General features: G+C 46.3%; 1 protein-coding gene across 1 annotated transcript; it reads left to right on the top strand.

The window, feature by feature from the left end:
• Nucleotides 1–28,531: 28,531 nt before the first annotated feature.
• Nucleotides 28,532–74,999, top strand: LOC141041160 (uncharacterized). Its single transcript, XM_073507276.1, has 3 exons — nucleotides 28,532–28,645; nucleotides 74,492–74,629; nucleotides 74,805–74,999. The coding sequence occupies exons 1-3, from the start codon at nucleotides 28,532–28,534 to the stop codon at nucleotides 74,997–74,999; spliced, it is 447 nt and encodes a 148-aa protein (XP_073363377.1).
• The last annotated feature ends 69,180 nt before the right edge of the window (nucleotides 75,000–144,179 follow it).

Raw genomic sequence — 144,179 nt, forward strand, 5'->3', positions numbered from 1 at the left:
GGGGGGGTGGTGTTTGAGGATACACCGCGGCTACTGAATTTTTTAGTAATGGTGGGTGGAGATGGTGGTGGACGAGGGAGGGCGATGGTTCAAATGCCTCGGCTACTGCAATTTTACTATAAGGTCAGTGCTGGAGGAGTGTGGGCGACGGTTGAAGTACGGCGGCTACTAAAATTTGGGTAAAGGAATTGATGCGGGGCGGGAGTGCCCAAGATCGCGCACGGTCCAATAACAGTATGCGTGTATGATAATAAGGAAAAGTGGCGCGGATCCGCCGATTTTTGCAACACTCAAGGCGGGTAGTTTGTTTTATATATTTCTAGCTAGCTGGTCTACCGCACATAGTTCGTCCTAATTTCCAAATAAACTTACCCGCCTTTAGCTTCCACAGGTGGTGGTTTTACAATGCACTTGCATCGCACACGGTTAAGCCAGTACCTCCACCCTTTGCTCGCGCTTGCGCGGTCGTGGTGATTTTAGCGCACTTGCATCGGACACGGTTGAGCCAGTACCTCCACCCTTTGCTCGCGCTTGCGCGGTCGTGGTGATTTTAGCACACTTGCATCGCACACGGTTGAGCCAGTACCTCCACCTTAATTTTCTCGCGCTTGCGCGGTCGTGGTGATTCACATCGCACTTGTATCGCACACGGTTAAGATATTATACCTCGTGTCCGTTGAGGGTCATCAGAGTCTTTGCAGCAAAAAATAATGTTAGGGAGGGTCAAAAGACAGCCAAACCAGCATGTGGCCCAAATATATATGAGTGAAAAGGGTGGTATGTGATGTTCAAAATTCCAATGCACAACTTTGACCCGGTGGGCCCACGGTTGGGCGCGTCATTGAAGATCGATGAGAGGGGCCAGAAGTCAAGAACCACCTGGAAGTGGCCAAATATATGTACGAATATTGGGGATGTTTAGAACTTTAAATACACAATGCATAACTTTGGTGGCACCTACCTCGCAAACCCGAAAGCACCCTAACAACCACCTAGCTAGGATATATATAATGACATAATGTCATACCTAGCTAGGATGTTTGGCCCATCACCTCCCACTTCGTGTCAGCGGGGCGGATGCACGTAATGATCGATACTTTGGTCATACATGCATGTCCCCATGACCTACCATAAGACGGACCAATGAATCTTTCGTTTGGTCAAATGACAATTGTTGTTGTCGATAAACCGTTTGGGCCAATAGATTGAACCATCATAAACATCGCACGAGAGGGACCACAAAACCAACACGTCTTGCATGCGGCCCAAAATGATGTACGTTGGGAAGGGGTGATGTGTGTTTCAATATAGAATAATGTACAATTTAGATCTGGTGCCTACCTCTTGATACAGACAACAACCATGAAGGCAAGGTAGTTAAGGACGAGACACGTACGTAGGGTTTTGATGTAGGTCGAACCCAGCAATCCGAGCATCTAGGAGGGAATCCTGACAACGCATGAGCTCGAGCTTTGGTTGACCGACATTTGACGGTGACCGGCCCTAACATGAACTAGGAGGAATCCATTCATGTCCAACACATACCCCTCATTATCGGTCGAAGGGATGATATATATACACTCAGGGAGCCCACAGATATCCGTGTCGTCACAAAAAACCGCAAAAGGGAGGTGGTCGATCAGAAGACCCCATATACACTGTATGCGGCCCAAAAATATGTATGGGTACGATGGTGTATGATGTGTTTAAATCCCAAATGCACAACTTCGATGGGCCACGCCAAGTACATTACAAACCGAACACCATACCCGACTCCAAGCCTGGTTCAATACCTTTGATGTCAGTTTCCCAACTTCGAGGCAGCAGCGGGGGGGGGGGGGGGTCGTCCCACGCATGCGCTCAAACTTTATTTTGTCTAGCATGGGACACATCTATATATATATATATCTATACATCTATACACATATATAATGTGCGAATAACTATGAAAGTTGCTCGTTGGATGAAGCCAATCCGATGGTACAGAGATGGCAAATCCGAGCACTACTGGCCGCTGGATATCATCTACATTCCACCAGATTATGCCACATGTACAATCTAGAAGACTCCATGGTTGAACTTAAGCATAATGCACAAACCTCAAAACACAAGCACTTCCCCTTTGTTCTCTAGAATCTTCCATATCTTAATTGCCCAAACCTTTGTTTTCTAAATGAATTGCCACTTTTTGTTTTTACCTTTACAATGCACAATTCCATGAATCTTAAAATAGTTTTTTTATAAAACTAATTGATTTTGGATGAGATGAACTATGAGAATTAAACGAACATCTACATCATGCATATCTGGGAGAAGAGGCGGGAAACCGATGAGAGGAGTGGCGAGAAACGGTAGCCTGTTTTGAATGAAAACCTAGTAGAGAAGGAAGCATGAGCTACACGACGCATGCGGACAGTGCTTACCCATGTACTGCATGTGCTGTCGAAAGGGCTCAGGGTTGCCGTTCGATCTGGGAGCATCCAACGGTGCACACGTACGATCCATGTGGTCTGGGTTCTGGCCAGTCAGAACGCCGGACTCGGATCGTGCGCGCAGTGGGGGGGATATCATACGGAAACCAACATTCAGTGGAAACTGGTGAAAACCACGAGAAAAAGATGTTTTGAAGTTTCAATTTTTTTCAAAAAATGCGGGATGTTAAGAGGGTGATGTTTGATTGGTACACAAAATTTCAAGTTGAAACACATTAACAGATGTGAGCTATGAAAAAGACAAAATCAGTGTTGAATAGTGCCAAATAGTAATGTCACTATTCAGGGCAGAATTTGTCTTTTTCATAGTAATGTTTTTCAACTTGAAATTTTGTGTCGCAATAAAACATCACCTTCTTAACATCCCACATTTTTATGAAACTTTAAAATATGGTTTCCACAAAGTTTTCATTGAATATCGGCTTTCGTGAGTGAACCGTGTGCTATTTGAAAACATTTCGTGAGAAGAATCTTGGTTTTTAAATCCCCGTAAATCCAAAACTAATCTGAAAATCGTGAAACCTGCCATGGTGTCACGTCATCGCACTTATATGTCGAGGAATTTTTTTCGTCCATTGTGGCGCAAGTTTTATTACAAGCCTCTTACAAACCAGAGCTTCTCTCAAAGAAGCCTCGTGGTTCCGATAGGGAAATGTGTCCCCCTTGTGGGCGAAACGTAATCACTGCCTCTTTTCACCTTGTATTTCTTCTACGGGCAACATGGAACGACCGGATATCCGTGCTGAAATTTAAACTTATTCAGGGTTCGTTTGGCCTTTTTATACACTATTTGAGTTTCCTAGGCATTTAATGTCCATAATTCAAATCTAAACTACAAATACATGCTCCAGTTCACCAAAATGTCTAGAAAAATTATACATGTGTCCTTGGGTGCATGTTTAGGTCCCATGCCAGGAATGGGAACGAATTACAACCGTACTAGTGTCATGGCTCATACTCAAACATTCCGAATCTCGGTTTTTAAGTCCCCATAAATCTTAAACTCACCAGAAAGTCATCAAAGGTGGCATGGTGTCACGTCATGGCACATATATATCGTGGTAAAAACATTGTCCAATTTGGGCCAAGCTTTATTACAAACCTCTTACAAAAACTGGAGCTTCTCTTAAAGAAGCCTCGTGGTTCTGATAGGGAAACATGTTCCCCTTGTGGGCGAAACGTAATCACTGCCTCTTTTCGCCTTGTATTTTCTTCCACGCGCAACATGGAACGACAGGATATCCATGCTGAAATTTAAACTTATTCAGGGTTCGTTTGGCCTTTTTATACACTAATTGAGTTTCCTAGGCATTTAATGTCCATAATTCAAACCTGAACTACAAATACATGCTCCAGTTCACCAAAATGGCTAGAAAAATTATACATGTGTCCTTGGGTGCATGTTTAGGTCTCATGTCGGGAATGGGAACGAATTACAACCGTATCGGTGTCCTGGCTCGTCCTCAAACATTTCGAATCTCGGTTTTTAAGTCCCCATAAATCCTAAACTCACCAGAAAGTCATCAAAGGTGGCATGGTGTCATGTCATGGCACATATATGTCGTGGTAAAAACATTGCCAATTTGGGTCAAGCTTTATTACAAACCTCTTACAAACCGAAGCCTGTCGCAAGAACCCTCATGGTTTCGATAGGGAAACGTGTCCCCTTGTGGGCCAAACGATAATCACTCCCTCTTCTAGCCTCGTATTTTCTTCTACACGCGACACAGAACAACTGGAGATTCCCGCTGAACTTTGAAATTATTAAGGGTTCGTTTGACCTTGTTTATTCATTAATTGAGTTTTCTAGGCATTTATTGTCCATCATTCAAATCCGAACTACAAATACATGCTCCAGTGCACCAAAATGGCTAGAAAAAACGTACATGTTTCCTTGGGGTGCATGTTTAGGTCCCATGGAACGAATGACAGCGAATTCAACCATCTCGCCGTCCTGGCCTAGCCACAAACATTGCGAATCTCGGTTTTTAAATGTCTGTAAATCCAAAACTCACCAGGAAATCATGAAACTTGGCATGGTGTCACTACGTGGTATATATAATTGTCCTTTTTTGGCGAAGCTATATTACAACACTTTTACAAACCAGAGCCTGTCGCAACCCTCGTGGTTCCGGTAGGGAAGCATGCCCCTCTTGTGGGCGAAACAATAATCGATGCCTCTTCTCGCCTTGAACTTTGTTTTCTACAGGCAACATAGAATAACAGGAGTGTCAGGCTGAAATTTGAAACTGTCCAGGGTTCGTTCAGCCATTGTATATATATTACTAATTACTAAGTTTTCTATGCATTTAATGTAGTCCATAATTCAAATTTGAACTACAACCACATGCTCCAGTGAAGCAAAATGGGTGGGAAATTGTACATGTGTCATTGGGTGCATGTTTAGGTCTCGTTTAAGGAATGAGAATGAATTACAAACCTGTCGTCATCCTGAAACAATGAGAATCGGTTTTTAAATCCCAGTAAATAAAAAAGTCACCCAAAAAACATGAAACTCGGCATGGTTTTATGACATGGCACATATATGCCATGGTAAAAAACCGTCCAGTTTGAGAAGAGGCGCACACATTAGTAGCCAACGAAGTCCTTTTGAAACAAAAAGCTGACAAGTTAATATCGCAAACGGTTGTATTATATTTACAATGTCGAAATTTAACCATACTCGATGGCCTGCGTGCAGCTGTTTGATTAGACGGGACGAGCGCGAGAAGTCCGCCGTGCAGGTTTGATGGGACGCGTGCGAGCAGTCCGCCGCGCAGGCTCAACGGGACGCGTGCATCCTGTCCACCTCGCAGGCTCCACGGGACACGTGGGAGCAGCAAGGCCGCCCAGGCTCACCGGGAAGCGAGCTCTTTGACCTCCATGCACCAGCCGCCGCCCGCCTCGCTCACAACTTCTCCATTAATGGGTTAATTAAAGCACCTGGACGAGGGTGTTTGCTTGTGATCCCATGGCAGCATTTGCTTTGTTCTTGTTTTCAACTCGTATTCCGCCCTAATTGAAATTGCCACATAGGGCAACGGATAATACGACCACAAATAAAATGGCAATGGATAATAAGACAACAAATTTACAATGGCGCAGATAATAATTGTCTTACATATTTCGGATAGTTTAAAATGCCACATGCGGCAAAGCCCGAAAGACACGGGGGCAAGCGAAGAAGGAAATTGCAGACAACGATCTGGGTCGCTACTGTCTCTACTCGTCGATGGATCGCCGGACGGCGAAATCCTCCAGCTCCTTCTTCAATTCCTCACGACTTTGCTTGAAAGCAGCCACGGATTCCTCCACCTCCTGCTCGCGCTCGATCCGGAGCTTCCTCAAGCCACCCATCAGTTCCTCGACGACCGCTTTCAGCGTCATCTCCGAGGCACTGCTCTGCTCATGCAGCATCTTCCAGCCGGCGGCCTCCCCCTCCTTCTCGGCGACCAACTTGAGGAGCTTCACATTGTCATCCATGAGTTGCTCGACGAGGCCGGTCACCTTGTCACCCAAGGCATCGCTGATCTTGAGCAGCTTCATCAAGCCGTCGACCAGCTCCTGCTGTGTAGTGACGCCAGCGAGAATGTCGTCGTCGCCGGTGAAGGACTTCAGGAACACCAGCTCGTCGCGATAGCCGACGCCGCGAATGCGCTTGTGAGAGCCCTCGCGTGCTCGTGAGAGATCGTTCGAGGGCTCCGCGGCGCGCCAGGACATGTCTACTGCGGCTGTGGCTTCGCGGCGGGACCTCTCTAGTGCTTCCGTGACCTTGGTCTTTGCTGCTTGGTTATATGTCCACCCTAAACTCCTCCTACCGGTCATGGCGGAATGACTTGACAGAAAAAACCAGTTTTGTGGGTGATGAGGAGAGGAACTGTGAAGTAATTTTCGAGTGGGTAGTTTTTATAGCCCGGTGCTAAGTGTGAACACATATTAGTTTGATAGGTGTGAATAGATTTACAATTACTTATTGTGTTGTAATCAGCAATGTGACGAGAAACAAGGTCAAAATTTATTGATGGCAGAAGGTTGACCACGTGGTTGCTCGCCGTTGAGGCGGCCGCGGCGCGCTCCGCTCTGGCGTCCCTGCGCGCGCTCTGCTCGCCGTTGAGGCAAAGTTACAATGGCAACTGTTAATAATTCTTAATAATTGTCATACATATTCAGGATAATTTAAAATGCCAAATGTGGCAAGGCCTAGAACACTCACGACCTACATATGCACACAATTATAATAAAATATAAGCTAAAAGGCTGAGCTGGCGGCCTTCCGACGATGGTCTTCTCGGACTCCGTGATCAGCATAGCACCCTTGCGGCCGTTCACTTCGAGTGTCCCGACCCGCCTCCGCCTACGGAGCTGCTGCCGCTGTGAGGCTCTTGGGGCTGCTGGGGCTCTTCCAGAAGTGCTTGACAGCGTGCAATCGCGCACATGACAACTCCGCGGAACTGCTCCATTAACATGTCTCTGGCCTGGTAGCAAATTCCGTTGATCACCTGCATCCTCAAGATATCACGTTGGCGATGTTATACTTCGCCAGGGACGTCAACTCCGCCAAGGATGCGCTCGAGCCTGGCCACCACATCATCGGGATCGAGGTTGACACGGCCGCGTGGGCAATGATGAAGCCGCAGGCTGCCTTTGTCTTGACTGAATCGCAGAGGTCCTTCGCCCATTCCTTGCGGGGCATCAGGCTCTCGATGCGCACTGGTGACGGCGGTTCTTCGGGTGGGTCGTCGATCATGCCGCCGAGCAGCTCTGGATCTTTTGCACGGTGGATGGAAAACTGCTCATCACACCTCCTCTGCAATATGTTGATTGTGTTCCCAAGGATTGTGACGCCGATATCACTGCCGATGGGCCATGGTGCCTGCACCGGCCGATGAAGCTCTTGCTCCGCAACCTGCTCCGGCTCGTTCTCCTCGCCGAAGATGTAATGCAGGTAGGCGTCAACGTCGAAGCTTTGGTCGTTGCCTGTCATGCTTGGAATAACTAATGGTAGATGGATGAGGACTAGATCTTCGCAGAGTGTCGCGGCGGTGCTTTGCCGCCTGGGTTATATGCAGCAAGCCGTTACCTAGTGGCGGGAAACTGGTGAGGGAATAGGCGTGGATTTTACAATTCACCCATGTGGAGCGCGGGAAGCATTCGCTCGAGCGCGGGAAGACTAAGTGGAGCACACACCCAACACGAATACCGTATCCGGTGCCACGTGTTATTTATCACACAAGTGTTAACATAAGGAAATGCATGTGTAACTTACTAATCATCGCACACGAGTACTCGCAGATGCATCGTGTGCGATACTCCTACCAACCGCAAGCAACTAGTTTGCATTTTTAAAGTTTTTTGTACACACAGAATCACACACGAACTAACTGTATTAACCATCTGTGTTGTAAATTCTCATCGCAAACAGTTCATCCGAGTCGGCTGTTTGCCACGTATCACACACATCTTGTTAAGTTGAACCATTTCTGTTGCATTCGCTAATCGAAAACAGTTCGTCCGAATGAACCGTATGCCCTATATCACACACACCTTGATCTGGCTACCCGTTTATGTTGCACTCCCTAATAGAAAACGGTTCATCGGAGCGAACTGTATGCCGTATATCGCACACATATTGATATGGCTGCCCGTTTTTGTTGTTCTGCCTCATCGCAAACAGTTCGAACAGGTTAACCATGTGCCCTACATCACACACGCAACTAAAATCTGAACCATGTTTGATGCGTCCTCCATCGCAAACGTTTTGCACCTTTTTTGACGCCTTTTTTACATCCCCATCTGTGATTAATGCATCTCACACAGTTTCATGAAAGGGTCTTTGATCGTAGTGTCGCGTTAGCAGCATCCTGCAATAGTGTACCTTGCTAGTCAAATTAACCTCACCATCGACTGCATGTGGCCAAAACATTTATGTATGAAAGGGTTGTGTAATGTTTTAAATAACGATTTCACGACTCTGTTGTGGCACCGGCCTGCCTAACAAAATGGCCAACCCACACGGTGGCTCACAACTCGTAGTGTACTGCGAGCCACCCGCCACCCCCAGACCACACACCCACACACACACCGCGAATCCACCGCAACTACGATGCATGTTAAATTAATTATCCCGTGATGGACATACATGTTACCAAAGGAGGGACATTTTAATTTCAAAAAAAATCACAGAGATCATTAAGATGTTTTAGTACATTGATTGATTGATTTTCTACGGGTATAATGTGCAAAAATCAAATTTGAGCTACATGCACACGTGACAGTGCACCTAAATGGATTGCAAAAACACATGTGTCTCACTGGGTGCATGTTTACTCCCCGTGCAACAAATTTCAAACATTGAGAAACTTGATTTTTAAATTCTAGTACATCCAAAACTTATTTGAAGTTCATGAAACTTATCGTGTTGTCGTATGGACACCAATACAAAGTGGCATTGTACCATTTTTTGTCAAATTTGAGACCAGTTTTGATGTAATCTTTATCTAATTACAGATGGGAGATTATTAATAATTGGAAATCAATATCCCAAATGGATTATTTATTCGAACCATGAGCGTTAGACCAACAATGGATACGTGCCATGCTTTGGTTAAGCAATAAAGCGGTAGCATTAATCATCCAAATAGAAAAACAATATACGTGCCGCCGCGCGACCCATGTGCCATGCGAGAAGGCGTGAGTTGACGGGACGCATGCGAGCAGTCCGCCGCGCAGGCAGACGGGGAGGCATGTGTGCAGGTGTGTGAATTGACGGAGGCGTGCTCGCTGTGCAGTGTCATCGGGAGGCGTGCGAGTAGCTGTGTGAAACTTTGGTAGGCTTGCCAGCAGTCCGGTGCGCAGGCTCACCGGGAGGCGAGCCATCAGTTTGACCGCAGCCCGCCTCTCTCCCACAACTCCCACTACTCCATATTAATGGTGCGCCTGAGCGGCCGCACCCCCCATCCTCGCCACACACACACACACACAATCCTGTCTCTCCACTTGCATCCTTGATGCCGCTCTCAGTCCTCAAAGCCGTCAGTGTATGAGGATGCCTCCGAAGAGCCCCATCGTAGGGAGTGGCGATGCCGGGGCTACTAAATCACCGGAGCACGTCGTGGAGATGGAGACAGAGGTTGCCGTCACCGCTGGCGAGTTATCGCTGCACCCTGACATCGTCGATGGTGTCGAGATTCCACAGCCGGAGGCGGAGTTCCACACCGACTCCGACGACCACTCTGGCGACGACTCCGACGACCACTCGGCGACGACTCCGACGACGACGGATAGCTGGCTAGTCATCTATACCCATTTATGTGTCAAAGAGATCATAGGGTTTCTCTGGTTAGTCCTACCTCCCCCTTTTTGGAATAGAAAATCCTATGGTTATGTTCTCCCAATCCATGAAATCCCAGTAAGTTTCGTTAGATCCGTGTAGTGTATTGATTGTTTCAATGGTACTAGTGATAAACGATTAGTTGTTTCATCTATGCAAATGATTTCTGCTAGTAATCCGACTAGGGTTAGTGTTCGTGCTAATAATTCCTAGCCAGGTCTTGACAATTGATTTTGAATGACCTACATATGTTTGTGCCATTATTTTCTTCAAGATTGGTCTGTACATAGACGAGCGTGCTTAAAAATCGAACCATAATCTCTGGTTATGTATAAATAAATAGCCATAAATTCCTAATACTACTTCACGACATGTAATCATTGATTCTATGCCAAATTTGTTTTACTATTTGTATAGGTGCTGTCTGACGATGTGGACAACGAGGATGAAGATGGCCAGAGGAGGTACAAGAGGCAAATCCTGAGGGAGCTTTATGCGGGAATGCATAACAGGCGTATTAGGACCTGGAACGGCGGCTATGGATACCCATTTTGCAACCAGAAGTTTCATGACGCGTATCTAAGAGTTCTGGCGCATGCAAGATGACGGGCCGTTGGCTCCTTCAAGCAGAAGTATTCTCACACGGTGGCGCACGGCGCGTAAGCCGAGTACCTGGAGAAGCTTCAGGATCGTGCTGGCCACATGTGAGATGAGATGTGGGATGGATCGAACTATGTACGCTTGAGTATGCTTAATGATGGTTGAACTATGTACTTATGGTTGAACTATGCTTATGTACAAATACGCTTATTATCTATGTCTGAGTATGTTAAATATTTCATCAAAATTTGGTAAAAATTACAAAGGGGGGCCAATAAACCAGGACGGAGGTAGTACGTCAATCACACATGGTTTCGAAAATTGGAACCGTGTGCAATGGCTTTCATTTTGCCTGCTGCGTCAATCACACACGGTTCGCTCTAGCAAACGGTCGCCCCCAAAATTCTTTGAGGGACAGAAAACCCTCACCACCAAATTCAAAAAAGAAAAAAGAAAACCCTCACCATCACCATGTCACAAAAACCCTCACCCCGCCCGCCATCCCCTCGGCCCCTACGGTACGTTCCCCATTCACACCTGCACAAGCTCCTCCACGTCTATGCCATGTCACCGCCTATCACGGCGGTAAACACATAGCTCGACGCCTGCCGCTGCTACCTCTTGAACACTGCGTTGGTTTTCCCTTGAAGAGGAAAGGGTGATGCAGTAAAGTAGCATAAGTATTTCCCTCAGTTTTTGAGAACCAAGGTATCAATCTAGTAGGAGACCACGCTCAAGTCCCACGCACCTACACAAACAAATAAGAACCTTGCAACCAACGCTATAAAGGGGTTGTCAATCCCTTGACGGCCACTATTACTCTACACATCGACCGCTATCCAGCATGCATCTAGAGTATTAAGTTCATAAGAACGGAGTAATGCTTTAAGCAGGATGATATGATGTAGAGGGATAAACTCATGCAGTATGATATAAACCCCATCTTTTTATCCTCGATGCCAACAATACAATACGTGTCATTTCCCCTACTGTCACTGGGATCGAGCACCACAAGATTGAACCCAAAGCTAAGCACTTCTCCCATTGCAAGAACGATCAATCTAGTAGGCCAAACCAAACTGATAATTCGAAGAGAGTTGCAAAGATAACCAATCATACATAAATGAATTCAGAGGAGATTCAAATATTGTTCATAGATAATCTCGATCATAAACCCACAATTCATCGGATCTCGACAAACACACCGCAAAAGAAGATTACATCGAATAGATCTCCAAGAGAATCGAGGAGAACTTTGTATTGAGATCCAAAGAGAGAGAAGAAGCCATCTAGCTAATAACTATGGACCCGAAGGTCTGAGGTAAACTACTCACACATCATCGGAGAGGCTATGGTGTTGATGTAGAAGCCTTCCGTGATCGATGTCCCCTCCGGCGAAGCGCCGGAAAAGGCCCCAAGATGGGATCTCACGGGTACAGAAGGTTGCGGCGGTGGAAATAGGGTTTTGGCTCCTGTTCTGATGTTTGCGGGGTACGTAGGTATATATAGGAGGAAGAAGTAGGTCGGTGGAGCTACGAGGGGCCCACGAGGGTGGAGGGCGCGCCCAGGGGGGTAGGCGCGCCCCCTGCCTCGTGGCCTCCTCTTTGATTGCTTGACATCCACTCCAAGTCCTCTGGATCACGTTTGTTCCGAAAATCGCGTTCCCGAAGGTTTCATTCCGTTTGGACTCCATTTGATATCCTTTTCCTTCGACACACTGAAATAGGCAAAAAAACAGCAATTTGGGCTGGGCCTCCGGTCAATAGGTTAGGCCCAAAAATAATATAAAAGTGTATAATAAATCCCATTAAACGTCCAAAACAGAATATATAATAGCATGGAACAATCAAAAATTATAGATACGTTGGAGATGTATCAAGCATCCCCAAGCTTAATTCCTGCTCGTCCTCGAGTAGGTAAATGATAAAAACAGAATTTTTGATGTGGAATGCTACTTAGCATAATTTTCAATGTAATTCTCTCAATTTTGGCATGAATATTCAGATCCGAAAGATTCAAGATAAAAGTTTAATATTGACATAAAAGTAATAATACTTCAAGCATACTAACTAAGCAATTATGTCTTCTCAAAATAACATGGCCAAAGAAAGTTCATCGCTACAAAATCATATAGTTTGGTCATGCTCCATTTTCGTCACACAAGAATGCTCTCATCATGCACAACCCCGATGACAAGCCAAGCAATTGTTTCATACTTTAGTAATCTCAAACTTTTTCAACTTTCACGCAATATATGAGCGTGAGCCATGGATATAGCACTATGGGTGGAATAGAATATGACGATGGGGCTTATGTGGAGAAGACAAAAAAGGAGAAAGTCTCACATTGACGCAGCTAATCAACGGGCTAGGGAGATTCCCATCAATTGATGTCAATGCAAGGAGTAGGGATTGCCATGCAACGGATGCACTAGAGCTATAAATGTATGAAAGCTCAACAAAAGAAACTAAGTGGGTGTGCATCCAACTTGCTTGCTCACGAAGACCTAGGGCATTTGAGGAAGCCCATTGTTGGAATATACAAGCCAAGTTCTATAATGAAAAATTCCCACTAGTATATGAAAGTGACAAAACAAAAGACTCTCTATCATAAAGATCATGGTGCTACTTTGAAGCACAAGTGTGGAAAAAGGATAGTAGCATTGCCCCTTTTTATCTTCTTTTCTTTTTCTTCTTTTCCTGGGCCTTTCCTTTTTTATTCGGCCTTTCTCTTTTTTTGGGACAATGGTCTATGAATGATGATCATCACACTTCTATTTACAACTCAATGATTACAACTCGATACTAGAACAAAGTATGACTCTATATGAATGCCTCCGGCGGTGTACCGGGATGGGCAATGAATCAAGAGTGACATGTATGAAACAATATGCATGGTGGCTTTGCCACAAATACGATGTCAACTACATGATCATGCAAGGCAATATGACAATGATGAAGCGTGTCATGATAAACGGAACGGTGGAAAGTTGCATGGCAATATATATCGGAATGGCTATGGAAATGCCATAATAGGTAGGTATGGTGGCTGTTTTGAGGAAGATATAAGGAGGTTTATGTGTGATAGAGCGTATCATATCACGGGGTTTGGATGCACCGGCGAAGTTTGCACCAACTCTCAAGGTGAGAAAGGGCAATGCATGGTACCGAGAGGCTAGCAATGATGGAAGGGTGAGAGTGCATATAATCCACGGACTCAACATTAGTCATAAAGAACTCGCATACTTATTGCAAAAATCTACAAGTCATCAAAAACCAAGCACTACGGGCATGCTCCTAGAGGGATAGATTGGTAGGAAAAGACCATCGCTCGTCCCGGACTGCCACTCATAAGGAGGACAATCAAAGAACACCTCGTGTTTCAAATTTGTTACACAACGTTTACCATACGTGCATGCTACGGGACTTGCAAACTTCAACACAAGTATTTCTCAAATTCACAACTACTCAACTAGCACAACTTTGATATCACTACCTCCATATCTCAAAACAATAATCAAGCATCAGACTTCTCTTAGTATTCAACGCACTTATAAGAAAGTTTTTACTAATCTTGGATGCCTATCATATTAGGACTAATTTCACAATTTAAGCAAATTACCATGCTTTTTTGTAGGACTCTCAAAATAATATAAGTGAAGCATGAGAGATCAATAATTTCTATAAAATAAAACCACCACCGTGCTCTAAAAGATATAAGTGAAGCACTAGAGCAAAAACTATATAGCTCAAAAGATATAAGTGAAGCACATAGAGTATTCTAATAAATTCCGAATCATGTGTGTCTCTCTCAAAAGGTGTTTACAGCAAGGATGATTGTGGTAAACTAAAAAGCAAAGACTCAAATCATACAAGACGCTCCAAGCAAAACACATATCATGTGGTGAATAAAAATATAGCCCCAAGTAAAGTTACCGATAGACGAAGACGAAAGAGGGGATGCCTTCTGGGGCATCCCCAAGCTTAGGCTTTTGGTTGTCCTTGAATTTTACCTTGGGGTGCCTTGGGCATCCCCAAGCTTAGGCTCTTGCCAATCCTTGTTCCATAATCCATCAAATCTTTACCCAAAACTTGAAAACTTCACACACAAAACTTAATAGAAAATCTCGTGAGCTCCGTTAGCGAAAGAAAACAAAACACCTCTTCAAGGTGCTGTAATGAACTCATTATTTATTTATATTGGTGTTAAAACCACTTTATTACAACTTCTCTATGGTTTATAAACTCTTTTACTAGCCATAGATTCATCAAAATAAGCAAACAACACACGAAAAACAGAATTTGTCAAAAACAGAACAGTCTGTAGTAATCTGTATCTAACGCAAACTTCTGGAACTCAGAAAAATCTACCAAAATAGGAAGGCATAGATAATTTGTTTATTGATCTACTGAAATTAGAATCAGTATTTTATCAGGTTCTGGTGATTTTAAACAATTGTTTTCGTGAACAGAAAGTTTCTGGAATTTTCAGCAAGATCAAATAACTATCATCCAAGAAGATCCTATAGGTTTCACTTGGCACAAACACTAATGAAAACATAAAAACAAATCTAACCAGAGGCTAGATCAAAGATTTATTCCTAAACATAAATAAAAAGCAAGAAAATAAAACAAAATTGGGTTGCCTCCCAACAAGCGCTATCGTTTAACGCCCCTAGCTAGGCATAAAAGCAAGGATAGATCTAGGTATTGCCATCTTTGGCGGGCAATCCATAAGTGGCTCTCATAATAGATTCATAAGGTAATTTAATATTCTTTCTAGGGAAGTGTTCCATGCCTTTCCTTAACGGAAATTGGAATCTACTATTCCCTTCCTTCATATCAATAATTGCGCCAATCGTTCTAAGGAAAGGTCTACCAAGAATAATAGGACATGAAGGATTGCAATCTATATCAAGAACAATAAAATCTACGAGCACATAGTTCCTATTTGCAACTATAAGAACATCATTAATTCTTCCCATAGGTTTCTTGATCGTGGAATCCGCAAGATGCAAGTTTAAAGAACAATCATCAAAATCACGGAAGCCTAGCAAATCACACAAAGTCTTTGGAATCGTAGAAACACTAGCACCCAAATCACAGAAAGCATAGCATTCATGATCTTTAATTTTAATTTTAATTGTAGGTTCCCACTAATCATAAAGTTTTCTAGGGATAGAAACTTCCAACTCAAGTTTTTCTTCGTAAGATTGCATCAAAGCATCAACGATATGTTTAGTAAAGGCTTTATTTTGGCTATAAGCATGAGGAGAATTTAGCACGATTGCAACAAGGAAATACAATCTATCAAAGAGCAATTATCATAATTAAATTCCTTGAAATCCAAAATAGTGGGTTCATTGCTATCTAAAATTTTAACCTTCAATCCCACTTTTACCAATTTTTGCATCAAGATCTAAAAACTCCGAATCGTTGGGACGCCTTTTAACTAAAGTTGACTCATCTCCAGTACCATCATTATCAAGATTCATATTGCAAAACAAAGATTTAATAGGGGACACATCAATCACTTTTAGATCTTCATCCTTATTATCATGAAAACTAGAAGAACACGCTTTCATAAAGCAATATTTCTTAGCACGCATCCCAGCGGTTCTTTCTTTGCACTCATCAATGGAAATTCTCATAGCCTTGAGAGACTCATTGATATAATGCTTAGGTTGAATAGATCTAAGCTTCAAAGATTCAACATCAAGAGAAATTATATCAACGTTCCTAGTCAACTCATCAATCTTAGGCAATTTTTCTTCAAGCAAAGCATTGAAATTCTTTTGAGAAATCATAAATTCTTTAACACTATTCTCAAAATCAGAGGGCATCTTATTAAAATTTCCATAAGAGTTGTTGTAGGAATTACCATAATTATTAGAGGAATTACTAGGGAATGGCCTAGGATTAAAGTTTCCTCTATACGCCTTGTTACCAAAATTATTCCTACCAACAAAATTCACATCCATAGATTCATTATTATTCTCAATCAAAGTAGACAAAGGCATATCATTAGGATCAGAAGAAACACTCTTATTAGCAAACAATTTCATGAGTTCATCCATCTTTCCACTCAAAACATTAATTTCCTCTATCGCATGCACTTTTTTACTAGTAGATCTTTCAGTGTGCCATTGAGAATAATTAACCATAATATTATCTAGGAGTTTAGTAGATTCTCCTAAAGTGATTTCCATAAAAGTGCCTCCTGCGGCCGAATCTAAAAGGTTTCTTGTATAATCATCCACAATTCAAACCATGAGTAGGGCAATTACATATCATTAATTTCATCCTCTCCCAAGCTTGTGCAACATGTTCATGATCAAGTTGCTTAAAATTCATAATATCGTTTCTAAGAGTGATGATCTTAGCGGGAGGAAAATACTTAGAGATAAAAGCATCTTTACACTTATTCAAAGAATCAATACTATTTTTTGGCAAAGATGAAAAATCAAGTTTTAGCACGATCTCTAAGCGAAAATGGGAATAGCTTTAATTTAACAATATCATTATCCACATCTTTCTTCTTTTGCATATCACACAAATCAACAAAGCTATTTAGATGGGTAGCGGCATCTTCACTAGGAAGGCTGGCGAATTGATCTTTCATGACAAGATTAAGCAAAGCAGCATTAATTTCACAAGATTCAGCTTCGGTAAGAGGAGCAATCGGAGTGCTAAGAAAATCATTGTTGTTGGTATTGGCAAAGTCACACAATTTAGTATTGTCTTGAGCCATTGTGATAAGCAAGCAATCCAACACACGATCAAACAAGAACCAAGCGAAAAAGAGGCGGACGGAAAGAGAGGGCGAATAAAACGGCAACGGTGAAGTGGGGGAGAGGAAAACGAGAGGCAAATGGCAAATAATGTAATGCGAGGGATAAGAGTTTGTGATGGGTACTTGGTATGTCTTGACTTGTGCGTAGACTCCCCGGCAACGGCCCCAGAAATCCTTCTTGCTACCTCTTGAGCACTGCGTTGGTTTTCCCTTGAAGAGGAAAAGGTGATGCAGTAAAGTAGCGTAAGTATTTCCCTCAGTTTTTGAGAACCAAGGTATCAATCCAGTAGGAGACCACGCTCAAGTCCCACGCACCTACACAAACAAATAAGAACCTTGCAACCAACACGATAAAGGGGTTGTCAATCCCTTCACGGCCACTTGCAAAAGTGAGATCTGATAGAGATGATAAGATAATATTTTTGGTATTTTATGATAAAGACTAAAAGTAAAGAAAGCAAAATAAACGGTAATAGAAATAGCTTGTTGACGGGAGATCAATATGATGGAAAGTAGACCCGGGGGCCATAGGTTTCACTAGTGGCTTCTCTCAAGATAGCATAAGTATTACGGTGGGTAAAGAAATTACTGCTGAGCAATTGATAGAACTGAGCATAGTTATGAGAATATCTAGGTATGATCATGTATATAGGCATCACGTCCGTGACAAGTAGACCGACTCCTGCCTGCATCTACTACTATTACTCCACACATCGACCGCTATCCAGCATGCATCTAGAGTATTAAGTTCATAAGAACGGAGTAACGCTTTCAGCAAGATGACATGATGTAGAGGGATGAACTCATGCAATATGATATAAACCCCATCTTTTTATCCTCGATGGCAACAATACAATACGTGTCGTTTCCCCTACTGTCACTGGGATCGAGCACCGCAAGATTGAACCCAATGCTAAGCACGTCTCCCATTGCAAGAAAGATCAATCTAGTAGGCCAAACCAAACTGATAATTCGAAGAGACTTGCAAAGATAACCAATCATACATAAAAGAATTCGGAGGAGATTCAAATATTGTTCATAGATAACCTTGATCATAAACCCACAATTCATCGGATCTCGACAAACACACCGCAAAAGAAGATTACATCGAATAGATCTCCAAGAGAATCGAGGAGAACTTTGTATTGAGATCCAAAGAGAGAGAAGAAGCCATCTAGCTAATAACTATGGACCCGAAGGTCTGAGGTAAACTACTCACACATCATCGGAGAGGCTATGGTGTTGATGTAGAAGCCCTCCGTGATCGATGCCCCCTCCGGCGGAGTGCCGGAAAAGGCCCCAAGATGGGATCTCACGGGTACAGAAGGTTGTGGCGGTGGAAATAGGGTTTTGGCTCCTGTTCTGATGTTTGCGGGGTACGTAGGTATATATAGGATGAAGAAGTAGGTCGATGGAGCTACGAAGGGCCCACGAGGGTGGAGGGCGCGCCTAGGGGGGTAGGCGTGCCCCCTGCCTCGTGGCCTCCGTGTTGATTGCTTGACGTCCACTCCAAGTCCTCTGGATCACGTTTGTTTTGAAAATCACGTTCCCGAAGGTTTCATTCCGTTTGGACTCCGTTTGATATCCTTTTCCTTCTAAACACTGAAATAGGCAAAAAACAACAATTTGGGCTGGGCCTCCGGTTAATAGGTTAGTCCCAAAAATAATATAAAAGTGTATAATAAAGCCCATTAAACGTCCAAAACAGAATATATAATAGCATGGAACAATAAAAAAATTATGGATACGTTGGAGACGTATCAGCCGCTGCCGCCAGGCTGCCGGCAAAGCCCACCGCATTTCGCTACTTCCGCTTGCCGCCGCCTATCGCCATCGACTTTCTCGACGCTGCTCGCGATCGACCCAGCTCCGCTCGGTTGGGGAATCTGCGGTACTAAGGGTTCTTTCTCATGGACGACAAGGTAACTAATTTAACGAGATATTGTCTCATCTCTTATCCCAGTTCATCTGCCTCCTTTAATCACCGAGCAGAAATTGCCGTGAATTCATTTTTATTCGAGCTGATTCGAGGGTTTTTTTCATTCATAGAATGTACAGTATGCCGACACTTCAGGACTTTGTGACCTCCGCCAGAGATTCCATCTCACCATACCAGATAACTTGAGGACGCACGCGATATGTTCAATCTCACCCTAAATCGGTTTGCATGGCCTACTTTCCTGAACATATTCTAAATATTGCTACATTTGGATAAAAGGTTCCACATGCACCATATATGTCAAAGGGGATTTTCCCCTCTCTTTCTATATTAGGCAAATTAATGATGTATTGTTCTTTCATTACTCTCATATTTCCATGACATGATGTTTACCCTATCTATTTAATTATAGATTTTTGTCCTTCGATTTCAACTGCTATACAGTTCTTTCAATTTGGGCCCATATTTGCATGTTACCATATTTTCTTTAACAATCTTACCATTTTATGCAGAACATCCCGTGCTATGCAACAGATTATGTAGTGCACAATTATTCCCTTTACATAGATCAAGGCTCCACGGATGTCATACTACACACAAACCATGGATTTACAATCGTTGCTACTGTAAGACTTGATGAACGTGGTGACTCCTATTTAGGCACTGGCTTTTGGAAAGAAATTGCAAAGTTTTATGTACTAAAAGCTGGCACTAAAATTGCACTGCACATAAAAGGGCCTGGTCATGAGATATATGCTAACTTCCACGACAAAATCATCCATCCAGACTTTGTTCGAAGTAAGTTTTCTTTTCAACTATCTGCATGTTGACTTACCCAGCAATGTCAAATGAATTGTGTAGTATTTAAGCAACCAATTGTTATTCCCTTTTCTTAATATATTCCTACCTAATAACTTCTAGTTACCAATACACTTTTCTATTGCCCTGTTTTAACTAAATATTCCCTGTACTCCCATTTCTATCAGAAAGCACCGCTGACAAGGAGACTCCGGAGGTGGAGAACGGGGCTGCCAACAAGCGGAGGCAGGGTGAGTTAGAACCGTAAGCGACTCCAGCAGGCCTAGACTTCATCAGCAGCCTCCCCGATGGTATGTTGAGAGTCATCATCTCCCTCCCCCCAATCAAATATGGGGCGCGAACAACCTTCCTTTCCCGGTGGTGGCGCCCCCTATGGAACTCCAGCCCTCTCGACCTCATCGACACCCACGAGCTCTGCCATGGCTATCGCAAAAGCTTGAATGCGTTCTCCAAGATCCTCGGCAGTCACCTTGGCCCAACCAAAGGCCTTAGAATGGGCAAGTTCCGTTCCAACGGCAAGGACCGAGCCAAGCTTGATGACTGGTTCCTATCCCCCGCCCTAGATCAGCTTGAGGAGATCACTTTTGATGATGGGCATATGCGGTCGCTGCCAACGTCCGCACTCCGCCTCGCGCCCATGCTGCACGTCGTCAAGTTCAGGTAGTGCCATCCCCCCCTTAATGACGCGCCCGCTCTTATTCTACCACGACTGAAGCACCTCTAGCTCGTCGCTGTCTGCCTCTCAAACGGTGACATGGAGCGGCTGCTCCGTGGCTGTACTGCACTCGAGTACCTTTGTCTTTAGGCGATCAATGGGTTGAGTAGCTTCCACATCACCTCCATGACTCTCCGGACTATTTATGTGTGTTGCTGGTGTGGCAGGAAGACATCACAAGATGTGTACCACGGTATGGTTATTGAGGACACACCTGCACTTGAGAGATTACTTGTAGTTGATCAAGAAGGTCCAACAAGAATCAATGTCATTTCTGCAACGAAATTGACAGTGGTGGGCTACTCGTCTCACAAATACTCCGAACTTCTTATTGGATCCACACCCGTTCAGGTACAATAGCCGCCTTCTACCTCTCCTTCTACAAATTAACATTATTTCTAATTTTGAATATGTTTGTTTGTCTATCATTCAGAAAATGAATCTGACAAGCTTGACCCCGAAACTGCGCACAGTGAAGGTCTTGGCACTAGAATCTATCGGCCCCAACCTAGAGCAAGTTGGTAGTTTCATGAGATTCTTTCCGTGCCTGGAGAAGCTATATATCGAGGTGATGTTCCTTTCCTGTTTAATGTTAACCATAAGGGAGTTCAATTTGTGACACCTTTTTCCAAGTTTACAATGGCAATGTACTACAATTTCTGAATGTTCTTTTGGAGGATTTCAGTACATACATGTCCCCCCCATATTGGTTGCTTGATCCATATGGTTACAATCAATAAGCATTTCTCCTTTTGATTCATCTGTACTAGTTTTCTTAGGGAACTTTTCATCCACCCCAACCTCATGTGAAGAAGGCTACATTTTTCTAGAATGTAATCAAATGCCCATGTTAATCATGTCAGATCGAAGATGGCATGTTAGTACATTTTACAAATCCTGCAAACCAAATAGGCCTGTAGTAATGTTAAAAACTGCATGTAGGCACTAACATGTTTTAAGATTAGGCCCAGTGGTGGATAATGTGATACAATATAACAATCACGTCGAATGTCTAGATCTGTATCTCTCAGAAATTACTTTGAACTCCTACCGAGGGGCCTTACCGGAGATTATATTCGCCAGGTTCTTTGTTCTCAGAGCAAGGGTGCTGAATGAAATGAGGTTTGCCCTACATTTATTTCGCAAAAATGAATGGTTTGTTGATCAGCGCCGGCGCCTGCGGCAGAATGGAGTAGGCTCGAAAATTGCTGAATTTCATTTTGGAAATTCAGATGACAGAGTAATCGGAAGTCATCGTGTCAACCCCATACATGACTTCTCAGTGGCTGACCCCTTTGCAAAAATTGTGAGGTTTCGAAACCAGACGTAGAAGCGGTGATATTAGTTTGAACCTCTCTGATATCCATGTTCAGCGGATCAGAGCGAGCGTTTGCAGCTGATGAGCTGAATTTCATTTCTAATATCAGTTTGAACCTTGTAATCATCGAATTTGAGCCATATAACTCTGGAATTTGAACCTTGTAACATTTCGAGCTTTTGTGGTACAATCATTGAAATGGCATCATATGAGACTCGTATATTGCTAGCACTATTTTGACCTTAATATGCAATGGTCTTAGATTTTATTAACCATTCCCGAATCAGTTTACCTTGTCGATCTCAGAGCACACGATCTGTATAGCTAACTCGACTTCGATCTTCGACATTATTGCACATAGTTGGTTTCTTCCACCGTGCGCACTGTAGAGCGCAGAATTAATTATCGCACTCGAGTGTCCATCATCACCCTTCTGTGTAACTTTGACCTAATCACCCACGGGTAAACTTATGATCGAAGTCATTCCACACACTTTGTTTTTACAAAGCTTTTTGCCAATAAACGCCCACGATTTGTCCCTCTTCTAGCCGACGCGTGGCCAAACTAGCTGGGCGGGAAGCTTGCGCGGTAAACAGCGCGGTAGCGCGAGAACAGGCTCACCGATGATACATTTGGCCCCTCTTCGAGCCCACGCGTGCGGTGTGCTGTTGTCAAGCGTGCACTGGAATCCTCCGCTATGAACGCCATGACAAGACGTGACGATTACAGGCCGGCCGACCCCCATTTATTACAGCAGCCATTTAACCCTTGTGTCTCTTCAACCTTTCGATCGCGCTCTACCATTGCAAGAAGCACAACCACCACGAGAAATTCTTAGAAGGTATCTGCGCGGCTCCAATGGCGCTCCGAGCGGCTGCCGACGACGAGCAGAAGTTCACCATGCGTGCCGTGGTGGGCACCGACAGAAGGTTCATGGACCTCTCGGTGGTGTACACCAATGACCCGGTCTGGGTGGAGCACTCCATCCACATCATGGAGCTGTTGCTTGCCGCGGAGAAGTACAACGTGGTCCGGTTTGACCTCGAGTACACCTGCGCTCGTGCCGGGTCTCGCCCCAAGGTCGCCATCGCCCAGATGTGCGTGCGCCACCACGTCCTCATCTACACCTACTGCCTGGCCACAAGGCCTTGCAAGCATTTCGCCAGGTTTCTCAACAACCCCCACTACATGTTCGCTACGGTGGACATCACCAACGATGTAAAGGCGCTCGAGAATTCGGGCATCGCCTGCCTGAATCTTGTCGACATCCAGGGGCAATACAAGATCTCTGGCAGCAAGGAGCATGAGAAGGACTCACTGGTTCACCTCACCGAGGCCATCATCGACCCCTACTACAGAGACATGAAGGATCCGTGCAACAAGGACAAGCGCGCCTGGCACTCGACCTGGAGGGAGAAACTCGACAAAGCTCACGTCGTGTACGCGACCAAGGAGGCGTACACGAGCTACGTCATGTACAAGTGGATCGTTGACATGAGGAAGTGCCTCCTTCCTCAAGACGGCCAGGGATCCAGCCGGAAGCAGAGCAATGGCAAGCGTCGTCGCAACAATAAATAGATGAGTAGATCCTCGTTTCTCCTACTTTAGTATGCATGTAATTGCTTACTTTGGTGTGTGGAAATGTTATGTGTGTAGTCACTTGTGTAATTGTATGCTTAATTTGGTTATGCATTGCTGTCTTTTTAAGTATATATGTTGATGCTCTGTAGACAGAGCGTAGATGTTGTGCAGACAAAGAAAATCACATCGCACACAGACTAAACAATGGAACCCATCGGTGATGTTTTCATCAATCACTCACAATTGTATACCAGCAATCGTTTTGCTCACAAGACACCAGCTTGTTAGCAGTAATCGTTTGTGTTGTTATCGGTCTTCGCACACGTTTCCGATCACAGACCCGTTTTCCTTGTATCACACACATCTTGTTCATTTGAACCATTTTTGTTCTCATGTCTCGACGCAAACAGTTCATTCGAGTGAACCGCATGCCGTATATCGCACACACCTTTGATCTGGCTGACCGTTTCTTTTGTGTTGCCTAATCACAAACAGTTCATCCGAGTGAACCGTATGTTGTACATCGCACACACCTTCATCTGGCTGCCCGTTTCTTTTGTTCCTCCTCACCGCACACAATTAATTGAGCTGAACCGTATGCCCTGCATCGCACACGCAACTAAAATCTGAACCGTGTTTGATGCATCCTCCATCGCAAACATTTTGCACCTTTCTGACATTTTTTTACACCACTGTTTGCGATTATGGCATCACACACAGTTTCGTCGAAGGGTCTCTGATCGTAGTGTCGCGTTAGCAGCAAGCTGCAGTAGTGAGTTAACTACTTTGTCAAAAAGAAATATCTGAACATAATATGACTTATTATACCTCGCGAGGGGGGTTCGCGGCGTCGAGGCTGATATCTTCCGCCTTGGTCGGCCACTCCTTCTGCGGCTTGAAGAGCACCTTCCACAGCTTGTCATGGGAGGTGCGGAAGAAGCTGAGCACGGTGGCGGGGTCCTCGGGATTGTAGGCCCACATGGGGGAGGCCCGGTCTTGAAAGGGCAGGAGGCGGCGGCGGAGCATGATCTGGATCACATTGGCCAGTTCCGTCCCCTACTCTATAATACGGGATATCCCGCGCTGCAGCGACTCCACCTCCGTGGTCGACCCCCAGTCAAGGCCTTTCTTGTTCCCCGAGACCATCCTCCACTACAAAAAAGACACATCCATGACATTTTGGCCCGAACAAAAAGTTTTTCTGTCATGCTTATGACACTTCTATGACGATAATTGTCACGAAAACACATATCATCATATATGTGGTGCGCTCCTACTTCTATGACAAAAAATCATGACAGAAAATGGGTTTTTTGTCCTCGGTGGGCTGCAGGCACACGTTCATGACATTCTTTGGGCCGTCCATGATGGAAAAATCATGGTAGAAGCGAGGTCGAGGAAAATATTGGGGAGTTCCCAGTTACGGGGGGTGGTCGGGGCCGAGCGATGCACTGTGGTTTGCCCGTTTCATTCATACGCGCGTGGGTGCATGCAAGGCATTGGCTAACTGAACCCAAGCGATCGCACTAGCTATGTTACTGAACCCGAGCGATCGATCCCTTGGCTGCTGACTGAACCCGAGCGATTGATTGCTGTTGCTGCTTACTGAAGCCGATCGAGCAAGACGTGGCCAGCCGGTGTTGGGTTGCCTCTCGATGAACAATGACCGTTGCTATTATCGCGCGCGCAATACATAGAACAAGTCGAGACGTGGTGAGTCGAGGCTGTGGATGAACAGTTCTCGGTGGGGGTTGGATGAACAGGACCCCGTTTTAGTAGGCGGTTACCGCTAGATGAATAGGACCCTGAGGAGGCCGCCGCACCCCAACCGGTTGGGGGTGGATGAAAAGGACCCCGTGGAGGTTGGATGAACAGTAGACGGTGGAGGCTGGATAAACAGTAGCCCGTGGATAAACAGTAGCAGGTGGAGGCTGGAGGAAGTCAACGATGGATGAACAGTAGCCTGTGGAGGCTGGAGCGAGGCAGTAGACGGGGATGAACCGGACCCGGTTTCAACTGTAGGCACTCCAACAGAAGTCCGTTTCCTCCGTTTTGCGTTACGCCACACCTGACCCGATCAACAGGACCCCGTTTCGACCGTAGGCACTCGAACAGAAGTCTGTTTTCTCCATTTTGCGGTACGCCACACCCTTCCCGATGAACAGGACCCTGTTTTGACCGTACGCGGTCGAACAGAAGGCCATTTCCCTTCGTTTTGCGGTACGCCAGACCCCATTTCGGTTGTTCTGTCCAAGCCGGTTGGCTCCCGATGAACAGGATGCGTTTTTACCCAGTCACTTGGCTCCCGGTGAACACGACGCTGTTTCCTCCGTTCCGACCCAGCCAGCTGGCTGCCGATGAACAAGACGCCGTTGCTGCCGTCCACTGACTCTCCATGTACACGATCCCTGGACGTACATATGTGCGAGTAGGCGGTCGATACCCCACCCGTATGTACGTATGTGACTGTAATTTTTGGCATGTGGCTATATGTACATGTACACAGTTTAGAAGGGATTGCCTGAACTACTATGTCGGGGCTCTACTACTACACGTGCTGCTGCTTGCTCGGCCACGGTTCATCATTGCACAGAGACCAATCGACCAGTATGTACGAACACGTTCGCGACCAGACAGACAACGCTACGTACGCTTCGACAGGATGGGTCCCAGCTGTCAGGGAGGATAAGGACGCACTTCCTTCCGTGCAAAGATATAGCTGGTGGGTCCCAGCTATCACGGGGAGGAATGATTTTTTGCGTAATATGAAGGCACTTCCTTGTGTTCGAAGATGTAGCTGGTGGGTCCAGCTGTCAGCCTCACCGACTAAAGTCCTCTTCCTGTCGTTCTTTGACCACGCCGCGTCGAGAACATCAGGGCGGTGGACAACGACGAGGCCTAGGAAGGGAACGACGCGGAGCCAGGGAAGACGAGGCAGGTGGATGCCCATGCGGAGGAGAGTACTAGGGTTCACTTGTTCGGTTGCGGTGTGAGGCTGTCGTTGCCGAATAATAACACGAGGTTTTGGTAACTAGAGGAATGGCCTGGATGGCGTTGGGAGTAGGGTGGGTCGGTGAGGCCTGCGCGGCAGCATAGCCGGCCATGAGAGGCGGTAGCAGGCGGTACCGCCGGCGGTGGTTTGGGCGGCTGAAGCAAGAATATCCGAGATTCAAGACACACGACAGCCGTTTGATCGACATCCAACGACCACTGCTGCTAGAAATCGTGTGTTGACATTGACAAACCCTTGCGTACGCGCCAACTTCGTTGGCCCACAAGTGAGCATCACATCTATCGTAGAGAAAATATAGCCCATTTGCGATTTGTAATAATGTACAACCCATTTTTGAATTCTAATGGAATTTACTACAGCCCATTTATAGTATGTTAAAATTACAGCCCATTTTCTAGCCAGGACAACGATTAATAATTTCAACAAACCGCTCAAAACAGAATTCAAATTTTTTCCCACATTTTGATGAGATCCGAAATATTTTTATCACCAAATTCCGAGTCAGATTAAATATAATTTCAGAATAAATTTTTATTAGGTAAAAATCCGAAACAAGTAATGAAATTGAATTTTCAAAATCCAAAAATAATATTTTTGAAACTAATTACCTGTTTGGTGCGTTTTTTATATTTACAACCCAGTTTTTATAATAACATCCCATTTATTATTTTTTAAAGCCCATTTTCTTGTTAAGCCTAATGCATCCCTCCTAAAAAAGATTTGCAGCCCGACGGGCTGGAGAATAACAAGTTGACTTGGGTTTGGTATTCCTAAAAAAAAGTATAGTTGGGCTAGCCATTTTCACCTTAAAAATTCATATCTGGGCTGGATATTTGGTCGACATAAAATAATATCCTGGGCTAGACGGGCCAGCCCGTCCAGTTGATACCCTGCTCCTCTGAACAACAACAAAAACATCGCTTAAGAAAAACTCTGCTCACACCTCAAAAAACAAATACTGCTCGAGCTGCTGCGTACCAGCTGTCGGCCGCTCCTTGTGTAATTCTATCGTTTATTGGCTATATAGGTTGACAATGGTGTGGGACCGTGATGTCAGGAAACCAGGAAGAAGCAATTTTTTTATATTTGTAATAAGGAGGCACCTGCGTACGTACGACTATGGCCCTGGTGGGTCCGTACTATCATCCTCTCCACGTAAAGTCATCTCCTGATTCCTCATGTTCGTTCACCAAGTTAACAATGTGAGACGGCGGTGCCACGGCAAGCAGAACAACTCGAAGGTCGACGGAGAGGGCCTCGCGGGCCCTATGGATGGTCTAATACAGTGCCCGCTGCTCATTCAGGAAGCCAGGATCATAGGGCCACATGTCCGCGATGGCATTGTCATTCACTTGTTCGCCGGTGCTCGTTTAGGAGACACAGGTTGTAGCATAGGTCCTCCTGTGCTTGCCAGAATGCCGATTCCGGCGGCGCTGGTAGCTCTTTCGCCATTAGGCCGTCGAAGTGCGGCCGCACCTGCTCTATGGTGAACACGACATAAACCAGCTTGGGCGGTGGCGCCAGCTCCTGGTCGGAAGCAACTTCCATCGTATGGTTGTCGTGGCTGAGCTCGAAGAGCTCGCTGGTGAGCCAGCATGTCCGGCTGCTGGACCGGACCGCTGCCAAGCACGAGTCTTGCCGCCCTGGCCCACCCAGACCCCCTCCCTCACCCGCGCGCGCTTTTCGCCCGAAACGGTCAGCGTCGCCCGCGCCGCTTCCCGGTGCAGGCGACTGCTCCGCGTTCAAATGACACAAGTGTTGTCCGTTCGTTCGTCTGCCGCCCACATTAAGGATACGCGGTTGCAGAGGCGGATACTCCGGCGCCACCCATCCGTCCCTCTATCGCCCACTATTGCTATATAAACTGTTGTGCCGGCCATAGCCGTAGTCATCCACCCCCGTTCCCTTTCTCCTCTCCACACCACTCCCACCATGGCTTCCTGGCGCTCCAACGCTCTTCAGGACGGGCAGACGATGGACCAGAAGAAGGAGATGGCAGCCATTGCTGGCGACTGGCTGGCCGACAGGCAGCCGGAGGACGACGATGTCCCAATGGAGAACATGGTCGTCGATGATCCGGCGCCAACCCCCTCCTCCGCGCTATCCTCGCCGGTGCATTGTACCATGACCATCGGCAAGGCCCATGCCAATTACATGGACATGGTGAGGTAGAAGCATTTCGGGAGGCGCATGCCCATGCAGCCTATAACCACCATGTCCTCCAGGAGCACCTGCAGGCGGAGGAGCAGATCACCGCATAGCGGGTGGAGTAGGAGGCGCTACTCGATTCGTATAGCTCCGCACACGAGAGCCTCCTCAAGCGCTGGTGGTACCGCATGCGGGTGGCGGAGGTTGCGGCCGCCTACAAAGAGGGTGATGAAGCGAGCGAGGCGCTGTTTGGCGAGACCGACGACGAGGTGCAAGACAATGCCGGCTCCGCCCCACCGTCACCGAGGCAAAGGACTTCGCCGGCTACGGTGAGGCCCTGCTCCGCCGAGGCCCCGCTCCACCAACTATAGGCAGAGGACATCACTGGCTCCGCAGAGGCCCCGTCCCGCCGGCTACGGCGAACCCCTGCTCCGCCGAGGCCCTGCCCTGCCAACAACGAGGCCGAGGACATCGCCGGGTCCGCCGAGGCCCCGCCCCGCCGGCACCGAGGTGGAGGACTTCACCGTCTACGGTGAGGCCCTGCTCGGCCGAGGCTCCGCCCCGCCAACAACGAGGCAGAGGACATCACCGGCTCTACCGAGGCCCTGCCCTGACTTCAACGAGGGGGGGATTTCCCGAGCTCCGCCGAGGTGCCGCCCCGCCGCCAACGAGGCCGCGCCGCGAAGAATGTGAGGAAGAGTAGAAGACGGTAGGTCACCGCCGCTTGGGTCCAAGTAACGCCACCACTCCTACCCTCCGGTTGAAGACAAGCTTGGCGGGTTGAACTTCGACGGCTGATTAGCTGCTTGGCGGCGACGTGGAGTCGGACATCTTTACTTCATGTGGCTTCGGAGGCGGAGCTGGAGAAGAAGCTTCTGTTCTTGGGGCTCAGCCGGACACGGGGAATGGGCGCCAGAGATCATAGATTAAGTTAATTAATTTTACCTCCAGCGCACCCCTTTTTAGTTGAAGAATGTCTGAAATGTAATGAAATCCGACATGTTTATATGAAATCCAGTCGTGTATGAACGAATTTAGTCCGATTAGTTCAAATTCTTGTATCAGTGACAGATGAACATGCAAAACAATATGTACTAGCATTATTCTCAGGACGCACGATGATCACCTCCTTTGTAGCAGTATCACACGTACAAAAAGTTTGAGCAGCTTTTTAGCGTGCCTGTACATTGCAATCAAACTCACATGCCTGGCAATTCATAGACAACATTCAAAACAATCGATGATAATGATTCACACGTCAGAGCCAATATTTACTTCACAACTAAAGACACAAATAAAGAAAAAATGATTGATGCTGCCGACGGCAAAGGGCGTCCTATTCCAAAATATCAAGCGCATGTCTTCTTTGCTAACATCAATGAGCAAAATTTGAAAAGGTTGACCCATTCCAAAATATGAAATGCGTGTCTTTTTGCGTACATCAATGAGCAAACTTTGACAAGGTTTTCTCATTCCAAATTATCAAATGCCTATGATTGTGGAATGGGCGGGGTTTGCCATTTGCACATTGACATGTCACCTCGTGCTAAATAAACCAGCTATTCTTTTTGTGCAATTCCACTAAAATCAACTGACTTCACGCGTAGCTTGCAGGATTTCGCCTTTATATGTTGCAACGCCTTGAACATATCGGCACCTCCTTTCTTGTACCTAATTTTGGGGCTGAAGATGGAGATGAATGATTCAAGAACATTCGATATATTGTGCATGATGAAGTATAATGAGGGCACGAACAATCAGAACATTTTGTGCAATTCCCATTGAAATCAAGCTGCGCATCCCTGTTTGCAAAAATACAAAAAAGTGATTTGTATAAAGCAAAATGTATTATGAATTTACAGTTATGTATTTACAATTTAAACAGGCACCTACATGATCCATGCAGAACACACATTTAGAAAAATGGAACTCACCAGAAAGAATCCTAAAACAACATTGTCTTGGCCATCACAGAAACAAAGATGGAGATCTGTGAGTCCTTCTGAGCTGAAGTTAGTTAGTTTTTGTGGGCAATAATGTAACCATCCTTCAACTACTCCCTTCTGATAAGAAGAGAGACTTGGTGTTAGGACCGAGAGTATATCGACCAGAGGGGGGTGGTGAATGGGAGATTAAAAAATTATTTTGAATGTTTTGAACTGATCCCAAACCCGGCAGAGGAAATAAGGTTCGGTAAATGAAAACTTAACCAAGCACGCTAGAGAGGAACATATCTATCGAGGAAGGCAACAATGATAGTTCTAGCAAAGGATATTACAGGTTTGACAATGATGATAGTAATGCAGTATACGAACAAGTATAGTAACATGAATGATATCAGGGTTGGTACTACGAAAGAAAACACACAATAGATGCAGCGAGTGATACGTAACTAGAACAACAGAACAAAGTATGAGATAACATAATGATGAGCACCGAACAAAATGGATGGAAGTAACAAACAGGATAAATGCGAATGAGATGCAACAAACAATGACTGATCATGTTATCTATCGACACACAGCACGAGTGTAAACTGCTGAAGGTAATGCAGTAAAGTAGAGTTAACCAGTGGTGCTCGATGGCGACATAGAGATTTGGTAGACCAGTTCGCCCTTCTGCCAAAGGACTACGTCTCGTTAGAGGGGTTGTGATTTAACACAGAAGATAAACTCTCTTCGCCCTATTCTCATTCGACTCAGGGCTGATCAGACTCGAGTCGATTTCACTCATGGTTGATACTTGTCGGCGATCTCCAAACCTTCAGACAACCTTCGCAAACCATAACGGCTCTAGGTTGCTGAAGATCTAGCTCGGTGAATGATGTCGCTTGAAGCTACGTCGGTATTTCCTCAAAGAGGAAGGGATGATGCAACACAGCAGCGGTAGGTATTTCCCTCAGATATGAAACCAGGGTCATCGAACCAGTAGGAGAACCAAGCAACACAACGTAAACAGCCCTTGCACACAAATAACAACCACTCGCAACCCGACGTGTTAAAGTGGTTGTCAATCCCTTTCGGGTAACGGTGCCAGAAACGGTGCGCGGATGGGAGAAAGTTGTAATAGATTGAATAAATAGATTGCAAATAAAATAAAGTGCAACAAAGTATTTTTTGTATTTATGGTTTAATAGATCTGAAAATAAATGCAAGGAAAAAGTAGGTCGCAAAGGCAAATATATGAGAAAGAGACCCGGGGGCCGTAGGTTTCACTAGTGGCTTCTCTCGAGAAAAATAGCAAACGGTGGGTGAAAAAATTACTGTTGGGCAATTGATAGAACTTCAAATACTCATGACGATATCCAGGCAATGATCATTATATAGGCATCACATCCAAGATAACTAGACCGACTCTTGCCTGCATCTACTACTATTACTCCACACATGGACCGCTATCCAACATGCATCTAGTGTATTAAGTTCATGGAAAAACAGAGTAATGCAATAAGAACGATGTCATGATGTAGACAAGATCTATCTATGTAGAGATAGACCCCATCATTTTATCCTTAGTAGCAATGATAGATACGTGCCGGTTCTCTTTCTGTCACTGGGATCAAGCACCGTAAGATCCAACCCACTACAAAGCACCTCTTCCCATTTCAAGATAAATAGATCAAGTTGGCCAAACAAAACCCAAATATCGGAGAAGAAATACGAGGCTATAAGAGATCATCCATAAAAGAGATCAAAGAAACTCAAATACTTTCATGGATATAAAAAGATAGATCTGGTCATAAACTCAAAGTCCATCGATCCCAGCAAACACACCGCAAAAGAGTTACATCATATGGATCTCCAAGAAACCATTGTATGGAGAATTCAGAGAGAGATAGATGAAGCCATCTAGCAAGTAACTACGGACCCTAAGGTCTACAAAGAACTACTCACGCATCATCGGAGAGGCACCAATGGAGGTGGTGAACCCCATCTGAGATGGTGTCTAGGTTGGATCTTGTGGTTCTGGACTCTGGTGTGCCTGGATGAATAATTTATCGACTCCCCTAGGGTTTCTGGAATATTGTGGTATTTATAGAGCAAAGAAGCGGTCCGGGGGGCACCCGAGGTAGGCACAACCCACCAGGGCGCGCCTGGGCCTCCTGGCGCGCCCTGGTGGGTTGTGCCCTCCTCGAGGCACCCCAGGCGCAGCAAGGGCCCGTTACGTTCCTTCTGGTCCAAAAAAATTCTTCGTGAAGTTTCGTTGCGTTTGGACTCCGTCTGATATTGATTTCCTACGATGTAAAAAACATGCAGAAAACAGCAACTGACACTTGGCACTATGTCAATAGGTTAGTATCAAAAAATGATATAAAATGATTATAAAACATCCAAGATTGATAATATAACAGCATGGAACAAAAAAAAATTATAGATACGTTGGAGAAGTATCAGCATCCCCTAGCTTAACTCCTACTCGTCCTCGAGTAGGTAAGTGATAAACATAGAATTTTTGATGTGGAATGCTACCTAACATGTCATATCATATTTCTTTTCTTTATAACATGGACATTTGGACTTTTAAGTTGTTCAAAGCAATAGTCTAGTTTTGACATGATAATTTTAATACTCAAGCATATCAACAAGCAACCATGTCTTTCAAAATATCAATGCTAAATAAGTTATTCCTAGGCCATCATGCTCAATCATTGATCCATTCATGAAACACACTCGCATATTAGTTACACCCAATACTTAAGTACGATCATATTGCCTCCTAGTTGGTGCTTTTGTAAGAGAAGATGGAGACTCAAATTAAAAATAAAAATTGCATAAAGTAAAAGAAAGGCCATTCACAGAGGGAAGTAGGGATTTGTAGAGGTGCCAGAGCTCAAAGCGAAAAATTAGAGATAAAAAAATTTTGGGAGGTGTACCCATCCCACCAACGAAAACGACTTAGGTTCCCAACACTTTCCATGCTAGATATATCATAGGCGGTTCCCAAACAGAAAATAAAGTTTATTCCTTTTTCCACCATACTTTCACTTTCTATGGCTAGCCGTATCCACGGTTGCCCTCCATACCAACACTTTCCAAGGAATTTATTATTTGACAACATAAAGTAAATTCATTTTTTTCATTTTGGGACTGGGCATCCCTAAAACCTTTGCCTTACTCTCGTGCAATGACAAGTGAAAAAACACTCATCGTGAGAATAATACATCTAGCATGGAAAATATTAGCCACCCCTCACCGCTCCGTGAGCGAAACGAACACACAAAAGAGAAGTTTATTTTGAAAATTAGAGATGGCACATGCAAATTTGCTTAGAACGGCAAAAGAATACTGCATATAGGTAGATATAGTGGACTCATGTGGCAAAACTGGTTTACATGATTTTGGATGCACAAGTAGAGATCGTACTTGGTGCAAAATGAAGGCTAGCAAAAGATTAAGAAGCGACCAACTAAGAAACGAATAATCTCATAAGCAAGCATTAAGCATAAATAACACCGAATAATGCACCACAAGTAGGATATAATTTCATTGCATAAATATTGACTTTTGTTCTTGCGTAGGGAATCACAAACCTTAACACCAATATTCTTATAAAAGCATAATTACTCATCAACATAACTCACATATCATATCATCATATCTCAAAACTATTACTAAGAATCAAGTTTATTTTGTCCAATGATCTTCATGAAAGTTCTTATTATATCCTTCTTGGATATCTATCACTTTGGGACTAATTTTCATGTGTTGCTTTTCATAAGCTCAAAGAAATCTAAGTGAAGATCATGAGCATAATTTTTCATTCTTTCTCTCAAAATAATTTAAGTGAAGCAAGAGAGAATTTCTTGAAAATTTTACTAACACTCAAATAAATCTAAGTGAAGCAAGAGAGCATTTCTTCAAAAATACTAAGCACAGCGTGCTCAAAAAGATATAAGTGAAGCACTAGAGCAAGTCCATAGCTCATAAAAAAATTAAGTGAAGCATAGAGAGCAATTCTAACAAGTCATGACATAATTTTGGGTCTCTCAAATAGGTGTGTCCAGCAAAGGATTAAGACTTAAAACACAAAATTAAACAAGCAAAGACTCATATCATACAAGACGCTCCAAGCAAAACACATATCATGTGACGAATAAAAATATATCTTCGAGTAAAATACCGATGGTCGTTAGAAGAAAGAGGGGATGCCACTCGGGGGCATCCCCAAGCTTATTTGGTTGCTCATTTTTGGATAATAGCTTGGGATTCTGGGGCATCCCCAAGCTTAGGCTCTTCTATCCTTTATTTCTTCATCCACCGTAAGATAACCCAAAACTTGAAAACTTCAATCACATAAAACTCAACAAACCTTCATGAGATCCGTTAGTATAAGAAAGCAAACCACTACTATAAGTACTGTACCAAACCAATTCATATTTTCTTTTTGCATTATATCTACTGTATTCCAACTTTTCTATGGCAAAAACTCATCAAAGAAAACCATATAGCCATCAAAATAAGCACACAACGCAAAGAAAACAGAATCTGTCAAAACAGAACAGTTTGTAGAAATCTGACTATTTAGAAAACTTCTGGAACTCCAAAAATTCTGCCAAATTAGGAAGACCAGGGTAATTTGTATATTAATCTTCCGCAAAAAGAATCAGGGCAAAACCAATTTTCTGTGACTTATGAAAATTATTTTCGTGAGTGCATAAGTTTCTGTTTTTCAGCAAGATCAAAAAACTCTCACCCAAGAAGATGCTAAAGGCTTACTTGGCACAAACGCTAACACAAGAAACACAATAATAATAGTTGCATAATTGTGCAAACACTCAAGAACAGAAAGCAAAAAGCAAAAATAAATTTTATTCATTGGGTTGCCTCCCAACAGCAACCTGATTCATAAGGTTTTGTCATCTTTGGTTCGAGATCCATAAGATGCCCTCATGATTGATTCATAAGGTGGCCTAATTCTTGTGCTAGGAAAGTGTTCCATACCCTTCCTCAAAGGAAGTTGGAACTTAATATTGCCTTCTTTCATATCAATCACGGCACCGATAGTGCGTAAAAACGGTCTACCAAGAATAATTGGACAAGACGGATTGCAATCAATATCAAGAACAATAGAATATATGGGCACATAATTACTATTTGCAATAATAAGAACATCATTAATTCTTCCCATAGGCTTTTTAATAGTAGAATCCGCCAAGTGCAAATTTAAAGAACATTCCTCAAGATCGGTAAGACCAAGCATGTAACATCCCAAATTTTCAATTTGGAATGTTATACATTAGATCATCATTCCATAGCATATTTTATTGCATTTTGGCAAAATCCTCGAAAATCCAAAGCAACTCAAGGACCCTCGGAGAGAGTTGGGGAATTTTTCGCGGTTTTCATATTTGATTTTTATCAAATAATGAAACAAGGATTTTGGTTTTAATTATTTTTCTCTCTGAAAAATATTTCATATTAAAATATATGAGAGGAGAAAATATGACTTCTCCAAAATAATTGAAATATTGGAGGAAAAATATTAAAATAAAATATTTGATTTTATTCGGATTTTATTTGCAATTTTAATTGCATTAGAAAAATTGCACGTTTTTAAAATGCATTTTCGGGCCAGGAAAATGTTCATCTCGTTCTAATTATTTTAATTAGACGGTGAAAATTATTTTGGCCTTTTTGGATTTTTATTTATTTTTCTATGATTTTTCTTAGGTTCGGTGAAATTATTTAAAAAAAAATCCCGAGCGTGCCGAATGGGCCGAAGCCTAGCCGACGGCCCAGCCCACCGCCCGAGCCGTCTCCCTCCCGGAGACCTAGCTCCCGATGCCGCCGCCGCCTTACCCCTTCCCCACGGCACCCCCCGCTCCTTAAGTACCCCAGCCCCGCCGCCCTCTCCTCACCTCATCCCGACCCCGCCCCGCACCCGACGCCGCCCGGAGGAGCCGCGCCGGAGCCGCCTATCGCCGCCGCCTCGGGAAGCCCCGACGCCGCCGCCCGTCGCCTCCCCGAGCCCCGCCGCCCCTCGCCGCACTCCCCGAACCCCGCCGGAGCCCGTCCCGAGCCCCGCCGGAGTTGCCCCGACGAGGTAACCGCAGCCGCCGCCACCGTGCCAGTTTTTTTAAAACCGTTCTGTTTATTTTTTTTGAAACCCTAGATTTTTGTAGATCGGTTTATTTTTTTCGGTTTAGTTAGTTAGTGAACGTTCACCGATCCGTTCGTTTTAACGAACGTGTTCACCGGTTAGCCGCAGTTAACGAAGTCCGTTCGTTTGACTGTTCGTCAGTTTTCTTTTTCGTCGGATTTTCCGCGATTTCCCAGATCGCGATTTCTAATGTGTTTTTCGTTTTAGTTTATCTTTTAGCTCGTTTATCGGAATCAGGCGATTCAAGCGCCTAGAGTTTCGTCTCGAAATTCTCTTTCCGTTTAACCTATTCAAACATGTTTTTGCTACTGTAAAATTTGACTTAGATCCAGATTAGTAAACGAAGCTTGTTTCTTTCGCTGTTTGACTTTCGTTGTTTCGTTTGATTCGATTCTTTTTGCAAACCGGAGTTCTTAAGTTGAACTTTCTGGTTAGATCTTTATTTGAGTTTTACCTGTGCATTATATGAGTGCTTATTGTTTGCGATAGAGTACCCGGAGTGCGCCGCTTGCTACTTCGAATCTCTAGGTTTCACGAATCATCAGCAAGGCAAGTAACATTTTGATCATACCTCTTTTACTACCCAGTTTTATTGCATTAGACCAATCCTCAAACAATTGCATGATTAGGGTCCAATTAAATTGTGGGTATTGGGAAGTAGATGAGGTAGTACCTATTACCAGTTTTGTTATCAAACCTTGGGAGTTACTTCTACGTTTGCTCATATTGCTATGCTATGCTAGTAGGCGTGGATTGGGTTTGAGTGATACCATGACAGATGTGAGATTGCTAATTAATGGTTAACCTTAAGGTGGCAACTAAAACTCACATCTGGGTGGATTGAGGTACCTGGGTATTCCAGGATTGCCTGTTTTTCTTTTGGACCGCCACCCAGGTTCAAAGGGATCATGAGATTATTCATGCTAGAAACTTCCGTGTGCAGCCACAAGCTATTATGGGCTCTAGCATAGTTGAGTAGGTTACATGATCTCTTGAAGAGGTGGGCTAGCAGATGTAGGGGAAAGTAGGTGTAACTGTCCACCCGGAGTAAAGAGTTATTTTTTCTGAAAGACTGTGTCTCGGTCATCCATTTCTCAAACATCATGTAGTGTGAGAATCAAGCGGAGGCGATCGAGTCTTGTGGGGAAAAGTGCGCTAACCTCTGCAGAGTGTACAAACTAATCATGATTAGTCGTGTCCCCGGTTATGGATATCTTGAGTATCTAGTATTTGGATTATCATGTGAATCTCATCATGTTACTTTAATTAATTTTGTTGGGTTAATGATGATACTTAATTGGGATTGAGATGCTGTCAACCATCTCAATGTTTAACAACCACCATGATAGTTAAATAAAATTTATTCCTTTGCAGTAGGGAAAAATTGGCTTTTTGCAAAACTGTAACCATAGAGCCTTCCACCAGCCATATATGCATGTAGTATAGCATTACTATATTCATTACTCTCTATGTGTTACATTGCCAGCATATTCCATGTGCTGACCCGTTTTCGGGCTGCAACGTTTCATGTTGCAGACTTTTCAGACGACGAGTAAGGTGCCTTAGGTTGTGGTCTTATACTCAGTGATGCCGTTGGAGTTGATGGACTCACTTATCTTCCAAGTCTTCCACTGTTATCGTTTTTAGATGGCCTTAAGGCATATTTGTCATACTTATTTCTCTCTTGAGATACTCGTTGTAATAAGTGTGTGATTGCTACTCTGTTATAAATCCTCCATTTGTACTGTGCGTGTCAGCATTACTGATCCAGGGATGACACTGGTGCACAGCAGCACAGACTGTTTGAGGTCTGGTCGCTACAAAGCACATCACATAAAGATTTCGGAATTATAGAAACACTAGCACCCAAGTCACATAAAGCAAAACATACATAATTTTAAATCTTGACTTTGATAGTAGGTTCCCACTCATCATGCAATTTTCTAGGAATTGAAACTTCTAATTCCAATTTTTCTTCAAAAGCTTTCATCATAGCATCAACAATATGTTTAGTAAAAGCTTTATTTTGTTCGTAAGCATGGGGTGAATTTATCCTGGATTGCAACAAAGAAATATAATTAATCAAAGAGCAACTATCATAATTAAAGTCTTTGAAATCCAAAAGAGTGGGCACATTACTAGCTAAAGTTTTGACCTCTTCAAACCCACTTTTATCAATTTTCTCAACAAGATTTTCACCCTCCGAAATATTGGGACGCCTTCTACCTAAAGTTACTCTTCTCGAGTCCCTTTTTCATCAATCTTAACTTTACTAAACAAGGATGTTGGGGAACGTAGTAATTCAAAAAATTTCCTACGCACACGCAAGATCATGGTGATGCATAGCAACGAGAGGGGAGAGTGTTGTCTACGTACCCTCGTAGACCGATAGCGGAAGGGTTTAACACAACGCGGTTGATGTAGTCGTACGTCTTCACGATCCGACCGATCAAGTACCGAACGCACGGCACCTCCGAGTTCAGGACACGTTCAGCTCGATGGCGTCCCTCGAACTCCGATCCAGCCGAGTGTTGAGGGAGAGTTTCGTCAGCACGACGGCGTGGTGATGATGATGATGTTCTACCGACGCAGGGCTTCGCCTAAGCACCGCTACGATATTATCGAGGTGTAATATGGTGGAGGGGGGAACCGCACACGGCTAAGAGATCAATTATCAATTGTTGTGTCTATGGGGTGCCCTCCTGCCCCCGTATATAAAGGAGCAAGGGGGAGGCCGCCGGCCAAGGAGGAGGGCGCGCCAAGGGGGGAGTCCTACTCCCACCGGGAGTAGGACTCCTCCTTTCCTTGTTGGAATAGGAGAAGGGAAGGGAGAAGGAGAAAGAAGGAAGGGGGCGCCCCCCCTCCCTAGTCCAATTCGGACTAGTCCATGGGGAGGGGTGCGGCCACCCTTTGGGGCCTTTCTCTCCTTTCCCGTATGGCCCATTAAGGCCCAATACGAATTCCCGTAACTCTCCGGTACTCCAAAAATACCCGAATCACTCGGAACCTTGCCGAAGTCCGAATATAGTTGTCCAATATATCGATCTTTACGTCTCGGCCATTTTGAGACTCCTCGTCATGTCCCCGATCTCATCCAGGACTCCGAACTCCTTCGGTTCATCAAAACACATAAACTCATAATATAACCGTCATCGTAACGTTAAGCGTGCGGACCCTATGGGTTCGAGAACTATGTAGACATGACCGAGACACCTCTCCGGTCAATAACCAATAGCAGAACCTGGATGCTCATATTGGCTCCCACATATTCTACGAAGATCTTTATCGGTCAGACCGCATAACAACATACGTTGTTCCGGTTAATACAAGTCTAGCATGAATAATAAACATTTATCATGATATAAAAAAATAAATAATAACTTTATTATTGCCTCTAGGGCATTTTCCTTCAGTCTCCCACTTGCACTAGAGTCAATAATCTAGTTCACATCGCCATGTGATTTAATATCAATAGTTCACATCACCATGTGATTAACACCCATAGTTCACATCGTCATGTGACCAACACCCAAAGGGTTTACTAGAGTCAGTAATCTAGTTCACATCGCTTATGTGATTAACACCCAAAGAGTACTAAGGTGTGATCATGTTTTGCTTGTGAGATAATTTTAGTCAACGGGTCTGTCACATTCAGATCCGTAAGTATTTTGCAAATTTCTATGTCTATAATGCTCTGCACGGAGCTACTCTAGCTAATTTCTCCCTCTTTCAATATGTATCTAGACCGAGACTTAGAGTCATCTAGATTAGTGTCAGAACTTGCATCGACGTAACCCTTTACGACGAACCTTTTGTCACTTCCATAATCGAGAAACATATCCTTATTCCAGTAAGGATAATTTTGACCGCTGTCCAGTGATCTACTCCTAGATCACTATTGTACTCCCTTGCCAAAATCAGTGTAGGGTATACAATAGATCTGGTACACAGCATGGCATACTTTATAGAACCTATGGCCGAGGCATAGGGAATGACTTTCATTCTCTTTCTAACTTCTGCCGTGGTCGGGCTTTGAGTCTTACTTCATTTCACACCTTGTAACACAGGCAAGAAACTCTTTCTTTGACTGTTCCATTTTGAACTACTTCAAAATCTTGTTAAGGTATGTACTCATTGAAAAAACTTATCAAGCGTCTTGATCTATCTCTATAGATCTTGATGCTCAATATGTAAGCAGCTTCACCGAGGTCTTTCTTTGAAAAACTCCTTTCAAATACTCCTTTATGCTTTGCAGAATAATTCTACATTATTTCCGATCAACAATATGTCATTCACATACACTTATCAGAAATGCTGTAGTGCTCCCACTCACTTTCTTGTAAATACAGGCTTCACCGCAAGTCTGTATAAAACTATATGCTTTGATCAACTTATCAAAGCGTACATTCCCACTCTGAGATGCTTGCACTAGTCCATAGATGGCTCACTGGAGTTTGCATATTTTGTTAGCACCTTTAGGATTAACAAAACCTTCTAGTTGCATCATATACAACTCTTCTTTAATGAATCCATTAAGGAATGCAGTTTTGTTTATCCATTTTCCAGATTTCATAAAATGCGGCAATTGCTAACATGATTCGGACAGACTTAAGCATAGATACGAGTGAGAAACTCACATCGTAGTCAACACCTTTGAACTTTGTCGAAAACCTTTTGCGACAATTCTAGCTTCCGTCTTCCTCTTGAAGATCCATTTAATCTCAATGGCTCGCCAATCATTGGGCAAGTCAATCAAAGTCCATACTTTGTTCTCATACATGGATCTCATCTCAGATTTCATGGTCTCAAGCCATTTTGCGGAATCTGGGCTCACTATCGCTTCTTCATAGTTCGTAGGTTTGTCATGGTCTAGTAACATAACCTCCAGAACAGGATTACTGTACCACTTTGGAGCGGATCTTACTCTGGTTGACCTACGAGGTTCAGTAATAACTTGATCTGAAGTTCCATGATCATCATCATTAACTTCCTCACTAATTAGTATAGGCGTCACAGAAACTGGTTTCTGTGATGAACTACTTTCCAATAAGGGAGCAGGTACAATTACCTCATCAAGTTCTACTTTCCTCCCACTCACTTCTTTCGAGAGAAACTCCTTCTCTAGAAAGGATCCATTTTAGCAACGAATGTGTTGCCTTCAGATCTGTGATAGAAGGTGTACCCAACTGTCTCCTTTGGGTATCCTATGAAGACACATTTCTCCGATTTGGGTTTGAGCTTATCAGGATGAAACTTTTTCACATAAGCATCGCAACCCCAAACTTTAAGAAACGACAACTTTGGTTTCTTTCCAAACCACAGTTCATAAGATGTCGTCTCAACGGATTTAGATGGTACCCTATTTAACGTGAATGCAGCTGTCTCTAATGCATAACCCCAAAACAATAGTGGTAGATCAGTAAGAGACATCATATACTGCACCATATCTAATAAAGTACGGTTACGATGTTCGGACACACCATTACACCGTGGTGTTCCAGGTGGCGTGAGTAGTGAAACTATTTCACATTGTTTTAACTGAAGGCCAAACTCGTAACTCAAATACTCTTCTCCATGATCAGATCGTAGAAACTTTATTTTCTTGTTACGATGATTTTCCGTTTCACTCTGAAATTATATGAACTTTTCAAATGTTTCAGACTTCTGTTTCATTAAGTAGATATACCCATATCTGCTCAAATCATCTGTGAAGGTCAGAAAATAATGATACCTGCTACGAGCCTCAATATTCATCGGACCACATACATCTGTATGTATGATTTCCAACAAATCTGTTGCTCTCTCCATAGTTCCGGAGAATGGCGTTTTAGTCATCTTGCCCATGAGGCACGGTTCGCAAGCATCAAGTGATTCATAATCAAGTGATTCCAAAATCCCATCAGTATGGAGTTTCTTCATGCACTTTACACCAATATGACCTAAATGGCAGTGCCACAAATAAGTTGCACTATCATTATTAACTTTGCATCTTTTGGCTTCATGAATATGTGTATCACTACGATCGAGATCCAACAAACCATTTTATTGGGTGTATGACCATAGAAGGTTTTATTCATGTAAACAGAATAACAATTATTCTCTAATTTAAATGAATAACCGTATTGCAACAAACATGATCAAATCATATTCATCCTCAACGCAAACACCAAATAACACTTATTTAGGTTCAACACTAATCCCGAAAGTATAGGGAGTGTGCGATGATGATCATATCAATCTTGGAACCACTTCCAATACACATCGTCACTTCATCCTTAACTAGTTTATGTTCATGCAACTCCCGTTTCGAGTTACTACTCTTTAGCAACTAAACCAGTATCAAATACTGAGGGGTTGCTATAAACACTAGTAAGTACACATCAATAACATGTATATTCAATATACCTTTGTTCACTTTGCCATCCTTCTTATCCACCAAATACTTGGGGCAGTTCCGCTTCCAGTGACCAGTCCCTTTGCAATAGAAGCTCTTAGTCTCAGGCTTAGGTACAGACTTGGGCTACTTCACTTGAGTAGCAACTTGCTTGTCGTTCTTTTTGAAGTTCCCCTTCTATCCCTTTGCCCTTTTCTTGAAACTAGTGGTCTTGTTAACCATCAACACTTGATGCTCTTTCTTGATTTCTACCTTCGTCGATTTCAGCATCGCGAAGAGCTCGGGAATTACTTTCGTCATCCCTTACATACTATAGTTCATCACGAAGTTCTACTAACTTGGTGATGGTGACTAGAGAATTCTGTCAATCACTATTTTATCTAGAAGATTAACTCCCACTTGATTCAAGCGATTGTAGTACCCAGACAATCTGAGCACATGCTCACTGCTTGAGCTATTCTCCTCCATCTTTTAGCTATAGAACTTGTTGGAGACTTCATATCTCTCAACTCGGGTATTTGCTTGAAATATTAACTTCAACTCCTGGAACATCTCATATGGTCCATGACGTTCAAAACGTCTTAAGTCCCGATTCTAAGCCGTTAAGCATGGTGCACTAAACTATCAAGTAGTCATCATATTGAGCTAGCCAAACGTTCATAACGTCTGCATCTGCTCCTGCAATAGGTCTGTCACCTAGCGGTGCATCAAGGACATAATTCTTCTGTGCAGCAATGAGGATAATCCTCAGATCACGGATCCAATCCGCATCTTTGCTACTAACATCTTTCAACATAATTTTCTCTAGAAACATATCAAAAAATAAACATAGGGAAGCAACAATGCGAGCTATTGATCTACAACAAAATGTGCAAAATACTATCAGGACTAAGTTCATGATAAATTTAAGTTCAATTAATCATATTACTTAAGAACTCCCACTTAGATAGACATCCCTCTAATCTTCTAAGTGATCACGTGATCCATATCAACTAAACCATGTCCGATCATCACGTGAGATGGAGTAGTTTCAATGGTGAACATCACTATGTTGATCATATCTACTATATGATTCACGCTCGACCTTTCGGTCTCCGTGTTCCGAGGCCATATCTGTTATATGCTAGGCTCGTCAAGCTTAACCTGAGTATTCCGCGTGTGCAACTGTTTTGCACCCGTTGTATTTGAACGTAGAGCCTATCACACCCGATCACCACGTGGTGTCTCAGCACGAAGAACTTTCGCAACGGTGCATACTCAGGGAGAACACTTATACTTTGATAATTTAGTTAGGGATCATCTTATAATGCTACCGTCAATCAAAGCAAGATAAGATGCATAAAAGATAAACATCACATGCAATCAATATAAGTGATATGATATGGCCATCATCATCTTGTGCTTGTGATCTCCATCTCCGAAGCACCGTCATGATCACCATCGTCACTGGCGCGACACCTTGATCTCCATCGTAGCATCGTTGTCGTCTCACCAATCTTATGCTTCTACGACTATCGCTACCGTTTAGTGATAAAGTAAAGCATTACAGGGCGATTGCATTGCATACAATAAAGCGACAACTATATGGCTCCTGCCAGTTGCCGATAACTCGGTTACAAAACATGATCATCTCATACAATAAATTTAGCATCATGCTTTGACCATATCACATCACAACATGCCCTGCAAAAACAAGTTAGACGTCCTCTACTTTGTTGTTGCAAGTTTTACGTGGCTGCTACGGGCTTAGCAAGAACCGTTCTTACCTACGCATCAAAACCACAACGATAGTTTGTCAAGTTGGTGCTGTTTTAACCTTCGCAAGGACCGGGCGTAGCCACACTCGATTCAACTATAGTGAGAGAGACAGACACCCGCCAGTCACCTTTAAGCAACGTGTGCTCGCAACGGTGAAACCGGTCTCGCGTAAGCGTACGCGTAATGTTGGTCCGGGCCGCTTCATCTCACAATACCGCTGAACCAAAGTATGACATCCTGGTAAGCAGTATGACTTATATCGCCCACAACTCACTTGTGTTCTACTCGTGCATAACATCAACGCATAAAACCTGGCTCGGATGCCACTGTTGGGGAACGTAGTAATTTCAAAAAAATTCCTACGTGTACGCATGATCATGGTGATGCATAGCAACAAGAGGGGAGAGTGTTGTCTACGTACCCTCGTAGACCGATAGCGGAAGCGTTTAACACAACGCGGTTGATGTAGTCGTACGTCTTCACGATCCGACCGATCAAGTACTGAACGCACGACACCTCCGAGTTCAGCACACGTTCAGCTCAATGACGTCCCTCGAACTCCGATCCAGCCGGGTGTTGAGGGAGAGTTTCGTCAGCACGACGGCGTGGTGACGATGATGATGTTCTACCGACGCAGGGCTTCGCCTAAGCACCGCTACGATATTATCGAGGTGTAATATGGTGGAGGGGGGCACCGCACACGGCTAAGAGATCAATGATGAATTGTTGTGTCTATGGGGTGCCCCCTGCCCCCGTATATAAAGGAGCAAGGGGGAGGCCGCCGGCCAAGGAGGAGGGCGCGCCAAGGGGGGAGTCCTACTCCCACCGGGAGTAGGACTCCTCCTTTCCTTGTTGGAATAGGAGAAGGGAAGGGAGAAGGAGAAAGAAGGAAGGGGGCGCCCCCCTCCCTAGTCCAATTTGGACTAGTCCATGGGGAGGGATGCGGCCACCCTTTGGGGCCTTTCTCTCCTTTCCCGTATGGCCCATTTAGGCCCAATACGAATTCCCGTAACTCTCTGGTACTCCGAAAAATACCCGAATCACTTGGAACCTTTTCGAAGTCCGAATATAGTCGTCCAATATATCGATCTTTACGTCTCAGCCATTTCGAGACTCCTCGTCATGTCCCCGATCTCATCCGGGACTCCGAACTCCTTCGGTACATCAAAACACATAAACTCATAATATAACCGTCATCGTAACGTTAAGCGTGCAGACCCTACGGGTTCGAGAACTATGTAGACATGACCGAGACACCTCTCCGGTCAATAACCAATAGCGGAACCTGGATGCTCATATTGGCTCCCACATATTCTACGAAGATCTTTATAGGTCAGACCGCATAACAACATACGTTGTTCCCTTTGTCATCGGTATGTTACTTGCCCGAGATTCGATCGTCGGTATCTTAATACCTAGTTCAATCTCGTTACCGGCAAGTCTCTTTACTCGTTCCGTAATACATCATCCCGCAACTAACTCATTAGTTACAATGCTTGCAAGGCTTATAGTGATGTGCATTACTGAGTGGGCCCAGAGATACCTCTCCGACAATCGGAGTGACAAATCCTAATCTCGAAATACGCCAACCCAACAAGTACCTTTGGAGACACCTGTAGAGCACCTTTATAATCACCCAGTTATGTTGTGACGTTTGGTAGCACACAAAGTGTTCCTCCGGTAAACGGGAGTTGCATAATCTCATAGTCATAAGAACATGTATAAGTCATGAAGAAAGCAATAGCAACATACTAAACGATCGAGTGCTAAGCTAACAGAATGGGTCAAGTCAATCAGATCATTCTCCTAATGATGTGATCCCGTTAATCAAATGACAACTCATGTCTATGGCTAGGAAACATAACCATCTTTGATCAACGAGCTAGTCAAGTAGAGGCATACTAGTGACACTCTATTTGTCTATGTATTCACACATGTATCAAGTTTCCGGTTAATACAATTCTAGCATGAATAATAAACATTTATCATGATATAAGGAAATAAATAATAACTTTATTATTGCCTCTAGGGCATATTTCCTTCAAAGGAATCAATAGAAGAAACACCAATCTTTTTAAGATCTTCATCACTTTTGCGAGAGAAATCACTAGAAAATGCTTTTTCTAAAAAATTCTCTTTTAGCTCTAAGCATAGAGGTTCTTTTCCTACTTTCATCCATAGAAACATAAAGAGCTTTAATTGATTCATCTACTTTAGGCACAAAAAATTTCATCTTGAGATTTTCCACACCATGAGCAATTCTATCAACACTTCTAGACAAATCATCAATCTTACTCAACTTTTCTTCTATGCAAGTGTTGAAAACTTTTTGCGTGTTGATAAATTCTTTAATATTGTTCTCAAGATCAGAGGTGTTTCTGTTATTATTATAAGATGGCTTTCCATTGGAATTACCATAATTATTAGAGGAATTACTAGGAAAAGGCCTAGGATTAAAATTTCCTCTATAAGCATTGTTGTTGAAATTATTTCGAGAGATAAAATTCACATCTATGGCATCACTATTTTGCTCAATCAAAGTAGACAAAGGCATATCATTAAAAGCAAGAGGAGCACTTTTACTAGCAACCAATTTCATAAGAGCATCAAAATTTTCACTCAAAGAATAAATTTCTTCAATCGAATTAACTCTTTTACTAGTAGGAGCCCTTTCGGTATGCCATTGTGAATAGTTTGCCATGATATTATCAAGCAATTTGGTGGCTTCACCCAAAGTAATTTCCATAAAAGTACCACCCGCGGCGGAATCTAAAAGATTACGAGAAACAAAATTCAATCCCGCTTAAAATATTTGTATGATCATCCAAAGATTTAACCCATGAGTTGGGCAATTCCTTAGCATCATTTTCATCCTTTCCCAAGATTGTGCAACATGCTCATGTTCAAGTTGCTTGAAATTCATGATCTGGGTTCTAAGGGAAATAATTTTTGCGGGAGGAAAATACTTAGTGATAAAAGCATCTTTGCACTTATTCCAAGAATCGATACTATTGCGAGGCAAAGAAGAAAACCATTTTTTTGCAGAATCACGCAAAGAAAACGGAACTAATTTCATCTTCACCACATCATTGTCCACATCTTTTTTCTTTTGCATATCGCATAATTCCACGAAGGTATTAATATGGGACGTGACATCCTCATTAGGAGTACCGGAAAATTGATCTTTCATAACGAGATTCAGCAAAGCAGTATAGATATCACAAGACTCCGCACAAGTGGCGGGAGGAGCAATCGGAGTGCCCATAACATCATTGTTGTTGGTATTTGAGAAATCACACAACTTGGTGTTCTCTTGAGTCATGATGACTACGCAACAAGATTACACTCAAAAACAGATCCAGCAAGAAAACGGCGAACAAAAAGAGAGGCAAATAAAACGGCAAATTTTTTGAAGTGGGGGAGAGGAAACGAGAGGCAAATGGAAAATAATGAGAATTGAGAGAAGATGAGATTTGTGATTAGGAACCTGGTATATGTTGAAGATCCTCCCCAGCAACGACACCAGAAATTCCTTTTGATGTCGCTTGAACCTACGCCGGTATTTCCCCAAAGAGGAAGGGATGATGCAGCACAACGGCGGTAGGTATTTCCCTCACATATGAAACCAAGGTTATCGAACCAGTAGGAGAACCAAGCAAAACAACATAAACAGCCCCTGCACACAAATAACAACCACTCACAACCTAACATGTTAAAGGGGTTGTCAATCCCTTTCGGGTAACAGCGCCAGAAACGGTGCGTGGACGGGAGAAAGTTGTGATAGATTGAATAAATAGATCACAAATAAAATAAAGTGCAGCAAAGTATTTTTGTATTTTTGGTTTAATAGATCAGAAAATAAATGCAAGGTAAAAGTAGATCTCAAAGGCAAATATATGAGAAAGAGACCCGAGGGCCGTAGGTTTCACTTGTGGCTTCTCTCGACAAAAATAGCAAACGGTGGGTGAACAAATTAGTGTTGGGCAATTGATAGAACTTCAAATACTCATGACGTTATCCAGGCCACGATCATTATATAGGCATCACGTCCAAGATTGGTAGACCGACTCCTGCCTGCATCTACTACTATTACTCCACACATCGACCGCTATCCAACATGCATCTAGTGTATTAGTTTCATGAAAAAACGGAGTAATGCAATAAGAACAATGACATGATGTAGACAAGATCTATCTATGTAGAGATAGACCCCATCGTTTTATCCTTAGTAGCAATGCTACATACGTGTCGGTTTCCTTTCTGTCACTGGGATCAAGCACCATAAGATCGAACCCACTACAAAGCACCTCTTCCCATTGCAATATAAATAGATCAAGTTGGCCAAACAAAACCCAAATATCAGAGAAGAAATATGAGGCTATAAGAGATCATGCATAAAAGAGATCAAAGAAACTCAAATACTTTCATGGATATAAAAAGATAGATCTGATCATAAACTCAAAGTTCATCGATCCCAACAAACACACCGCAAAAGAGTTACATCATATGGATCTCCAGAGACCATTGTATTGAGAATTCAGAGAGAGAGAGCGAGATGAAGCCATCTAGCTACTAACTACGGACCCGAAGGTCTACAAAGAAATACTCACGCATCATCGGAGAGGCACCAATGGAGGTGGTGAACCCCATCCGAGATGGTGTCTAGGTCGGATCTGGTGGTTCTGGACTCTGCGGTGGCTGGATGAATATTTTGTCGACTCCCCTAGTGTTTCTGGAATATTGTGGTATTTATAGAGCAAAGAAGCGGTTCGGGGGGGGGGGGGGACCCGAGGTGGGCACAACCCACCAGGGCGCGCCTGGGCCTCCTGGCACGCCCTGGTGGGTTCTGCCCTCCTCGAGGCACCACCCAGGGCCCATTACGTTCCTTCTGGTCCAAAAAGAATTCTTCGTGAAGTTTCATTGCGTTTGGACTCCGTCTGATATTGATTTCCTGCCATGTAAAAAACATGCAGAAAATAGCAACTGGCACTTGGCACTATGTCAATAGGTTAGTACCAAAAAATGGATATAAAATGACTATAAAATGATTATAAAACATCCAATATTGATAATATAATAGCATGGAACAATAAAAAATTGTAGATACGTTGGAGACGTATCAGTTAAGACAACAACTCTTCAATCACTCGAGCCAAAACCTATCCGTCTAGAGAGTGCGTAACTCTCAAGAGTAATAGGTACAAGAACTCTAACTCAGAACTACTGTGATGCTATACCACTGTCTAAGTTTCGGGCTCTTGATTTTCTCTCGGTTGATCTTAAACTCAAATCACTCGGAGAGGGGTTGCTCAATCAATCTTCTCTGAAATCTTAAGTGGAGCAGCCAATGGACAATGTTGGAGCGGGGTGGCTATTTATGGCAGCAGCCTTCCCTGAAGGGAAAGGACCAAATTGGACATCGGGAGGAGCCAATGGCCGAACTACACGAGTCCAATGGTCGGATTTTGAGCACAACGGTAACATTACTTGGGAGCAAGTAATGCTAACTCCTCAGTATGAAAGATATCTCTTGCAACATGAAGAACAACGTCTACTGCTAGCAGGTAGTCATTAGAAACTCAAAGAGATTTCACTCAATATCGCATAGGTTTTGGGCTAAGCATCACAGCGGATCTAAGCATCGAGAACCTATACACCTCTTAATAGTACGGAGGTCCTATGACTCAAATGAACGAAAGAAGAACAACGGAAAGAATACTACGTCTTCACTTCGTCTTCGACTTCCATTCGCTGCAGTCAATTTCTTCGGACAGAAACTCCGAACCAATTTCTTCACGCCAGCAAGAAAATCTTCAAGGAGTTAACTCCTTCTCATCAATATTCGCTCATTCCCCTCTGCAACACAAATATTCTTAAGTGAAGTTCCTCGAACTTGAGTTCCGGAGACATCATTCTCTTTGGTACTCCATGGACTATTTCTCTCTGCGTGCACTAGCAAACAAATTAGTCAATGACTGTTTCTGTCAACAATGTCCAAAACATAGGAGGGCAAATATTGCACCAACAATCTCCCCCTTTTGGACGATTGGTGACAGAACAGAACACATCGAAGGATAGATATAGCAATGAAATAATTGCGAAGGATAATGAAAGACGAGAGATAAATACGAAGAAAAAACAGGCTTCCCCTGAAGATATGCATATCGTAAGGCAGCGAGATGAATCTTCGTAAGAGTGACATTGACATATAATCTCATTCGTTGTTTCTGTCAATGCACTCAAGAGTGTCTAAGGTATTTTTTGTCACACACAATCTTTGAAAAGATTTGTTAGATGAAATGACTCCTTTGAAATGATTTGTGACAAAGGATAAGCCATAAGTGTTTCTCAGAGCACTGTTTGCATCCACACGAGATATAAGTTTCCTACAAGTTAGATACTCAAGGAAAATCAGAGCAAAGGAAACACAGATATATTTGCTCGGAGTGGATATGCTTCAGACAAGTTTTCCTACAACAAAGATGAGATACATGATATGTGCAAGGAAAAATAGCTTGTGACAAAGATAGGTAGAGTTTGCTTTTGAAACTCAAGAATTTAATCTGAAGCAACTTTCTTGTCCTACAGGGTTACATATCGAAGATAATTAATCTCCTGCAAGATAGTCTCAAGGAGTAAAATATCTCTTCTAGAGAAGCAAGATTTTCAATCCTCCTTGAAACACTTTCATTTTCCCTGCACGAAAGATAAGTATCAAGGATAATTATTGCAAGGAAAGTAAAGCTTTCGATGGCGCCTGCAAACAAATAGCTGGAAGCAAATAGCATTGTAGGAGGGGTTATTAACGTTACATGATGACCAGGTTCCACTACACCACAGGCGGTGCTTTAAGTTCCACAAGAAAAAAGTTCGACGAATCCAAATTGTTCGGAGAAAAGCAAACAACAAACAGAAACACCCCTGCGAATAACCCGCAGATCTATCTCTCGATGTTCTTCTCCCCCTTTTGTCAACAAGTGTCAAAAAGAAAGAGAATGCATACGAGGAACTACTCGTCCGAAGAACCCTCAGAACCAAAATTAGAACTCTTCGGCGAAGTAGAACGAGCAATGGTTGAGGCCATAGTAGGAGTTGGAGTTGTAGCTTGAGCTTCAGGATCGGCTTCAAGAATAGTGGCGCGAGGTACATCTGGCTTGAATATGTGTGTTCCTACAGTATCTTCGAGAATGTCATCTGGTTCAATGAACAACAGATCAGTTGAGGTAGAACGATGAGGAAGCACCGGGGTTTGTCTTCGGAGGCGAGGGACTTCAAATAACTCCAGATAGTCGTATTCCTTCTCGATGCCCTTGGCAGACAGTTGCTTCCGAGAATAATGCTTGCGCAAGAGAGTCCAGGAGCGCTTCTTCTTTTCCTTTTCATATAGAATGGCTTGGCGAGCATAATTGTGGAGCTTATTCATCTCAATCATCATCTCCATCTTTTGTTGGCGGTCGAGCTTGATTTGGCTTTCCAGTGCTTGTTGGGTGCGGAGACAAATCTCATACAACGAAGAATTTTACTCATGAGGGATTTGAACTTTAGCTTTCTTGACCTTCAGAGCACATGGAAACGCAGAAGCAGGAGCAGTAGCATCAACATGCATTTTTCCTTTGCCAATGTCCTTCACAATTTGCAGAGTGTCGCGAACTGGTGGCATGAAAACTTTCAGGACATATGGGCAGAAGAACTTTTCTTCCATAAGTTGCATGATGGCCAACATGATCCATGGTGCATATGGCTTCAAGGCATGAGGGTTATCATGTGCATAGGCAAAGTTTCAAATGAAAAGATCCTGCACACCAAAGCGAATACCTTCAGAGATAGCCACAACTTGGGGTCCATCAGCTTATGCAATTAAGCTTCGGTCACTTCCCAGAAGTGCAATCTGTGTTCTCGTGCGGCGTCAAATTTGCACCGAGGAAGATTTAATAGTGCTAAGAACTGGTCGACCGATCATTTAATTTTTTTCTTCGCCAGTCATCCATTCGAGGATCCAAGTGCAGCAATTTTCAAGGTCTACAGATATGTATAAAGTGGCATAGAACTGAAGAATTATGATGACCCACAAGTATAGGGGATCTATCGTAGTCCTTTTGATAAGTACGAGTGTCGAACCCAACGAGGAGCAGAAGGAAATGACAAGCGGTATTCAGTAAGGTATTCTCTGCAGGAACTGAAGTTATCGGTAACACATAGTTTTGTGATAAGATAATTCTTAATGGGTAACAAGTGACAAGTGTAACAAAGGTGCAGCAAGGTGGCTGATACGTCTCCAATGTATCTATAATTTTTGCTTGTTCCATGCTGTTATATTATCATTCTTCGATGTTTTACAATCATTTTATAGCAACTTTATATCATTTTTGGGACTAACCTATTGACATAGTGCCCAGTGCCAGTTGCAATTCTTTGCTTGTTTTTTACTTCGCAGAATATCAGTACCAAACGGAGTCCAAACACAGTGAAACTGTTTGGAGATTTTTTTGGACCAGAAGACACCCAATGGGCCAAAGAAGTACCAGAGGGGAGGCCCGAGGTGAGCACAAGACACCTGGGCGCGCTAGGAGGCCCAGGCACGCCCAGGAGGGTTGTGCCCACCTCAGAGCCCCCCGCACCGCCGTTTTGCTCTACAAATACCCAAATATTCCATAAACCCTAGGGGAGTCGAGAGATCAGAAGTTCCGCCGACGCAAGCCTCTCTAGCCATGAAAAACCAATCTACACCCCGTTCTGCCACTCCGCTAGAGGGGGGAATCATCACCGGAGGCCATCTTCAACATCCCTATGGTCTCCATGATGAGGAGGGAGTAATCCACCTTCGGGGCTAAGGGTTTGTACCAGTAGCTATGTGTTTAATCTCTCTCTCTCTCTCTCGTGTTCATGAGATGGCACGATCTTGATGTATCGCGGGCTTTGTTAATATAGTTGGATCATATGGTGTTTTCCCTTCTCTATATTGTTGCGATGAATTGAGTTTTCCCTTTGAGATTTTGTTTTATCGGATTAAACACTTGATGTATGTCTTGCTATGAATACTCGTGGTGACAATTGGGTATCATATTGATTCACTTGATATGTGTTTTGGCACTCAACTCGCGAATTCCCGAGGTGACATTGGGGTAATCTATGCATAGGGGTTGATGCACGTTCTCGTCTTTGTTTCTCCGGTAGAAATCTTGGGGCACTCTTTGATGTTCTTTGTGTTGGATTGAGTATTATGAAGCTGAAATTGTTTGAGGCATATCGTATAATCAACTCGCAATACTCGCGGTAACATTGGAGTATCTAGGTGATATTAGAGTTGGTTGATGTCTATCATATGATGTTATTTTGTACGAACTCTTGGATAGATCGATCGGAAAGGATAACTTGGTTTTATCTTAGTAAGAACTCTTGGAACGATTGATCGGAAAGAATAACTTTAAGGTGGTTTCATACCCTACAAACAATTTCTTCTTATGTTCTCCACTAGATAGGAACTTTGGAGTGATTCTTCATCGCACGTTGAGGGAATGTTATGTCATCCAATTATATTAGCATTGTTGAGAGATTGCACTAGCGAAAGTATGGACCCTAGGCCTCATTTTCAAGCATTGCAATACCATTTTGTGCTCACTATTGCTACTTGCTGCCTTGCTGTTTGTATTGTTACTATTACAAAATCAATATCTACTATCCATATTACACTTGTATCACCATCTCTTCGCCGAACTAGTGCACCTATACAAATTACCATTGTATTTGGTGTGTTGGGGACACAAGAGACTTTTTATTATTTGGTTGTAGGGTTGTTTGAGAGAGACCATCTTCATCCTACACCTTCCACGGATTGATAAACCTTAGGTCATCCACTTGAGGGAAAATTACTACTGTCCTACAAAACTCTGCGCTTGGAGGCCCAACACGAGCCTACAAGAACAAGTTGTGTAGTAGACATCAAGCTCTTTTCTGGCACCATTGCCGGGGAGGTGAGTGCTTGAAGATACATCTTTAGATCTTGCAATTGAATCTTTTAGTTTCTTGTTTTATCACTTGTTTGGTTTATAAAAATAAAACTACAAAAAAATGGAACTGAGGTGGCATCATATTAATCATCTTTATCATGTGTTTCTTGAAAAGGATGGATCGAAAAATTGTGCTCAATTGATAGAAGAAGAATTCAATAAAATGTTTGGCATAAAATCCATGAATGATGAGCATGATTGCAATGTTGCTAGTATGAATTCTTTGAATATCCATGATGCTAATGATATGCAAAGCTACAAGATTGGCGATGCTATGTTTGATGAAGATGATATTTTTTGTCCCCCAAGTTTTGATGAGAAAAATTATTATGATGATAGCATGCCTCCTATTTATGATGATTATATTGATGAAAGTGGGTTTGGAAGAGCGTAAACTTTATGTAATGATGATCCCACTATTTTGGAGGGTGTTGAATCTTATTCTCATAATTATGAAAGTGGATTTGGAGAGGTCATGAATTTATTTAGTGATGAATCCACTATTTTGGAAGAGGTTTCAATTAATTATGACAACAGAGTTGCTATCTATGATGATTATGGTGATGACATGTATGCTATATTGAATAATGATAACCATGAAACTTGTCATCACGATTTAAATTTTCAATCACATGATAGTTATTTTGTTGAGTTTCCTCCCACCACTATTCATGAGAATAAATTTGCTTATGTGGATAGAAATACAATTTCTATGCTTGTGGATCATGAAAAGAATGCTTTATGTGCTGGTTATATTGTTGAATTCATTCATGATGCTACTGAAAATTATTATGAGAGAGGAACATATGCTTTTACATATCTCAATAATATCAAGTTTTCTCTCTATGTGTTGAAAGTTTTGAAGTCATGCTTGTTTTGCCTTCCTGTGCTAGTTGATTCTTGCTCCCATAAATTGTTTTCTCACTAAATCCTTATGCATAGGAAGTGGGTTAGACTTAAATGTGCTAGTCATATGCTTCATGATGCTCTCTTTGTGTTTCAATTCTTATCTTTTATGCGAGCATCATTGAAATCATCATGCCTAGCTAAAAAGGCATTAAAGAAAAGCGCTTGTTGGGAGACAACCCAGCACTTTTACCTACTTTTTTTTGTGTTTTCACATGATTAGGCTACTGTATTATTCATGTTTTATTGCTTTTGTTTCGATAAAGTGCCAAGTAAATCCTTTGGGATAGTGTGGATGATAGTTGACTTGATTCTGTGCAAAAACAGAAACTTTTGTGCCTAGTCCAGGAAAAAATTCACTGGTTTGTGATTTTGATCTAGATTTTTTACAGATGATTGATATATGAATTCCCCACCTTGTCCTAATTTTTGAGAAGTTTTAGAGCTGCAGAAGTATGGTCATTGTTCAGATCATTACAAGATGTTCTGTTTTTGACAGGTTCTGTTTTCAGTGCATAGTTTACTTGTTTTAGTGTTTCCATAGCTTATATTAAGTGATATAAATTGTGGAACTGATAGAATACAGTAGGCATTATGTGGAAATAATTATCAATCATGTATTTGATAGTACCCAAGTAGATGGTTTTCTCTTTATAATACTAACGCATCTCATGATGTTCCGTTAAGTTTTGTCACTACAAAAAAAAGACACATCTGTGATATTTTGGGCCAAACAAATTTTTTTCCTATCATGCTTATGACACTTCTATGACGATAATTGTGACAAAACCCGGTATCATCATCGATGTGGTGGGATCCTTCTTCTATGACAAAAAATCACGACCGAAAATGGGCTTTTCGTCCTGAGCGGGCCGGGGACACACCTGCATGACATTCTTTGGGCCGTCCATGACGGAAAAAATCGTTCTAGAAGCAAGGGCGAGGAAAATATCGGGGAGTTCCCGGTTACAGTGGGTGGTCGGGGCCGAGCGATGCACGGAGGTTTGCGCGTTCCTCTCGTACACGTACGCGCGCGTGTGCGAGGCGTTGGCTAACTAAACCCGAGCGATCAAACGTTACTAAACCCGAGCGATAGTTCCCTTGGCTGTTAACTAAACAAGAGCGATTCATTCGGTGCTGACTGAACCCGAGCGACTCCTTCGCTGCTGCTGCTAACTGAATCGAGCGGTCGATCACTGTTGCTGCTTACTGAAGCCGTTCGAGCCCCCGTGCGAGACGTAGCCAACCGGTGTTGGGTTGCCTCTCGATGAACAGTGATCGTTGCTACCGTGCGCGCGGTACGTAGAACGAGTCGAGACATGGTGAGTCGAGCCAGTTTGTTGGCTGTGGATGAACAGTTCCCGGTTGGGGTTGGATGAACAGGACCCCGTGGTAGTAGGCCGTTGCCGCTGGATGAATAGGACCCCGAGGGGGCCGCCGCACCCCAGCCGGTTGGGGGTGGATGAATAGGACCCCGTGGAGGCTCTATGAACAGTAGCGGGTGGAGGCTGGATTAGCAGTAGCCGTGGATGAACAGTAGCTGGTGGAGGCTGGAGGAAGTCGACGGTGGATGAACAGTAGCCCGTGGAGGCTGGAGCGAGGCAGTAGACAGTGGATGAATAGGACCCCGTTTTGACCGTAGGCGCTCCAACAGAAGTCCGTTTCCTCCGTTTTGCGGTATGCCACACCCCTCCCGATCAACAGGACCCCGTTTCGACCGTAGGCAACCGAACAGAAGTCTGTTTCCTTTTTTATGGTACGCAAGACCCTTCCCGATGAACAGGACCCTGTTTCGACCATACGCGGTCGAACAGAAGGCCGTTTCCTCTGTTCCGCGGTATGCCAGACCTCGTTTCGGCTGTTCCGTCCAAGCTGGTTGGCTCCCGATGAACATGACACATTCTGTTTCATCCCGATGAACACGACGCAGTTTCTCCGTTCCGATCCAGTCGGTTGGCTGCCAATGAACAGGACGCCATCGCTATACGTGTTCGAGACCCCGCCCGTATGTATGTACCTAGCCGTATTTACTTTCTTGCAGCGTAGTTGTACGTATGTGTACATAATTTATACATGACTACCAAAACTGCCACGTCACACGTGCCGCTCCTTGCTCGGCCACGGTTCATCCTTGCAGAGAGACCGATCGACCAGTATGTACGTACATGTTTGCTACCAGAGAGACAACCCTACGTACGGTTCGACCTGGTGGGTCCTAGCTGTCAGGGAGGATAAGGAGGCACTTCCTTGCGTGCGAAGATATAGCTGCTGGGTCCCAGCTATCAGGGGGAGGAATCATTTTTTTGCCCGTAATAAGGACGCACTTCCTTGCGTGCGAAGATGTAGCTGGTGGGTCCCAGCTGTCAGGGGGAGAAAAATAATGTTTCAGGGTAAAAAGGATGCAGTTGCATGCATGCGTCCATGGGCGTGGTGCATCCCCACTGTCAGCCTCTCCACGTATAGTCATCTTCCGATGACTTTCGTTTGTTAACCACGTTGACCACACCGTGCCGAGCGCACCAAGGCCAATGGACGAGGACGAGGCCCCAGACTGGAACGACCCGGAGATGGGGAAGTCGCGACAGTGGAGTCGCAGACGGAGAGGAGTGGGAAACTTGACTGGTTCGGGTGCGGGTGGGCCTACACTTTGCAGAGAATAACAGGAGGTGCGGAGGAGTGGAGGGATGGCCTGCTAGTCGGTGGGGTAGCGTTTCGCTCCGAGGCGTGCGAAACAACGCCGCTGGACGCCGGAGGCTGGAGCAGGCGGTCCTGACATCGCTAGAGGAAGAATACAAAAGATTGAAGAAGAATGTCGGCCGTTGGATGTAAATCAAACGCATTGCTTAGGCTTCGACCTTTGTATTTTTTGCGGAAGTGCTTAGGCTTCTATCTACTGAACCACATGTCAGCCAGTCCATTTGGTTTTTTAGTCGATTTGGTGGGCTGGGCGAAACATTGATGTAGAGTCTATGCAACCCCTTTATATATTATGTTAGAATTTAAATCCCATTTGCATTTTTTTCAAATCCATGGACTTGCTGGGCTGGGTGAAAATATCATGTTGGGCTGGATGGAGAAATGTTATAAAAACATAAACATATGACTGCACGTCTATTACTGATTGGTCAGTAAAATCTTTGCAAGCTTACGTATGCAATCACCAGGAGTTAACTTGCCAAGTTATATATAAACAATTATTATTATTATTTTGTAAGAACTTTCGATTTATGAAATAAAATATCATTTTAATTTGATGAGTTAATAGGACGTGGGGTATTATTATTTTGTAGGCTAGACGTGGGACAGTTGAGTTGGTTCTAGGGAAAACTACTGGGAGAAAACTCGGATTACATCGGAAAAGAAAGTGGGAGAAAATTCAAATATATGATTAATAAAAATGAAAAATAAAGGAAGTGGGAAGGTCTATACAATGGTTGGATGACCGACAGGTTTAACAAAACCTTATGTTCTTTCTATTATATATATGTAATAAAATAATATATAAATATAAATATAAGTATATATATACTATTATAGAAGGGAAAACATAGGTTCGGTTCTACATTCCTATAGAAAAATAGAACTGAGTTGTGCGTTGTCTTGAAAAAACAAACATAACTTGGGTTGCTGATGTTATAGACAAGCTAGGTTGGGAGGCCCAGAGGCCGCTTGATACCTGCTGGACCCCAAAAAAATAGTTGAAACCTGCTGGATCAACTGTGTCTGCATGTCGTAGGCTGCGCGTGTTAAACAACAAAGCCTAGGCCATGGACCTGGTGGGCCCAGATTGTCACCCTCTCGATGAACAGTCGTCTCCCCGATTCCTCTCGTTTTGTCGACCATGTTGGGAACGACAGACGGCGGCGCCGCGGCAAGAGCACCAAGGCGGAGGATGACGTCGATACCTCGGACCGGAATGAACCGGAGCCGGGGAAGACGCAGGCGGAGGGGAGTACGAGGGTTGACTTGTTCGGGTGGAGGGTGGGCTGGTGGAGCTGCCCCCGCCGGAGTATGTGTGGGAGTAGAGGGATGGCCTGGCCAGCGCCATAGGCTAGGATGGGTCATCGAGGCATGCACGGCAGCGCCGCCAGCCGCTATAGGAAGAGAACGAAAGATTGAACAAAATAAGGAAATACAAATGGATAGGTGGTTGGTCCCAGATGTCTGTGTACGAGATCTACTGGGTCCACCTGAGAAGGGGAATATGTTGGGAGGAAGTAGATTCCAAGCATGGCAGCCCAATGAACGAGTTACATACATAAGCAAATAGCCACTCAAAAAAGTAAACAGGTTAATGGGTTTTGATGAAATATTTCAGACAAAACAGATAATTACGACACATAGGCTAATGCATGAAACACCCAGATGATAAAGGTGCTTAAACAGAAAAGTACATCATTTAGACCTTCTTGGCACGCTTGATCATGATGCTGCGGCTGTCCGTGTACTCGTCGGTTACGGGAAACAGACACGCCCTCATGTACAAGATCCACCTATACATGTCGTAGCATGCGTATGCGTCCTTGGCCGCGTAGGTTATGTAGGCTAGATTCAGAGGTACCTGCCACTTGTTCAGGTCCTTGGTATCAACGTCTTCTTTCATGTTGGTGTAGTAGGGGTCGATGATGGTCGCGGCAAGGTCAACCACGGAGTCCTTCTCCGGCCCGTTGCCGATCATCTTGTGTTGCTTATGGATGTCGACAAGCTTGTTGCACCAGATGGCCGAATCGTAAAGCACAGTCGTGTTCTTCCTACTCTCCACCGTAGCGAAGGTGCATTCGGCGGTGGCGATGAAACGGGCGAATGCTCCAGAACCTTTGATGGCCCTACAATAGTGGTAGACGAGAACCTCGTCCGGCACGCATACCTGGGCGTAAGGATGGCAATTTTATCCATGGACATGGATACCCGCGGATACCCGGCCCGAATGGATAGGGTTTGGGTACATGTATACGCCCATGGGCAGCATCCATACCCGACCCGCTTACTCCCGGGTAGGGCATGGATATAATTATGTATCCGTGGATATACCCAAACCCGACCCGATAGTATGACTTGTGTGGCAAAATTTGGTGATTCCCACTATTCCATCTTCCAATGTATTTTTTCTTTATAAAAAGTGAAAAGAAATTGTGCAATCCCCACAGTAACTTACTCTGCCTCTTCTCATTCCTCTATCTCCTCGTTAAAAGTCTCACCATTAAGCATAATCGCCATCTCCTCGACTTGCTCCTCCTGCAGCCCAAGATGCAGCCGCCGGTGTCGCTAGCCTTTACCTCTACATATGGTGCTGCGTAGGCGTGCAACACTTCAGTATCCAGCGCCACCTAGCCCAACTCCAAATCCTCTGGACCCCTCCATCGGCTTCTCCTCGCACGTAGGCGTACTGCAGTGCGCCGACGCATGTCTCCGACCTGCGATGGAGAGCACACCTATGCGGAACGGCGCGACATACAAAATCGCTGCTGCGTGCAGGACCAGGAGCACGGGGGTGCAGGGATACGGGTGCAGACCAAGTAGATGACGATGACCGTGCCGAGGAGGTGATGAACACACCAAACAGACATCATTCAGGGTAAGGTTTTCTTGTTTGCTGATGAACCTCTCTCGCATATTCTGGTGTTCCTGTACGTGGTTGTGCAACATGTGCTTGTTCCCTGAATCCCTCTCACAATGTCTGCAAATTAAGTATTTCTTTTAGTTTAGAGTAGTATTTGGAGCAGTTGTGATCTTTTTTGTTCGTGAATCCCTCTCATGTAAGTCTGCAAATTAAGTATTTCTTTCAGTTTATAGTAGTAATTGGAGTAGTATTAGTATTTTTGTTCCCTGAATCCCTCCCACGATTGTCTAAAATTAAGTGTTTCTTTCGGTTTACAGCAGTAGTTGGACCAGCAGTAATTTTTGTGTTCCCTGAATACCTTTCCTGTATGTTTGCAAATTAAGTATTTCTTGCAGTTCACAGTACAAATTGGAAGAGATTTATAGAGTTAGGTAATTTTCGTTGGTTACCAAATGAGCACATATCATATTGGGATACATGGCGTGGTCTGTATCTATGCATGTTAATTAGCAATTATGTTTTACCATGTCAGTGTATTTTAACCTACAGGGTTGTGAATGTCTAAGATTCATTAGAATTTGACTTGTAATCTGGGCAATTCTATCTTATATTCCCTAAAAGAGGAAAGATAGAAAAAATATTTTAGGTTGGTAGTTACCATTAATTGCAATTTAGATAACACAATATTTTCAAATCTGTATAGTTTAGACATTATGTACTTGGCTCACTTTAACTGAAATTGGAGATTGTCTTTTTTTTGCATGTACAATTCAATATCTTCTCATGATGGAGCACAAGGCCCTGTTGCAGTTAGCCCTAGAAATGTTCACTCTGCTGGTAGCTCAACATAACAGAAGCCTAGAACATTGGCGTGAAGAATGGGAGGTGACGCATGGTTGTACATGTGCTTACTTGATGTTTTGCTATGCTATTTTGTGAGAAATCGAGATTGAGAAATGATGTTGTGTTCTTAATATGACATTCTGTGAGGATAGAGAATTATGTACTTACGTTTATTTGATGTTATGTCATTTTGTGAGAATCTGAGAGCTTATTTGGTGATGTGGACTTGCCTATGTCATTTTGTGAGAACCTAAGAGCTTGTTTGATGTTATGAACTTGTGCTACATCATTTTGTGAGAATATGAGAACTTATGTGAATGTTGTGCTTCGTCTGATGTATATGTGCTAAGAGAACCTGATGGATATCCATACCGAGTGGACATTCATCGGGTTTGGACATGGACATAATTTTTCGCCCATGGATTTTTCATGGACGGGCACATAATGTCTTCATGGATTTGGATATGGATTTGATATTGTTCAACCCGAGCCGAACCCAACTGAGGGAGTCCTGGACTAAGGGGTCCTCGGGCGTCCGACCTATTAGCCATGGGCCGGACTGATGGGCCGTGAAGATACGAAGACCGAAGACCGCACCCGTGTCCGGATGGGACTCTCCTTGGCGTGGAAGGCAAGCTTGGCGACCGAATATGTAGATTCCTTTCTCTGTAACCGACCTTGTGTAACCCTAGATCTCCCCGGCGTCTATATAAACCGGAGGACTTAGTCCGGAAAGGAGAGATACTCATTACCATAGTCATACAGGCTAGACTTCTAGGGTTTAGCCAATACGATCTCGTGGTAGATCAACCCTTGTAATACTCATATTCATCAAGATCAGTCAAGCAGGAAGTAGGTTATTACCTCCATAGAGAGGGCCCGAACTTGGGTAAACATCGTGTCCCCTGTCTCCTGTTACCATCGACCTTAGACACACAGTTCGGGACCCCCTACCCGAGATCCGCCGGTTTTGACACCGACATTGGTGCTTTCATTGAGAGTTCCACTGTGCCGTCGATAAAAAGGTTCGATGGCCCCTTCAATCGGCGATAGTGACGCTGTCCAAGGAGGAACCTTCCTCCCCGAACAGATCTTCGTGTTCGGTGGCTTTGCACTGCAGGCCAACTCGCTTGGCCACCTGGAGTAGATCGACAGCTACGCTCCTGGCCATCAGGTTAGGTTCGGGAGCTTGAATTACGTGGCAGACATCCTTGGACATTTGATCTTCGCCAGATTCGAGACCGTGACAACCACTCCTGGCCACCTTGACGAGCATGACCTAAATCTGTCGCCAGACCGCATTGATACGCCTCCAACGTATCTATAATTTATGAAGTATTCATGCTGTTATATTATCTATCTTAGATGTTTAATGGGCTTTAATATGTGGTTTTATATGATTTTTGGGACTAACCTATTAACCTAGAGCCCAGTGCCAGTTTCTGTTTTCTCCTTGTTTTTGAGTTCTACAGAAAAGGAATATCAAACGGAGTCCAATTGACGAGCCAATTTTTGACGATTTTTTATGGACCAAAAGAAGACCCCGGAGTAAAAGAGTTGGGCCAGGAGAGTCCCGGGGTGCCCACGAGGGTGGGGGGCGCGCCCTCCCCCCCAGGCGCGTGGGCCTGCCTCGTGGACACCTCGGGCACCTCCTTGACGTGAGACCGATGCAAAAAATTCCTATAAATACAGAAACCTCGGAAAATTAACCTAGATCAGAAGTTCCGCCGCCGCAAGCCTCTGTAGCCACGAGAAATCAATCTAGGCCCTCTCTGGCACCCTGCCGGAGGGGGCCATCATCGCCGGTGGCCATGGAGGAGTATCCCGGAGAGGCCACCATCGCCGTGAAGGCCAAGGACCAGAGGGAGAACCTTTCCCCATCTAGGGGTGAGGCCATGGAGGAGGAAGCACAAGGGGGAGAACCTCTCCTCCTCTCTCTTGGTGACGCCGGAGTTCCATCGGGAGGGGAATCATCACCACGGTGATCGTCTTCATCAATATCACCATCGTCATCACCATCCTCATCTCTTTTACGCGGTCCACTCTCCCGCACCCCGCTGTAATCCCTACTTGAACATGGTGCTTTATGCTACATATTATGATCCAATGATGTGTTGCCATCCTATGATGTTTTGAGTAGATATCTTTTGTCCTTGGGTTGATTGATGATATAGATTGGTACGAGTTGTATGTTTTATTTTGGTGCTGTCCTATGGTGCCCTCCGTGTCCCGCAAGCGTGAGGGATTCCCGCTGTAGGGTGTTGCAATACGTTCATGATTCGCTTATAGTGGGTTGGTGAGTGACTGAAACACAAACCCGAGTAAGAGGGATTGTTGCGTATGGGAATAAAGAGGACTTGATGCTTTAATGCTATGGTTGGGTTTTACCTTAATGATCTTTAGTAGTTTCGGATGCTTGCTAGAGTTCCAATCATAAGTGCATATGATCCAAGTAGAGAAAGTATGTTAGCTTATGCCTCTCCCTCATATGAAATTGCAATGACGACTACCGGTCTTGTTAATAATTTCCTAGGACAATTCCGCACACCGATCCACCATTATTCCACACTCGCTATTTATAATATTTAGTAATATATTCTAATTTATGATAACATCACCTACTTTTATATTTTAGCTCTCCGATATCATACAAAGTTATCCTCTTCATACCCACAACCTAGTTTTATTTCTTGTTGCTAGTTGGAAGCAAACGTTCGGTGTATGTAGAGTCGTATCAGTGGTAGATAGGGCTTGAGAGAATATTGATCTTACCTTTAGCTCCTTGTGGGTTCGACACTCCATACTTATCACTTCCACCTTTGGAAATTGCTACGATGATTCCTTGCAATTGGGGATTATCACGCATCTAGGAGATAGCTCCTGCAACCACTCTGGCCTTAGATCCAGAGCACACTGCGGCATCCAAGGATGGGAGGCTCGACCCCACCACGGAGGCCACAGATTTCCCGGCATTGGAGCCGCACATGGACTTAACCTCACACAATATCTGTGTCACCGGAACTCCGGACTCTTCTCTGGGTATAAGTTCCAAACCATGTGAGTCCGCGGATACCGAGATTGATCGTTTATCGATCTTTGAGTTCAGCGCCGCAGACATCTTCCAGCACCCGCCTTTGGGCGATGTGCTGAACTCAGTAAAGAACTTGTCCCTGGCGGGGACTCACAGCCGAACTATGTACGGTTCGAACTAGGGGCTGATGATGGGGAATTTCGCTTCCCACCCACCACCCACTCCATAGCCACTGCCGAGGACTTAACCGACATGCTTGATTACGGCTCCGAAGACATCGTCAGTACGGACGACGATGCCGACGAGGAGCAGGGCCAAAACCCGCCATTCATCGGGCGATGGACGGCCGCTTCTACCTACGACGTATACATGGTGAATACGCCTAAAGAAAATAACAACGATGACAAAGAGGACCCAGTTGAAGACAAATCTCCTCAGACAAAGCTCAGTCGCCGGCGTTAGCGGCGCCGCTCTAAGTCACATCGTTCAAAAGACAACAACACCGGCACCGGAGAAAACAATACTCCGGACGATGCCGAAGACAGTGAAGACCCTGCTGGAGCAACCTCCTGACAGGATGAATAGGCCATACACGAAGACTCGGAGGACAGTAACTAGCTTCCGCTCTCCGAGGAGGAGGAAAGCCTCGGCAACGAGGATTTCATCGTGCCCGAGGAACCTCTCGAGCAAGAGCGCTTCAAGCGCCGGCTAATAGCAACTGCAAGAAGCCTGAAAAAGAAGCAGCTACAGCTTCAAGCGGACCTAGATCTACTCAATGATAGGTGGACCAAAGTCTTGGCCGCTGAAGAATACGGCCTTCGTGGCCCAGCCAAAAGCTACCCGAAGCGTAGATTGCTACCCCAGTTCGATGACGAGGCGCTGGAGCCCGTACCATCATCGCACAATGCGGCAGGCAGACCACAACTTGGTCCGGATAAAGCGACAACTCAGGCCGAACACCAGACAACCCCACCCCACTGTAAAGGCAAGAATAAAACAGGTCGGGGTCGTACATACGACCTTCGACAGGACTTGGACAGTAGAGCAGGACACGCAAGATCGCTCTACGGATCGCGAGGACATGGCTCGACGCGCGACGACGGTTACCTATTCGGACGTGGTAAACCTAGCCACGCCTGGGCCGAAAACCGCAAATGGACTCCATCGGAGGTACGTCGCACTGTGGCCCAACACAGAGGTGCTGCACACCCTCTTTGCTTCACAGACGAAGTAATGGAGCATGAATTCCCAGACGGGTTCAAACCCATAAATATCGAATCCTACGACGGAACAACGGATCCCGCAGTATGGATCAAGGACTTCCTCCTCCATATCCACATGGCCCGCGGAGACGACCTTCATGCCATCAAATACCTACCATTAAAACTCAAAGGAGCAGCTCAGCACTGGTTAAACAGTCTGCCGGAAAATTCTATTGGCAGCTGGGAAGATTTGGAAGACGCCTTCCACGACAACTTCCAAGGAACATATGTCCGGGCACCGGATGCCGATGACTTAAGTCATATTGTCCAGCAGCCCGGAGAGTCAGCCAGGGAGCTCTGGACTAGGTTCTTAGTTAAAAAAACCAAATCGTCGACTGTCCGGATGTGGAAGCCCTCGTGGCCTTCAAACACAGCGTCCGGGGTGAACGGCTTGCACGCCACCTCGGTCAAGAAGGACCTAAATCCATGACAGCCCTTACCGCTCTAATGACCCGCTTTTGCGCGGGAGAAGACACCTGGCTCGCTCATAGAAGCATCAGCACCAGCGACTCGGGCACTTCCAAAATCCAGGACGGCAACGGCAAGCCACGATGAAGAAAACACAACAGTCGCAATGACAATGAAAGATCATGCGACACAGCGGTCAACGCCGGATTTAGCAATCCCAAACCCGGTCAACGAAAAAAGCCACTCAAGGCAAACCAAGATGGACCATCCAATCTAGACAGGATATTGGACCGACCCTGCCAGATTCATGGCCACCCCGATAAACCAGCTAATCATACCAACAGAGACTGTTGGGTCTTCAAGCAGGCGGGCAAGCTCAATGCCGAACACAAGGGGAGGAGGCCGCCAAGCGATAGGGACGACGGAGAGGATCGACCAATCCCGGAGCAGAAATAGCAGTTCGGCTTCCGCTGCCCACCGCATATACCTGCAAAATTTGTACCGCGCATACATCACAACGCACTCAAGATACCATGAGCATAGGCGGAAGCACAATATGGACAAGCCTGGAAGTATTCGCGTAACATTTATATCTACTTTCTTTTTTCTTCCTTTTTATCTCTTAAAAATAGGTGATGCACATGACAAGCATCTAAACTGAATCTATCGGAGTTTGGATCCATACACCCACCTAAGGGGCTATTTCCGTCAAGGATTCCCTCACACCGAGGACAGGCGGCGCAGACGTGCGATAGGAGGTGCAAAATAACTTTTTGTAGACCGCACTCTTTATTTTGAGCCTGTAATATGCCTTTTTCCTCCTCCTTCGAGCCCGGGCATGTCAAATAGCCGGGGTTGTGGCCTTTATATACATAAAGTAATCATTGGCATAGCGCTGAGGTTCCAGTAAACATTATCCGACTTAATCATTCATGTCTTTCCAACAATGAATATGGCTCCTATGGTTCTTTCACAGATATACCTCGGCATAACCTTCCAGGGGCTCGGTATGGGAAGAAATGAGTCGCCAACAAAGTCCGAACAGCTTTACAGCGTACTTCGGCGTTGCGAGTTTGGCCTTATATGCATCAGCCCCGAATCATGTCTTGGGTCAATGGTTGGGTGGCCCGGCTCCTGTGCTTGCTACCTTACGTTCCGCTCTATCGGCTAGGGTAGTAAAGGGAGAACTACTGCGATTGTGCGTCCGGCTAGTCTGGTCAAGCACCTCAGTAGAGAAAGCCAAAAACCGACTGTCATGATGCTGCGAGAGACTGGTCAACCACTCGATGACTTATCTGAATCTGTCGCGATTCCTCCGTGTCACACGAAGGACCCTTTTTCAGGTCATATATGTAATGCACCATATTGGAATAAGCCGTACACATACTAGGGGTTATATCGTAGCCCCCCCTATAAAACTCCTATGGCTAAGTGAAAGTGTTAACGCCCTATAGTCTGATTGCCTGGTTCGCCGCATCATCACCTCCTTCCTGGACCAAGACGTTGGATCAAGAGTGATTAAATGCTTTTCCGAACACCCCCGCACTTCGTACGAGGGGGCTGAAGCCGACGACTGGGAAACTTTCAGATTATATTAAAACGGCCGCACAGGAGGAACATAAGCTTTCGGGCAAAACATAAAAATAGATTAACTATAAAATTATCTTTTACAATCCTCATACACCTCACTTGAATATTATGTCTTTTGAGCATTGACCCTCTATTAAGCGGGCGGCCTCCAAGACGTCTTCAAAATAATGCTCCGACGCATAACAGTCCTTGCCCTTGGGCGGACTCCTTGCCGCAACTTCGATGGCCTTCATCTTCCCACATAATGTCTTGACTCGGGCAAAGGCCATCCATGCACCCTCAATGCACGCCGACCGCTTCACAACGTCGATACATGGCACCGCATCAATGAGCCGCTGCACCAAGCCGAAGTAGCTATTCGGAACAGGCTCATTCAGCCACAGCCGGATTATGACGTTCTTCATGGCAGCGCCAGATATCCTATGTAGCTCGGCCCATTGAGACATCCGCTCATTCAGCAACAGGGGGCGCTTTGACGCACCAAACTGTGACCAAAAAGATTGCCACAAATTATTAGTGGCATTAAATGAAGATGGAAAAACAATATCATTATTGCTTTCTCATAGTAGTGCCATAACAGTAGCACAAGATCACTAGCTGGATGCAGAGTCAAAATCAACCAAGAAGGAACATACCCGGTCATGGGAACCATAACTGAGAGAGGGGCCCTATGCCGCCACGACTCGATGTGGTGAACCTACAGATCCACTTGGATGATTCAATTCAGGCAACCTTTTTCTGTAGTGCGCCTGAAATGAAGCAAAGATTGTATCATGCAGCTAGCAAGAAGTACTTGCTCTCATGAGTTGGCAGTTCTTCTTTAGTAGTTGCACTAAAATTGAGAAAAATTAAGGTTGGCTATCCTACTCATGCAAGGTGCAACTATAATTTTCTTATCCTTTTGTGCAGTTCCACTTAAATAAAGTGCCATTGTGGTGACAGTGACGGCTCATCTTGCAAAGGCTAATAAAAATGTTGCACGAGATTACCAGCAGAGTTTTACGGAGATGTTGGAAACTCCAATCAACCTTTGTGCAGTTCAACCAAAATTGAGAGACGTTGCCCACGTGACATTTTAGTTGAACTGCACAAGACACTCATTCCAAAAAGAGTGTTTTGTGCAGTTCACCAAAAGGTCACAATAGCAACGAGGTGAAATGGATATCCCTATCCGCACAAAAAGATAGAAAGAAAACAGTTACTGGTCAGTAACAAGATACGAAACATACACGAAATGAAAAGAAGCATCTTGATTATGTTCATGGCAATCACGAAAGAACAGTAGAAATTTTAAAACAACAACATTGCTTCATGTTACCGGAAGCATTACGATCAACAATGACATTCGTTAAATATGGGATTACTTTAATGGTGGCATTGCTTGTTTACCAGATATAGTAGATCAACAACAGCTAAAGAGTTGGTTTAAGGGAAAGGGACAGTGGGGACACCAGGACACTCAACAGCGTAAAGAAGCAACTTACTTATCATGCTGGGAAAAATACCAGGAGTTCCATTTGTAACACAGTTTAATTGCATCGTATTACTGGAGGCATTAGATTAACAATAACATTGGTTAGACATGTCCTTACGATAACAATGTGATTGCTTCATTTTACATGCGCCCTTATATTAACAACTACAAAAACTTGGTATTAGGACATGCGACAGTGGACGCATCAGCACAATGTACCTACAAGGAGGCATAAAGTGGTGATGCCGAGTTTGTTCATGCTCTGTGAGGGCAACAAATCTAATCATCGATACCTTTTACTATGTGAGGGCAGCAAATCTAATCCTGGACATACTCTGTTGACTTGTCCACCAGCCGCCACTTTCTATCCTTTTTCAACCAATAATAGATATGTTCCTTATCCAGTTTGTACTGCCTTTTCCCTTCATTTCCCTTTTCAACCAAGAGACCGATTGGGTATCCAGTCTCTACTACTTACCCCCTGTTATTTCCTCTTTGAATCAAGTCCGAGATTCATGCTACAACTCCCCCCTTCGTTGTTTGAACCAAGTCCTAGATTCGACTGCATGAAGTAACTTTACCTCTAATAATACTAAAAATTTAGGTAGCTTTGGAAGAGCTGATGGAAGTAGAAAAATATCCACATGCAGACACGTGGGGAGCTGGGGCGGTAGAGCAGGGCTGGGTTCGAAGGAACTTATACCTGAGGGTCATCGGGATGTGGCTAGTAGGCCGGCGGCAGGTCGGATCTGCCCACAATACAGCAGCGAGGAAGAAGGGGTCGGAGGACCTCCCGAGCCGGCGCTGTGTCGAAATGAATGGCATGGGCAGAGGATGGGGACCCGCCGGTAGCTGTTAGTTTCCTCCCTCGCTGCCGAGACCGCGTGAACAATGCACCTAGTCCCCTACACACACCGACGGAAGGGATCCGGCCGGATCTGTGACCAGCGCTGAGCAGAGAGAAAATCTTGCTACCGCTATCTTGTTTAGATCTGGAGAGGATGAGAGAATGAAGAGAGCAACCCTAGTAAAGCAAGCGCTCAGGCCCTGCCTATATATATAGTGGAGCGATTATCTTTTTCTCTCCACAACAAGCGTTTCAATTTGTGTACGTGGCATTAAAGAAAAGAAACTCTCTATTTAACGTGACGGACTGCAATTTGCACTTTGTTCACTTGTGCTTCCCGGCCCTCCATTTATTGAACAACCCACGGGTGAATAAAGATACAATACTATTTATATAGAACGAACAAGCACGAACTATTTTGGCTTTGAGATATCGATGGTACAGTTTGACCACATTGCATCAATGGACTCAGTACTTTGAAGAAACCTATACGTATAAACACATGCACGATTTACATTCCGAATCCCTAGCTACAGCTTGAACTGTATTTGTTTACATGTACCACCTTTTTCTTTTGGTTTTCTGCTCCATGGTGCAATTCATCGATACAAAATTATACTATGAGTATTTAAAAGTTGAGGGCGGGCCTTTTCCCGGGCACTACGCGCGACAGTTTTCGCGTAGCCGGTTTGACAGAGAGGCGAGGAGGGTGAGGGAGTAACGGATTCAACTTACTGCTGGAAAGGTAGGGTTGTGTGATTTGGCGGCTCGTTACTGCTGGAAAGATGGGGTCTTGTGATATGACTACTCACTATAGTCATTATTACTCCGGCGCTATGACCGGGGTGATGCCCCCCTTCCGCCCCCATTCAAAATCTGGTGCATGACACGTCGTCCCGGATGCTGGCTCTCCCACATGTCGGCGAAGTAAGAAGGAGCAAAGAATCATGCGATATATATATAGTATAGGCTAGAGAAAACAATGTGGTGATATGGCCATAGAAAACAATGTACTACAGTCCAGTCTCTAGCACGTACGGTACTCCACCTCTTCCTCCTACTCTCGGTTCATCGCCATCATACTTTCCCCATTCATGTGTTTTCAGCATCCTGTGAATCAAAGAGGCCCTTAGACTGGTTTAGGTTCGGCCGTTTTTCATAAATGTGTTATTTCCAAAATTTAATGAACGTGCTCCGGTTTCTATGAAAATAATCTGGTTTACATGTAGGAATTAATTCATTTATTTATTATTCTACGCGGGGTTTGCATGTAATTCTTCAGGTCTCAAACGTAAAGTACGCCAGTTAAGAGCTAACAAAAGGTTCATGCATGTCACCAAATTTATATCATTGAAAACTATGTTGAAATACAAATCAAACGATATAATTTTTGTTGACATGCACTAACATTTTGTTAGTTAAATGTTTGATCAAAATTTATTACAAAAGGGACTAATAAACCAGGACCTAGGTAGTACACCAGGACGAAGACAGTGATACTACATATAATTAACGCCAAATAAGAGCAAGGGATCACACATGTCATTTACAAATGGAATAAAAATGCCATACACTAATAAAACATCAAGGGCACGAGGCGATGCCGTGCTGGTTACAGGAGGCGAGAAGAAAGATGCATCCATCGACCACCTCCTCCTCCTCAATTCAGGGAGCCGGCCCACCGAACGACGGCTAAGTAGCAACGGCTTTCTTGGCCAGGTCAACGTGCTTCTCAAGAATGGCGTCCAAAGATTCCAACCGATGGAAGAAGGCCAACGTCTCTCAAGAATGGCGTCCAAAGATTCCAACCAGTGGAAGAATGGCGTCCAAAGATTTCCTCATAGACGTGGATGTGTAGGTCGACGTTTCTTGCATGGCGAGGCGTTGCGTGGCGAGCGCGGCCTCGAGGTGCACATTCTTCGTCACGACCTCCTGCAGCTGCAGGGCCACCAGGGCTTGAAAGAGTTCGTCACCACAGAGGCCGATGAGGGTGGCAGGCAACGAGGAGCCTGGGCGTGCGGGCTGGAGTACTACAGCAAGGTCATCCGTGCGCTTCTTGATGATGGTGAACTTGCGGATGGAGCGGACCATCATGTCGTCCATGCGAGAGGCGAAGCCGGCATCAGCGAGGGCTACGACGCCGGCGGTCGCCAGCAGCGTCTGGAAACGCTGCACGGTGCAGGGCCACAAGCCGGCATCTTGGATGATCTCGCACAGCCGACTGCCGCTCGCGTCCATCGCCTCCATAGTTGCTTGTGGCTTCTGGTCACTTGGTCTTGGATTGGAGTGACCAGTGTTGCGCAGAGACAAGGAGTAGATGGATTGGAGTGTTGGGGCGCCTTTATATGAGAGTCCATACTGCGTTGCGTTACATCGTGCTGGCTCCATTCTATTTTTCCAATTAATCCCCTTTGCATGCTAATTTAGGATGCATCATTGACCGTTCAACATATCGGGAACTGCTACCCTCTCCCTCCTTGGCATTCAAGCTGTATCAACGTAAATGTGGGTCAAGAGGAGACTAGTCATTACTACATTGTGCACCGCGACCAAGGCGGAGGGGAAAATGAGAGAACTTCATATTTTTACTCTAGTACTACCATTGCATGCAATGAACTAACCGCAGCATGTCGTGCTAGGTACTCTCAAGGCATTAAAAACATACACGGCCCACGTCTCTTATTGGTTGATTCCTGTATTCATGTCAAGAAACAAGAAACGAGGTCGAGTTAATCCACCGCGCCTAAGTGTTTTGGGATTATAAAGGTTTTCGTAAGCGATCGACACAATAACCGTAAGATATGCATCCGTCGGTGGCACCTATTTGATGCAAACAACAATAGAAAAGTAATGCCACAAAACTGCGACACCACTCCCCTCTCCCCTACACATAAGACTAGCATGCGAGCGTACGCAACTCCCATGTTCGGGTTGCACTTGGCTCTTCGCCTCTTCGAGAAATTTGAACAATGATGGTACTACTATAGTGGAGTACTACTAGTATGCTTCTGGCCATCTGACACCGAATGAACTGCTACATGTCCACCGCGTGCGGGAGGGAGAGCGTGTAGCGAAAGCTTCTCCTAGTCCTGCGACCCACCACGCTCATGAGCGAGGGAGAGGGCGTTGTAATCAAATTTCTCCTTGTCGTACGAGTTGAGGCGACACATCAAAGAAGTGCACTCGATATATTTCAATAATTTGCGTTTTCTGAAGCATTAATTCCAATGCATGCATGAATGCCGTGACTTTCCTTTTGATACTTGAATGTGTTGATTTTAATGCACCTTGAAGTAGTATGAATATGTGATGGTAAAACTTTCTAATGTCCCGGCCCTAAAGCGAGAGATCGTGGTGCACGAGGAGGGCTATATCATGCTGACGGAACAGGACCCTGCGATGGAGCTCTCTATGGTCTCTATGGACCTCACCTTGCTCCACTGCCCCTTGTGCTTCCGCCCCTGAAGCCTCCAGTTTACAAGATTCGAATACACGTCGTCTGTTCGGCTGATCGAGCAAGGTGCAGGTTTCTTGATTTATGTGTTGTTCTATTGATTTGTGCAGTGCAAGGGAGGGCACCTGGCCTGCACAGACTGTCGCGGCGAGCGTCCCGGGAACCAGTGGAAGTGCCAGAAGTACGAGCGCGGCGGCGGCTTCGACGTGCGGAACACGGCGATGAAAACCGTCCTCTCCTCCGTGAGGGTGGAGTGCCCACACGAAGGCTATGGGCTCTACGTCACTTACCACAAGCTCGCCGATCACCAGAGCGTGTGTCCGCCTCGCGCCCTGCAAATGCACCATGCCCGTCTGCGGCTATGAAGGCCCGCCGCCGGCGCTCCCCCACCACATCAGCACCATGCATCCCATGCCCATGTAGAGGATCCAGTACTGCAAGGTGCTCCAGCTGCAAGTGCCAGTGTCAGAGCCGCAGCTCTTCCTGTTCGCGGAGGAGGACGGTCGCGCGTTTTTCGTGGTCGGCGGCATGCTTGACATCATCGCGCCTATCATCGTGTCGGTCGTCTACATCAGAGCGGGGGCGTCCACACCGCCACACTACACAGCCAAGCTATAGGCGAACGGCCCGCCGGGGGAGCCCAAAGGCAGGACCGACGCCGTGGTGGAAATCAAGGTGACAAGCAGCAAGGATCCCGACGCCGACGCAATGCAGAAGTTGACCTTCTCCACGGTTCTGCCCAAGCTGCTGGCCAGGGCTGGGTTGTCGAGGATGGTGTCCCATTCATATTGACAAGCTCACCTCCGAAATGATTCTATAGTGCCTTCTGTTTATCTTAGTAATATGCTAATATAGGGGTTATATCGGTCTACTTTAGCTTAAGAGATGGTGGATTTTGGTGGCGATGCAACAATTACTTCGACATCAGATCAATAGTTAAAGTAATTTCCAACAGTCAAACAGACATTTTGTGTGTGTTGGATATAAAGATTCTTTGGGTCAGGAGTATAAGCTGCATATATGCTTGTTTGTTGAGGAAGTGTTGCATACTTCTGCTAGTTGACGCGACACATCAAAGTAGTACTACAACTAGTAGTACTCACCCAACTGCGCACCAGGCAGACGAAGCTCGTGTTGTGTTGGTGCCGTGTGCGGCCTGCACATTAACCAAAACCTCACGCTTCCAGCTTAGCCTCCTCATTTTAGACTTCTCAATCTCAAGGCCAAGGAACAACGGGAACCTATGATAGAGCCAATCGGATGGTTGCGAACACTACAATTTGTAGCTATAGATGCGTGTGCGAGAGAGGACAAGTGTGTGCGTGCACCTCTTCTCTTCGTGTATAACGTACTAAACTCATTGGGAGAGTACAAGTGTATGTGGGTGCCATCAATGGGAGATCTGATGTTTTAGAATGAACTTCCCCCAATCAGAGAAGGGGCTTGGTCTGGAACAGATTGAGAAGGAAAGCGGTAATCAATCGCCGCATCGACCTAGGGAGCTAGAGATGGTGCATGCGAGAAGTCCTAAGAGACTAGGTGCGTGCGTGGGAAAGAGGGAGAGAGATGATATGTGTCGATGTACTGCGTGTGAAAAAAAGACTAGTCTATAGCTCGCCACGAGGCTATTCCTGGTGAACACCCCAATAACCGTAAGATATGTATCCGTCGGTGCCAGTTATTGCACGTACACAACAGTAGAAAAAGAAGTATCATGGCATATTACAAAACTGCTACACCAAGGCCGAGAATGCGTGCCCATGTTACACCATCCGGGAATTGTGCCGCACTTCAAAACTAGAACAATCAATAAATTTTGAGCTTCCGTCTCGTCATATTCCAAATTACTACCACGCTATATTTAATTGCAAACCTATTCACACCGATCAAAACCTAAACGGTTTCCCACTTAGGAGTGTATTAGTACTCGGTTATAAATACTCTACTCCAAGATGACTGCACATTCCTCCTCAACTCATCCATAGAAACAAACAAGTGTTTCATCGTCGTTCCCTTGCGTCTGCCATGGCCCGCATGAGTTCTTGATCGAGTGATTACTACCAGGGAGAGGCGAGCATGGAAGCGGAAGCACGAGAGATGTCCCGCCTCGCCGCGAAAGCAGCCACATGTCCCGCCGCGCCGCTGATACATCTCCAACGTATCTGTAATTTTTTATTGTTCCATGCTATTATATTTTCTGTTTTGGATGTTTTAGATGCATTAAAATGCTATTTTATATGATTTTTGGGACTAACCTATTAACCTAGAGCCTAGTGCCTGTTTCTGTTTTTTCCTTGTTTTAGAGTTTCGCAGAAAAGGAATACCAAACGGAATGAAACTTTGGCGATGATTTTTCTTGGACCAGAAGACATCTAGAGGACTTGGAGTGCACATCAGGGAAGCCACGAGGCATTCACAAGGATGGAGGGCGCGCCCCCACCCTTGTGGGGCCCTCGTGACTCCACCGACCTATTTCTTCCGCTTATATATTCTCAAATATTCCAAAACCTACCAGGAGAGCGACGAGAACACTTTTCCACCGCCGCAACCTTCTGTACCCATGAGATCCCATCTAGGGGCTTTTTCGGGCATCCTGCCGGAGGGGGATTCGATCACGGAGGGCTTCTACAGCAACACCATTGCCTCTCCGATGAAGCATGAGTAGTTTACCTCAGACATATGGGTCTATAGCTAGTAGCTAGATGGCTTCTTCTCTCTCTTTGATTCTCAATACCATGTTCTCCTTGATGTTCTTGGAGATCTATCCGATGTAATACTCTTTTGCGGTGTGTTTGCCGAGATCTGATGAATTGTGGATTTATGATCAGCTTATCTATGAATCTTATTTGAATGTCCTCTGAATTCTTATATGCATGATTTGATATCTTTGCAAGTCTCTTCGAACTATCGATTTGGTTTGGCCAACTAGATTGGTTTTTTCTTGCAATGGGAGAAGTGCTTAGCTTTGGGTTCAATCTTGTGATGCTCGATCCTAGTGACAGAAGGGGAACCGACACGTATTGTATTGTTGCCATCGAGGATAACAAGGTGGGGTTTTCATCATATTGCTTGAGTTAATTCCTCTACATCATGTCATCTTGCATAAAGCGTTACTCTGTTCTTATGAACTTAATACTGTAGACGCATGCTAGATAGTGGTCAATGTGTGGAGTAATAGTAGTAGATGCAGGCAGGAGTCGGTCTACTTGATACGGACGTGATGCATATATTCATGATCATTGCCTTAGATATCATCATAATTATGCGCTTTTCTATCAATTGCTCGGCAGTAATTTTTTCACCCGCCGTAATATTTTCTATCTTGAGAGAAGCCTCAAGTGAAACCTATGGCCACCGGGTCTATTTTCCATCATATAAGTTTCCGATCTACAATTCTAGTTTCCTATTTATTTTCTTTTGCAGTCTTTTACTTTCCGTTCCATAAACAAAAAATACCAAAAATATTACTTTACTGTTTATCCATCTCTATCAGATCTCACTTTGCAAATAACCGTGAAGGGATTGACAAACCCTTATCGCGTTGGGTGCAAGTTGGTGGTTGTTTGTGCAGGTATTCGGTGACTTGTGCGTTTTCTCCTACTGGATTGATACCTTGGTTCTCAAAAGCTGAGGGAAATACTTACTCTACTTTGCTGCATCACCCTTTCCTCGTCAAGGAAAAAACCAATGCAAGCTCAAGAGGTAGCAGCCGCCGTAGCAGCACAGAGGTCCCGCAGCGTCGCCGAAGCAGCACAGAGGTCCTGCCGTGCCGTCGATGCAGTAGACTGGTACGGCCGTGCCGCGGAAGCAGCAGAGATGTGTCGCCGCGCCGTGAATGCAGCAGGGAGGTCTTCCTGCGCCTCGGCGGTCTGGAAAAATGTCTCGCGGGCAGGCGAGGACTCTCAAAGGCGCATGCGCACTATGCTCGATGGCCTGATGGGTGGGATCTCCGGCTAGATGAAGCTGCACGACGAGATGAATGCCCCATTTGAAAATGCTACCGGCGTCATCCGACGACTAGGGGAGGACAAGGCGAAGCTCCGCACCGTGCGCGACCTGCTGAGGGCGAAGATCGCCAGAAGGGCGAAGTAGGCGGAGGAAACCGCTGCCTTATTGAAGAAGACGGGCGTCATCGTCAAGAAACTTACACTACAAAAAAATACACTTCCGTGATGATATGTGTTTGTCACAGTAGGTCGCGTTTTTTGTCATGCATGTACATCCATGACAAATTTATGACAGAATCAAGATAGTCATACCTGTGCTGTAGTAGAAGTGTTCCATGACATTACCAAAATTATCATCACGGAAGTCTCCACTTCCATGACGATAAATCGGGCGTCACAGAAGTGCTTTCGTCAAGGGTGACCGACACGTGGCATCCACCGTAACGGAACGCCGTTAAGCTATCGGGTCGGGTTTTGGATCCGATAACCCGTTAAAAGCCCCGACCAATGGGGATTTTCCACGTGTAAAATCATCATTGGCTGGAGGAAACACGTGTCGGCCCATTGTTGGGACACATGTCATCCACTCATTGGACAGAAGGAGCCTATGATACGTCGACACGTGGCACGGCCCAACAGAGGCCCATTCCTGTGAAAAGGCCGACCCGTTTGACTTGGTCAAAAGGTGGCGGGCCGGCCCATGGAAAGCCTGTTAACGGCCTGTTCGCATATAGCCCATTTACAGCCCGCTAACCCAAGGCCCGTTACGCCCTATCCGAATTAGGCCCAGTAGCGTCATCTGGGCCATCCAATATAATTCCAGCCCGTTTTAACTTCCGGCCCATGTATGGCCCATGACGTCTTTCGGCCCATATGAGGCCCTATGTAACTCCTGGCCTATTAACGGCCCGTGGTGAAACTGGCCCGTAATGAACAGTGTATCACTTTACACCCATTAACGGCCCCTGGTGAAACTGGCCTGTAATTAAAAGTGTATCACTTTATACCCATTAACGGCCCGTTATTCCGTTGGGCCGTTTCCAGCCCATGTTATCTTTCGGCCTTCTCAGAGCTCATTTATTCTTGGGCTCATTTCCAGCATTCGTTTACTTACGGCCCGTTACTGTCATTTTCTGCTTGTGGGCCAAATTCAGCCCGTGGTTACAGTCAGCCCGTTTGTGGTCCGTTAATACGTTGGGCCGTTTTCATAGCGTCATCAAATACGGCCTATTAACGATGGCCCGTTATGGTCGGCCCATGAACGGACGATTCCAACTCTAGCCCGTTTACGGCCATAATGCGGCCTGTTATTGGCCCATGTTTGGCCAATCGATCATACGGCCCGTATAAGGCCCATTGATGATACGGCCCATAGAAGGCCCATTGTTTCTACGACCCGTAGAAGGCCCATTGTTTCTACGGCCCGTAGAAGGCCTACTGTTTCTACGGCCCGTAGAAGGCCCACTGTTTCTATGGCCCGTAGGAGGCCCAGTGTCACTACAGTAAATATTAGCCCATGGTTATTGTGGCCTAGTTTTAAAAAATTGGTTATTGCAGCCACTAGCAAACCGCGGAAAAAGAACTGCACTGAGTACAAGCAAACAAATAAACAAGACAACAAGGATATAAAAAGCAAGCAACTTATGCTAGGCTATCATGGCTATTACACATATTACATCCACTGGGCATCAAAGTTCGCCACCAGTGCAAATATAGAGAACAAAGCAGCATATAAACGCCACAGCAAAACAAGTCCAGAACTAAAACCACTTCAGAAGAGTTCAAGAAACAATATCCTGGGTACCCATAATGCTGGCAAGATGCTTAGCAAGCTTATTAACTTTCTCTTGTTTGGCGCTTAAATCCTCCAGCGCTTGCTGTTGCACAAGAAAGTACGCATCTGAATTCTGCAGGGACTTCCTCAGTCCTTCGGCTTCTTGCCGCAGCACAACTGACTGATGCCTTTCAGCTTGTAGCTGAGACTGAAGAAGCCGAAGTGATTCAGGCAGCAAGTTCGAAGAGCTTGTGCCAGCGGTACTAGACAGTAACTCGAACACTACATCAACGCAGGACTGTGGGGTTTTCTCACTGTCTACAAGATCGTTTTTATCACCTTTCTTGGAGACCAACAGGGTTGTCTCACTATCTTAAACCTTATCTGCATTACTTTCTATACCATTACATAGTGGAGTGCTCTTCTCCAATATTCTATTTGCATACTACAAGAGAAACAAGCAGACACATCACAGGTTTAGCTTGTAGTATATGAAACTCATTTTGGTAAACCGGTTCAGTAGTAAGGTGGACAGGATAACAGCATGAAACAAACATATATCTATGTACTATGGTCACTGTATTGTCCATATCATTCTAGTTTATGTTCCCTAATCAAGATAGAGACACAGTTCAACTCATATATTTTTAAGACACAGCAGCATAGACAGAATATAAGTGTGAGAAACTACACAGCATTTGCAGCACTTGTAATGTGCATCACATGAGAACATAACTGTTTATACAACTTAAACTGAAATCAACATAGAGCAACAAGTTAGAATAGCAATCCAGTTAAAGAAATAGGTTTAAAACATACCTGTTGCGCCATTGGAGTTTCAATTGGATCCTTCAAATTCGAAAGTAGTTGGTATGAGTAAATATAGTGATGCAACAGCAAAGGAGTATGGACCATAGCTACGGAATCTGACCTGAGAACAGTTGCTCTTCTGCTTTAAATGTGGAGTTTGGGTTAGCTGTGGTGGTCTTCGTGCTTTGGGCACTGCATTAGCTTTACAAACTGCTCGTGTGGGGGTACTCTGTGGTGGACATGGTGCTTTGTCAACTATAAGTGGGTTACTATCCGCTGGGGTTGCGGTTAGATGGGTTGTAGCTAGTTCTCTGCCCAACAGTGTAAGTGTGCAATCTGGAAGAGTCTGGATTATGTGTGGTGGGGCTAGTTTGTGGGCGAGTACAACCATGGTTCTATCTGCATCGACGGGTAGCACTGTCTTTTGTGAAGAACGGGTTTTTGCTCCCTAAGATACTGCTATCACCCCCTCCAATTCAAATGGCTGATAAACAAGAAAAGAAATAGAACGTACAGACATTGTATGATAGACAGATGTGGTAATTCACATATATGTTGTCTAACCAAATAGGACAGCATGACACAATTTCACATATATGATGCCTAACTAAACAAGATAGCATGACACAGTTTCAGATATATGATGGATAACTTAACAGGATATAATGGCATAATTCAACATATGATGAGTACCTAAACAGGATGACATGACAAAACTATATGATGTCTTTCTAAAATAGGTTGGGATAAAATAATTCACATACATGTTGTCTAAGTATACATGATGGCATGATATAATTGACATAATTGATTCATATACTAAGCAGCTGGCACTCGCATGTATGATCTCTAAACTAAGCAGATAGAATTCAATATTGTGCATATGATGTCTAAACTAAGCAATGCAAGATACCATATGCATCATATGAGAAATATAAACATTGCAACTTAGAGCATACACCTTAGGTGGGATATAGGACTGGTCATCTGTCTCTGAATCCTCCTCTGAGGAGCTCCCTGTAACCATCGAGATATATGCTTCAACAGGTACCATTGCCTGCTCTGAAGACCTGGTTTTCACTCCAGATTTTTCCATAACCGGCTCAAATGGCTGATACACATGAAGAGTAGTTCAATATACACAGATTGTCGACAAATGGAATACGTAATGAAAAAAAAAGATGGCATGAGATAATTCACATATATGATGCCTGGCTCCATGGCGGTGCATAATTCACATATATGATAACTGGCTGAAAAACATGGCATTGCATAATTCACATATCTGATATAGAAAGCAAACAGGAGGCATTCACACAAAGCATGTCTAATCTAAGCAGATGGCATGGCAATGCAAGACACCATATGCATGATATGAGCAATATAACCCAGCCACGTTAGAGCATGCACCTCGGAGGGGATACGACTGGTCATCTCTCTCTGAATCCTCCTCAGAGGAGCTATTTGTAACCAGCAAGAAATCTGCATCGACAGGTAGCACTGACTGCTCAGAAGACCTTGTTTTCACTCCAGATTTTCCCATGACCGACTCAAATGGCTGATGCACAGGAAGAGTAGATGAATGTATAAACATTGTTGACAAATGGAATACATTATGGAAAAAAATATGGCACAATACAATTCACATATATGATGACTGGCTAAACAGGATGGCATTGCATGATTCACGTATACGATGCCTGGCTAAGGAAGATGGCATTGCATAATTCCCATATACTCCCTCCGTTCCTAAATATTTGTCTTTTTAGAGATTTCAAATGGACTACCACATACGGATGTATATAGACATATTTTAGAGTGTAGATTCACTCATTTTGTTCCGTATGTAGTCACTTGTTGAAATCTCTAAAAAGACAAATATTTAGGAATGGTGGGACTATGATATAGAAACCAAACAGGTGGCATTCACACAAAGCAAATCTAAACTAAGCTGATGACATATAAGATGTATAATGTAAGCAATGCAAGGCGCCATATGCATGATATGACCAACATCAGCATGCCAGGTTAGAGCAAACACCTCAAGTGGTAAACAGGCGTGGTCGGCTCCTTCTGAATCTCCATCTGAACAGTTATCTTCCTCTGGAATACAATCTGGAAATGCAGGAGGGGGGGGGGCACTTCGCCCACCATGGAGCGGCGTCTGCATGACATTATATTCGCACGCAACGGTCTTCTCTTTTTCTCTACATGTTCAGTACGATTGTGTACAATATCTGACATGCATAATAAAAAAATAGTTAGATTTTGTAAGGCCTAAGGGGTGCATGCAAAAATCAAGACTGATGGTAGCAAACGAGTGGATGGATCCAAAACTAATGATAGCAGGTAGATTATAGCTTCAGTTTAAACAGATAGACAATGGATCATCTATTGTTTGTTGCCCACCCAACATGAACCACATAGAAGACCCCAGATGAACCAGATAGTAGACATGTACTATTCGTTGCTGGCTCGATATGAGACCCATGGGCAATTCAAAACTCAAGATTGAACGATAAAGTAGCAGGTAATAATAACCGATGTATAACGTAAGCAAACATGAAAGACTGCGACCTCTCTTCTGGAACTGTGTAGTCCTCAGGTTCATCTGCTCAGTCGATGATGGTAATGCAGTTGGCGTGGCTGCTGGCAACGGGGAAGATGATCTGAGGCGGCGAAAGGAAGTCTGCAGGGGGATCTCTGCTGTAGTGAACGCTTCTGTAGATGGTGCACCTCAGGTGGGTTGGATGACGGCACGGCAGGAGCAGGACATAACACATAGAGTTTTCTTTGATGCCTATCTGAAAATGAAGTAAATCTGTAAGGGCTCCTTAGAATTGGAGGATTCTATAAACGCAGGGACAAGAAAAACATAAGAATAGGATAGGAATGCACGTGCAAAACAGAGCATTTGGAAACATAGGATTTCAGTCAACCTGGGTGTTTGGCTCACATGAATTGGAAGAACAGAGGAATGGAGAAACAAAGTGATGCGACGAGTGTACAACCTCTTTGGCATAGCCTTGTGGACCTCAGCATCATTGGGTTGGACGTGGAGGATGGTGATGATGCTGGTGTGACTGTGTCGGAGGCGGGGAAGAAGATCCGAGGCCTCTGGAAATGGCACCGAGGGTACTGCTCCGCTGTGATGGACGGTTCCGTCGTTGGAGCAGCTCCGCTAAGGTGTACGATGACGAGGCTGAAGCATGACAAGACAGACAACGTTAATCTGAAGTGGGACCCTAATATCATCTACAATAGATGATGTAAAATACATCACCAAAAAGTGCTAGATGTAAAACCCATCAGCCGCGCCACGGCCGCTCCGACAGATGCTGTAAGTACTGTTCACCCTAAACTTAACTGAAGAAAATGAACTTCACAGTCGAAACTGAATTTTACTATCGAAACTGATTGAACTAGTAACAGAGCATTGCAATAGTTGTTTAGGGCATTCGAGCACTAGTAGCAGAGAAGCAGTGATCTAAATCAGCAGACGCTTGAGCAGGGAACGCACTAGCAGAGAGCAAGTCGTGCAGTAGCACCGCGAGCGAGTGCTAAAGCAGCAACTCCTGTAGCCGCCGGAGGTCGTGCAGTAGCAGCAGCGCAAGTGAGAGCAAGAGCAGAGCAGCAACACGAACGAAAGTAGGAGCAGTGCAGCAGCGCGACCGACAGCAAGAACAGAGCCGCAGCGCGAGCCAGAGCCGGAGCAGCTGCAGCTAGTGCCATTGCGGAAGTCGCCGCCGAGGAAGCAACGACATGGGGGAGAGACGCCGTGGATGATGTGGCTGGCGACGGCACCGTCGATGGAGACACGCCATGTCTGCTCTGTATCGAGCACCGGCAGCCCCGTGAGATCGAATAAAAGATAAAATGCAGCGGTGAGTGCAGAACCTCCTTGGTGGCGCCGAGTTGGCCTCGGCTTCATCGGACGAATTGGTGAGGGTGCTGCGGTTCCGGTGGGGCAGATCAAGATGGCGCTGTGGGGATTGAGGTGGCGCGATAGACGAGGCAAACATCGGGGCAGCTCCTTGGAGGTGGAGGACGGGGCGGCTGATCCGGCGGGACGACGAGATCGACAACGGATCCTCATCTAGTGCGGTGGATGAGGGACGGCGAGCTGTTGCGGTGGACGACGTAGTCGGGGAAGAGTCTCCGGCTGGGCGGCGGTCGAGAGGCCGACGGAGGAGCGTGGGGTATCACGGGTTTTGGCGGCCTCGGTGTACGAATGGGTGGGGCGAAGGGGGAGGGGGGAGCCAAGCTTAGGGATGTGCTTGTCTGAAATGTAGGATAAGTTAACAGCATACCCCCACCGGTTTTGACACCGCGACGTGGAGCTTCATTTCCGGCTGAGGTGTAGAAGGGGGATTTCGCGTGTCTGGGCTGCGGGAGCGATTTCGGATGAGGAGGGAGTTCTTGCGCGCGTCCAAATTTCGGGATAACAAGGCGCGGCGCGGGTTGAAGAAGCGGGAGTTTCAAAGCAGGTGAGACAAAAGATACTCGATCTTGAAAATTTCGGGATAACAAGGTGCGGATTCCTTGTTCGGCAGAACAAACTTAACGTGTAAAAGAAACAATTCATACAAGACACAAGAGAGTCATGTCCCCTTTTACTATATTGCTATAGATGCCATGGAAAAAACTACAAGAAAAATGTAAAATCGGGAGAACAAGATTACCCTGCACAGTACCAAATCGATTCGCACTTCCCTCAACAACAACAAAAAACAAATCAATTCCCACCAAAGAAAGAGTAATGTCCCTTTTTATATGATTACAGATGCCATGATCTCGAATTTCAATTTTTGAATCCACGTTATGTTGAATTCAAATATATCATTCGGTGACCTTGAAGTTTATAATTGATGTAGTCGTACAATTTGATCTTCCATCTTATATGAACATTTTACTCCACCATGTGAACATATATATTGTCGTCTACCATATGGACTAAATTTGAATCAATTTTCCTTATTTGAATACGATTGTTGTCAAGTTATACAATAATTTAAATATTATCTTGATAACAAAAAACATACATATAGCAGTAATCATATTTCACTATGAACTACATGTACCATACGCTCTCCAATTCAAATATTTGTATCCACTTTATGTTGAATTCAAATCATAGTACATTATTGGTCTAGGTAGCGAGATGTTTGGGATAATCTAAACCCTGTTTTCATACGTATAATTTTTGGCTGAATTGGGACAAGTTTTGGTATAAGCCTCTTGCAAAACCGGAGATTCTCTCAACAAGCCTCGTGGTTCCGAGAGGGAACGTGTCACCTTTGTGTGCGAAACGATATACGCTGCCTCCCCCGTGATTTTATTTACAGAGGCAACATAGAACTATATGAGTGCCCTGCTAAATTTTGGAATTATTTCGGGTTCATTTGGCCTTTTTATACATTAATTGAGTTTCTGGACTTTTAATGTGCATAATCTAAATATGAATTCCATGCACATGCTCCGGTGCACCAAAGTGTGTTGAAAAATCACATGTGTGTCCTTGGTTGAATTTCTAGGTCCCATGGAAGAAATGAGAATGAAATTCAAACATTTGGGCGTCATGACTCGGCCGAGAACATCGAGAAACTTTGATTTTAAATACATGTAAATCCAAAACTCGCCTGGAAATCATGAAACTTGGCATGGTGTCATGTCATGGCACTAACATGTTGTGGTAAAAAATTGGGCCGATTTGGAAGCTCGTGGTTCTAAGAGGGAACGTGCCACCTTTGAGTGTGAAACGATATACGCTGCCCCCCCTTGAGTTTCTCAACAAAGGCAACATAGAAGTACATTAGTGCCCTGTTAAATTTTGGAATTATTCCGGGTTCGTTTGTCGTTTCTTATACATTAATTGAGTTTCTGGCCATTTAATGTGCATAAGTCAAATTTGAACTACAAGCACATGCTCTCGTGCACCAAAGTTGGTTCAAAATTCACATCTGTGTCCTCGGGTGAATTTCTAGGTCCCATGCAAGAAATGAGAATAAAATTAAAACATCTGGGCATCGTGGCTCGGCCGAGAACATTGAGAAACTTGGTTTTGAAATTCTTGTAAATCCAAAACACGTCTGAAAATCATGATACTTGGCATGGATGTCATGTCATGGTACTACCATGTTGTGGTAAAAAAATTGGCCGAATAGGAACATATTTTGCTATAAGCTTCTTGCAAACCGAAGCTTCTCTCAAGAAGGCTCGTGGTTTTGAGAGGGAACGTGCCACCTTTGAGTGCGAAACGATATACGTTGTCCCCCTTGAGTTTATTTACAAAGGCAACATAGAACTACATGAGTGCCCTGTTAAATTTTGGAATTATTCCGGCTTCGTTTGGCCTTATTTACACATTAATTGAGTTTTTGGTCATTTAATGTGCATAATTCAAATTTGAACTACAAGCACATGCTCCCGTGCACCAAAGTTGGTTGAAAAATCACATTTGTGTCCTCGGGTGAATTTCTACTCCCTCCTTCCATCTATATAGGTCCTAACGCGTTTTTCGAGGCTAACTTTGACCAAACATTAGAGCAATAATATATGACATGCAACTTACACAAAGCATACCTTCAATTTTGTATGTCAAAGGAGCTTCCAATAATATAATTTTCATAGTATACATCTCATGTGCTATTAATCTTGTCAATAGTCAAAGGCTGTCTTGAAAAACACATTAGGCCCTATATAGATGGAAGGAGGGAGTAGGTCCCATGCAAAAAATGAGAATAAAATTCAAACATCTAGGCATCGTGGCTCGGTCGAGAACATTGAGAAACTTGGTTTTAAAATCATGAAACTTGGCATGGTGTCATGTCATGGTAGTACCATGCCGTGGTAAAAAAAATGGGCCGAATAGGAACAAATTTTGGTATAAGCTTCTTGCAAATCGGAGCTTCTCTCAAGAAGGCTCGTGGTTCTGGGAGGGAACGTGTCACCTTTGTGTGCATAATTCAAATTTGAAATACAAGCACATGTTCCAGTGCACCAAAGTTGGTTGAAAAATCACATGTGTGTCCTCGAGTAAATTTCTAGGTTCCATGCAAGAAATGGGAATGAAATTCAAAATTCTGGGCGTCGTGGCTTGGTTGGAAACATTGAGAAACTTAGTGTTTTAATTCATGTAAATCCAAAACACGCATGAAAATAATGAAACTTGGCTTGGTGCCATGACATGGCACCAACATGCTGTGGTAAATTTGCAGTCCGATTTGCGAAGGCGCACACATTAACAATCAACAAAGTCATTTTGGAACAAGTGTCGTCACGTTACAATCGGAAACACAAGTATTATTGAAACCATGGGCGTTCTACTTACTAGTACCATTTACGTGCCGCCACGCGTCCCCATTTTTTATTAGCTAGGAGGCGCCGTGCAGGGTAGCTATTTGAGTACGAGAGGCGTGAGATCAGACCCCTGCGCGTGCTTATCGGGAGGACAGCCCTTTGACCTCCATCTGCCGTCCACCTCTCTCCCAAGGTCTCCATTAATGGCGCCCGAGCCTCTGTTTAATGGCGTGGCTATGTCTCACTCGACTGAGATTTAAGAGAGAGAAAAGAAAATCTGAAAGCACGGATCTTGATGTAAGATCCGACGGACCTATATAGCATCTACTGCGACTTATAGCAAGACTGATGAATATATAAGGATGATTAATTATTATTTTTGATCAAAGAAGGGCTTGCCCCTTCCGATTTTCATTACTGAAAACCACCACAATTCAGAAGAAGTTCAGCACAACTCGTTGAGAAACCACAATTCAAGGGGCGGAGGCACAAGGGGCAGTGGAGCACGGTGAAGTCCATCGAGACCTTAGAGAGCTCCATTGTCGGGTCCTGTTCGGTCTGCATGATCTCGCCCTCCTCGTGCACAGCCATCTCTCGACTTGGGCCGGGGTATTACAAAGCTTTACCTTCACATATTTTATACTACTTCAAGGTGCATTAAATCAACACATGCAAGTATCAAAAGGAGAGTCACGGCATGCATGCATGCGTTGTAATTAATGCATCAGTAAACGCAAATTATTGAAATATATCGAGTGCAGTGCTTTGATGTGTCGCGTCAACTCATACATCAACGAGAAGTTTGATTATCCTCTCCCTCGCAGACTTAACTGCACCTGCCTTTGGCTCTATGACAGGTTGGCCACACACCCGTCGGGCCCACCTGTCATACATGCAAAGGCAGGAGCGTCCCTCCCTCGCCCATGAGCGTGGTGGCTGGCAAGACTAGGAGAAGCTTTCGCTACACGCTCTCCCTCCCGCACGACATACAGCAGTTCAATCGGTGTCAGATGGCCAGAAGCGTACTGTAGTACTCCTCCAGTGCATTAGTACTCCATCATTGTTCAACTTCCCGAAGAGGCGAAGAGCCAAGCGCAGCCCAGACGCTCGTGTGGCAGTTTCATGTGTAGAGTAGTCTAGGATAGCATGTACTGTGCCTGTAAGCTTAAAATCGTTGGGGTCGGCTCCATGCTATGTGGCCGTCTTGAAGTTTAAAAAAAATTAAAATAGTCTTCTGGCCGTACCTGACACCCTGGTGATTGTAGTTTGCACGCTCATGTGGTCAAGATAGGAATATATATTTTAATTTGTTTTTTTTTGAAAAGGGGGGACTCCCCGGCCTCTGCATCAGAACGATGCATACGGCGACATATATTTTAATTTGTGGTGGGTAAATGTTAGAGGTTGCAGCAAATATATTGTACACTGCGGGTCTTTCAGCCAAGTTTAGAGGCAAGCATGTGGGGCCAGTGCTATGATGTGTCGCGTCAACTCCTACAACGAGGAGAAGCTTGATTTTACTACACGCCTTCTCCCTCACCCATGCGCGCGGTTGCTCGCAAACGAGGACAGGCTTTTGTTTAGTAGTACTTCTACAACAAGCTATCCGTCCCGCTTGCGGTGGACGGACATGCAGCAGTGGATTCGACACTATAGAAGCAGTTGTAGTAACATCATTGTTTGCCTTCTCGAAGAGGCGAAGAGCCAAGCGCAAACCGAACGTTGCAGTTGCGCACGTTGGAGCACGCATATAGCCAGGCTCTTGCATGAGGCAAAATTTCTATGTGAGCCCACTATTGTACTAGTATGTACAACTACTTGCTAGTATAGCCCTGTAAACCAGAAAGGAGTATTTGCCCTTCTAGAGATTTCAACAAGTGACTAGACTACACCGAGACGGGGTACATATGGAGCAAAATGAGTGAATCTGCACCGTAAATAAATACGTACTAGTTCTATCTTTTCCTCTCCGAGGTGCACAATATTGAGTATACTAACTAGTCTCTTTTTGACACGCATTTACGTTTTTTACTCAGTACAGACGCAAGCGCTCATATACACATGCATACACTCACCCTATGAACGCACACACGCACGGCACTATCATCTTGAAATTTACGAAGTCACCATAGGCACCTCGTCGTCGACAATGTAGGAAAAGTATGAGGGGGTCTCTCCAACAGTGTTCCTTAGCTCGCACCTAGCATCACGGTGGTCGAACTTGGAGTCATTCATCTGGTACACGTGGCATCTCAGATCTGGACACAAGGTGACGCGACCTCTCACTTCCTCCGCCATTTGAAGCGGCGCGCCGGTGGAGGGCTAGCATACTCCAATATTAGGTTGGCTCTATGTGATGTGACAACTTCATATACTAACCGGATGCTGGCTATACTCCCTCTGTAAATAAATACATGGTGTATTGTTTTATTCCTATCGGCGAGGTAACTTAATGTCTTTTTGCTACTTAATAGGATTACATGCAATGAACTAACCACCGCATGTGATGTTTGGTAGTCTCAAGTCATTGAAAGCATGCACGGGCAAGGAGAGGGGCGCAGCTTCATTGACTTACTGCACCTGCCTTTGGGTGTATGACACGTGGGTCCAACGGGTGGCTGGCCAACCTGTCATACACGCAAAGGCAGGTGCAGTAGAGGGGCGAGGAGTAGATGGCCAACACGCACGTGAATTCAACGCAGTCTTCACTTCTCATATAAAGGCTCCCGCCAGTCCAATCTACGAAATCCTACGCACCTAAGGGCAAGAGTGATCACTCCAATCGCAAGATCAGTTGACTAGAAGCTAGACCCATGGAGGCGATGAGCGCGAGCATCAGCCGGCTGTGCCAGATGGTCCATGACGCCGGCCTGCATCCTGGCACCGAGGAATGTCTCCAGGTAGTGCTTGAGGCCGCCAGGGCGAGGGGCCGCTTGGACGACAGCTTTGTCTCCTTGTTCGACGAGGTCCTCGTCGACTTCCTCGACAAGTTCACCATAGTCAAGAAGCTCGCGGACGACCTTGACGTACGCCTCCATCCCACGCGCCCAGGCTCTGCGATGCCTGCCACCCTCAACAGCCTCTATGGTGACAACCTCTTCGACGCACTGGTGGCCCTGCAACTGCCCGCCGTCGCGCCGGAGAATGTCCACCTCGAGGTCGCGCTCGCCGCGCAGCTCCTGGTGCAGTAAGACACCATCGACGTAATCACCCACGTCTACGCGCAAATCGTCCACAAGGACTACTACATGCAAGAGGAGGACGATAGAACGCTGGCCTTCTTGGACCGCAGGTTAACCTTGGACGACATTGTTTAGAAGCACGTTGAGCTTGCCGCCAACGCCGCTGCTCCTCACACGTCGGATGGTGACCCGGTGCACTAGGGCGTGAGGATGTCGTTGATGGATCCGTAGGTATCTTTATCTTTTCGTCAAATCCATGTATTAGTATATGGTACTACTAATAATTATCTTACCTTTCCATCAACTTCATAATTTTCCTACGTACTCCATGCATGAACCGTGCCAAAACCAAACTTCTCATTACTCTAGGGAAAATCGTTATTTCTATCTATCGGTCGCCCCATGGAGCAGAACCAAATTTTACAAGTTACAAGTTCAAAAGGAAAAGCCTGCCGTGTTCGCGTCGCACCCCCCACACGGTTTGTCCGGCACGCCGCTCAAGGGGGAATGCGTGTTGTGTTGCATTTTCACTTACAAGTGGGACCGCAGTTGAGAAAACCGACTATCGGCAAACCCCCACCCCGCCCACCGCGCGATGGCTGAGAAAATAGGAGGGAGAAGAGATGGCTGTAGCTAGCACGGACTCCAAGAAAATTGGTGTCGTGTCGGGTGGTAGGTGCAACATATGCCAATTGGTGGCTTATCATTGTGGGAGCCAGTAAGACGTCGTCGGTGCCTGGAAACGGGATAAGGCGAAGACATGCACGCCGGTGAATCTTACCCAGGTTCGGGGCTCTTCGTGGAGATAACACCCCTAGTCCTGCTCTGCGGGGTCTCCGCATGATCACTAGATCAACACAAGTAGCTACAAGTGCTCCTTGAGCTGTTTGGCTAGAGGAGGAAGAAAGGTAAGGCTAGCTCTCCTCTTCCCTCTACGTGGTGTCTAAAACTATCTCAGCGATCCACCCTTTGCATGGGTGCCCTGGGGGTTTATATAGGCCTACCCCCCAGGGATACAATGGTAATCCGACTGGGTGCGGGTCCCAGCCGTCAGTGTCTGTGCTCGCCGGCTTCTCCGCCGGCCGTTGGGGCCCGCCGACTGCCGGCCTCTTGGTCGACAGGCCGGCCCCACCACCTGGGGGCTTTGTCGGCGGCTGGTTACTGTTGCCTCGCCCCTGATGACGAGGGCTTTGTCGAGGTAAGCGTGGCTACAGTGCCGCCGCCTGGTGGGCTCTCACTGTAGCCTCACCTCGTCTTGTCTCCTTAATGATGCACATACTTCGAGGGAGGGAGGTAGCCGGCTATTGGGAGCCGGCTACGCCTCAGGCCGACTAGGGGAGGCCTGGCCGCCTTCGAGCGTCTCTCTGGTTGTAGGGGCCCACTGCCCAGGGGCCGTACTGGCGCCTATCGTGGGTGACGTCACGGTCAACATGGCTACAGTGCCGCGCCGGACGGGGGATGGCTGACCCTTACGGCGCACTGTGGCCATGCATGCTCCGGAATTCGGGGGTGGAAGGCTATACTGCGGCCACGCCGCGTCTCATCACCGTTATGTGAGTGCAGCCCTGGTGGGTGCAGTCTTGGCTGGCTTCCGGGAGTCGGTCTTCTTGTGGCCGGCTTCTGGGAGCCGGTCTACTTATTGCCGGCTTCTGGGAGTCGGCCATCTTATGGTTATCTTCAGGAAGGTTTTTGAGGTCGGGTCGCCTTCCGGTAGTCGGCCTGTGAGATAGCCGACCAGGGGAAGGCGACCCTGTGTTTTGGATGCTTGAAGGCCCAATCGGCCTGGCAATTTTTCAAACAACCAGGGGGAGTCGGTTAGGCTACCCGTGGCCATTTACTCCGACATGTCGGATGGGACTCGTGTTGGTGGCGTGTGCCGTACTGCTAGACATGAATGCTAGTTATGGCCCATGCCACCCCACTATATCGAGGTGCTGGTTACTCCACTATATCGAGTACGTAGAACAAATTTCCTGGAGTCCGTGCTCGGCCCTCCTCTATCTCTCTTCTCAGCCAGCCAGCAGACGCGCGGAGCCCATCGTCTGTTTGCTCATATGCGGTCCCACATGTCAGTGAAAACGCAAGAGGACCCACTGAACCTGCACATCTTTCACCTCAACGTGCCGGTGATGAAAAACAAATCCAATAAAGATCTTCGGTGGCCGCTTTTGGAGTTACTCAAGAGTAGTAAGATTCTATTTACAATTTAACCCAAGATGCACATCACGTGGCTTCACCTACCACTCTATTTTCTTGCATGACACGACCTGGATGCTGGATGTCCCACGTGTCGGCAAAAGGAGGAAGAACTCGACCAAATCTTCGGTTGTGCTCTCGGATTAGACTAATTGTGCTAACTTAAAATTTTATTGTGTAGAAAGGATGGAAGTTTTGGTATTGGGAAGAAGAGTACAATGATATATTGATAGAGCACAGTTTAGTAGATGTTCTAGCACTTTTAGCTAGCATAGAGGCTAGAGATGAGACTAGTGCACTTGTTGATAGAATAGAGGCTAGACACGTTTACTTCTTTACACTCGAAGAAGAAAGAAGCACGCAAGATCGAGCCTCCGCAGATCAACAATGAATGCATCGAGAAGGCACCAATCCAACTTACAGGAGCAGTTATGGAAGTTGGATATCTTCTAAAATGTATTCTTGTGGTTCTTGTTTTCTTTGGTCTTGCTTTTCTAGTCAAAATTTTGGTGATGTATTTCCATGTACCAAAAAATCAATGATGAAAAAAAGATATGTGTTTGCTAAGAAAAATGTACGCGGCCAGGATGCGGGCGCGCGTTCGGCGCACAACCACCGCATCCGAGAAATGGCCCGGACACGACCCCATTGCCCTACCCAAACGGACAGAATCCAGGCAAAACAGAGGTCCGTTTGGGGTCGTGCGTTGGAGTTGGCCTTACAAGTGGGACCGCAGTTGAGGAAACCGACTATCGGCAAACCCCCACCTCGCCCGCCGCGCGATGGCTGAGTTAGAGAAACGACTAGGTTGAAGAGATTGCTGTAGCACGGACTCCAAGAAATATGGTGTCAGATGGAAGTCGTGCTGGTGGTGTGTGCCGTACTCCTGGACGTGAATGCTTGTTCTGGCCCATGCCACCCTACTACTCCTAGCACTACTTATAGTAGTAGTATCGAGGATTCGAGGTGCTGGTTACATACAGCGAACACATTAACATATGGCCCACCTCACACTGTGGCCAAATTTCATGGAGTCTGTGCTAGGTTAAAAACTGTTCTTTGTGAGGATGGGTGGCTGGTCTCAAGTTTAAAAATTGTTGTATTACGTACGTAGACGTAGAGATAGTGCAGCATGTGAAGCTAGTACAAATAGTGTACTATTATTGATTGGCCTCATCCGATAACCTATTGCAATGCACGTACAATTATGTATTCGGAAAATATTTTTTTGCCTCGTCGCAACACCCACTCAGAGAAGCGACTCGATAGCCATTCATAAATTTAGAAAGTTTATCACAGGCATATCATTTTATTACATAGAACAGGTCATCAACCCACAACAACAATGAGGATAGATTATAAATACTAAAGTTTTCATCACACAACAAATAACAAGCAATGAAATGAACTTCAACTCAACCGATCCTCGGCGTTGGAAACGCTTGCTTTGAACCACAAGTGGTTCTCTGGGAAGGGCTAGCTATTGTAAATCTCGAGGCCAACGCAGGACTGATCATCTAGGCTGAAGCGGCCTACTATATCACGACTAGGGTAGGTAACAACCGAAATGTCCGACGTATAGATACAGTTGCGTCTCATAAATGGTAGTAATGTTGTGTCAACAGCAGCTGGATCGGCTTTCAGCATCATTGGATAGTTTTGTCCAAGGAAGAGCGAGTTTACTCCAAGAGCGAGTTTACTCCAAGAGTACTAATAAATAACTTTGATGTGTCCCGTCAACTCGCATAACGACGAGAAGCTTGCTTACTACGCCTTCTCCCTCGCCAACGCGTGTGTTGTGGCTCGCAGCACGAGGAGAAACTTTTGCTTACAAGTTGTGGACGTGCAGCTGTTCATTTGGTGTAAGATTGGCAGAAGTACTACAGTAGTACTGTCGTTATTGTTTGACTTCCGGAAGAGGAGAAGAGCCAAGCGCAAGGTCACCTACTAACCTAGTACAGTACAACTATAGCCAAAGCTGGTCCACCTTTTTAGAGCATGGTTAATAAATATAGGCGGCTCTTGCAGTGGCACATCATTTAGAGCAAGTACTCTCTTCGTAGGAACAAAGGAAGTGAAACAAAAGTTGGAGGGGATGCTAGATTGACAATTAAAAGATGATTACATAGGAAAAAAATCCTATAGCATTCTATCCTATGAATCAAACGACCAATGTAGGAAAATTATGAGGGGGGTCTCTCCAACAGTGTTCCTGGGCTCGCACCTAACATCACGGTGGTCGAACTTGGAGTCATTCATCTGGTAAACGTGGCATCTCAGATCTGGACACAAGGTGACGCGACCTCTCACTTCCTCCGCCATTTGAAGCGGCGCGCTGGTGGAGGGCTAGCATACTCCAATATTAGGTTGGCTCTATGTGATGTGGCAACTTCATATACTAACCGGATGCTGGCTATACTACTACGGTACTCACACTCCAAGAAGTGACTCGAAAACCATTCATAAATTGAGTCTATGACATGCATTCGCAACTGAAATGTACCATTCATAAATTGAGTCTATGACATGCATTCGCAACTGAAATGTACCATTCATTAAATACAACAAGTCATCAACACACAACGACAACGAGGATACATGTTGGATTATAGATTATTTCCAACAAAACATTCTAGCAAATACTAAAGTTTTCGTCACACAACAAATAACAAGCAATGAAATGAACTTCAACTCAACCAATCATCGGCATTGGAAACGCTTGCTTTGAACCATAGGTGCTTTTGGAAGGGCCAGCTATTGTCAATATCGAGAGCAACGCAGGACTGATCATCCAGGCTGAAGCGGCATATATCAGGACCAGGGTAGGGAACCACCGAAATGTCGGAGGTATAGATATAGTTGCTTCTCATAAATGGTAGTAACATTGTGTCAACAGCAGCTGGATCGCCTTTCACCATCATTGGATAGTTTGGTCCAAGGAAGAGCGAGTTTGTTCCAAGACTATCAATACTGAACCAGGGAGAAGGTGTTTGTGCTAGCACACTAGTATCCGTCCTGAATACCATGCAACGGGTGTTGGAATAGGTCAGGAGAGGGCGACCATGGGAGACAACACCTGCTTCCTCAGTAGTAACAGTCTGAGTGCACTGTATACAGACAAGAAGAGGTGATCCATCGGAATTAGTTGCCAGGCGCCACTGAGTATATAAGTTCTGCTCCTCCTCATGCTCGTGATCATCACCATCGTCATCTCCCCCTTGCTTATAAATTTTTTCAAGTATAGGTGGTGGAATGTTCACAGGACCTTGGAAACACAAGAAGAAGGTTAATTAGTAAAGGGAAACTTGCTAACCCGCATGCATGTGGATGAAACAATTATAATTACGGTGGAAGACAAACGTACCAAAACTACGAGGATCCCATGCAAAAACAGTGCCACGAGTGGTGGCAGCAAACACAAGATCCTCGTATTCCATTGCATCACAGTAAACATCCGTGTATAGAAACTGATTCTTGAGCAATATCCATCCAGTCGAACCACGAAGGACGGCAACAAGCTTGTCGAAGATAGCAACAACTTGATAGTTCTTGTAATTCCAAGAGCGGTTGGGAACTCGACAAATTGCTATCTTCAGTAGACGACAGTCACCATGATCGTATTTGAACGTACGTAGATCATCTGTGTGCTCAACCTCAGGGCACTCGGAGATTTTTGGAAGTGGAATCCGCTGATGAGTGTACACATTCACAAGTTCCCACTCGCAATTGTACCCAATATAAACAACCCAATCTCCATTTGTGCCAGCCCAGGACTTACCCTTAAGCGATGGCATCTTGACATCACATGTATCATTATCAAGTGGCATCAACTTGCACAAGGCGAGGCCTCCGTCGTCCGCGCCCATGTGAACAGGCTTATAGCGAAGAAGATAAGGGAGATCAAACCGCTCCTGGACCCTTGGGTTCCTTGTAATGATGTTATTAGTTGAGTCGAGAATGGGCTTGAACGAACCTGCCATGCTAGCCGAGGTGATGACGTCGCACCGATCAATGAGTTCCCCCACCACGTCATCTTTCAGATCGGGGCAAGAATAACGGGGTCGTTTCTGGCTTGTTCCCTCCATGGAGAAGACGATCGAACAATGGCAGAAGGAAGGGTGAAGGCCAATGGAGGAGGGAGGAAGAGCGTGCGACAGCAGTTCCAAATCGAGAGGGAAAGGCGAAGAGTCGGTGGATGGTTGCCAGTTTGCCACGGTACACGAAGAGGCGCCCCGGCCTACACGTCCTTTCGGATATTGTACAAAAGGACTCGTCGTCGTCTCACTGACATGTTGGAACGGGACCACATGTCAACGAAACATGGTGTGTAATTTCACGTTCAAAATGCGATCTCGCCGCGTTGGCCCGAGGTGCCGCATTATTTCTCGACTTTATTTTTTTAATGGCGTGCCGTTCAGTTTTGAAGCACGACTAACTGGTACTGTTTGCAGAGAAAATATAAACTACTCTACCACTACTCCACCTCTAGTACTAGTAGTATAAAAAAGATATATAGGCTGGAGCTTCAGAGCTTTCTTGCTAAGGGCTGCCCACTTGCTTCTCACACTATCACCCTCTCTCCAGATCTAAAAAAGACGGCCTCTCTCTCCCTCCTCACCGGTGGTCACAGATCCGCCGGAGAAGAAAAGGATGTGCAGTGTTGACGCACTCGTCGTTGGCGAGCAAGGTCACGCACTGATGGCAAGGCCGTCCTCTCAGACCTAGCGCCCGCGCGGGATGGCCTCCGTCCCCAAGCTCGCTGTCGTAGTGCGTGTGGAGGACGATGACCACGAGCGAAGCCACTTCCCGCCGACCCTCAGGTATGCTACCTCTTTTCGAACCATACCCTTGTTCTATTGCCCCATCTACCATGTCGCTGCATGTGGATCTTTTTCCACTCCACCATCTTCCCAATTTGCTATCCTCTGCTCTGCTGGTCACGCAGACGAAAACCTTAATTTGCACTATTAAAGGAAACCCTACTTCATGCAGACTAATCCATGTCTGGGTTGAATAAGGAAAGGAAGGGAGACTGTACTGTTCAAGAGAGTAGGCATCGAACCCGCATCTAGGTTGAGAAGGGGAAAATCAGTAGCTAAGGAACGAGTCTCGTGTCTCTTGGTTGAAAATGGTAGAAAGGCATGACAACGCAATAGAGAAAGACCAGGTCGATCGGTTTGTTGTCCTCACATAGGAAAAAGGTGGCTAAACATAACAAAAATGGGACGTAATCCACATATGCTGCCTGGATATTTGTTGCTCTGGGCAACCATACCTCCCTCACCACTCTATGTGTCCGTGGAGGTACATCGTACTGGTGCGCCCACTGTCCGAATGGGCCTCGCATGCTCTTAGTCTAACTTTTTTGCTGTTAGTATAACGCCAGCAGTCAAGTCAAGCAATGCTACTGCTAAAGTGATGCCACATTTAACTAATGCCGCACTCAGTCTAATGCCACCGATAAATTTAAGCAATGCCATTTAATTTCACTGGATTATTTCAGGGTTAGCTGTTGATTGTGGATGTATTAAAGATTTTTCAACTAAGGCATTCTAATGATGTTGCACAGCCAGTATACCAACGATGAAACTTGTTACTACCTTCAGATTTTTGCACTGTTAATGCTTATAGATTACATACCCCACTTTCATGAGATAAGTTAATTTTTTTGTACAGTGTCACCAAAATGCCAAGGCGCTGATGTCATTTTATTTTGGTTAAACTGCACAAAAAATTATGAAGACAAGAGGAAAGGTTAAGAGTGGGCACCTCCTCCTCCGGCTGTTCTCTTGATTCGTTCGATCAAGTTTTTATGTTTGATCGATTATCAAGATTGGGATAGCAATTTTTAAGGTGCCCCCGAGTTCGAAATGATATTTACCTTGGAGGTACATGGTTTGCAATTTTTTATACTGTCATTAGTTAATAATGCTAGTTACCTTCAGACTTTTGTATTTGGTTTAATGCTCATGCACAGCTAGTATACCAATGCTGAAACGTGTTACCTTTACATTTTGTATTATTAATTCTTATAGAAATCTTCCAGTGCCAGAGTTTATTGAAATCTGTTCAGTAAAACCATTGTACTGTACCCTGTAATAAAATAACTACTCTACTGTTGCACTAGCCACTGGATTAGTGTATATTTGTAGTATTTGAAATTTCGAATGGTGTAGCATTAGCGTATGGACATAAATAAAGGGTGGCAAGCTTTCCCAGATCTGTGCTCAAGAAAACTACTACCTGTTTTTCTAAATACTAGTAGACGTTTGGGTACTTTAAACTGAACCGCAAAAACCTCTTATATTAAGGAATAGAGGGTGTAGAGTTCACTCAAATTATCCCGGAAAAGCTAGTCACACCTTTGTTAAAATTAATGTTCATTATGTTATCGGAGGAGGTTTGTAAGTTTGTCTCTAATGCCTGTCGACTACATACCTGACATCATGATGTCATGTTAAGTCATTTCCTTTTGTACAGTGTCACTGAATTGTCAAGGCGGTGATGGCATTTTATTTTAGTTGAACTGCACAAAATATGCTTAAAAGAAGAGGAAAGGTCAGGAATCGATCATTCTTTCAGAAAGAACTATATGTGCCTTTCTGACATCAGCCTCTGTTGCCTTATTTATTCCTTCAAAAAGGTGGTTAGAAACAGTCTTGCTACCATTTCCCATTAAGAAATTGGAATGCTTATATTTGTGAGTCTATGCTTCAACTAGTGCCACTTTTATAGTAATCACACTTTCAATATCCATGCAAACAGGGATGCTCGAGTTTAGTGGAACTGCACAAAAAGTCCAGCTGGTTCAACATTAGGAGCATGTTTTCTCCCAAACCTTTATATCCAATTGGTGGCACTATGAGCTGTTCAGTAAGAAGGTACATGGTTTGCTACAAGCTTGCTACTCTTTTTGTACTGTCATTAGATAGTAATACTAGTGGTTTGCATGTGAATTTATTGGCAGGGTGGACCTACATTGGAGGTGCAGGGAATGATTCAATGACTGGATGCTCAATTTCGGTTGTATCGATTTCACCTCTTCCATCACTGCAAACATGGATATCCTTGGTCTGATGAAGAATAGGCGCTATATTTATGCTCTGAACAAGCAAATCAATTCAGTATGAAATTATCCAGGGCAAAACATGACTGTATCAAATTGTCCAGTGCAAAACATGACAGATCTAAGCGGAAGAGACATGTTTAAACCGAAAATACAAGGTGGGGTATATGTTTACTAGATGCTTGATATTTGTGCAGACAGAGATGTCTGCCCGTTGCTATTTAGCAAACACACAAAGTGACCGCAATTTTGGTTGAACTGCACAAGAGAATAGTATAGTCACTACATGCAGTGCCATTTGAAAATAGACACAAAAAGATTGGATAGTCACTTCATGGACTGCAGAAAAGTAGTACTGTACTATTTATTGGCCAACACTAGGTGCTTCATTGCTTTGGTCTGATTATACAATGGGCATCATTTTGCCTAAGTTAAAGTTTGTATTCCGAAAATAGTCTCGCCGTGTGATCAAGAGAAGACCAAATCATATTGTAGTGGATGTTCCTCCATCATGTGTGGTTCATTCCCATGGTTCCAGCTGTTGGTGAAACCACTTACGTTTGCAAGAGGAATTGTAGACTTCACAAACAAATTTGTCATTCAGTCTGTACTAAATGTTGGCCAAGAGAAGCATCCATGTTAGTAGGAAGAACATATGTTTTTTTTCTAGATCTTTGCTTTTGGAGCTACATATTTGTATATGATCTGTGAATCATTGAGATGCATTAACATGTTGATCTTATGTATGGGAATCGTACTAGTTGGTTTTAGTTGTGGCTGATCTTTGCTTTTGGAGCTACATATTTGTATATGATCTGTGAATCATTGATATGCATTAACAGTTTCTTATATCTGTTCGCTCAGTGTTTACAAGTTACCGATCGATCACTAGCTAGCCTACTAATGCGCTCCTGGCTGTTTTAGTTGCGACGCAAGATCCGAAGTGGTAGTTTTTTGAATAGAAATGCCTACCTCTGAAGAAACTGACAAGCTGCTCTGAACAAAATGCCATGCGAATCTGAAGAAACTGCTAGCAAAAACGTTCGCAAATGCCTTATCTCCCAGCTAAAGTTCATCAATTAATGCCCTCGGCTGCGACTCGTTGCATGCTACTCCGCGTACTGGCTGCGAGCGATTTTGAGTGCCCGCATGCAGCCGGTCGTAATTAAGGCAGCTAACTGATGCGAAAAAAGATGTGCTTTAATTGTTGCGGGCCTTTTACATCCGTGGAATCATTATTGACAAGGAGGGAGATGATTCGAGTGCACTCGTTTGACCGTAAGGCCGGTGTGCGACCCAGCACGGATGGGACGGGACGGCACAGTCAGAATTTCAGTTTCTCTAGTTTTCCACGGCAAGCTGGCGCGCTAAGCCATGCCAGCTTCATTATGCATTGAATTTCGATGACCGTCACGCTACCTTCCGCTTATAAGTACTGTTTCTCGGCCTTCTATGGTGGCACCGTGACCCAACTTGCCCTATCCTCATAAGCCCCCACCGGCCCGACGTTGCTCGCCACTTATCCTTGCTCTCGCCACGTCCGCCATGCCCCCGCCCATCCGCGATAGGCGTGGCCGGAGGCGGTCACCGCCGGAACTAGTGTTCGGTTTTTCACCGGAAGGCAGACGGAGGGAGGAGGCATTCTATTGGTCTTTAAATGGCAATGCGGAGATCGAGGACTTGTTGGAGCGCGACCGCTTGGCGGAGGAGCAGGAGTTGTTGGAGCGCGACCGCTTGGCGGATGAGCAGGGTATCGCCGATTTGCGCCGCCAGCGGGACATGGAGCAGCAGCGCACCGACGCTCTGAGTCGCGAGCAGAGCGCCCGCACGTGGGCCGACTACGTCGAGGCCGGCGCCCGGCAAATAGCCCTGGAGGCTGTCGGGCACGCACGCGTTCGCGACGCCGATTTTTACTACCAGCTCGGCAAGTGGGTTTCCCGCTTAGAAGCCGAAGCTTCGGTGGACCACGCCGGCATGGAAAGGGCCAACGCGCGCGAGCAACGCGCCCTATCGCACCTCTGGCAAGTCCGAGGCGAGGCGGAGGACGCCGGTGCCGGCGTTTAGCGTGTACCGCAGAAGGCGGCCGGCATCGTCTAGTTAGCTAAGAGTAAGTTAGTACTTGTACGCTACTAGAGTATTAGTGGAAGTAGATAGTTAACTTGGCTATGATGGTTGTCAACGTGGAAGTTCAGTACTCTATATGTGGATCAGACCTGTTACTTTGCACTGAATGTTGAACTTTCCGTTTGAACATATGGAATGGGCTGTTATTTTTTTAAATGGGTTGTATTTGTCCTCCACGGGTTTAGAGGCTGACTTGTGGGACTACCAAGTTGACGCGTACACAACCAGGAGATGATTGTACGTGGAGAGGATGACAGCAGGGATCCGCCAAGGTCATGGCAGTACGCAAGCAAAGTGCCTCCATTTTTCAATCCAATAAAAAAATGGCTCCTCGTAATGGATTTCTGACATCTGGGTCACATGCCATTGTCAACGTAGTCAATAAACGAGAGAGTTGCACAATGAGCGGCTGACATCAGGGACCCAGCAGCTCGCCCAGTTATTTTTGTTTTGGGTTAATTTGATAAATGCCACTCCAAATCTAGTGTTTCTAAGAAATGCCATTGCAATTTCCAAACTTTGAAAAATGCCATTTCATGCCATCCCCAGTGGCATTTTTCGAAGTCTGGAGTGGCGTTTTTCAAAGTTTGCAAATTGCAGTGGCGTTTTCCAAAGTTTGCAAAAATTGCAGTGGCATTTTTCAAAGTTTGGAAATTGCAGTGGCATTTTTATGAATCGCCATATTTGTTGTGGCATTTATCTAATTTGTTTTTGAGACGGAAGCAGGGTGTCAACTAGGCTGTGCGGGACACTCTGGCATGTCTAGACAACCTTCTCTTTTATGTTTACCACAGACCAGCCCAGTAGTTTTTTTTCTTTCTGAAAATGGCTAGCCCAGTATTTTTGTGATTTGCCAAGTAAGTCGCTTTGTTCGGCTGGACGAGAAAATGGCCTATCAGTTATGAGAAATGGGCTGTACATTTTTAAAACACATCAAACCGGCAATTACTTTCAAATTTATTTTTTCATTTCAAGATTTTAAATTGCATTAATTTTTTGCGTGGACAATTTGTTGGATTTTATATTGATATACATTTATTTTTTAAATCAGTTTGAATGTGACTCGAAATTTCGGGATTAAAAACAATTCGGACCGCACCGAAATATGCAACATTTGTGCAGACAAAGATGTCTGCCCGTTGCTATTTAGCAAACACACAAAGTGACCGCAATTTTGGTTGAACTGCACAAGAGAATAGTATAGTCACTGCATGCAGTGCCATTTGAAAATAGACACAAAAAGATTGGATAGTCACTTCATGGACTGCAGAAAAGTAGTACTGTACTATTTATTGGCCAACACTAGGTGCTTCATTGCTTTGGTCTGATTATACAATGGGCATCATTTTGCCTAAGTTAAAGTTTGTATTCCGAAAATAGTCTCGCCGTGTGATCAAGAGAAGACCAAATCATATTGTAGTGGATGTTCCTCCATCATGTGTGGTTCATTCCCATGGTTCCAGCTGTTGGTGAAACCACTTACGTTTGCAAGAGGAATTGTAGACTTCACAAACAAATTTGTCATTCAGTCTGTACTGAATGTTGGCCAAGAGAAGCATCCATGTTAGTAGGAAGAACATATGTTTTTTTCTAGATCTTTGCTTTTGGAGCTACATATTTGTATATGATCTGTGAATCATTGAGATGCATTAACATGTTGATCTTATGTATGGGAATCGTACTAGTTGGTTTTAGTTGTGGCTGATCTTTGCTTTTGGAGCTACATATTTGTATATGATCTGTGAATCATTGATATGCATTAACAGTTTCTTATATCTGTTCGCTCAGTGTTTACAAGTTACCGATCGATCACTAGCTAGCCTACTAATGCGCTCCTGGCTGTTTTAGTTGCGACGCAAGATCCGAAGTGGTAGTTTTTTGAATAGAAATGCCTACCTCTGAAGAAACTGACAAGCTGCTCTGAACAAAATGCCATGCGAATCTGAAGAAACTGCTAGCAAAAACGTTCGCAAATGCCTTATCTCCCAGCTAAAGTTCATCAATTAATGCCCTCGGCTGCGACTCGTTGCATGCTACTCCGCGTACTGGCTGCGAGCGATTTTGAGTGCCCGCATGCAGCCGGTCGTAAATAAGGCAGCTAACTGATGCAAAAAAAGATGTGCTTTAATTGTTGCGGGCCTTTTACATCCGTGGAATCATTATTGACAAGGAGGGAGATGATTCGGGTGCACTCGTTTGACCGTAAGGCCGGCGTGCGACCCAGCACGGGCGGGACGGGACGGCACAGTCAGAATTTCAGTTTCTCTAGTTTTCCACGGCAAGCTGGCGCGCTAAGCCATGCCAGCTTCATTATGCATTGAATTTCGATGACCGTCACGCTACCTTCCGCTTATAAGTACTGTTTCTCGGCCTTCTATGGTGGCACCGTGACCCAACTTGCCCTATCCTCATAAGCCCCCACCGGCCCGACGTTGCTCACCACTTATCCTTGCTCTCGCCACGTCCGCCATGCCCCCGCCCATCCGCGATAGGCGTGGCCGGAGGCGGTCACCGCCGGAACTAGTGTTCGGTTTTTCACCGGAAGGCAGACGGAGGGAGGAGGCATTCTATTGGTCTTTAAATGGCAATGCGAAGATCAAGGACTTGTTGGAGCGCGACCGCTTGGCGGAGGAGCAGGAGTTGTTGGAGCGCGACCGCTTGGCGGATGAGCAGGGTATCGCCGATTTGCGCCGCCAGCGGGACATGGAGCAGCAGCGCACCGACGCTCTGAGTCGCGAGCAGAGCGCCCGCACGTGGGCCGACTACGTCGAGGCCGGCGCCCGGCAAATAGCCCTGGAGGCTGTCGGGCACGCACGCGTTCGCGACGCCGATTTTTACTACCAGCTCGGCAAGTGGGTTTCCCGCTTAGAAGCCGAAGCTTCGGTGGACCACGCCGGCATGGAAAGGGCCAACGCGCGTGAGCAACGCGCCCTATCGCACCTCTAGCAAGTCCGAGGCGAGGCGGAGGACGCCGGTGCCGGCGTTTAGCGTGTACCGCAGAAGGCGGCCGGCATCGTCTAGTTAGCTAAGAGTAAGTTAGTACTTGTACGCTACTAGAGTATTAGTGGAAGTAGATAGTTAACTTGGCTATGATGGTTGTCAACGTGGAAGTTCAGTACTCTATATGTGGATCAGACCTGTTACTTTGCTCTGAATGTTGAACTTTCCGTTTGAACATATGGAATGGGCTGTTATTTTTTTAAATGGGTTGTATTTGTCCTCCACGGGTTTAGAGGCTGACTTGTGGGACTACCAAGTTGACGCATACACAACCTGGAGATGATTGTACGTGGAGAGGATGACAGCAGGGATCCGCCAAGGTCATGGCAGTACGCAAGCAAAGTGCCTCCTTATTTCAATCCAATAAAAAAATGGCTCCTCGTAATGGATTTCTGACATCTGGGTCACATGCCATTGTCAACGTAGTCAATAAACGAGAGAGTTGCACAACGAGCGGCTGACATCAGGGACCCAGCAGCTCGCCCAGTTATTTTTGTTTTGGGTTAATTTGATAAATGCCACTCCAAATCTAGTGTTTCTAAGAAATGCCATTGCAATTTCCAAACTTTGAAAAATGCCATTTCATGCCATCCCAGTGGCATTTTTCGAAGTCTGGAGTGGCGTTTTTCAAAGTTTGCAAATTGCAGTGGCGTTTTCCAAAGTTTGCAAAAATTGCAGTGGCATTTTTCAAAGTTTGGAAATTGCAGTGGCATTTTTATGAATCGCCATATTTGTTGTGGCATTTATCTAATTTGTTTTTGAAACGGAAGCAGGGTGTCAACTAGGCTGTGCGGGGCACTCTGGCATGTCTAGACAACCTTCTCTTTTATGTTTACCACAGACCAACCCAGTAGTTTTTTTTCTTTCTGAAAATGGCTAGCCCAGTTTTTTTGTGATTTGCCAAGTAAGTCGCTTTGTTCGGCTGGACGAGAAAATGGCCTATCAGTTATGAGAAATGGGCTGTACATTTTTAAAACACATCAAACCGGCAATTACTTTCAAATTTATTTTTTCATTTCAAGATTTTAAATTGCATTAATTTTTTGCGTGGACAATTTGTTGGATTTTATATTGATATACATTTATTTTTTAAATCAGTTTGAATGTGACTCGAAATTTCGGGATTAAAAACAGTTCGGACCGCACCGAAATATGCAACATTTGTGCAGACAGAGATGTCTGCCCGTTGCTATTTAGCAAACACACAAAGTGACCGCAATTTTGGTTGAACTGCACAAGAGAATAGTATAGTCACTGCATGCAGTGCCATTTGAAAATAGACACAAAAAGATTGGATAGTCACTTCATGGACTGCAGAAAAGTAGTACTGTACTATTTATTGGCCAACACTAGGTGCTTCATTGCTTTGGTCTGATTATACAATGGGCATCATTTTGCCTAAGTTAAAGTTTGTATTCCGAAAATAGTCTCGCCGTGTGATCAAGAGAAGACCAAATCATATTGTAGTGGATGTTCCTCCATCATGTGTGGTTCATTCCCATGGTTCCAGCTGTTGGTGAAACCACTTACGTTTGCAAGAGGAATTGTAGACTTCACAAACAAATTTTTCATTCAGTCTGTACTGAATGTTGGCCAAGAGAAGCATCCATGTTAGTAGGAAGAACATATGTTTTTTTTCTAGATCTTTGCTTATGGAGCTACATATTTGTATATGATCTGTGAATCATTGAGATGCATTAACATGTTGATCTTATGTATGGGAATCGTACTAGTTGGTTTTAGTTGTGGCTGATCTTTGCTTTTGGAGCTACATATTTGTATATGATCTGTGAATCATTGATATGCATTAACAGTTTCTTATATCTGTTCGCTCAGTGTTTACAAGTTACCGATCGATCACTAGCTAGCCTACTAATGCGCTCCTGGCTGTTTTAGTTGCGACGCAAGATCCGAAGTGGTAGTTTTTTTAATAGAAATGCCTACCTCTGAAGAAACTGACAAGCTGCTCTGAACAAAATGCCATGCGAATCTGAAGAAACTGCTAGCAAAAACGTTCGCAAATGCCTTTTCTCCCAGCTAAAGTTCATCAATTAATGCCCTCGGCTGCGACTCGTTGCATGCTACTCTGCGTACTGGCTGCGAGCGATTTTGAGTGCCCGCATGCAGCCGGTCGTAATTAAGGCAGCTAACTAATGCAAAAAAAGATGTGCTTTAATTGTTGCGGGCCTTTTACATCCGTGGAATCATTATTGACAAGGAGGGAGATGATTTGAGTGCACTCGTTTGACCGTAAGGCCGGCGTGCGACCCAGCACGGACGGGACGGGACGGCACAGTCAGAATTTCAGTTTCTCTAGTTTTCCACGGCAAGCTGGCGCGCTAAGCCATGCCTGCTTCATTATGCATTGAATTTCGATGACCGTCACGCTACCTTCCGCTTATAAGTACTGTTTCTCGGCCTTCTATGGTGGCACCGTGACCCAACTTGCCCTATCCTCATAAGCCCCCACCGGCCCGACGTTGCTCGCCACTTATCCTTGCTCTCGCCACGTCCGCCATGCCCCCGCCCATCCGCGATAGGCGTGGCCGGAGGCGGTCACCGCTGGAACTAGTGTTCGGTTTTTCACCGGAAGGCAGACGGAGGGAGCAGGCATTCTATTGGTCTTTAAATGGCAATGCGGAGATCGAGGACTTGTTGGAGCGCGACCGCTTGGCTGAGGAGCAGGAGTTGTTGGAGCGCGACCGCTTGGCGGATGAGGAGGGTATCGCCGATTTGCGCCGCCAGCGGGACATGGAGCAGCAGCGCACCGACGCTCTGAGTCGCGAGCAGAGCGCCCGCACGTGGGCCGACTACGTCGAGGCCGGCGCCCGGCAAATAGCCCTGGAGGCTGTCGGGCACGCACGCGTTCGCGACACCGATTTTTACTACCAGCTCGACAAGTGGGTTTCCCGCTTAGAAGCCGAAGCTTCGGTGGACCACGCCGGCATGGAAAGGGCCAACGCGCGTGAGCAACGCGCCCTATCGCACCTCTGGCAAGTCCGAGGCGAGGCGGAGGACGCCGGTGCCGGCGTTTAGCGTGTACCGCAGAAGGCGGCCGGCATCGTCTAGTTAGCTAAGAGTAAGTTAGTACTTGTACGCTACTAGAGTATTAGTGGAAGTAGATAGTTAACTTGGCTATGATGGTTGTCAACGTGGAAGTTCAGTACTCTATATGTGGATCAGACCTGTTACTTTGCTCTAAATGTTGAACTTTCCGTTTGAACATATGGAATGGGCTGTTATTCTTTTAAATGGGTTGTATTTGTCCTCCACGGGTTTAGAGGCTGACTTGTGGGCCTACCAAGTTGGCGCGTACACAACCAGGAGATGATTGTACGTGGAGAGGATGACAGCAGGGATCCGCCAAGGTCATGGCAGTACGCAAGCAAAGTGCCTCCTTATTTCAATCCAATAAAAAAATGGCTCCTCGTAATGGATTTCTGACATCTGGGTCACATGCCATTGTCAACGTAGTCAATAAACGAGAGAGTTGCACAACGAGCGGCTGACATCAGGGACCCAGCAGCTCGCCCAGTTATTTTTGTTTTGGGTTAATTTGATAAATGCCACTCCAAATCTGGTGTTTCTAAGAAATGCCATTGCAATTTCCAAACTTTGAAAAATGCCATTTCATGCCATCCCCAGTGGCATTTTTCGAAGTCTGGAGTGGCGTTTTTCAAAGTTTGCAAATTGCAGTGGCGTTTTCCAAAGTTTGCAAAAATTGCAGTGGCATTTTTCAAAGTTTGGAAATTGCAGTGGCATTTTTATGAATCGCCATATTTGTTGTGGCATTTATCTAATTTGTTTTTGAGACGGAAGCAGGGTGTCAACTGGGCTGTGCGGGGCACTCTGGCATGTCTAGACAACCTTCTCTTTTATGTTTACCACAGACCAGCCCAGTAGTTTTTTTTCTTTCTGAAAATGGCTAGCCCAGTTTTTTTGTGATTTGCCAAGTAAGTCGCTTTGTTCGGCTGGACGAGAAAATGGCCTATCAGTTATGAGAAATGGGCTGTACATTTTTAAAACACATCAAACCGGCAATTACTTTCAAATTTATTTTTTCATTTCAAGATTTTAAATTGCATTAATTTTTTGCGTGGACAATTTGTTGGATTTTATATTGATATACATTTATTTTTAAAATCAGTTTGAATGTGCCTCGAAATTTCGGGATTAAAAACAGTTCGGACCGCACCGAAATATGCAACATTTCGTATAATTTTTTAACCGTGGCCACAATATGGGCTGTAATGCTAACAAAAATAATCTGGGCTCAAAAAAAACCTTTAGAATTAGCAAATAGGTTGTAAATTATTAGAAATAATGGCAGATGGGTTCTATGCTGTTTTCCACAGATTTGAGGCTTTCCTAAACAAAAAGGTTGACGCACAAGCAGTGACTGTTGGACGTCCATCCAACGGCCGTTGTGCTTCTTCAATCTCTGCTCTTCCTGCTCCAAAAAAATGACACATCCGTGACATTTTGGGCCGAACGAAAATCTTTTCTGTCATACTTATGACACTTCTATGACGATAATTGTGACAAAACCCGGTATCATGATAAATGTGGTGGGGTCCTACTTTTATGACAAAAAATCATGACAGAAAATGGGCTTTTTGTCCTGGGTGGGCTGGAGACGCAGCTGCATGACATTCTTTGTGCCGTCCATGACGGAAAAAACCATGGTAGAAGCGAGGGCGCGGAAAATATCAGGGAGTCCCCGGTTACGGTGGGTGGTCGGGGGCTGAGTGATGCGCGTTTCTCTCGTACGTACGCGCGTGTGTGCGAGGCGTTGGGCACTAACTAAACCCGAGCGAGGCGTTGGGCTCAAACTGAACCCGAGCGATTGCACTGCAGGCTATGCGTTACTGAACCCGAGTGATCGATCGATGGCTGTTAACTGAACCTGATCGAGCGATTCCTTCGCTACTGCTGCTAACTGAAGCCGGTCGATTGGATGAACAGTGAGCATTGTGGGGGGGGGTTGGATGAACAGTTCCCGGTGGTGGTGGAGTAACAGGACCCCGTGGCGTTGCCTCTGGATGAACAGGACCCCGACGTTCGAGCTGGTTGGGCTGGATGAACAGGACCCCGTGGAGGGCAGGATGAACAGGACCACCCCATGGAGGGCAGGATGAACAATAGACGGTGGAGGGATGGATGAACAGGAGCCCGTGGAGGGGTGGTTGAACAGGAGCCCGTGGAGAGGGCTGGTTGAACAGTAGCCAGTGGAGTAGCGCGCGGTGGAGGCTGGATGAACAGGAGCCCGTGGATGAACAGTCGCAGGTGGAGACTGGAGGAGGTCGATGGTGGATGAACAGTAGCCCGTGGAGGCTGGAGGGGGTCGAAGGTGGAGATGAACAGTATCCCGTGGAGTCCCGTTTTGCGGTACGCCACACCCCTCCCTATGAATAGGACCCCCGTTTTGACCGTAGCGCTCCAACACAAGTCTGTTTCCTCCGTTTTGTGGTACGCCACACCCCCCGATCAACAGGACCCCCGTTTTGACTGTAGGAGGTCCGTTTCTTCTGTTTGCGGTACGCCAGACCCCTCCCGATGAACAGGATCCTGTTTCGAACGTGGCCGGTCGAACACAAGGCCGTTTGCTCCATTCTACGGTACGCCAGGCCTCGTTTCCATCGGCTGTTCCGTCCAAGCCCTCCCGATGAACACGACGACGCATTCCATTCCGACCAAGCTGGTTGCCTCCCCATGAACACGATGACGACGCTATTTCTCCGTTCCGAGCCAGCCATGTACACGATCCCTGGCCGTACGTATGCGCGAGTAGGCGTTCAAGACCATGCCCGTATGTACGTACGTGGCTGTATTTTCTTTCTTGCACACTGGCCGCTGTACATACGTGTACATGCTACGTGCGTGCCTCTACTACGACACGTGCGCACCTCTACATCGACCAGTATGTACATACACGTTCGCGACCAGAATGACAACGCTACGTACGCTTCGACCAACTGGGTCCCGACTGTCAGGCACTTCCTTGCATGCGAAGATGTAGCTGGTGAGTCCCAGCAGTCAGGGGGCGAATCGTTTTTTTTTGCCCGGACGCACTTCCTTGCGTGCGAAGATGTAGCTGGTGGGTCCCAGCAGTCAGGGGGGCGAATCGTTTTTTTTGCCCCGACGCACTTCCTTGCGTGCGAAGATGTAGCTGGTAGGTCCCAGTTGCCCGTCCGGTGGGTCCCAGCTGTCAGGTGGAGGAATAATTATTTTCCGCGTAATAAGGAGGCACTTCCTTGCGGCTGTTGTGGACCCAGCTGTCAGCCTCTCCACGACAGTACTCTTCCGATGGAAGTCGTTCGTTGACCACGCTGACCACGCCGCGCCGAGAGCACCAGGGCGGTGGACGACGGCGAGGCCTAGGAAGGGGACGACGCGGAGCCGGGGAAGACGCGGCAGTGGATGCCCACGCGGAGAGGAGTACGAGGGTTCACTGGTCCGGCTGCGGTGTGAAGCTGTCGTCGCCGCAGAATAACAGGGGGTGTGGGTGATTAGATGGATGCCCTGGCCAGCGGTGGGAGTAGTAGGGGGCGGTGAGGCCTGCATGGGAGGCGGGAGCAGGCGGTCCTGCCGGCGCTGGATTTGTCGGCTGTAGCAAGAAGATCAGAGATTGAAGAAACACGACGGCCGTTGGATTGACATCCAACGGTTAAGTCTGCTAGAATCGTTTGTTGAAGTATATAATAACTAAAAAAATCTTGCATACACGTCAACTTAATAGGCCCATAAGTCAGACCATTCCCTCTTTTTTTAATAATTTATATATAGCTCATTGCGACTTCTTATGCAATTTATTGCAGTCCGTATTTTTTGGTTGGCCAAGGCCAATTTCGCATATTTCTGTGGGTTCCAAACTATTTTTAATACCGAAATGTCGAGCCAGATTTAAAGTACTTTGAAGATAAATTTAAGTTAGGTTAATGCCTACTGAAATAGGAATCTGAAAATGTGAATTTTTTTAGAAATTATAAAGTAATTGCCAATTTGTGATCTGTTTTTATATTTACAACCCATTTCATATTAGTTTCAAGATTTGCAGGCGCCTTGAAAGAGTTGCAGCCCATCAGGGCGTAGAAAAATAAGTAGGCCTGGATTGGTTATTCTTCAGAAAAAATAAACTGGGCTCATTTTCACAAAGAAAAAATAGCTGGGCTGATCACATGGTGAACATAAAATATAAACCTGGGCTAGATGGGCCACAGCCCAGTTCAAACCCTGCTCCGTCTCAACAATAACAAAAAAATATTGCTCGAGCTGCTACGTCCCAGGTGTCAGCCGATCTTGTGCTGTTCTCTTGTCTATTGACTATATACGCTCACAATGTCGTGGGTTCCAGATGTCAGGAAAACACTAGGAGGAATCATTTTATTTTTCCATGCGTTGACATGGTGGGCCCTAATGTCATCCTCTCCACGTACTTCTGCCGATTCCTGTTGTTTGTTGACCATGTTGACAACGCAAGTGGGCGGCGCCGCGGCAAGCGCACCAAAGCGCGCGGAGGACGACGGCGAGGCCTCGGACGTCGGCGTTAACGATTTAGGAGACGGTGGGGCGGCGATGCGTGCGCTGAGGCGCAGCCAGCCGTGGGAGGCGGAAGCAGGCGGCCCCGCCGGCGCTGGTTTGGTTTTGGCGGCTGGACGAAGACATGACTGAAGAAACACGACAGACTGTAAAAGCAGTAGGAGTACTTAACAACCTTAACTGAAACCAGCAGGGGCACTTAACAACCATAGCTGAAAGCAGTATGAGTACTTATACAGGTTCAACCGTACAAAGCACGCCTCAAATAGTGCTACTTTGCCTACAGTTAACCAAGGGTGAGGCCGCCAAGCCCCAGGACAAGGCCCAGGCGCCACCCCGCGCATCCACAACCTTCTGAAAGCGGCCCCAGGACAAAGCTGTAAAACTGTGTATAAGCAATAGTTTATGAACAACATATATAACAGAAAATAGCTCGTACCATAAGTTTCTCGACACAGTTGGACCTGTTCAACGAGTGCAGCAGTGGCACACATATCCCATGTGGCCTTCCGCCATTGAAACGCCCCACAAGGACCTCAAGACGATCAATAAAGTGTAGGAACTTGTGGATGTCGTCCCAGTCAACTTCAGTGCCATTAGTAACAGCCAAGTTGTTACAGAATAACAAACGAGCAGCCTGCTTAACTCTGAAAAAACCTACACGTGCCACCAATTATAAGAAAATATTAGTTAGAAGTAGCATCTTCGTGAGAGATTCGTTGCTACTTCTAAAGTTAAATTGTGATCAGTTAGACATAATAGGTGGATTAAGAAGTAATCGGTGCAACAAGAAAGAACCAGATACAAAACTAACATGGATGAAAAATTGAAACGACGTCGGGGTGGAAGATCGCAGTGAAGATGAGACCAGGTTCTGCTATTTCCATCAACATTCGTGCGCCAACTTTCAGTCCGTAACACTTGAGAAAGTTTATCCAAGTTCGGCCATATAAAGCAGCGATCTTCTTGGTTCATGAACCCAAGTCGATACTTATATCCGTGGCTTGTCTTCACTGTTACCATTAAACTGGTGTATTCAGTTATGGCAAGGCCGAGCATCTTGAGTACATGTGTTCTGGCAGAGCAAGGAATGCACTGCAGGAAAAATAATATGAGAACACAATGTATTCCCTATATCCAAATCTAGACATACTTTCCTCCTTCACGTCAGTGTTGACCATGGTACTAGTAGCTTTTATCCAAATATAGCAATCCAAATTTCCAAATTAGTCAACGTCATGTTCAAAAAACCCCACCCTCCCGGATAGAAAAGAAGATTCTAGGAACATACTGTGCGCGTTTTAAAATCCTGTGTTAGGATGAGAAGGAACAAGTGTGGCGTCTCGCCGAGGGCCCAGAAACCTGTAGGGTCCTCGCACTTTGGGCGCTGCAAATGAAACACACTAGATTCAGTATGAAGAAAAATGCATCAACGGTGGCGGCTGCCATCCTAGGAGTACCCGCGACCAAGGGACTTGGATTTATCGGGGATGGATGAAGAATTCGTACGAGGTTCACCATGAGAAAACCCTATGCAATGGCCGAGCGGGGGTTTTCTCTGAACAAGCAAACAAGGGAGAAGGGATTCAGGCCGAGTGAAATATTGTCGGTTCGTCCGTCCAGCTTACTGCTAAAGCTGGAAAGGTGGGGGGTTTTGTGATTTGACGACTCATTGGGCATTAATGCTGCGCTACGACCGGGGTGTGTCTACCGTGCAGTTGTGCACTCTAATTTGGTGCATATGGCATGTGGACCCCGTTGCCGGATGCCCCACATATCAGCGCAAGGAAGTAGAAAGACAGGAGTAACTAGTTATTACACATAAATATATTTTTGACAGAGAGATATTCCCTCTGTAAAGAAATATAAAGATCTTTTATATCACAACTTTATACATAAGAAAAATCAAGGGGAATATATATAACATATATAATTATAAAAAACAGAGTTTTTTTACCATGGTATAGACGAGTTGGTGATGATGGTGTGCCTGTCGTCCTGCAATATAGGCCGTCCGATTTATATCTGACGGATAGGAAGGAAACTATGGCAATTTTGCAAAAAGGTACCCACACACCTCTCCGCATTTGCAAATAAGGCCTTCCCTCATTCATTCTTTTCTCTCACAAGATAAAATACTCATACAAATGCATCTTGATGTTACGTGCAACGCACGGGCATTATGGGGGTTCAGCTGAGAAATACTCAGACAGGCTCATGGTTCTGGACTTTGGGTCATAGGCCGGTGGGCTTGCATGTTTGGGGGCCCATGTGTTCTACCTCAACGCTTTTCATATTGCAAGCGGTCGGTACGGCGCTGGTTTTAGATGCCGTCGCAACGCGAATACACAAAATTGAATAAAGCACAGTAGCTGTTGGAATGAAATCAAACGATAGTTCCTAACCAGCAATCAGAGTTGCAATTCTATCAATGATACTGTCGTACTACTTATACACACAGGACACTTGTTTCACCATGCAAGAGTATTACATCAAAATCTCTCGGCGGATAGATCAGTTCGGCAGTACTGAAGAATTTCAAAGTTGATTTGGACCAGCTCTCCTTGCCGAGAAAGTTCGATTTTGACATCATCCCCTACCACAAGATATGATTTAGATTTGAACCTTGACCATCCTTTAGCATCAATCATCATGCGACCATCCTTTGTACTTACGGTATATTGGGTAGGTTCATTCACACCAAGGCTGCGCATGGTAAGAGAAACTTGGCCGTTGTCGCCCGGATTGTTGAACAACTCCCTCGTTGCTCTAGGAATTCTCTGTTTGCAAACAAGAAGACATACCCAAACAGTTAGGTCAACACAGTGAATCATGCGAAACAACATGGAAATAAAAAAGAACGAAACACTTGGGCGGCCAATGCTTACCAAGAAGGTGGACATGTCGGTTTTTGTAAGGACTTCGGTATATGAAGTGCGAACTGCAGCCCAGTCAGCTGCCGGTGCAACTGCTCGTTCAGTTGCCGCTGCACGGGCCGGAGCAGATGCAAGTGCAAGTGTTGGTGCAGGTGCCGAAGCCACCGCCACTGCCGGAGATGGTGCTCCTTGTAGAGCTGGTGCCGGTGTCGGAGCAGGTGCCGGTGTCGATGCCCGATCCTCCAGTAGATCAGCCTGATCCGCTGACGCGGTCGGTGCCCAATCCTCAGCTGGATCAGACAGAGCTGCTGCCGCTATCAGTGCTAGAGCAACTTCCGGTGCTCGATCCGTTGCTGAAGGTGGTACCGATGTGCGAGACAGCGGCGATCGTGCCTGGTCTGGTATGATCAGCTTTCTAACTTGACTAGGCTTCATGACCGTGATCCAGTTTTTTTCTTCGTTTCTTTTAAACGCGAGAAGGACTAATTGTGGCGTTTTTGTTAAACCAAACTGCAGTTCATCATAAGGATTCAACTTGTACTCAGACAATAGACTGATCCAATATTTCCAGTAATATAAGTGATGGATAGTGCCTTCGTTACTGACACGACATAAGAAGTGATACCTGCAAATATAGCCATCGTAGAGCAAACCAAACGGTTTATTCTGTGATGAATGTCACATGGCAAAACCTGCGCCATAAAATTGCGGGAAAAGAAAGAAAACATGACATTAAATCAATAAGATTTAGACAGTAAATCAATAAGATTTACTTGATGTGACACGAGTGAATCCTTACCAGGAAATCACTATGTTGAAGTACTAAACAAAAGATTGATCGTCCAACTACGGGTGGCATGCAGGGGCCCCGACTACTCCCACAAGCAGGACAGTCCAAACGTCATGACAAATCGTATGGACCGAACATCCATGGGACTGGAAACCCTGGTGGGTGCGATAAACCCTGCAATGCATACATATATTGGAGTGTAACCATAATTGATAAACCGTCCTCACAAAAAAGATGATCTGGATACTTCAAAATATACAGACTGAATTGAGTGGACAGACATTAACATAGACCGTTCTCAGGACTGACCACACACCAAAAGCAGCAGTACTAATAAACAATATAGGGTTCACAAACACAAATCAAGTACTGAACAATAGTACTTACTACAGACAAGCAAAGTTGCACTAATTAAACTCTGCAGACTATTCTTGCCACCGACCTACGGGATGAACCCCGCATAACTGACTAGGCCATGGACTTCGTGAGAGATGTCTACATGCACCATCACCATCTTGTCAACCTTGGAGAACCTAATAGAGTGGTCTTTCCACTCATAAACATGATCATGAAGACAGGCCGCATCTGTCGGCGTTCTGGGAACAGGGGTCCCCAGACTTGCCTGACTGCGGCCCACGGCGTGGCTTTGCTAGCAGGCCTGTACGGCCCATCTTCGTCAACAAGGCATCCAAGACCCTCATGAGGGGCCAAGCCTCGCGAGGCGGACGACGCAAGACCTCCTCAGGAGCGGCCTCTCCAGGCTACCTCACGAGGAGCGGAGATATCAAGGTGGGGCAAACCTCGCGAGACTCTCGTGAGGTGAGCCATGACGATCGACACCAGGCGGGCGCCAGGCAGGCACCAGCGCGCGCAGCGTCCTTGTTTCCTCTTTGGTGCTAAGGAGGAAAGCGCAGGCGCAGAGTACCGAGGAATCAAGCAAAGGTTTCCATAACCGTGCAACGAGACCAAGACCAGCAGGCCAGCAGGACGGAGGTCACCATGGAGCCCAAGACGGCGTCATCACCAGAGCCTTTCGCAGGCGAAGACCGCTTTTGTCAGGATAGCTTGTATTTGTTGTCCCCTTTCAAATTGGCCACCATTGTTGGCTCCCTTCCAGCTCAATATTTGGGGAGAGGACCAGGGCCTATATAAGTAGAACTAGCCACCACAGTAGGGCAGGTTGAACGGATCGGATCCAGACCCACACAAGTTCACCAAGAACAAGAACACCTCAACCTCAGGAGGCTGTTCTTCCCCTTGTACTGTTCACCATCAGCCCAAGAGGCAATCCACCACCACACGCTGGAGTAGGATATTACACCACAACGGTGGCCCGAACCAGTATAAATCTCGTGTCTTTCTTTGTTGCGAGTTCGTCCGCGAGATCTTAGTGAGCTAGGGTGTGGATCGGTAGGAGGGAAAGAACTTCGCGCGCACCCCAGAGTTTGAACCTTAAGGGTTTTGCCGGAACCCGAGATCTGACATTTCGCACGCGAGGTAGCCGGTGCGCCGTAGCTTTCCTTCCATCGATTCGTCGCTCCGCCGTCTCTATGGCGGACGCTCGCCGCACTCGAGCTGAGCGCCGGGCTGCCATCACCGCTCGCGTTGCTCAGACGGCTCCCGTCGGCGGGCCACCTCGTTGTTCTTCGTCTCCTGCCGCCAATGCCGCTACCGGCCTGGCGGGGAACGAACAGCAAGCGTCCTCGCTGCACCCATCGGTGCGGCAGGACGGTCGCGCAGCCACTCCATCGCTGACCCCGGCCGGTTCCTCGTCCCACGCACGTCGCGCTCCCATGGACGTGCAGGCAGCGCTCCTCATGGCGAACGAGCTCATGCGCTATCGCCCGGTCGACGGCCTCTACGAGGACTGGCTCGAGCACGTCGCCGAACTCGTCCGCGCCGCAGGAGGCTCCCCGGCACCGTCCCACTCCCTGCCTCGCTCTCCGCCAGCCACGGGCGACGTGGCTCATGGAGCGCCTCCACCACCTCTGCCCCAAGACCGCGCCTTGGCGCCAAGGCGCGCGGCCCCACGGCGCGATCCACCATGCCCGGTGCCCGCGCGCGAAGAGAGAAGCTGCCAAGAAATTCCTTGGCCGCGAGAAGCTGCACCTGCGCTCCCCGTGCCACCTTGCCAAGACCGCGCGCTACCTGCGGTAGAGGCACGTGGGCCTCACCAAGACCAAGATCCACCTCCGAGACGGGCCCCGGCAACCACGGCCGGCTGCCGCGCCTTCACCCCCGAGCTGCGTAGCGTCACCTGGCCAGGCAAGTTCAAGCCGGATCTACCTCCTCACTACGACGACACCGCCGACCCCGCGGAGTTCCTGCTGCTCTACGAGCTGAGCATCGAAGCGGCCAAGGGCAACGAGAAAGTCACGGCGAACTGGTTTCCCATGGCTCTCAAGGATGGTGCCCGCTCCTGGCTCCAGAACCTGCAGCACGGCTCGATCTCCTCCTAGGATGAGATGCGCGACCGCTTCGTCGCCAACTTCCAGGGCACCCGCGACCGCCCGCCAGCCGCGGGTGACCTGCGCCGTATCAAGCAACAATCAGGAGAGACCCTCCAGAAGTACATCCAGCGCTTCAACAACACTCGCCTCAAGATCCCCAAGGTCACGGACGAGGCCATCATCTCTGCGTTCTCTGACGGCGTCCGCGACATCAAGATGAAGGAGGAGCTCGCTATCCACGAGGAGCTGAGCTGTGCACATCTCAGGAGCTGTTCAACCTGGTAACCAAGTGCGCAAGAGCTGAGGAGGGGCGCCTTTCCCTCCTCTAGCTGCCAGCTGCGAGAGCAGAGGAGAAGAAGGCCAAGGCCAAGGACGTGAAGCGCAAGGAAGCAGCTGTGCTCGCAGCAGAGCCGGACACCAAGCGAGGCAGGGACCAGCCCTAGTCATCCAAGAATAGCCGGCCGTTCTGCGCCTTCCACAACCTGAACACACACAACACCAGTGACTCTCAAGAGCTCAGAGCCATTCGCAAAGGACGTTTCGGTCGACACCCTGAACGCAGCGATCGTGGCTACGGCCGAGGAGGAGGACGCGGTGGCGGACGCTGGGACGACCGTGGGCCGCGCCAGGAGTGGCACGACCGTCCTCGTGAGGACCGCTGGCAGGATCATCCTTGCGAGGGCGCCTCGATAGACCAGCCTCGCGAGGACCGCCCTCAGGGAAATGCCGGTCTTCCCCCGCTGCCGCCACCGCCAAGAAGGAACGACGACCACCATCAGGACGAGGGGGCTGGGGGCTTCCAGGAGCGGCGTGCAATCTCCTGTATTTTGGGTGGAGCTCAGGCCCCAGCCTCGCAGCGCATCTTCAAACAGTTTGCTCGTGAAGTGAATGCAGTCCTCCCCAAGCTGGAAGCCACGCGCCCGCTCAGGTGGTCCCAGTGTGCCATCACCTTCAACTCGGCAGATCAGCTCAAGTGCGCAGCCACTGCTGGCGCCCTCCCGATGCTCTGCTCCCCAGTCATCAGCAATGTACAAGTCACCAAGACCCTCATCAACGGCGGCGCAGGGCTCAATGTCCTATCCGTCGACACATTCGACAACCTCCAAGTGCCATACGAGCAGCTTTAGCCTACCAAGCCTTTCTCAGGAGTGATCGACGGCTCCACCACACCGATAGGGCGGGTCCGCCTGCCTGTCACCTTCGGGGAGCGCAAGAACTACCGCACCGAGCTCATCGACTTCGACGTCGCGCACATTCGCCTGCCATACAACGCCATCCTCGGGTATCCAGCCCTGGCCAAGTTCATGGCGGTCACCCACCACGGCTACAATGTCCTCAAGATGTCGGGAAGCGGCGGAATCATCACGGTCACGTGTGAAGAGAGAGATGCGGTGTGCTCCCTCGAGCGCGCCTTCCAAGCTGCAGCAATCGATGACCCCGACAGCAAAGCCGAGGGCCCTCATGAGGCCCTCCCCAAGAAGAAGAAGCAGTTGTGCTGTGCAGGATCTCAGGAGGGTGGCGACGCAGCTGGAGCCTCGTCAGGATCAGTGCCCGCTCCAGGGGCACCTTCCTCCATCGCATAGGAAGGCGCGCCCGGCGCCCTCCTCGGGCAGGGCTCGGGGGCTCTCTTCTGGAGGGCTTCAGACCTTGCCAGCCTCACGAGGGAGGCGCTTGGGTACCACTTGGAGGCGTGCTTCGCGGCATGTTTCCCTCAGGAGAACACAGGGCAAGGAGCACCTACCACTCAGGAGTTCATCACCAAGACTGCTCAGGAACTGCAAGACGCAAGGGCCATGCGCGGCAACAGCCGTTCACGAGGCGTAGCTCCCCATCCAGGCGAGGATGCCGGGCTGCGCGTCTGCATCGACGTTCCGGGGCTCAACAGGGTCGCTTCTCAGGAGCTCTTCTGGTCTTCGCGCGTGGGACGCTGCGAGGGTCCACCACACAGCTACGTTCGCATGCCCTTTGGCTTGCCGAGCGTGGCGTCAGCCTATCAGTGCAACATGCGGCGTGTCCTGGCGGCTCACGAGGCCAGGTACCACGCCGTCCTAGAAGAAATGGAGACGGTCTTCAAGGAACCACCCGAGCCCCCAGAGCCTCCCGAGGCTCAGGGCCCCAGTGGCTCATGAGGAACCATTCCTTCGCCGCGTACCTTCAGCTGCCCCAACTCTCCTTCGTCAACAGAACCAGGTGACATTTTCCAAGTTCGTTTAGCTGGGAGCGCCCCTCGGGCTGCATTATTCCCAGGCCGTGTGGGTCCGTCCCTGTGGCATGTATCCCTTTTGCTTATGTCTTTAGCTTACCTTGCTGGGGGCGCCCCTCGGGCTGCATCATCCCCAAGCCGCTTGGGCCCAACCCAGTGGCATGTATCTTTCGGCATTTACCCAAGTTGGTTTGCCTTCCATGCTTAACCTGCCTATGACTATCACCTACCCGGTTACCACCTGGTCAATCGTTGCCTCCCACGGGGCCTCCTCACACAGGCACGGTGCTGGTGCATGGGTCCGTCCCTGCCACGTCGACAAACCTGAGCGGTCGAGCTCTGGCTCGCGACACGCCCTGTGCACGTCACCTCACCAGGCCCTCAGTGCCTTCATCTCGTCTCAGGGCGACCAGCGGCGGGCTGGCAACCATAACGGAAAAACCATGTTTCTCCTTGTGATGACCTGCAGGAACCTCCCGAGGATAATAGCGGGCGGTACCGCGGGCTCCCTCCTCTTACATGCAATCCGCTTGTGCGATAAAGTGGGGGCTCCTGAGCATCACGACTCAGGAGCTCTTACTGGCTCTCCAGCCCTCACCCCCTGGCCTTGACCACGGCATCGCGACCTGGCATACCAGCGGCGGCTGAGCTCGCTCGGGGGTCTGGGACCTGAGGACGTAGAGCACAAAGGAAAGCATCGGAAGGGGAAGGACCCATACAGGCCTAACCTAGCTACGCTGTGAGTGGTTGCGCACAGGCCTGCCACATCATGAGGAATCGATCCTGAACTACTGAGATAAGTCTCGTGCTCAGACCGGCTAATCGATAGGACCTAAGGGTCGTGCTCGCCACATTCCTATTGCGGCCACGTCGCATCCCTTTCCTGCCTTACCATAACTGCTTGGGCGCTAAGAGGGAACTCCTGAGCATCGCGCCTCAGGGGCTCTTACTGGACCTCGGGCCGCACACCTCCTGGCCTTGACCACGGCACGCGACCTGGCATACCAGCGACGGCTGTAGCCTACCTGGGGACTGGGACCTGTCAGCATAGAGCAACAAGCTATCGCGAGGTTGGAAAGGGGAGACCGAGCCTTGACAGGACGTGTGTTCACAAATTTTCATAATAAGGAAGATATACACAAAAGGGCATCACGGATCCTTACACACCCCCACGGGGTACTTCATGATTCTCAGCGGGACACAGAAACGACAACTAAGAGGAATCCTATCTACACCCCCCCGTGGCGGATGCCATCATCAACAGTGGGCCATGGGAGGCCGGCGCCAACCTCATCCAGATCAGCGGCGGTTGGATGCGCAGCCCTGCTCCGAGCCCGGTGAGAGCTCGGGGGCGTGTAGCTGTCGTTGCTCGTCTCTGGAGTCTCGTAAGGCTCAGGAGAGCTACTGGACTCCCAGGGGCTGTTGTTGTTGGAGTAGCCGTGAGCGGAGCGCACGTCAGCCTGGCCCTCCCCTCTAGGGAAACACTCCAGGCGGCGGCCCTCCGCATCGAAGACCTTGAAGAAGAGCGTAGCGGCATCGTCGTACTCGAAGTGGATCACGAGGGCACCCCTTGCACGACAAACCCGCGCGACCTCGCCCCACCCGCGGGTCATGAAGATCTTGCCGGCGGGGACCGCTTCGATCTCTGCTCCAGTCACCGGAGTGTTGCAGCCAGCGTGCTGCAGCCAGAGCTTGAGAGGCCCCCTCGGCGGCATCACATCGGAGAAGAACCGTAGGAAGCGGATCCAAGAGCTTGGTGGCATCGGCGCCCATAACACAAGCTCGCGTGGGGAGTCCGCAGCATGGACTCCCGGAGCAACCGCACGCGTCACCGTCGCACGGCGACCACGAGCGCGGCGCGGGCGGCGCCGCTTGTCGCTCCGCCCTCCTGAGCCCTCGGCTCGGGCGTACAAGGGTAGCGAATACCCTAGAGGAGGCCGCTGGCACCAAGGCCTCGTCACCACCTGCATCGCCACTTCGTCGCAGGGATGGACCGACCTCTTCTTCGGCGGGAGCGGCCCCGGATGGTCGCGGGCAGCCTTTCCTTTCTCGTCCGCGGAAAACCTTCAGATGGGCGCCATTGTTGCAAGCGGAGAAGCAATGAGGAAGAAGCAAGTGAACCGGGAAGATATGGGCGACGGGGGCTCCGCCCCCCTCCCCATTTATAGCGGAAGAAGGCCAACCGGTGCCTCCCACGATCACAGGTAATGATTGTTTTCCTTGCATGTCGCAGGGACTTGTCAAGTCGAGCAATTGCCGAGGCAGCGTGGGGAAGCGGAGACGCCCACGTCCAATCAACCGCCACGCGTCGACCAAGGCCGCATGCTTTTGGGGCCCGCGGCGCTCCGTACTTGACCCTTGGCTCCGCCTCAAAGCCAAGCCCAAGTGCACCTTGGGCCCGGGGGCTACTGCCGGCGTTCTGGGAACGGGGGTCCCCAGACTTGCCTGCCTGCAGCCCACGGCGTGGATTTGCTAGCAGGCATGTACGGCCCATCTTCGTCAAGAAGGCATCCAAGACCATCGCGAGGGGCCAAGCCTCGTGAGGCGGACGACGCAAGATCTCCTCAGGAGCGGCCTCTCCAGGCTACCTCACGAGGAGCGGAGATATCAAGGTGGGGCAAACCTCACGAGGCTCTCGTGACATGAGCTATGATGATGGACACCAGGGAGGCGCGAGGCGGGCGCCAGCGCGCGCAGCGTCCTTGTTTCCTCTTTGGTGCTAAGGAGGCAAGCGCAGGCGCAGAGTACCGAGGCATCAAGCAAAGGTTTACATAACCATGCAACGAGACCAAGACCAGCAGGCCAGCAGGACGGAGGTCACCATGGAGCCCTAGACGGCGTCATCACCAGAGCCTTTCGCAGGCGAAGACCGCTTTTGTCAGGATAGCTTGTACTCGCTGTCCCCTTTCAAATTGGCTGCCATTGTTGGCTCCCTTCCCGCTCAATATTTGGGGAGAGGACCAGGGCCTATATAAGTAGAACTAGCCACCACAGTAGGGCAGGTTTGAACGGATTGGATCCAGACCCACACAAGTTCACCAAGCACAAGAACACCTCAACCTCAGGAGGCTGTTCTTCCCCTTGTACTGTTCACCATCAGCCCAAGGGGCAATCCACCACCACACACTGAAGTAAGGTATTACACCACAATGGTGGCCCGAACCAGTATAAATCTCATGTCTTTCTGTGTTGCGAGTTCGTCAAGTTCGTCCGCGAGATCTTAGTGAGCTAGGGTGTGGATCGGTAGGAGGGAAAGAACTTCGCGCGCACCCCAGAGTTCGAACCTTAAGGGTTTTGCCAGAACCCGAGAGCCGACAGCATCAGATTTGTTTGGAAGCTTTACAAGAACCACACCCTTCGTAATCGAAGGCACAACCGGGAAATTGTTGTGGTCAAGTACAGTCTCGAGAACACGCCTGACAACAATGCTACAGGAAAACACTAGTTCAGGACACGTGGCGACAAGGACACAGCAGCTGGATAGTTTAGTAGTAGAACTTATCCTCGGGTCTTCCAGTTCACACGGCATGACTTTGAGAACTTCATCTCCACCGCGGACCTGGTTCTAATTCAAACAGAAACCATATTTTATTACTACCTCCGTTCAAAAATATATGATGATTTTCGAATTTATACTCCATATATGACTACATATACGCACAGAAATGAGTGAACAAAGACACTAGAACATGTCTTCAAAGGCATGAGAGCAGAGGGATTACTTGCAATATCCATAACACAAGTTACTGAGGCAAATATGCCCTCTTCAAAGGTAGCATTGATGTTCATAAAGTACTCCCTCCATCCCAAAATTCTTGTCTTAGATTTGTCTAGATACGGATGTATCAAGTCACATTTTAGTATTAGATACATCCGTATCTAGACAAATCTAAGACAAGAAATTTGGGACAGAGGGAGTAGTTGAAAGTAATCTATAAGAAATCAGTGTCAACCTCTCGCATGTTTTGGTCAAAAGAGGAATTTAGAACCATCATTTGGCACACAAAAATCACATGCAAGATCACCCAGAAAAAGTTGTACTACTAGTACTAGTACTGCGTGTTAGATGAAAAAACACGATCAAGATCGAGAAAAAGATTGTCAAGAAGAGATATTACCTGGACTTGCTTAATGAGGGATACCGGAGAGGGGGGCTTGGACAGGGCGATGGCTTTGAGCTTGTCTGCGGTAGTCTCAGCGGGGTGCTTGCGCTTCATCGTACCATGAGCCTCGACGGTTTTGGCCAGAGCCATAGACATCACTTCGGCCGGTGCCCCAGCATCCAACAAGAAACTGTCAAATAGAAATAAAAGAAAAGAATCCATAATCACAAACCCAAAAGAAGAAAAGAGAGGGAGTTATAGGATCAGTCTCGGGGTTGCAGGACCGGGCCTTTGCCAGAATCAACACCATTGATGCGCTCACCTTTCCTTCTTTGGGAGAGAAGAACAATGGCAGAAGCAGGTCGGGGGTTTTCTTGAAGAAATGAGGAACAAGATGAGGGAGAAGCGAGGTTGGGTAGAGAGGAAGCTGAGAGAGAAGAGTGAGATGATGGTTGCTTCGTCCGTCCAACTTACTGCTGGAAAGGAGGGGGTTTTGTGATTTGACGGCTCATTGGGCATTACTGTGGCTCTTTGATCAGGGTAGTCTACCGTCACTCTACTACGGAGTAATTTAGTGCATGGCTAGTGGACCCCGATGCTGGCTGCCCCACACGTCGGCGAAAGTGAGTAATTTAGTGCATGGCTGGAGGAGGATCTGCACGGTAGAGCGTGTCCACTGTTTTTCTGAAGAAAAAAATGATTACAGCAAGCGTTTCCACTCTTACGACGGAGGAATGCGAAACACGGCAGCCACATGAACATACACAGTGCTCCTACTACTAGGCATGTGTAGTGGTTCATACGTCAGTACTACATAATCTTGTTGCTAGTGTAGTAAGATATGACGACGACAAATGATGTTGAGCGCATGTCAACTATATGAACAGTAATGTAGTAACATAGTACCGCTTTCTCGACTGTCCGATTGAGAATGAACAGTGAGATCAGTGTTAACAGAACTAGGTCTACAGCGCACGGAGAGTACGGTGCTACAGTACTCCACGAAACATGAACCATATGAAGCACGAATAGTGTTAGGCAGGGTGTATGAAGGGTGCACGGGATGGGAGCAAAAGTTTCCTTCTCGACCCACTTTTGGGTGTTTGGCAGAGTGCATGAAGGGTGCACGAGTCCACACTAGCAGGTTAACACAAATACACAAAGAGGAAACAACTACTCCGTCTAGGTGTGTAAGTCATCTTACGTTGTGCACTGCGACCAAGGCGGAGAGGAAAACAAGAAAACTTAATGTCTTTTTGCTAATTAATAGCATTGCATGCAATGAACAAACCACTGCATGTCATGTTTATTAGTCTCAAGTCATTGAAAGCATGCACGGCCCACGTCTCTTATTGGTTGATATGTCACAAAACAAGAAACGGGGAGCGAGTTAATGTACCGTGCCTAAGTGTTTTGGGATTATTTGGTTTTTGTAAGGTGACTTACACACTATATTGATATGGGAATGCAACCAAACACACCCACACGCTTTCTGCTACAGTGACTGATCTGCACCGTCTGAGTTTGATCCAAAGGTCATGTTGCGCCTTGACATGGACATGCCCATGCAGAGGGCGCCTAAACACTACCGAAATCCCTCTGCTTCTCGAGGCGCACGACGTTGGTGATGCAGGGGGCGAAATGGCTGAAAGGCAATGCAATCTACGGGAAGGCGGAGGGAGGCAGCCGAGGAGCGGGGAATCTTTTGGTTTTCACCATGGTAAAACACCAGTCAACGACTTCTCACATCAGAGAGCAGTGGGTTTTATAGGCGGAGTCATCGTGACTAATTGCTGCCGCGCCTGCTCCCGTCAATCAAAAAATTAAAAATCCTGCCGCGCCTGCTCCCGTCAATCAAAAAAATAAAAATCCTGCCGCACTCAAACACCAGAGAAACGCCGCGGTGGATGTTTAAATTTACCTACCGGCAAGTAGATAAAAAAAGGGGTGAAAAAACAAATGTGGCGGCGGCCTAGCTAATCGGTCGAACTAGCCCAACTAGCTAGCCACCATGCTTCACTGATGTACTCGGCGGGAAAAGTGGTCTTTCATGATTTGACGACTCGTTTATCTACTTGCTTCGGCGAAAACGCGTGGTAGGGCGTCCCACGTCAGGAAGAATATATGCGTGCACCACCCGGGAGGACCCCGAAACCGCACGGTAGGGTGTGCCATGTCTCGGCATGGAGGAAAAATATGCGTCTAAAAATTTACTGTATCAGACGTAGTACCTATGGTTCGACCTCGGGACCCAGCCAGTCGGTCGAAAACACCCCACTAGCCACACAGCTTCATCATGCTAACATGGCACGGAGGATAGGTGTGGTTAGCTCCGTCTCGACCAGCCACAACGTCTCTTGTTCTAGGCGATTCTTCTATTTTCCAAGGTTTTTTTTAGTTGTAATAACACCGCGGCAAGCTAGCGCCGCTCTTCGTGTGTGCCCGTGCAAAGGTTAGACGATGGAGAGAAGAGAGAGATCGCAGACCTGGGACCCACCAGTAAGTGAGTCAACGGTCATGCACGTGTAGACGAGGCACTCCCTCTACTCTACTCAACGTAATACTGTATAAAATCAAGTTATGGGACAAAACCAACAACTGTTGTTGTTTCAGGCTATCGACTTACGCTTTGTAGTCCAGGTTGCCAGTTCGAATCTCGTCTTTCAGATTTGTTAGTTTTAGGTCCAAATTTGATTAATGACAAGTGGGACCCCCCGTGTGTTGTTCCGATATTTCAGTGTAGGACGGTTTTTTTAACAAACACTTTGTGCGGTTAGATAAGTAATGGCACAAGTTACATGTATTTTGCAAGTTTACGAACAAAAATGACAGCGGCATAGAATATCACATCCACCCCGCAACTTAGATGCTATGGTGATACGAGTTTTTACACCGTTGGAAGTGAGATCCAATGGCTTGGGAGTAGTCTTTGTAATTATGCACAATTTCCAAACTCTCCAAAGGTTTTTTTGCAAATAAAACATTCAGGCCTCGTGTGTGACGCTGCATCTTCGATCCAACGGCTCCCCTTTGCTCATATTAGGTGCTCCCCGTAGCTTAATTACCCGCTACGGTGATATGAGCATCCAGGTCGTATGATCAGTGATCAGATGGCACATGCGTCGTACTTGTACTTTCTGCGCAATTCCCAAACTCTCTCAGCCGTATATTGCAAAAACATTCAAACCTCCTACTGTGGGCCGTTAGATCTCCGTGAACTCGTATCACCATAGAATCTACGGTGCGGGAGCACCTCATATTCTCCAAAAGCGAGAAAACATAAGGTGCTCTCGCAGCTTGGATGCTACGGTGATACGAGCTTCGAGGTCGTTTGATCTGAGATCCAATGGCATCTGAGTAGTCTTTGTGCTTGTAAGCAATGGCCGAACTCTTTGGGGGCTTTTCTGCAAAAAACCATTCGAACCACCGAGGAGGCGTTGGGTCACAAATCCAACGGCTCCGAAGAGCTTGTATCACCAAAGCATATAAGGTGTGGTAGCACATGATATTCTTACATACAGGAGAAGATGATGTCCTCCTTCATCTTAGATGCTACGGTGATACTAGCTTCGAGGTCGTTGGATATGGGATCCAAGGGCATCTGAGTAGTTTTTGTACAAATTTTGTGCAATTCTCAAACTCATCAAGGTTTCCAGTAAAAATATTAAGACATCATGTGAGCTGCTATATCTCAGATCTAAAATCTCCAAGCAACTCCTATTGGCATATAGCATCTAAGGTATGGGGGCACATTATTCTCCCGGGGAGGAGGGGTGGGGGTGCACAACCAATCGGTGGTTGGGAGGGTGGGGAAAAATATAATCTAAACAACCCTAAACAGAGCTTCACAATTTTATCTAAGGTCGAGGGGGTGACCCCCGACAATCATAGCTCCGCCTAATTAAACACAACATTTGCATGTACTGTAGTACTAGACTTAATATTCATGTTTCAGTTTCATGTTCGTTTTAAATATTGAATTGAGGACCATGCATGTCTTATATTTTACTCCCTTCGTTCCTAAATATTAGTCTTTTTAGAGATTTCAAGTGGACTGGCACATACGGATGTATATAGACATATTTTAGAGTGTAGATTCACTCATTTTGCTCCGTATGTAGTCGCTTGTTGAAATCTCTAAAAGTCTAATATTTAGGAACAGAAGGAGTATTTTTGAATTCGTGTCAAACATGCATGGTTTGGAAAAATAGATGCACTATACTTATTGGATTGTTGTTGTATTCGTGTGTGGGTGTCATTTGCATTGAAAAACTTAGCAGGGATACCATGAAATGTGAAATCCACGTTGAGATCACTATATCACAAACTCAGTCTAATTCAACAACTCGTCATAAATCAATTACCAAGGTGAGATTAGTATTTGCAAGGAAAATACGGGCATTGTAATACACATAGATTCGTTCGGCAACTTAAAAGGTTCCTTTCGTATTCTCGAATGGTAGGACCCAACGGCGTACCAGCCAAATCTTGGCTCGTGTTGATCCTAAAAAAATAAAAAAATAAAAAAACCGGGCTCGTGTCCTTCTGGTGGCATGCGTGGTACGCACATTAGGCAACCCCAACCAGTCGAGCCTCCACGTTTCGAGTCGAAATATCTGGCGGCCAGAATTCCAGCCCTAGGAAATTCCCCTGATGTCCCCGGTCCATAATGACTACCGATTAACAACGGAGGGATGCTTTAGTAACTAGACAACGTTGTGTTGAAAAAAAGTAACTAGACAACGTTACCAACCGTGCCGAGCACGGTTCAATTCCCTCGGTCGCCGCTCGCCAAGGTCACCCGTCAACTGTGTTGCCTAGTAGTAGTACTACTACTACACGAGGATGAGCACAGAACAGAGCCCGTTTGTTCGTGCCTAGTACTTGAGTTAATATATCAGGCAATGCACTGGTACGGAGGGATTATCCTTTTGCCCTGCATATATAACTTGTCTGAAGTGTAACTAAGCAAAATGTTTGACCAAATCCTTTCTTAAGAAATACAACAGGACAGATGTATGGCTTGAAAATTTATTGCATGATGCAGGTTATGATATTGTTTCGAATCCTGGATCTTAAATTTCAGAAAATCCAAAAGTGATCATAAATTCTTGAAACTGAGCATGGTTGTGACGCCCCCGATTCGACCTTACACTAATCATGCACGCAAATGTGTACGATCAAGATCAGGGACTCACGGGAAGATATCACAACACAACTCTACAACATAAATAAGTCATACAAGCATCATAATACAAGCCGGGGGCCTCGAGGGCTCGAATACCATTGCTCGATCATAGACGAGTCAGCGGAAGCAACAATATCTGAGTACAGACATAAGTTAAACAAGTTTGCCTTAAGAAGGCAAGCACAAAAGTAGCAACGATCGAAAAGGCAAGGCCTCCTGCCTGGGACCTCCTAACTACTCCTCGAAGCCGAACTCCATGTAGAATCATCCTCGGGATCTCTAGCTCCTGGACTCCAGCATCTGGTTGCGACAATCCAGTATAGAAAGGGGAAAAGAGGGAGAAAAGCAACCGTGAGTACTCATCCAAAGTACTCGCAAGCAAGGAGCTACACTACATATGCATGGGTATATGTGTAAAGGGCCATATCAGTGGACTGAACTGCAGAATGCCAGAATAAGAGGGGGATAGCTAATCCTGTCGAAGACTACGCTTCTGGCCATCTCCATCTTGCAGCATGTAGAAGAGAGAACATTGAAGTCCTCCAAGTAGCATCGCATAGCATAATCCTACACGGCGATCCCCTCCACGTCGCCCTCTTAGAGAGCGATCACCGAGTTGTATCTGGCACTTGGAAGGGTGTGTTTTATTAAGTATCCGGTTCTAGTTGTCATAAGGTCAAGGTACAACTCCGGGTCGTCCTTTTACCGAGGGACACGGCTATTCGAATAGATAAACTTCCCTGCAGGGGTGCACCACATAACCCAACACGCTTGATCCCATTTGGCCGAACACACTTTTCTGGGTCATGCCCGGCCTCGTAAGATCAACACGTCGCAGCCCTACCTAGGCACAACAGAGAGGTCAGCACGCCGGTCTAAACCCTATGCGCGCAGGGGTCTGGGCCCATCGCCCATTGCACACCTGCATGTTGCGTACGCGGCCGGAAGCAGACCTAGCCCCCTTAATACAAGCGCGAGCTTACGGTCCAATGTGGCACGCGCCACTCAGTCGCTGACGTCACGAAGGCTTCGGCTGATACCACGACGCCGGGATACCCATAACTACTCCCGCGTAGATGGTTAGTGCGTATAGACCAAATGGCCAGACTCAGATCAAATACCCAGAACTCGTTAAGCGTGTTATTTGAAGTAACCGCGAACGCCGACCAGGGCCAGGCCCACCTCTCTCCTGGGTGGTCTCAACCTGCCCTGTCGCTCCGCCATAAAGTAACAGTCGGAGGCCGTCAGGAACCCAGGCCCACCTCTACCGGGATGGAGCCACCTGTCCTTTCAGCCCCCTCACCAGAATCACTTGCGGGTACCCAACGAGCCGACCCGACTTTAGTCACCACATGTGTCATGTATATAAACTATATAGTATATACCCGTGATCACCTCCCGAAGTGATCACGGCCCAGTAGTATAGCATGGCAGACGGACAAGAGTGTAGGGCCACTGATGGAACACTAGCATCCTATAGTAAGCAGTAGGATAGCAGGTAAGGGTAACAACTGTAGCAACAATGACAGGCTATGCATAAGAATAGGATTTATCGAAAGCAGTAACATGCTACACTCTTCTAATGCAAGCTGTATAGATAAGAGTAGGTGATATCTGGTGATCAAGGGGGGGGGCTTGCCTGGTTGCTCTGGCAAGAAGGAGGGGTCGTCTACGATGTAGTCGAACACAGCGGCATCAGCGGCAGTCTCAGGGTCTACCGGAGAGAAGAGGGGAAGGAAACAGTAAATACAAGCATACAGTTGCAGCACTAAGCATGACATGACGATACATGGTGTTAAGCGTGTTCTAACACGGTGTTACACGGTACCGGCAAAGGGGCAGAACGTCCGGGAATGTTTCCCCGAAGTTTGGCATTTTCGGACAGACGAACCGGAGGGGGACGGTTGCAGGTTCGCTATGCTAGGGATGTCTAGAGGACGAATGGAGAGCGTAACCGGATCCGTCTCGTCGTTCTGAGCAACTTTCATGTAGATAACTTTTTCATCCGAGTTACGGATTATTTTATACTATTTTTCAAAGTTTTAAACATTTTTAGAATTAACAGAATTAAATTAATTAGGAAAAGCCATTATGACGTCAGCATGACATCAGGGTGATGTCAGCAGTCAACAGTCAGTTGACTTGGTCAAACTAACGCGTGGGTCCATTCTGTCATAGACTGATACTAATTAACAGTCTAAATAGTTAAATAGTTAAATAGGTTAATTAATTAATTAATTATTTTAATTATTACTATTTTTTAAACCCTTTTATTTTCGTTTTTAGGGGTAGGCCCACTGTCATAGGCCCATGTGGCCAATCGGGCTAACGGGCGCGTGCTACGGGGCGGGCGCAGCCCGACAGGGCTCGCGGGTGTGGCCGCTGGCGGCCCCGAGTGTCGCCGCGGGGCAGTGGGGTGGAGCCGGCGCGTGAGGGCGGCGGCGGCGCTGAGAGGAGGAGGTGGGCAGGCGTGGGCGGAGCTGCAGCAGGCGGCGACGCGTGGAGCAGTGAGCAGCGCCGGGCGCGGCGTCGCGCGCGTCGACAGCGCCGGCTAACAACGACGGGCACGGCCAGGATGCGGCCGGCAAGCACAACGCGTGGGGAGGTGAGGCCATGGCATGAGCGGGCCGGCGCGGGGCCTGGCTGGGCTAGCGGGAAGGCGCGAGCGCGGGCCGGATCCGGTGACGGGGAAAAGGAGAAAAAGGGGGGGCGCTCACGAGGGGAACGTAGGGCACAGGGCAGCGGGCTCGGGGAAGCTCGGGGTGGCCGGCGATGGAGAGGCGAGGAGGCGACGCCGACGAGGTGGCGAAGGCGCTGGGGTCCGGCGACCGCGAGCGGCGAAGCCGGGGCGGCGCCAGGGGGCAGTGGCGGTCTTTGGGGAGGAAGGCGAGGCGTCCAACGAGCGACGGGCGGCGACAGGGAGGAGGTCCGGCGACGGCGTCGTGGCCGACGCGGCGACGGGGGCAGTCGGGGTCGAGCCCCGATCCAGATCGGGAGGGGGGAAGAGGCGTGGGGGAGATCGTGGGGAGAGGGGATCGCGTGAGGAGGGGGAGTGGGGTGTGGCTAGGGTTTCGGGCACCCTGGGGAGGTTAGTAGAGGGCACGGTTGGGCCGGCCTGGCGGCCTGGTAGCCTGTTGGGCCGAGGCCCAATTGGGGGGGGTTGCTTTCTCTTTTTTTAGTTTTGTTTTCTGTTTTCTTTTCTTTATATATTTTCTTTTCTATTTTATTCTTTTAATTCCCGTTTTATAAAATATAAATACAACTCCTAAAATAATGTTATAATTTATTCTACTGCCCCAAAAAGTTTGACACCTAATTAAAATAGTTTGCATTATTATTATTTTTAAAAGGCATTTAATTAATTGTCATAGCTGCTGTTTTAATTACTTTAGAGCCTTTAAAGATTTTATAAAAGTGTGGTTTCTCCACAATAATTACCTATGCATTATTTGGCAACACCCCAACATTTTAGTTTTAATATTTGAAAATCTTTACCGTTTGACTTTATTTTAAGTTTGAATTTCGAATCGATTTTGAACTAACACGAGATTAACAACAGTAACCATGGTGACGTGGCATCATTAACGTGGGATTACTGTAGCATAATTATCCGGGCGTCACAATGGTCACGTGATATGTCACAAATATTACTTCGTAATTCTTTTCTTCAATTTGAGACAAGCTACTTATGACAAGTTGCACAAACAAAGAGCCAATGTATTTTGGAACAAAGACCTGTCACGTTAAGGCGAACGCTTTCACTATTGAAACCGTGGGCGTTTATGTGCCGCCACGAGTCCCGCTTCTCATCGGCAGGTGCCGTCCGAGCAAGCGTGTGAGTGGACGGGAGGCGTGCGAGCAGACCGCTGCGCTGGCTGACAGGCAGGCGTGCGAGCAGACCGCTGTGCAGGCTCACCGGGAGGCGAGCCCTTTGACCAGGCTCCGTCGCCCACCTTCGTCCCAACTGCTCCCACTTTTAATGTCGCCGGTGCCGCAGTTTAAAATCAACCCCGCACTACCCGGTATCGCTACAATCTTCTCTCTTCCTCTCCGATTCTCCTGTCGTCTACCTCCAACCAGCCTGACCTAAATGTACGCCATGCCGCATCACGATGGTTTGCCCTTAGTCTTCCAGTTTCCCGAGGAAGACACCCAGCCGGAGTCTCAAGAACATAAGGCGCTTTGGGACGAGCTTGAACTGGCCTTGCGGGAAGGCGCTGCGCCTGTCCCCGCTCCCGTTCCGGCTCCTGTCGCCCCAACTGCGCCAGCGCCCATCCCCGTGGCATTGATGGGTTGGGAGCCGCACATTGTCGCCGAGCTTGATGCCACGGGGTTCCACGAGGTCCCCGCCGACTTTCACGTGCCAGTGCACCTGCCAGCGCATGCGCCTGCGCATGCACTGACGTGCACGCCCTAGCCAGTGCCCGTGCACCTACCAGCGCATGCGCCTGCGCGTGCACTGACGTGCGTGCCCATGCCGGTGCCCGTGCACACGAATGTCTCCGCCGCGCCGTTGACAGAGCCTGTCCCCGCGCGGGTGCCAGTGCCCCCCTCAGCGGCATGGATGGCCGCCGTCGACCGCTTCCTTGCACCAACGCTAGTCGCCTCCTCCCGCCAGTTGACTCGCTCCTGGAGACCGAAATCCAGAACATTGTGGCCTTCCTTGAAGCTAGGGCCAACGTCCACGAGTACGCCAACAACGGCGCAAGACGCCGCCGTCGCTGTCGGTTAGTGGCCCGACGACACACAGAGCATGGCAGAGGAGCCGCTTCCCACCGCAAGACGCCGCCGCCGCCGCCGCATAATCTAAATTTGCCATGAAAAACGTTCGGAATACCATGCTTAAAATCCGAACGTTTATCATTTCCGTTTATTTTAGATCGATCGTCGTATAATTTAAAGTTGGAGTCAGACTGAACGAAATATATGGTTTGATCAATTGAATGTTCTGCTAGAGCCGTATCAAATTAAATATAAAACATCATCAAGCCATATGTATTCCTTGTCATCCAACGACCTAGACTGCTTCAATGTCGAGCGCTCAACACGTTTAGCGTGCATGTTAATTTCATGCCAAAAATAGTGCTAATCACATAATAACACGCAAATAATATCCAACTTAATATCCGCATGCACTTAATATACTTCCAAATTAACGTGCATTGCACGTACACACTGACTAGTGCTGCTAGCACGTGAAACTGGTGCCGTAACTTATGAATGCGTCCAGATATGGTCAACGGCAACATCGCCCGCGAGTTCTTTGTGTATGCTCGTGCTCTAAACGCAGAAGGGGAGGGGAGAGAGAGAGCACACATGGAACCCAGCAGTAAGTGAAGGCGAATAGTACTAAAAATAATATTACATGTTATCAATTAAATAGGCTGTGGTAATATAAAAACATTATGTGAACAAAGGGAGGTACAACAAACATTGTTGTTCTACGTATGTTGCCAATTGACGTGCGGCTTGAAGGCCCTGGTGGCATGTTCGATCCTCGTCCTTTATTTTTTAATTTGTATATGGATCCAAATTTGTTTCATGACATGTGGGCCCCTCGGTGTGTAGTTTGTAGCACTTTAATTTGTGGGTCCAAATTTGTTCCATTCCAAGTGGACTATCGGTGTGTAGTTTTGTAGCTTATTTATAATAATTAAAGAGAACAACAAAGTTTTTTGCAATAATACCATGGTGCGACGTTGAAGCCGAGAAAGGACGTGCGAGAGAGCGATGACCGAGCCAGAGGGAAATCAACTAGGGGAGTTGCGGGGGTTGCAACGGTGTTTCGAGTAGTTGTGGGCCGAATGCTACGAAAATATAATCTAAACCGACCGGAATAAATGCCTACACAAATTAATCCAAGGTTGGAGTGCCCCTCGCAATGTAAATAGCTCCGGCTTTGCGAGGGATGGAGAGGTAGCTACAATGTGTGGAAGATACGGCGTGAGAAAGCGAGGTCAATCGAGAGACATATAGATAGAGAGACAAAATGAGTGTGGGACGACATTCATGGAACAAATATATATGCTCTGGAGAGATATTGTCCAATTGAGCTTTTGGCAAGGGTGAGGGCTATAAGATAGAGCTTGAGAGATGATCCAGTCACAGACATGTAGATATATTCTGTGCGTGGGAGGAAGCAAGGTCGATCGATCACATAGGGTCGTCGTGCGATCGAAAGAGTGAGACGGGTTGGAGAGAGTGACCTAGATAGACAATGTGCGTGAGAGAGTATACAGTGTGAATAAGTCGAATTGGGCTCAAACATGGTGATATATCGTTTATGTCCAAGAGAGAGCGAGGTCAATCGAGACATACAGAGAGAGAGAGAGAGAGAGAGAGAGGGAGAGAGCAAGCGTGGCCCGCCATGAGGTCGAAAGAGTGGGGGCGGCTTCGATGGACTGACCTAGATAGACAATCTGTGTGAGAGAGTATAGAGTGTGTCGATCGAGGCCCGAACAGGGAGATATATCATTTGTGTGTGAAAGAAGACGAGGTTAAACGAGACTCAGATAAAGAGAGCGAGATTGAGCGAGTGTGGCCCACTGTGCGGAAGAAAGAGTGAGACATTCTCGAGGGAGTGACCTAGATAGACAACGTGCGTGCGTGCGCACGAGAGGTTGGGGTGCTAGATAGGCAATGCATGTACATTTCGTAAGGTGGTTAGGAGAGGAAGATTTCGTAAGGGAGAGGGAGAGAGAGCTCGGCATGGGGTGCAATGTCGGGTGTGTGAGGTAAATACATTTCGTAACAGAATGGAAAAAGGGGGTTGTGTAGTTGAGAGAGTTAGAGATCGAAACATGGAGAGAAAGAATGGATGTGTGTTGGAAACCGATAGCTTCCTAAGGTGGTTAGGAGAGGAAGATTGACCGATACAGGAAGTATGTACCGTGTGTGCGGGGGGGGGGGGGGGGGGGGGGCTAAAAACAACATTTGAATGTAGATAGCACGAGACTTAATATCGATGTTTCAATTCGTTGTACATTGTAAGATTTGAACTGAGGACCATGCATATGGGTAATTATTTCGAATTCGTGCCATACTAGGTTTCGAAAAGTTGACATTGACTCGATTTGTTGTGCTATTTTGTAGGTCATATGTTTGAATCCATCCAAAAGTTTTCTCACTACCATGGTGTTCATCATATACATATGAATTTGTATTAAAAAAGTAGCGTGGATAAAGTGAAATGCGAAATCCACGTTAGAATTGGAGATCTCTATGTAACACACACTAATTCAAATAACTAATTATGTGACACGCACTCTAATCCACGCTAGCGTGGATACCGTTTCGATTTTTTTTCAAATAACTCCTCATTAATTAATTTATAGTATCTCGTTTCGAATGACTAATTATTGCAAGGAAAACACGGGCATGGTAATACATACAGATTCGTTTGCAAATGAAAGAAGATTCGTTTGCATTCTCAAATGTAGGCGCACCAGGGTCGTGTCGTGGTGGTAGCGTGTGTCGGACGGATGCGTAGCACCCAGCCACCCACCCAAAAAAAAGGATGACGACAAAATAAGTTCGTGCTTCCATGTTTCGGATTGAAATATCTGGCGGCCCCAATTCCAGCCCTGCAATATCTCCCTTCTCCACCGTCCCCTTCCGCGCCCAGATTGCTCAAATCCCTAATTCGCCGCCAACCCAAGCAAAGTTCGAATCGCCCCTCGTCTCGTCTCTTTCTCCACCTCTGTGCCGGACGACGATGATGAAGACGACGGTCGCGCTTCACCACCGCACCGGAGCTACCTCATCTACGCCCTCGTCCACCGCACCGGGTGGTCCACCGACAACGTCAGCCGCCGCAACCGACGTGCCTCACAGACACCGACTTCCACTGCATCAGGTGCACTTCATCAATGCCGTATCCCAGCTCACCGGGGCTACTTCACCGAGCACCGTCGCGCCTCCGCCCCCGAGGCCACTGGGGCTTCACCAACGGTCTCGTCCACCGCATCGTAGCGCTCCACTGCCAGTCAAGATCTGCATCCGTGTGCGGCCAGCCAACACCAGCGCATCACCCTCAACGGCTCTGAAGTGACCCGCACTCTAGCTAGGAGAGCATGCCCAAACGCCGGGCCGAACTAGGTATCCACACATCACTCCCTTCATTGTTCCGACAATGTTTGGATATCCTTTCACTGCTCTCTTAGCTTACACGCCTATCCAACTCTGACTTTAACTCTTATTTCTTCTGGAGATATCATCTGAAACAAGCAAATCCATTTTTTAGCGAAGCATGACGGCGCTACGGGATCTGGTACACATCATGCACACCCGTATAACCTTGTAAGTATCTGTCCTCCGGTACAACAGCAAGGTCGATTCCTCTTATTTGGTCAGCCATTCGTTGTGTCAAAAATGCAGAGGGGGATGCAAGGAGCACAAGGCCTACACATCCAAGCAAGTGGTAACATGGACTTGTACATGGAACATCCCAAGCGCAAGCAGAGCTGCAGTGAGCCTGTACAACGAGCTAGCGTAAGTCCCTGCATTTTATTTAATTCGTACTGGCATTCGTGTATGATTTGTGTGCAGTGGCGGATCCACGAATTCAAGTTACCAGGGGCTAACATTTAACATAAAAAATACGAAGGCACTTGCACTCCGGAAATCAACATAACTTGAGAAATGTGAAGCTACATGCACTTTGAAAACCAGCTAATGATCCAAAGTAGTTCAGATTATAAACACTAAATGATGCAAGCACCAAAAAACAGAAAATGCAACATGGTGTAGAAGGACTACAAACATGGTCTGTACCTGCTTGAATTATTCGTTCTCTGGCTGAAAATATCGAAGTATAATTGCACCTATAACCAGTGCGCAAACTACATATCAATATATCTATCCTGCACAAGTATGCCAATAGTTTCAAACAACAGATTAGAAAAGTATTTATGCTACGTTGTCATGATACGGGGACTTTCTGGTAGATTGCCTCGACATTTCCTCAAGCCATGAAAATGCACTATAATTTGCTTGTCCTCAATGCCTACAAATCTATGTGTCTCTGTCAACATAGCAGATCATCATTAGACACTAAATCCTTCAATGGGAGCTTGCAAACTACTTGTATTAGATGCCTCATTAGACACTATATATTCATCACCAGGAGCATGTAAAATGTTTGCATCAAATCCTTCATTAGCAGTCTGTTCATTACACACTTTAGGCTCAAGAACAGCATGAGCTTGGATGTTTGCACCGGAAACTTGATTAGATACATCAGATTCAGCCAGTTCAGTATTGATTGGGGGAGTTATAAAATAAGTAGAAATTGGTTTCATTTTCTCATAGATTCCCTACATACAAGCAGTTTTACAACACCGTCAGGTTTAACTATTGGCCACAAATTGAAGAGTTGAATTAGATATAATCAGGGCTGTGATGTACCTGCTCGTTGCGCATGCTACTCTTGCAACCTGCGACTGTCCGTTTGCGCAAGCTCGATGTCATGCCCGTGCTGCCGCCGCTGCCTCCCACGCAGGCTACACCCAGGGTTGGATCTTCATCTTCTTGTCCTTCCGTTCGGTTGAAGCCCGGCGACCGCCCTCCAACGAGAGCGCGAGGAAGTGCTGTGTCGGTCTGTCCAGCGGCGGCTAGGTTAGGAGCGAACCAGACTGGAGGCTGGAGTGGATGAATTGGGATTTTTCCTGCTGTCGATCGATATGGGAGGCGCTCGTTTGGGCCGTGAGCCTTCTATAGGGCCTACCTTGCACTTATGTTATTGGCCTATCCAAATTGAAACATTTTTCTTCATTTTTTACATTGCCTGCTCGTGCGTTGGGACGAACAAAACTAGCCTGGGCCAACCTGGACGACTCAAACTAGGTGCACACTTTCGAGCCACCCGAGGCGGCCGCCCATACCAGCCCCTATGGTGGAGTCGCCCCTTTTTGCGTGTATGATAGGGGTAGTGAAAAATATTCCAGTGGCGCTTTTGATTTACCCACAGAATGGTTGAATTGCTTGTTTCTATGAACTGAGTTTGCCAATAATGTGAAGGATGCCAGTCTTTTCATCCTATTGTAGATTACTTAGATCTCGATATGCCAAAAGTAATCGCATGAAATATACAGTAAAAGCCAGTGTGATGTGTGTGGCTACAACTAGTCTAACTACACGCCCTCATATAACATATCAAGGACGCACCATCTTACCAGATTAACCATTCGACTTACCAATGTAGTGTGGGAAGAAAGAAGTATTGGGACTGCGTATCCAAGTAATTGATGCCATGGACTCCTTCGTACAACCTTGTAAGCGAAAAAGAAGTTGTAGTGTGCCTCTACAAAGAACTAGCGTAAGTTCAGTTACCTGCTTCTCGGAATTTTAGTTAGCCACTTATTGCAAAATTGTTCAATTACGTTGCTTGGCTTAATTTAGTTTGCTACAGATTACATAATGCCACAGCCTGTTAATCCTATTATAGACTGCACCTATCTATGTGTTTGATACTTACTGTTAAGAATTACCTGTTTGCCTGAACTTAAATAGCTACTTGTTTGTTTAACTGCTTTGCTGCTGCAACAACGGGTTACAATGATGTTAATAACTAGTTTTCAGCATCGAATTGAAACTCTTTAATTCCTTGTTTGTTTAACTGGTTTGCTGTTATAACTCCCAGTTGAGATGTTTTCCTAACTTCAACTTTTCTGAATCCAATCGGAACTTTAATGGCAAAACAGGTTAGCCCAAGATCAAAGAGCGAGGTCCCCATGGACGTTGTATCATCCCACAGCAGTGGCACCGGCCCAATCGTGCATTATGAATTGCCAACTGCTGATGCCCTACAGGCTAAACTAGTGGTAGAAAGAGATTCTGCTTCTGCACTTAGAGATGAAGTTCACATGTTGAGGAAGCAAATAGCACAATCAGTAGCAGTACTCAAGACAACCATTAAATATTTGATGAATTTCAAAACGAAGCAAGCTGAGACTGACCACATTGTTAAGGTCCTGAAGGAAAAAAGGAAATTAAATTCCCACTTGGTAAATCATAGGTGAAATGTTCTTTCCATCGTTGAATAACCTTTGTGTTGTTTGTTCATGTAATCAATCAAACCATTTGTTTTAGAGATCATGTAATAATTGTTTTTTGTTTTTTGGTTTGTAATTTTATTTGAGCACAAGTCTGTATTACTTGATAAGACTCGGAGACATTTCATTTTGATTGCTGTGCCAGACCTACAAATATGCCAATCGGGCTGAATGTGCATTCATCAATAATAGTAGTATAGATGGACCATTAGTGGCACACATCGGAAAGGGCCAAGATGATGTAGTAGCTTGGCTAAAAAAAGGATGCTGTTGTAGCAAAGAAAAGTACAGCGGCCTGGCTTCTGTATGTTAGTTGATATTATTGATCCATATACTCTATAAGTGTTTATATGTCTGTTAGTTCTGTACATTCTTGGTTGATTCACTCGGTATTTGAATCTTGATACATCGCTTGTGTACATATTTAAATGGGAGTACACATTATGCTGCGTGTGACATTTGAGTTGGACATGAAGTGTTCCAAATATTCAAATTCACCTTAAACTGGATTCTAGCTTCTGAATTTGAGTATGGGCATTTGTAAACCATATTCATATATGACAGTGGAATACATCTTTGTCGTCCTTTTGAAGATATATAAAAACACATAGAATGATTTATAAAGATTCGTACAGGAATACAAAATGGATTCAAATTTAGTTGTCAGGGTAAACGTGGATGCTTATTGTCCGAAAATTCGAAAGAAGCGGCAAAATGTCCACTCCCACGTCGGCTGCCCGAAGCCAAGTGTTTGGGCGATGGAAATTACTATCTACTCATTACACGGACAATCAATCGGCCCGATTTCCACTGCTCTAAATAGGGGTAGGATAGTAACTTCAATAAGACGTGACACGACCGCCTCTGAGCCCATTCCGACACGGTGGGCGCAAAACATGGGCGGCAAAACACATTTGATTCAAGCCCGTCCGAAAGACCTCTGTTTCTCCCTCCATTTCCCCATTCATACATGGTGGGCGGCAAAACAAACTCGACTCGGCCGAAATCGATGTAGGCAAATATTTTCAATAGGGGCAGGTTTGTAACTTCACTCAGACGTGACACAACCGCCCTACCTGTCAGCCCCGTTCATACACCGTGGGCACCAACCATGGGCGCCAACCACCCTCTCCTCGCCCGAAATCGCTCTGGGCAAATATTGGCGAGATGCGAGATTACCGTCGTATCCCCAACCGACGAGACGTCCAAATTTTAAACAGGAGCTAAGTTCGTAACTTTCCCATATTTCAGACAGGCGCGTCCCAAAAACATGGTTCCCCGTACCTCTCCCTCCATTTTCCCATTCATACACCGTCCACGCTAGAACACCATCCCCACACCAGCCTCCGTCCGCCACCCCATCCATCGCCGCTAGTCCTGGCCATGGGCAGCCCGGCCCGAACGGCCCGGCCTAAAAAAGCCCGACCCGGCCCGGCCCGACGCTGCTCCCGGGCCGGGCTCGGGCCTAGATTTTAAGCCCGAAGGCCGGGCCCGGGCCCATCGTTTTTGCGTTTTCCTGAAGGACGGGCTGGGCCGACCCGAAGCCCGACGGGCTTTTACGTGTTCGGGCCGGGCTCGGGCCCAGAAAACACGCACGACAGCCGGGCCGGGCTCGGGCCTGGGTTTTTGCATCGGGCTTGGCTAGGCCCGGCCCGAAGCCCGGCCCGGCCCGAGGTATGGCCAGGTATAATCGCCGATGTCCTCCACCACATCCATCGCAGCCGTCCTCCACCACATCCATCGCCACCGTCCTCCACCATGTCGGAGCGCCTACCAAGACCGCATCGTCCACTGCTGGAGATGGACGTTTCTCATCCACGGTGATGGACCAAGAGCCTTGCATCATGTCCTCTCGCTTCATCGGCGTCGTCGTCCTCTTTGCCGGGGCCACTCACACGGCCTTCTCTACCACCGCAACGGGACTTATCCCCCGATGCACCTGTGTACCATCGCAGATCTGCTTCAACGCCACCGACAGCCATCGCACCCCCGATGCCTACACGGTGCCGCAAGAGAGGTGGTACTTCATATCTCCTCAACTTTTTGATCTCAACCAGAAAATAGGTCTTAACTTGGTTACTCTACTTTCTTTTCAGATCTTAGAATTTAGTTCTTAGTTCGAAGCAAACAATGGCTGCTAAATATCATTTCTCCGGTTTCCCCCTTTTATGATCACTATATGATCCGAATACGTGCTTTG

This window comes from Aegilops tauschii, chromosome 2 (assembly GCF_002575655.3).
Source record: "Aegilops tauschii subsp. strangulata cultivar AL8/78 chromosome 2, Aet v6.0, whole genome shotgun sequence".
NCBI lineage: Eukaryota > Viridiplantae > Streptophyta > Magnoliopsida > Poales > Poaceae > Aegilops > Aegilops tauschii.

Bases quoted from the DNA above. Each gene is read 5' to 3' on its own strand.
- LOC141041160 (XM_073507276.1), top strand. From the start codon at position 28,532: ATGGCTTCCTGGCGCTCCAACGCTCTTCAGGACGGGCAGACGATGGAC. The intron at 28,646-74,491 runs GTCCCAATGGAG...TGATTTGTGCAG, and splicing joins GGCAGCCGGAGGACGACGAT to TGCAAGGGAGGGCACCTGGC. The intron at 74,630-74,804 runs GTGGAGTGCCCA...ATGCCCATGTAG, and splicing joins CCGTCCTCTCCTCCGTGAGG to AGGATCCAGTACTGCAAGGT.